We start from the raw sequence: 144,179 nt of genomic DNA, 5'->3' as shown, positions 1-144,179 counted from the left end.
TGGTCGTTCGTCTACTATACTCATTTCAGTATAAAAATAAACTATGTCAAACTATGCAAAGCGCAAGTAAGTTCTATCTTATATCTATATATTTGAACTACGATTGTAGTATTAACGAACGAAATTGCTACCATATACTTTATAATATCCTCTAAAAGTGTTAAAGCAACAAAGTTTGTCTTCAGGAATTGCGATCGAATAAATTTTAGTGTCCAATATAAGAGATCCGCGAACTTCCCACGAGCTTATCAGTGCAATTTACTGCACAACTTTACAACATTTCACTCTGATGTTTATATCTACTATTATTATAACACAAATTCATAGTATTTAAAAACAGCATGAACTTACGATTTCTACCCCAATTAATGAAGTGTTTGTTTAGTACACACACGTAACACAGCATATTTCAAACATTTTCAAAATTATATAAGCACATTACATATTTATACATTTAATAGAAAATAAATAAACCTCAAATGAATTTCTAACGCAGTTTGCAGGGAGGTGAAACCAAATATTCGCCAATAAGTGTAAAAATCCTTCTCCGATACGATGAGCGTTATTCAAATGTATTTAAATTGGAAAGATAAGCCAGCCATTTGCAATCGTTGACACCCTATTGCTTGTCGCTTAAGCGTAGCCGGAAATTTAAGGCTGTGGCCTGATTGGAGATTACACTCAATGCTATTTAGAGATTGCGTGAAATATGTACGGAACTTTGATGAAACTAGCAATCACTATTTAATTATATATGTTCATGTAACGTTGAAAATATGTACTAAGTTATTTGTGAAGCACATGCTTTGTTAAATATTAAATGTTTGTTGTTATGATAATTTTTTATGAAAACTTTTATACGTATTATATTTTTTGGTTTTGCTAGCCATTTACGTACAATCGCCATAAAAAATATTACTAAAAGCGTGTGTGCACGCAGGCTAAGTGATATCTCCACATGGGTAATTCCCGAACATTTATTCGTTGGTACAATCAATTATTCAGTGATTGCACAATCAGACTGATTATGGTATTTTGAGCCACCGCGCCTTTTAAGGAATCGACTGTCAGTGGATTTTATTAGCCTATTCACGTAAGTAGGGAAATGCTTAACTCAAATATATTGTATCTAATTTTTCGCTGAATTGATATTATATAATGTGTATAGACATAGACATAAAATTTATTACTAACAACCAATTTTAAGACAAGCAAACAATTTGACGTTAAATAGAATCAGTATAATTGGAGGATAGATTGTAAACTAAATGGTAGTAAGAAACAGTTAAGCGCCCTTAAGCCTATCTAAAACTCTTCTATTCTAAATCTATCGACTTCAGGTCTTGTTTTAGGCATTCTTCGTAAAGTTATCATGTTTAGCTTTGACTTCTTTGGCCACCTCTTCTTCTTATCCGGTATTGGTTGGTTATTTCTACCATAACATAACATTGCCTATACTTTAGTCAGTCTCAAATTTGCAATAGAAACCACTGGTCCGAACTGTGACGGAGCAGAGAGATGTTGTGGTCTGAATGGAATCCAGTTTGGCGCGTCCGCTGGCTCTCAGCTGCCAGCGGTATTTGGCCAGACATTGCTCTCTTAGTTGCTTTTTAATCTCATTTGCAACTAGTTTGGTTAATTGTTTCATTGTAGAACTTAAAATAATTGTTTACTAAAATTATATGAACCGGAATTCCGTGAACGGAAAGGAATGAGTACATTTAAGTGTACAGTTGAATACTTTTGTAATAAAAATAATTATTGGGTTATCTATTAAAGGAGCCACAGAATTATTCAAACAATTACCCCATCGTTAACCATCGGCTCAATATCTTCCACATCTTTGAGCTCGAGGGGATATAAACAGCCAATAAATTGGCGCAATAAAAATAGTCAAGCATATAATTTAGCCTAATCGAGTCATAAAAGTACCCTTTCCGGTTATTCTACAAAAAATCTCCACATTTATACTTCAGCAACGCATTTCACCGTCCCACGGGAGTGACGAGGCAAATGTTGCATACTAGACAAATTTTATTACATTACGCGCGTACAATTAATTAAAAATTAACCTTACCAGTACGACGTAAAGTTCAGTTTGGCCGAGCAATCTATTCCAGGGCAATACAACTAAATGTGGCATGGAAAAAGTTTTGCATAGAACCGAAGATTTTGTTAAGAGATAGGCTGTTTGCAATGTAACTTGCACTTTAGGAAATAGTTAAGGTAAATGGGGGGTTGGCTGGAAGCCAGAGTTGGCGAAAAATCACTTGAAAAATTCTGGCATAAAATGATTCTTAGGTGTCGTTAGTGATGCCAAGTGATACAATCTCTGCGGGATTCAAGTTAGTATTTATAAAATGGTGATTAAGTATTCTGCTTTAAGAATCAGTCGTTCAATAAAGTAAGCAAGATTAAATACATATGGGGACAAAAGCAATATAGAGTAGAAAATAAGTTAGCAGGGTAACTATGTCCACAAATAACGGTGAAAAAACATTACAGTTTAATGTAATGAAATGGAGATAAATGCTAAGAAAAAAGATAAGAAGTGTTCGGCAAATTAAATTGAAAAGTCCACTACTTCCCTGAAAAGAGTCCTATGTTTCGTTATTCTGACAATCGATTTTGAACTTTATTAAACCGAAATAAAAATCGAAGTAACATAAGGCAATTGCGATATGTTGGTTAAGCAAGTGAGGTATGGGGGAGAATTTGTGTCGTATCGGGTTTTAATTTCTTCTGAAAAGAATTAATGACTTTGCTTTGCGTTGGCTCTTTGTCGCTTCATACGTTCAAAAGTCTATTGGTTTTGTGGAAATATCCTTATCATAAATTTTGCGAGGTTAATAAATCTGAAAGTTAGTCCGTTCGAGATAATAAGTTTCAGTCTGGATCGATTTCGATTCTTTATTAAAATTAGTTACCACTTAAAGGTATTCATTCACGTTGAGAATAGTCTGTGTCGTTAGTTCAGTAAACAAATTAAAACACTTTGTTTTTTATACGTTTTCCTTAGATTACTCGTTGATTTCATTTAAAGCAAAGGAGACACCCGACTTGAGCAAAACCATAATTATATGATATGTGTCTTTTCGACGCAAGGTTTATTGGCCTGTCATACTATATACTTAATATTACCCGTAGGCACAGTGCGTGGGAGGTGGTACGTCACATGACAAGGTTATAAGGGGTTGTAACAAATTGTATCAGGATATCCATCACGAGGAGAATATTGACGCAATAGCATTTTTACTGACGAGTTTATAAATTCGCCAAACTGTCTCTTTCAATTTAGCGATTTTTTTATTTAATTATTTATAAGTAAAACTATGCTTTGTTGTTCATATTATATAACCATCTGTCGGCGGTAAAAGGACGAGGGAATGTAGTTAAATATTTAGCCGACCACATTCACGATTGCATCCTCAGAGGCCACTAACCCTTTCCCGGTGAAAAATTCATAAAATTTTCAATTTTCCGGGAATGTTTTAACCAGATTCTCCAAGGTACACGTTTCATTGGTTTCATTTTTAGTTTTATGGGTTGTACGATAGTATTTGTGTTTATTTTTTAGAAATAAACCAGCTGGTTATAGCTGCATCTGGAATGCAAAGCGCACATAAACTTTTGTATGAAATGAATTATGATTAAAGCGCCATTCTGATGATGCGAGAGAAAACATAAAAGTAATCTGAATTCATAATGTAATCAAGAATAATTTGCTCTTCGCAAGCGTTTATCCGTTTAAAACAGATTTTTTTAATGAAAAACTGGGCATGAACTCATGAAGCGTTTTTATCTACATGTTATTATATTTGGCAAATTTATTAAAAGTAGCCTTCGCTTTGGCTAAAAGCTTTAACATGATTTTGTAGATAAAACTCATTTCGTAAAAAATACGTTCACGCCTGCAACTATTGTACTGAGTTTTAGGGTACACTTTGGCAAATCAAATTTTGTACTTTACGATCATTTAAAGCTAAGCTTAACGACAGAAACATTGAAAATATATTTTTTGTTGTTATTTAAACAACATACGCAATGGTAAGTGTACATTTTGAAAAAATACTAAACAAGTATAGTTCGTTAAGCACAGCTTAATCAGTGCCCATTCCAATCTAATCTTTAATTTTGAGTGGACAAAATTGAGTTCTCGTTAGAACTGTAGGGACAGCGGAGTCTATTTCCTGGCTGTAATCGAGTGCATCCACCCATCAGGGGCATTAGTCAAATATTAACTGACTTCCGGGTGGCTCTGGACACCTGAGCTTTTGCTCTATTTAGAGATGTCAGCTTGTCGGTTTACAGGTAGACGCAGTTATTTTTTACAACCTGTTGTTAAATAACTTCATATTGAGGAACATTACGAGGACTTTTATACAACCTAAATTAGTATACGCTTCTTACACCTAGAAGTATACAGTTATACACCACTGTTTTTGCTTACATGTACGATACAAAGACAAGAACGATTTCTTTTTATATCATCTGGACAGTACAGTTGGCTAAAACAGCAATAAAACGTGGCTATAACGTTACAACATTAGTAAAAAGACCGTAAAGTCTCTCTTTAACGCGAAGTGAAGCCGATATATAAGAATAAATACGTCGTAAGTAACACCCACCCCTCATTTGTTTGAATTTACCCACATCCACTCGGATTTAGGGGCGAGCCACTTTTTAAATCCTTATTGAACTGGCTATGTATTATGCTTACATTGGCCTTGATTTTTGGTCGCCCCTCTTATATGATGCCTTGGTATTACGATAAGGATAAAACGGAAAATTCTTCGGTAATCTTGGAATATTTTTCATAATATTTATATTATTAAAATGTTTGCGTTTACTAAATAATAAGTAAAAATTAGTCTTATATTCACGATAAAAGTAATTACAATCGAGATTACGAAGAAAAACTCATATTACTAACAAGCGAGTGGCCCCGAGCAAAGTTTCAATAATTCAACAAATCAAATAGGCCGGAAGAAGATTGTTATTTTACGCAGTTAAAAAGTTTTCGCGTAAATAAACAACAAACGGGAAATTTGAGCAACTCCGAGCTTCAGTTATACTAAGTGTCTGAAAAAACAAGCTATCAGGTTTTATTTGACTTTCAACACTCGGTTTAAAGTGAATACTTTTTATGTTTTTCAGTTGATTTTATTTTACAAGACAAAACGCCTGTAAAGCCAAAACGCTATTATTGATGTCCCCTGTACGTGTTCTTACTTCGCCTCTTGCGGAATGTCCATGTACTAATGATCTCCATAATTTAAATGGTGAAAACTTTATTATGCAATAAGCGGAGCCTATGGTACATAAGACGGAAATGGTTTATCTAAAGTGATACGATGTATGTTCAACCACTTCACAAATCACTTCCAGTTGTGAGAACGAATGGAGAAAAGAGAATTTAAAGATGAAGTATACGTGAACAGAATAAACTTATTTAGTTGTTAACATAAAGTCGCTAAATCTAGTCAGACCAGCAAAAATACTTCATAATATAACACAACAAACTCGATAAAAATAAAAAATTGTGTGTTATTTTGTTTATACAATTTGTGAGGAGGCGTCACGTCAAAGATTCAAGGCTCCATTATGATGGTCCTGCCAAAGCCTCTCTGTCTCCCTCAGGACCTGTCCGTTATCTTTTTTATTGCCAGACTTGTTACGATTTAATATATTTGTCTAACTTGATTTTACTTTATAAATTTTTGTACGATGTTTCTCTTAACTATGAGTTTTCATACGATCTATTTATAAATCATCTTATCATTTTTATATACCTAGGTAACACTGCAAATGTTAAAAAAATGAAAAACGGAATCATCTTTTTTCTTTGACTTCTTCCTTTCTTTACCTTAGTTGGCCGATCCTCGAAACGAGACACCAATTGAGCTGATTTTGTCATTTGGTTTCGGGTTCGTAGAAATATATCCAGCTTTCATCACCTATGGCGATGTCAAATACAGCATTTGAGCACCGCCCTTAAACTTATCTAACATTTGGCGACACCAGTCCATGCGAAGGTGTTTCTAGTCTTCGGTTAAAGTATGGGGAATATTCTGGTACAAGCTTCTTGACGCCTAAATATTCGTGTAATATTTTTTGAACGTGACTCATACCAATTCCTAGGCTTGCCCATATCTGCTGATAGGTCACTCTCTTATCTTCCTCTATGCGTCGCACAGCACTGATTTTATAATCAGTAGTCGCTGTTGGAAGACGTCCCTCACGTGGATCATCATTGAGATTGCTACGTCCACATTTATACTCGTTAGACCAATGGTAAATAGTGGAACGAGATGGGACTTTATTAAGAAATGCTAATCGCAGCCTATCATAGCTCTGTTGTTGAGTAAGCCCACAACGAAAGTCATAATAAATCATTGACCGAAAATTTTCTCGCGTTAGGTTAATTTTCACGTAACAAGAGTTTTAGATTTGCCGCCAATTCACAAAAACAAATGATGATGCAATATACTACATTAGGTTACCAAACAGTTCTAAAATTGAGTTTTTATAAAAAAAAAACATTGGCTATACAATTAAATTTTAAAAAACTTGCTACAATTACCTTAACTGAATTCTCTATTATTAAAAACTTCAATAACAATTTGTTTCAATTTTACTTTATTACCGACATCAACTCTGTGCTTTTACGAAGTTCGCAAAGAGAGTCATTGACTAAACTACCAATATAGCGTCGCGCTCGTTAAAGTAAATTAATTCAAAGTGTTTACGATGATATCTCATTTATTTGATGAGTTATGAAAGCAAAGTGAAACTACACTAGGTTCTATTAACTTTTTATTAGTAATGACCATGAAAATACCATATTGGCTTCAATAAAAAAGTTAATATAGTTTAAACTCGTTTTTTTACGGAGTGAGAGTGGCAGATGGAAAGGTGTGAGGAGTGACAGGAAAGTCAAGGATATGCGTGGAGAAAGGAAGGTAGAAACTGGAGGGCAGGAAGTGACAATGAACGATAGCAATATTGTCGTCTGACGACAGGAACCGATTGTTGACAAAGCAACAAACGAGATCCTGAGCAATTACCAGAACGCACGCACAATCTGCATTTTAACGTTACGTTATACGTATAATTTCGACATAAGGGTTGACTTTTCAAAGACTTCTGCTTGGTTCGACCGCTCTATCGAATTAAAGGCAATTTTTTTCCTTTTTTAATGGAATCTCGGTCTTTGCCTTACGGGCCTTTACAGTTCAGCTCGGTCTATTTTGGCGATAAATCGGCCGAAATGGAGAAAGGCCGTAGCAACCAGTGCCTTGAGTTTGAGATAAACTAATTTTGTGACAATATATTATTACTATATTTAATAATAATTTACTTTGAATAATAATAATGACTATTACTATCGACCATTAAATAGTCGCAAATTTATCATGTTTTAACATGTTCCTAGATCTACCACCAACTCTGACCCCATAAGGTCAATGGCATCTGACATAGATATCGCTTTGACATAATAAATTACTTTGAATAATAATGACTATGAAAATAGTATTAGGTACTAAAGACTATCAAATTGTCGACAAATTTTAGATCTATTAATTAATAGACGATATTTATGTGTTTGCTTTTTTTAAGACAAGAATCAAACAGTTACATAAGTGGTATCGTATCTACTTTGGGATTGTATTATTACGACAAACATTGATAAGAGAAAAGTATAATATTTTAATAATTTTGGACATTGGGACAAAAAAAATTATAGCAGAGAAAAGGAAACTTACATCTTAACCATAACATTTAGAACAACAACAGAAAAGCTCGAAATTAACCAAGGAGAAAAAAAAATAATTTTGAACAATTTATTGCCCCTTTGGGGAAACTACATTCAAATATTATGTACCTACCACTTAACTGGGTTTAATTAATTATTTTTTGTTGTATTAAACAACCAGTCTGTTCTCTTTGTAGTTTGGACATTGTGGCTTAAAAATTTAATGTTAACATAAACATAAATTTTATTTTACACTTCCAACTTTTAATCGTGTTTGTGTACACAGGACAAATAATAAAATCGGCGGCAAACACGCTAAAGTAGTTTTGCTGCCATTCTAGAAGCTGGTTTTGATATAATGGTATATCATAGTGGTTGCCTGGAAGAGATCGATCGAAAGCGATAAGGCCGCCAGTTATCCTCCTTTTGATTTAATTATGTTCAATTATTTTTTTATATTGTAATGTAACGAAGTGTTACTAAATAAATAAATCCCTCGAATTGACCGAACCTAGCTCCAAATGATTTTGCTTTTTACTTACTACTTTACTACTTTTTTGATTTCTATAAATTTGAAAACGATGACGCAGTATTCGCCGCGGTACACGATTTTCAAAGATCAGATCGAACGATCGATCAGAAGCAAGATTGTTTTTAAAAGGAAATTTTAATCAATGGTGTTGCGTCATATTCATTATCATTTTTTCTATAACATTCTAAAAACATCCCATTTAAATGATTGAATTAACGTTTTTTATGTAAACAACTTTAATTACTTAATCATAGTTATAATGAAGTCGTTGAAAACAATGCAATCGGTCTGAATATTCATATTCGATGTATAGTACAAAGTTTGAACCTATAAGCGATATGTGTAGTAAAATTTTAAATGATACCACTGGTAATCGTAAAGTTGTTAAGGAATCAATACGTAGTTTCAGCAATCGGCGTCGCTGGGAATATCGCCGGCTAGTTTAGACAATGCTATAAAGCGAGCTCCTCCGGGAACTCTGATCTGGGAATAAGGCTTGATACACACTAAAGTTTTCGGACGTTACAACTGCACTTTAATTGTTCTTAATACGTTGTGACGATAGGAGTTTACTTAACACTCAGACACAGGTTACTATTGTTAATTAAACAATATTTTTAGAGTAAATTAGATATAACAGTGTTGCCGTAAACATAAAATAAATAAAACTGCTTTAGTTACTCGGCAACGCATGATGCGTAAGGATTTATTTAAGATATTGCCGGTGAAATAAAACCTGTCACTGAGTCATATATTTTTAAACCAAGTGTAAATTTTTGTCAGTGTACGTCGTATTTCTCAGGTCAATAGCACGGCAAGGCTATAAATTCCACCAAAGGACCTCGCCGAAACGGTTGCTTATCACAGACCCTCCCTTGGTGGATATATACCACTGTTTTTGTCTCCACTGATACATCGCGTTAAATTCGGATGTTTGTGCTCCAAACATAAACTAGGTAACCAGTTTATTTTACATAATAGCTCGTAACAAGCCTCTTATTCTAAGCCGTCATATTGTTATTATTCTAAGAAAGCTTAGTTTGGCTGCGTTTGTGCACTAACACCGTCGAGTAGGCACAGGTGGGTCTCCATGCACGGCGCAATTCATTCTAGATATTAAACAGGTTATTGCGCGTATACATAATCAAAGTTTGATTTTAAGCCCCCAAATTACAAATAGAGAACTACTCTAGTGTGTTTATTGTTGCGTTATAGAAACCAAATTATAATTAAATAAACTCAGTTACCTATTTTCATTTATTAAAACATGGAAAAGTTTATATGCAATTTTAAAATAATGACCATCTAAACATATATTGTACAATTATTGTTATGAGCTTTGGAGTATAATGTGTCCCTTATAGTTACATTAACATTTGCAGGATGGGTTAATATAATGCAGAAAACAAATTAACTGTCAATAAAATTGATAATCGGATATCAGATAGGCTACGGCCGTAGGTGGTCGTCAGGAGCGTAGGCGTGATGCTAATCAGAAAACTACCGCAGACTTTAAGTTATAAGATATTGGCGTGTGGTCAATTTTATTTGCTGTTTATAACTGTCGCCTTACAAAACAATATGATTCCAGAATAATAAATAATAAAATAGCTTTATATACATTTAGCATGCATTTCAATATCATGGGTAGTTTTAAGAATTTTTATAATTATAAATATTTGAATTATCAACGTAATTTATTTACTAATTTTGTTAAACTAGATACGTTTTATTATTTCTATATTTCTCTCAATTTGTACAGAAATTATATTATCATAATTACGTAACACAAAAGTAAATTCACGCGCATATGTGTAGTGCTACTAACAATCGCTCCTAATTTAAGGCAAGCATGGATTAGATTGGGGTCCAGCGGTCATCCGGGATAACAGCGCTTTCACGCGGCACCCGGGTCGACCCCGGGGCATTATTGTTCCCCAAATTTCATGCTACGACTTTATGCTGTCATAACCCTATGATTGCTGCTTGTTATGTTTCTAAAATTTTAGTTCTACACGTACTCCTTGACGTGAAATAGTTCATTTGAATATTTGCGCTTAATAAAGGACGGATATCCTCTGTTGGTAAATTCAATACGAATTACGACAAGGTCGCTTCCTGCCGTTCGCTTGGATCTCTTCAGCTACGGAATGGATTTTGATCATGCAGCTAGTCATCAATAAACGGAGCGTTTCATAGCTCTTTGAAAGCTCTTTATAACTTCTACAGAGTATTGTGGAGGAAGCATGGTCACTAGTTCCTCCAATCTAAAGAGAGCACTCCCAACTGGCCGGTCCAAAGGCCCCAGTGGCTAAGGTCGAAAAGTTGTATTAACCTTTAGCGGCTGGTAAGCGCGTTTTAGGGTATGACGTCTCGCAGTCATTGTAGCTTGTATATGTCGCTACAGTATAAAACATAGTTTAGTTTCCGTGGCCAATTATGGCAACCCTCAATTATGGTACCCAATGTTCTACCTCAAAATTCAAAACTTATGAACGTCAAAAAAAGAAATATTTATTAAATGCTTCTAATTTTACATTTACTGTCACTTCTCAAATCAAGTGCGTAAAGAACGAAAGAGAAGAACTGGCAATAAACTGTCCGCCGCTCTTTTTTATCGCCAAGTTTCTTTGTTTTACACAACTGCAAGCTGGAGCTGCAACCATTACACCATGTTCCACATGACATCTCAAGTAATTAATAATAATAAAATAAACCAAAAACAAAGAGTTGTCCTCTATCAGCAGGAGGAATGGTGAAATAGGAGCACGCACTTACATTTTCCATTTCAACATTTAGTTTATATAAACATACAAACTTTTCAGTTATGCATAGTTCGTTTTTGCAAGTGCCCAGGTTTGGCAGCCATACGTAGGTACAGGAGTATACAGGCGTGAAAAAAGTTACGTTAAATTATTTAGTAACTATTTTTCATAAGTTCCTCAAGGCTTAAATACTTTTTCTTTGTCTATCAATTTACTTCGTGGTTACATCCGAAGGTAAGACTATTTGGCCAATATAGACGTATTTATTATCCTAATCCCGTAAACCATTTATTTATTGTAGATTTTTTATATCATATATTGAATACAATTAAAGTAATAGCTTTATACAATTTATTTGAAGTTACACAATCGTTATATTTCGTTGCCTTTACGAAAGTGGTGTCCACAAAGAACAAGCAACAGTATAAGATTGATGATGAGTTATCGTCGGAATTAATTAGTTTGCTGACTTTCATGAAACTGTGCATTACACTACGAAATATTATCACTATAATATTATGTGTACCAAAATAACTTTGCATTATTTAGCAATAAAGTCTATATTTTATTAAATTCTACCAATGTTTTTATCATCAAGAATATTAATTAAGATTTAATAAAATAATGATAAAATAAAAATACACAAAGAAGAGTTATGAAGGAAATCCTAGTTTTAAATGTTTTGAATAAGTGAAAATGAATTCACAACATTTTTCCTGGACGTGATTAGAATGTATAATTCGTTTATCCAATATTTAGGGCTCTCTTTGTGATATTTAGAAGAAAGGGTTCTTATAATTTGATTAGTAAATAAAATAGAAAGAAAAAAAATATTTTTATTTTTATTATTTGTCTAAGTCAAAGTCAAAATAACTTTCTCCATGTAGGTAAACAAGTACACTTATCAACGACAAAAAAGAAGTTAAATTAATTGTAAATTTACATTTACTACCTGTTCGCAAGTCAAAGGCGTAGAGCGGGCAAGAAGATCTGGCAAGACACCGCCACTCCGCCACTCTTTATCCCAATGTAATAATTTAAAAGTATTTTTAATTAATACATAACGATTACCATTATAAACATCAAAATATAAATGACTGTGATTTATACGAGTATATATTACCATTTTGTTATAGTAATTTCACGAGTTGTTTATGGATTTAAATAATCTCTTGTATGAGAAGCCTTATCATAAACATGATAAATTATTCAAAAGTACTTTCAATCAGTATGGCCAATATTTGAAACCATCAGAATTTGAATATTCGAGGAACTCGCTGAAGCTTCACTAGTGCGTTGTTCGAAATACATAATTTCGATTTAATAATTTTTGATGAGGGTAATCCCAAATATTTTTTCTCGGCCGATCGTCACAGTTGTTACTTGAGTCATTGTTGAAATTTACTCGGGTTACGTTAGACACATTTTTATTTTAAAATATACTTTTTGTTAATTATAATTGATACCTACGATAGGGCTACCCCCCTATGCCATGCCCAACCGGCGGAGCCCCATGGTTATGGAGATATTCACGGTTAAAGTTTTGAGGTTAGAATGGTAACGATTTAGAAACCGATGATTGGACCACCTCCAAGTGATTTTTGCTGCCAGAGTTGCGTCTAAGTATTAGAAAAAATGATTTAAAATTTTGTGTAATGTATTCAAATTCGTAAACAAACCGTACATCTTCTACTTTCTTATTGGTTATTAGACATGTGACATTCTGCATAAAAATCGATTATTTTTAGCATGAAATATCGTTTTTTTAATATTTACCAATTATTTCCTAATTTTTGAACTTTAAAGATTTAGAATAATAACCCCCAACCACTTTCACGGGCTAGAAACAGTTATTAAAAAAAATATTAATATACTAACCTAACCTAACCGAACAATAGATAATAATTGGTTTTTGGACTGCTCCGGCGCTACGGGAAATGCAGCCCCTCCACCCTTGCGTACCAAAGCACATTCATTTTATTCAAGCCGTAGCGTTTAAGGCTGGTCGCCGAAGGCTGGTCGCCGAAGGCGAAGCTGCGGAGAATTGCCTGTGCATTGTTACAGCGGGTGAGGGCTGCTCTTCTTGCGCGCCTCCGAGCTTTTATATACACTCTAGGGGTAGGGCAGACAAGACCACGTGGATAGTGGGGTGCTCTGATTCGGTTTGGGGTACTTTTTGGATATTAAATAAGTAAGTAAACACTTAATTGTAGTAAGAAGATTTCTTATATTTTATATACATATTTAATCTCAGTTAGTAGTTCTTCGTATGCATCCAAATGATTTATCAAAATTCTTCAAAAAAAAAAATGGGCATTTAAATCGATGATTCATATTAGAAAGTTTATCGTCGATACCTGAGTATTTACAGCATCGATACTTTCAAAATTTTCGGAACCCTACACTAAGTGATTGACGTTTGACATCAATTATTTGTAAATATATTTTGTAATTGCGTGATATTTACCAATTTGTATGAAAAGTTTAAAAAAATGTATCTTATGAACCGTAAGTTTGCGCAACCTAAAACTTTGCAAAACTCTTTTTTTTAGTTACACAAAATTAAAAAAAATATGGGCATTTAAATCGGAAATGGAAAATTAAATTGGAAAGTTTATCCGAAGATATTGTAACGAGGTATGTACTCAGGACTTATTATTCTAGTATAAGATTGTGTATCGACGGCCACCGAACCATTCTTTGTGGTACATACGTAATGTATTGAAAAATGAAAGTTATTGAAATGTTGTTATTATTGAGGAATAACGAATTTTTCAAATCAAATATTTACAGAGACACATGTAGTGTTCATTCGGTTATAAATATAAAATATCTCCTTTGTCAATACTATGGTAATGTTTTACATTTTCTATTAATGCTATGTTCGCAACTTCTACAGTAAAAATAATACAACGTATACTAACACTTTAAAGTGGTTATTTCATGTTTTAACAGCCTCATTTAGTGTGTAATATTCATAATGCCGAAAATGTTGCTTATATAAATTGGTTGTGAAAACTAACAATCGCAACTTCACACGAAGGCACTTCTGCGAAGCCTCACTCTCTAATTTCCGCTCGATGGCCCTGTTTACGGCTCCCCGGAGGAAATCTTTGAAGGTGTTGCGATCAATTAGTTTCGCTATTCGTACAAAAATATATTTCGCTATCAATGAAATGGAACGCAATTTATTTCTTACCTTTGCTCGTTGCTTCACTTACGTGGAAGAATCGGTGATGTTTTTCACAAATAGAATTACTATCTTATTATTTCAAGCGTGAATTTTAGGAAGAGTTTAGTTGTTGCCTCTTTTTGATTCAAAAGTAATTTAAACATTTACGACGAAATAACACCTACATTATTGATTTGTTTTATTTATCATAACCAACACAAATGCCACAATTTAGTTACATACTTAAATAATTGTTTTTGTGAAAGTTCCTACTCAACATAATATCCTCTCTGTTTATACGGATTTACTTAAAAAGGAGCCGTATTATTATCGCATTAATGAGGTAAATCGTGCGAAAGGAACGAGATAAAACAGGTCAATTCAGTAGTTTCGTTAATTTATTTCGATGTTTCTCGCCGCAAATGGAATTTTAATTATTACCTCCCTCCAACATTACGAGGTAATTGTTGGTGAATAAAGCCTTTCGGGAATTATTATTATGGTAAATCTTTATGGTATAGTGATAATAACGGTTTATTTCAAATAACGTATTGTAAATTTTCATTAAATAAAACATTTCCAGAATATGTGTATATGTATAGCTATTGCCTGTTATAAAGTCTAGGCAGGCTCATTCTTTTGATTTAGATTAATTATGCAACATCTATTTGAATATTATTATTATGAAAAATTCATGGAGTAATTGTTATTATCGACCATTGAATATTCGTTAAATACTGTTACAATTGAAAATTAACAAAATATTATATTTGAATTTAGAATCTCTGTCATTTTTATATGATTGTTCATTGAGTTTTCTCATTTTAGCGCCAATTGTACAATATTTTCGATATTAAAATGGAGATAAAGAGATAAAGAGAACCGAATCGCTGTGATTGCTTTACACAGAGTAGCACCAAAACTGATGATGCAAATAAAAGAATAGGGTCAAATGCTCCCATGTCCGTTGTGCACGGACCGTTCCTGGACGATCCAGGCTCCAGCGTGCGACTCTAAACCCTGAGTTCGATCTCCGGCTCTGCACCAAAGGAGGCTTTTTTTCTATGCGTGCATTTAACATTCGTTCGAACGGCGAAGAAAAACATCGTGAGGAAACCACCTTGCCTTGGACTCAAAAAGTGGACCGCGTGTGTCAGGCAGAGTAGGCTGCTCACCTTCCTGCCCATTAGATTGACAAATGATCATAAAACACATACAGAAATCTAAGGCCCAGACCTAAAAAGGTTGTAACAATTGCTTTTTTCTGTGGGGAATATGTCCTCATAAGAACCTCGTCATCAGCTTTTGCCTTGCCTCAGATGCATGTAAGATAAAGGCAAATGATTGGAAGAGAGGTGAAAAATCGCAATTATTTGAGCAACAAAGAGCCGAGTACGCTTTTGTTAAGCGGAAATTAGTGCCTCAAGGCGCTCGTGAAAGCCTCCGGGACCGGATGTGACGAATTTCCTCAGCACAAGTGGCCAGCGTTGCTAAATTAGATGCTGTTTTGGGCAGTTTTAATCCATTGCATTTTTAAAACTATTGTAAGTTGGTAACTTGGATTTATTTTGTAATGAAAACATCTGTTTCTTACATTGATCATATTAAGACAACAATATTTTCCCGACAAAACTCATGCAAACGAGAATATCGATAACAGAACTAAATAAAAGGAAAATTTCTCGAGAGAAGCCTTTGATACACTGGATTTACACAGAATACAGGCAACAGTAGCGTTATTAAAAATAACGTTGTTTCGATTATAATCAAGTATTAGTATATAAGAAGTAGCTTCAGCACATCATGCCAAGCTATTATTTGTGACATAGAATTTTTTTTTATGTAATAGCAGGCAAACGGGCAAGAGGCTCACCTGATGTGTAGCGATACCGCCGCCCAGGGACACTCACATTGCAAGAAGGCTCGCAAGTGCGTTGCCGGCCTTTCAAGAATTGGTACGCTCTTTTCTTGACCCTAAGTCGAATTGGTTCGGAAATACTTCAGTGGGCAGCTGATGCGCGGCAAAAACTGCCTTAGAAAACGCTCAATTGTGGAACGACGGACGTCGAGGTGATACGGATGAAGAATGGCGGTTTTTTCCGCCAACTGTCCGCCAACTGTCGGCAACATAATATAAATACAATCTTAGAGTAGTCGGAGCCCCTCCTTTTGGCACTAATCACGCGCTGCAGCTGCGCTGCTCACTGTTCCGATAAACTTGCATCCTATTATCTTCCTTTTAGCTTGACAATGTGTACATGTTTTTATCCATACTTCAATAGAAATAGTATTACTTACGCTTACAATAAAACCGAAAAATATTGTACATTCACCGTTTCGTCTATCTTTTTTCGTAAAAGTAGAACAATGGGCCCTGAATGTATAATGTTGCTGAAATTCGCTAATCTTTCATGATGAGAGAAGTTGAATGAACTTTTTAATATTAATCACACGCGGCAGGCTTTGTCCGAAAACAAATGAATACTCAATGTGTGTACTTAGCTCAACCACTGATTCCACACTTAACTCATTGTCGTCTGCGTCACTATACAAATATAGCTTAAACACATTAAACATTGTGTAATGTTATAAGATACGATATAAATAATAGGCGTTACGGTTAGGTATAATGATACAATTTATATTTTTTTATTTCCACCCACAAAAGGTCCCTCTTCAAGAGTACCGAGATCTTTGCGACATTTAGTTTCATTAATCATTGAAGTAAAAAGTTTACTCTGAGCATGCGACGGTTACACTGAGTTTCTTTCCTTTTTTAGCAGTTCCTCAGTCCAGTGATGAAAGTAATATTCATTAAGTAAACACGGCGCTAATAATATAAGCGACATAACGCCAGAGTCAATCAGCCCCCGTCGCTACAGAATGCGAGAAAAATTGTGAATCAATCTATTTCTATTTGGTAGCTTCGCTCGAGCGACCATTATCATAATGCGATGGCTGCCCGATCCTATAATCAGATATTATGTGAGACCTTCCACGTTATGTATGTATATTTTTATTGTAAGATATAAGGGACGCGTTTCGCCTCACAAATGATATGTTTTTCGATTCCTGCGCTTGATATCTGTAATAGCTATTGAACGTTTTTTGTTTTTCGTTTCTTTATAAGTTATCTGCCCGAAGTTTATCTTTTTAATAGTTTGGTGATCAGGTGAGGTGGTAATACAAGAAATTAAGCCTCAAATTTATTTCTGTCTAACATATAATTCATAGGGTGTATTGAGATATCTACTTTAGCGAGCGCGAGATAATAAATATTATATATTTTCCATTAAGTAAAATATGGATATTAGATATAATTATGTATAAAATAATAATTTTAGAAAGCGTACTTATTTTTAATAATTTATAAATATATATAATAATAATTATATTTATATTAGTTTGTCTATTTTATATTATATCAAATGACACACACCGTACAATCTGAAAAGGAAATCGTAATCTGAAAACATTTAAGGATAAATAGTTGTGGATCATGCATTATGTATCGAGACATCTCTGAACTGTTAGACCTTCGCCGTCTCACTCATAAACGTCCATTTATTTCACAAACACTTACATTATGCTAACGCCCCTTTTACACTATTATTATGAAAATGAACGGTAAATAAATTACGAGTATTTTAATATACGCTCATGTTCATTTGATTATGTTAATAATGACTAGTACCAGTGCTGGCCTAGTGAAATTAACAAAAGTTTTTCATTTAAAATTTTCACCAACTTTTTGTAGCTTTTGTTATAATTTTAATAAACCCTTTTAAATTATTTTTAATAGCAATTAATTGGTAGATAAATTTATTGATCAATTATTTTTTCGTACAATGTGTATGGTTTCTTAAGATATTTTCGCTTTTTATTCGTCTATCAACTATCGAATGTACTCATCGTTCTTCGTTTATCTTTGAAGACTTCTTTAGAATTTAACCTTGTCTTAAAACAATTGATAGTGTGTCTTTATTTTCACAGCATAAATATTCTATTGGGCCTTACTAAAACCACTAAATAAATGGTTTACATTTAAAATATAATATAATAAACAAATATTGAGATATAATGTAAGAAAGTGGAATTCAACTCACACGAATCTAGAGTCAGTTTTGATTTTCAATTTCGCAATTGGTGGTATACATATAGCGCCTTGATTAAGTCCTCTAAGAAATCCTTAAAGTTTAACTGATTTTGATTCAGGGTCAGGAAAGTTTGCTCATCGCGCGTCGATCACAAGTCAGCAATTAGTTGGGCCCAGCGTGTCGTAATTTTCCAGACCGCTTGCCCTAATTAGGTCAACCGGGACCGTCCCAGATCCTTCGGACAGTTTGAGATACCTCGTTTAAGCCCAGTAGGGTTCTTAAACGGATGTCTTTAATACGAGTTAGGAATTGGAATTTTTAACAGTTATAAATGAAGATGCCTACGTCTGCTCGAAATGACCTCAAAAGATTTCATTTTAAATCGTAGATATTTTTTTTGGAGATAATAATTGTTATATTTTCTGCTACTTATAATTTATGAAAATGCCATCTCATAGTTCTGAATGTTTTGTTATTAATAAAGCAGTCCTTCTCGGTGCGGTTGAGATTTCTAATTCATGCGATAAATAGTACATTTCGTTCGTATTTGCATTTGCCGCTAAGGCGGAAATTGCTTGCAAAATCTCAACATTAATGTGCTTTTAACGAGCCATTGTAGTAATGGAGGAGGCATTTTATTTTGTGCATGTGCATTTTAAATTATGTTTTAATATGGAACTCTGCTATTGCACTGCTACGGTGTGCTACTACGAAGATATTTTTACGAAGACGTAACAACAGTTACGTGCCATATGTGAGGAGGAGTTCTGCAACAGCAAAGTTTGGTGTAGCGTAGTTAGAAAGCATTTTCATTATTTTCTTTTGAACTATGTTAAAATATTATGCAAATTATTAATATTAATCCAGTTTCGTATTTTATTTAAACATTAATTTTAATTGAAAGAACTGCATATATATTTGCGACCCTTTTCTTTACGCGTAAGAACATATGAACGTGATATATACTCGATTAATTATTTCGAAGTTGAATTTAATTTTATACGCTGCTTTAAGTAGGAGTTCGCATAGATAATATTCGTAACTCCTTCCGCTTGTCCAATGAGATGCAAATGTAGGAGCGAGTGCGGTTAGGCTACAGCCAGAATTGTGTCGTTGTGCCGAAACTCAGGTGACGTCGCTCAAGATAGCCGACCCGTTACTGGGGCGTTACCTGCGATAAACATTTAGTTGGATTGTCCTAATGTTGCACTGTGGCCGTCGGCGGCGATTACGCAAGATGTAGACCTAAATGCTCTCACAGCAGCTATAAATCGTACTTTATTCCATTATCATTAGATGTACTATACTTTTATATTAAAGCAAGTCTAAATAATATTTCTGACAGATTTAAGTCCTAGTGGATTATTGAGATACTTTTACAAGTTTAGAGCAGTATTTTGTGTTGGTTTTTATTCACCACCTCTTTAATATTAAACTCTAACGACAATCCTACCTCCACGTTGGTATCCGTATATTTTTGATCAAGGATGCTATGTAGTAAAAAAATTCAATTAGATATTGCAGATATTACATAGTTATTTCTTTGCGTTTTATATTCTCAAAAAGAGTGATCGATTGTCATTAGTTCTGTTACAAATGAAAATGCATTTTCTTTCAATGAAGTATAATTTTATTAAAATTTATACCTACATATTTACTATCTCATATCTCGACATGGCCACCTTGGGCTCTTTTACAGGCCTTTATTCTGTTTGGCCACGAATCTATGGATTTGCTTGCTTTTTTAGTGTCAGGTATATGATCGACGGCTCCATACCCACTTCGTGCAAAGCGATTACTGCAATCCTATTTCCTTAACACCCCATTCCATATTGTAATTTGATAATGAATACGAAAAAATATGTGAAATATCGTGTATAGTTCTTAACTCCACAATACTCTCCATAAAACAGTTCAGTTAAAATATAACTTATAATAATTTAACAGGGCACAATTTGTAGTAATCAAAAGTAAAGTTAATCTAAAAACTAGTTGGTATTAACCAAATAGTTTCGTAACTCTCTTCGGGAGGATAATGAATATTAACATTATAATTTAAGTAATAATTTTCCTGTAACGAATTGATGTGAGATCTACAAAATAAAATGTTTATCATGTTATTGATTTATGAATCGCAAAAATATTATTATTTAAAATTAATTATTTTTTGTAGTGTGTGCTAAGGAACAGAAATTTGTAATTTACAAAGCTCGTAATATAATCGCTCTACTCAAATATCGCTTTTTGTACACATTGTCTACAGAGAACCTCTTAGTTTTTGTGAATATTAATCGACAAAGTTTACGGACGATAGTCTGATATTACGTGTTTGTTAATTTGAGATAAGTTGCATGGTTTGAGAAACTCTAATAGTGTCTGTTTTCTAAATTTAAAATACATTCGTACTTATTTTACGCTTGGCCATGACATATGAAAACCCTGTATACATAATTATTACTTGTTATATACTGACGTATTATATGTCAGTATGTAACAAGTTTCGTAATACAGTAAAATTGAGTAAAATAACGTATGTCAAAGGCAATCACGAGAGGACGAGGCTACACCGACACTTAACAAACTCCGCCGGCCACGCGGCGGCGACAGCGGACATTTGCAATGCTAATATTATATTTGCTCTTGCCACAACGAACTGGGATAAGTCACTGTTGTGCAAACTCTAATACATAACAATATTACTTTTAGGTTAGTGTACCTAGTCCAGCCATAAGTTCTGTTATAAATAAAAATGCTATTCTTTATTGAAGTAATGTAATATTATTAAAATATACCTAAATATTTGTTAATGCCTCAGAAAAAAAAAGTATTATTCGAAAGTAAAGTTATTTTATTCGAAATTTAACAGCATTAACAGCCTTGGTAGTTCTCACAACTCGCGGCCGCCCCGATATTTATGTCGTGTCTGTTGATAGTCCGATATACAAACATAAAGCTTTGGAAGTGTCTGGAATATGACTGACGGCACCATACCCACTTTGTGCAAGGCGATCTTATCTCACTGCAATCTTATTTTCTTTAGCGCCCCATTCCATATTGTAATTTGATAATTAACACGAAAAAATATGTGAAATGGCGCAAAATAACACAAGTGTTCCAAATTCAAAATAATTAAAAAAAAATGCATTTTCATTTGTAATAGAACTTATGGCAAGGCAATAAATAAACATTCATCCAACTAGATGATTGTTAAATTTATTGCAAGAAAAAAATGGAGATGAACAGTGATAGAAAGTTGTCACTTTTATTTTAGATCAGTAAACAAAAATGTTTTAACTAAATGGTTTTAAAACATCGATTATTATAAATATACATATTTATCTACTTCATTTCGATATCCACCGAGAAGTGTGTGTGATTTTTTAAGTTATTTTTTTATAATATTTTAAGGATTTAAACCAGTACTGTTAGCTAACGAGATGGTTAGCATTGTGTTAACAGTTTCGCCCGAGTGCTCACATTAACTCTGCGTCAATTAATTCATAGCTGATTATTGTCATTGCTATTTAGTTATAATATGTTTGACGTTGCTACAGTAATTATTGTATAATATGCCATTCATGTTTTATTAATTACAAGACATATGATAAATGTAATTTTCATTGCAATGTTAAACTAATTATATTCAATTGCATTTGATTCAACGGTTCACGATTTTCAGCGAAGTGTAATATTCTTAAATATCTGTGTTTTTCGCATTTTGGCATTCAAAAAGCACACGGACTTATTATAAAACGTGAACAAGAGATATTTTTCCATGGAATCAATCAATCATTTATTTATTTCGGAAAATTTACAGCATAATTCAGAAATTGATGAATATATATATAACATACCATTAACATTGTGGGCCAATGAAAAATATTCACACTTTAGTTTACTTAAATAAGAAAGAACTTAAATAGGAATCATGCCCATTATTTTGTGTGTAAAACCAAAAATAAAAAACAGAATTTCATTTAGTTGTCAATGAAAGGATACGAAGTTCATAGTACATGTAATAAGTTCATGCTTAGTTGCAAGTTTTATTATAAGTACGTACGTTTATTTTGCTTAACAGCTCGGTAAAATCGATCGTCCCAGTAGCTATTTTCATTAGGTAGACAGTGTTCACAATATCACGTCGTAATGACAATGGTACCATATGAAAAATTTTACGCCGCGCTCTGTAGTCAGGAAGGGAAATTTTGACCTTATATTGTTTCAAATTTCTTTTGGATATTTTGGTTTTTTAAAACTTGATGATGTTCATAAAATAAACTCAGCATTTTGGTTGCTTTTTGTGCAATATTTGATATATGTAACAATAACTCCGAGGTCCCTAATGACATCGACAGCATCTAAAGCTGAATTTCAAAGTTGCATTGATTTTATTACTTTTTTGTTGAATGTCATACAAAAGCGTTTCGAGACATTCAAGTCCAACTTGGTACTATGACTTGTTTAATCCTCAAATCGATTTAAATCTTCCTGAAGGTCTAATGTATCCAGCCTGGTAGATATTAATTTCATATCGTCCAGATATAGTAACATTTTAGAATATTTAAAACATGATATCAGCAGTATAACCTATTGTTAACTTTAAGTAAGAATCTGCCTGGACAGTCATAAACTTGGCTCGATGAATTTTTGGTTTTTAATAACCTGCGAATTGGTAATTTCACCTATCTTCACATCTTACACACCTTCGATGTTGTGGTATAATTGTGGTATTCATTTCAGTACATTAGTCTACACTGATATTATAGATAGTAATGATTTGTATCTCTGTGTATTCGTGACGAATAAATAAAATAAATACTGGACTGTACAAGTATTTCACCATTAGAATTATTATCCTTGTATACTTTTGTTTACATGTCTATAATAATATATGTACGATAATGTAGCATTGCTTCCAAAATATTTAAAACAATGAATGTAAAAGCCGGACCAGTTTCTTTATGGCATAGTGTATTCAAAACGGAATACGTACGAACGAGGCATCAAGGATAACGTTATTTTATATAATATTTGGCCTGCTAAATATATTTAGTTATTAGGAAAAATAGGCCACAACAAAATTGAATAAAGTCGAAATGTTTGATGAATCACTCCGTAGAGAATGTTGGCTTTGTCTCAAAAACAAAGACGTTCAATCCACTTTCAAACGAAGTTAAATCTTCAGAGTTCATTATCCGACTTACTTCAGCTTACTTCGCCTATCTCCGCAGACTCTCAACGTACCTGGACCGTGCTCCAATATTCCTTATTCTCCTTCGTACGATGCATTGAAGCATTATCAGGGAAGCTTGCGTCCTGAAAATATTGCGTTTTTAAATCTCTTCCCTTTACCAAACAAATACCTACTTTTAATAAACAATTATATTTTAGCACGTTTTACCTTATGTTTTTATAAAATTTATTAGACGTAAAACAAACAAATAAAAACAAGCGTCATACTCTCCGTTGTATTATATTCACCACTTGAAAGCGGCAAAGATGAAAGAAGTAATTTCGAAAATAAAATTTGAAATCACTATTACCTGTCAACTTTTCGTATTAGGCAAAGATAGCTAAAGATATCATACATCGTTGAATGATTTAAACTAATTATATAAAAAACACTTTAATGACTATTGTCACTCGATGTTCTTGTTAATAAATAAATGTATTTGTGGCTGAAAGATTGAATAAAATGATTGTGGACACAGTACTGGATGCAATAATACGTTATTCAGGTCAATAATAATACACATGCAGTTCGGTAGTCAAAGCGTGGGTGGTTAATAAAAATTCCTCACTTGAAGTTATTTTGCAAAAGGCCGCGGGGGATTCGCGTATCAGAATCTAGTATAAAACGTTAGCTCGTGTGAACGTGAGAACTTGTGGTACGTAATACAAGACAAGACGATTTAAAAATATTAAATCTATCACGGTACATATTTTTTTGCAATTCATAACTTTAGGATTTTGAAGAAGTAGTTTAATTAAAAGGAATTATTTTCATATTATTATTGGCATCAATATACTATATAAAATACTGCGAAACATTAAGTTTTATTGCGTTACCCCGATGGTATTGAACAAGAGAAATAACACATTTAGAGCTTACTTCTCGGTCATAACATTTGTACTTATAATGTTAACTTAATATTAATTTCTTCACGGTCTCTAAGTTGGGCCATCCCCGAAGGTGGCTGTATGAAATAGTGTCGGGTCCTCGCAGGTGAGAATATGTTGTAGACTGTAAAATTTCCCAAGGTGACAGGACGGGCGTGTAACTATGTCCGCGCTCGAGCGAGACTTTAAATCTCATGAACCTTGTCGACACATTTCCTATTTTTATTGAACGCTCGCTTCGAAGGTATCTCAATTTTAGCAATAAACTACGTTAAAGCGAAAGATTGGGTTAAAATGCGACTACGAACTTTCAACCTTGTTTTTAGATCTACGTAGGTTTTTGTTTAGAAAAATATTCTTTTCGTAGATTTGATTACTTTTACGTTCTCAAATATACTAAAACCCGAATCATTTGCTGGTTTGAATTACAGTACTGATATTATTTTATTCTATTTTTATCAATATTTGTAAGCGAAACGTCGAATATCCTCCAAGTCAGGTTGAAACTTGTACGGCAAAGGTAACTAACTAAAATGAGATAAGAGTTTTCGAGACAGTTTTAAGCATTTTTCATGATTCTGGTCCGTTAGTTAAAAGCAACTTTCTGCGCATCGCTCGATTTACTGCGAAAGTTTGCTTCAGTTTGGAAAAATGTGCGGACGACGCGAGGAAAACGTGTCACCAACGTCACTTTAAATACCCCACTTTATGTTTAGGAACTTCAGTTTACAAGCGCTCTTTGCTCTTTGCATATATCAGCATCTTGAAAAAAAAATATTTTTAATTGTATGGTATTAAAAATAACTGAAGAAATACAAGGACAACTTTTTTGATTCAGATTGGTATTTGTATTCAATTCGCGAAATATTTTTTTATAGAACAGAGGGTAAAGTGATACCGCCGCCCATGGACAATCCTAATACTAGAGGGCTCACGAGTGAAAACACTTCTAGAAAACCATCAACCACCAAGAGGGTGAGGTAAGTTTTAATGTAGAATATCGAGTAATAAAACAATAAACGAACATATTATTTGATTGAGCACTTGATCGGTTTAGGTTGCACAGGATTTTTTCGTGTCATAATAAAATTCACCGCAGTCACTCTATATATTGAGTGCACGCGGCACATTCAACCAATTTTTATTGAAAAATATTTGACTGCGGCTCAGGCAATAATACGCATTTCACGTTCAAATAATGGATAAAAAGTGGGGGCGGTGTTTCAGAGCTACAACCTTATTTTATAAATGTTGATATCCGTGAATTGGAAATGCACGAACGAGCGACGAGATGACTTACCCGAGACACTTAAATATTAAGCACCAAATTTATATCAATTGACAAATAAATGAAGACTTTAAAAGCCATCATTCGTTTTGGTCATAATTGATAGTAGTTGATGTGTGTGTTATTGTTAACAGTGAAATCAGAATTTTTTTGACAAAGGAAACCAATTAGAGAGATTCTTTTGTCCTTCCCTAATTGCATAAATATAGTTAGAAGTTTAATTTTTTTTAAAAAAAGTCTAACACTATAGTAACAAAAGCCTCTATTTATTTGATGTAAGAATAGGGTAAGAGGCTACTAGGCAGTGCAAGGGCAGGCATTGTCTCTCTCACAACAGTATGCACACAAGGCCCGGCATTCATGAGAGTGTCTTCAATAATATTTCATGAAGAGATATTTTGATAGCATGAAGGTCAAGTGAAAAAAAATTAGGTTTTTTTATAAATAATCTTCTTACTTCTTCTTCATACATTAGAATGTGCCTATATAGTAAAATAATTGAAGTGAAATCAAACAAAATCATTATTTGTAAGTTAAAGCAATAAAATGAACTGAAATTTTAATAAATTCGGAACATAACTGCTTTAAAGATTAAAACAATGATCCTTTAAAACCTTTTAACGCTTTCAGCGTCAAAGCTTTTTGAAGTTCTGAATGGTACTTTTGTAGCTTTTATCTAAAATATATATTTTCGCGAACCCTGATTCGAGTAAAGAAATAAAAACGTAACTACAGCGGGGTGCAAATAAAAGAATCAGTTTAGATCGCGGGCGGAGAGCCAAAATATGATTACGTTGGCAAAGCAAGTGGCCAGCACATGTCGACTCACACTTCCTAACATATTTTAAGGCACTATATGCAAACAATTCATGCTTTAATTGGTGTGGTATTACAAATTCGCATATTGGACAAGGTTTTCAAATTTATGAAAAGCTTCAAGGCAAGACGAGTCGTTAAGAGTAATAATCGGCCGCGAATAAGATAAGAAGTAGTGTAGATAGTGGTAAGGTGAGACGTTTATAGCGCGACGTGTGAGTAATAAATCGTTGCCAATCTGAACTCGTCTGAGGGCAGCTCGGAGCCTCGCTCCCCAAATATGGCTTCGATGAGTTATGTACCGCACCTTATCTCAACCTGCCGCACTCACTTCCGTTTGGGGCCAATATTTTTGTATTTTTTTATAAATTGCATTACTAAATTAGCAGTCGAATTCATACACTCAGTGTATGTAGTAGTTCGTGTTAGATTTCCCATTAATGTTACTAATAACATAGAGTTACATTGAATTCAATTTTCTAGCTAATAAACTTATTTAATATGGAAGAATTACATTTATATTGTTTATAAAAGAACAGTGTGGAAGGGAACACAACAATTGCGAAAAATTAAGCACGTATCTAGCACATTCATACCGCACGGCGATTCGCTACGAATATATTATATCTTTGTATTGATTAATTATCTAAATCCTATTAGCTACTTTATTTCAATTCAATACACAGTTTGCCGCAAAGTGTTAGTGTTATGGTAGTCTTATTAAAATCGAATGAATGTGTGAACTAGAACGATTGCTAGGTGTGATTCCTTCCTTGCAACATAACTCATTCAGGTTCAGTATTCTACAAGTCAAAAAGCTAACGGCAGAAAGTAAGTAGAACGTTAAGTGAATGGGGTACACGCCCCAGTTGGCGGGTTAAAGAGATATAACCGTAGCTTTTGTACATAAAAGAGAATAGTAAATTCCACGTCCCATTAATTAGCGGCGAGAAGTGCAGCGGCGGCGACTTAATAAGCGTTGATTCAAATTGCAAAACTGCCAACTCAACAGGCTTTCGCCTTCTCTGCTCTCCTCACTATAGACGAACTGTTTTTGCGCTTTTATATTTTTTACCTGCAATCGTATGTACACGTAACTAGTCTCTCATCGTACACAAAACACATCACACTCTTTGACCAATATAAGTGTGATAAGAACAAATAAAATAGGTAGTTATTTAAACCAGTAGATAAAAGTATGTATTAAATATGAAGTATTTAAAAAAAAAAACAAAATTTATAAACTCAGGAAACAAACCAATAAATACTACGCGGTGGTTCCGTAAACAAATGTCTTGTGTGTGTTCACTGAATAATGATGACGTCATCGGTAACTCTTTTACCCTTGTTTAACCCTTCATTGACCTAATTAATTAACAAACTGAGTTTGTGCTCGTTAAGATCTTGATTATTACGTTTAACACAACTTCAAACAACCGATTGATGTGGCCCTTTACTCATATGGTTTACTCAATTACGAAGAGTGAAATGTCACGTGGATTAACTGAAAGATCAATTTATTTGTATCTTATTCTTACCAAAATCTAGATCCTATGGCTATTTTTTATTTACAACTTTAACAAAGAAATAGTCCCGTCTAGCGATCACACACACTGCACGTACAGCATCTATTTAAATACAGAGCAATGCACTCGCTTCCATGCCATGTCGTAGTTTTTAACAACAAAGACATTACAGTACTCCACCGAATTTACTTCCAAATATATTCATGGACTCGAAAATTGGACGAATTTTAAAATAAGACCTTTTTGGTTCAGGGTAATGTTATTTTTTCATTAATGTCCGGACTCAGTGTTAAAATTTCGGTGAATTCAAAGTAGGATTGTAAAATAATTGTGTAAATTGCCCATACGGTTGTCTAAACTATTAGCAAATTTCGCTTAAGGCGTGACATATATCAATAATGAGTGAATCGTGATTTCACATGTAACTTTTATTTTATATAAAACGTCCTTAATATTTATGTTGCTTTTCCTAAATAAATTGCACCTTCAATTGTAGCGGAAATTATTTATGAGCACACTTATTTCAGACGCGATAATAATTGGCGCACATTAAACGGTGACGTCATAACAAAGAAAACGTCAGAACGAACTCGAAAAGAGGAGTAAGTATAATTCAACAGTTTATTTCATTATTAAATTGTTCGTGAAAACGCGATAACCTCTGAAGAAAGTTGTGTAACTCAGTTTAACGAAGCGGTGCCTTGTCTTGTGACGCGATAGTTGCCGCGATTTTAAACGATTTATTGGGAACTTGGACCACGAGTGGCCACAACTTTGAAGGGCTTAAGTGGTCCTTTTAGACTAAACCACTGTCTTGCAACTTTTACGCAGAGACTTCGGAGAGAACTTTATATGGAAACGACTGTGAAATTCCCGTAGACGCTCCAGGTGTGCACTTTTAAACTTTAAACTTCTATAATTAATTTTACCTTCGATTGTAAAAAAGCTACCAAATGCAAATAAACAAAGTGTGAGGGTTAGGAGTGCTTATATAAGCCACAATCCCGAAAATCGATTACAGTAAAATATCGGAGCGCTGCAATTGTTTCGGCGCGTAAAGGAAGCGGCGCTGGTTTGCAATTTAGCGTCGATTTGCATCACAATGGAATCTGATTGCGTGCTGCCGGTTATTGGGACGAACCGTGCTTATTGATCGAAAAATATGCGATTAGATGCATCGCTTCAACTCACAATAGTTAGATCACCTCAATATTTATTCATGAAATCGCGTGCTATACCGTGCCTATAAGCGTCTCGACTTTTATGACATTTTGAGCTGCGATACTTGGCTTTAGATACAATCCATTCTTAAGTTTATACTACAATTTACGGTTGTTAAGTTCAAGAGATGATGAGATTTCAAGTATATAGTTTTCGGAAGAGCGTAGACTTTAGCAATAGGCTCCCAAAAAATTTAAATTATTTTTGAAAAAGGAAGAAGTTTTAGGATTGAACAGGATGGAATATAAGATAAAATAATTCTTCAATATAGAATCTCAACAGCTAACAACAAAACTAAACCGAGTGAGCTAACTAAATTATGTGAACTATGTTAGAGCTTAGCTTAACTAAGTTAAAGTTATTTCCAACTTCAAGGCAACGTAATTTTTGAAACGTAATACTTATACGTAATACGAACTGTAGCATAAAGGAGGACATTTAAAAATGATTTGCAAAATAATTAATTCCATTTTCGAAAAAATATTTTCATTTTAGTTTGCATACTCATAACAGATACTAAGTATGGCTTCTTGTTATTATTTGGTGAGATAAGTTCCTCGTTGGCTCGTTAAAACATTATACAAATTTGGTCATAGCTCAGGTAATTGATATTATGTTAAATCTCCCGGTGCTTGACAAACTGCCTTACCTAATTACCTCGAAAGACAAGGTGAGTGAGGCATATATAGGGTAAATTATGAAATTCTCGAACGTTGAGGTAAACATTAATTTCAATTTGGGGAAATTGTGTGAAAGTAAACACAGCTTGTTTACATTTTGACATCAAACAACTCTGATTTGCTATCTTACACGGCTTAAAAATATTTCCTTATATTAAAGTAATATAATTAGAATGTATAAAATGCAAATATTCTAAATATTATTAATTTATTACCAATTTCACAATAAGAATATATATTAACGAATATTTTCTTTAAACGCACGATCCTGATGCGTCAAAAGTAGGGAATGTAAACTCGATCTCGCGGGATCGGGATCTCATGTAATTTTTGAGATCAATCCCAAAGCGTACCATGACGAAATCTCCTAGAAGTAACGAGATTGAGTGGCAGTATCAGAAAAGTTAATCTTTTCCATGAATGAGCGTATCTCTAGCTTTTTATGTTCCAAAATCACTAGTAAATATCCAGACAGAAGTAATTCTGGAAATAACTCTTTATTCACCACTGCGAAGGCTTGTATTAAAATAACTAATAACTGTTTCGTGATTTATTATATGTAATCTGTAAGTAAATAACAGTAACAGTTATTTATATATTAGGTCCTTACATTACATTTTTCATCACAGGTAATGATTCGGTTTAAAATACCTTCATTATTGTGCCGGTTCAGTAATGTAACGCAGCAGTCGACGCGCGTTTGCCGGTTTGCTTCAGTCAATTCGTGAGGTACCCACCTTTCAAGCTTTTTAATCTTCCCAATTTGCTTCAAGTGAATTAAAACAGTTTTATCACTAACACCGCAGCCTGCAGTTAACTCGGACGTGGTTTGCGATGGATCCGCTTCCACAATAGCCTTCAATACTTCATTATCAACTTGGGTGTAGGCTGTCCACGGGGCTCGTTCTGCAGGTCGAAATTTCCAGAACGAAAACGTTGGAACCAAAAACGAACTGTGTTTTCTTTTGCAACATGACCGCCATACACACCATTCACCCTTCGAGTCGTTTCCGCAGCACTAGTGCCACGGCGGAACTCGTACTCGTAAATAATTCGATACTTTAAGTTTTCCATTTCGTAAAATGAGTGACGCAAACAGAAAAAAAACAGAAGAAAAAACAAATGAATGACGGTCATCGAATCACAAATACATGAGTAAATGGCTGTACAAATTTGAATTTGGAATTGCTTACCAAAGAGGAGAACATCGTGATTAAAGTGGTCAGTACGAAATACGCCAATTTCATATGTAAGGACCTAATATTATATTATATATTTTTCTTGATAACAATGTCGTATCTTAATTAACTTTATAACCACATCTTAGCAGTTTTTATCGTGTTTCAGTTTTCCGATTTAAACAATTGGTTTTGGGAAACTACCCGAGATCTCGCGAGATTGTAATATGATATCTCGAATTAACGATCTTTCATTCCACGAACGAGATTTCATTCCCTAGGTCAAAACGCGAAAGAATTTGCTAAAAAGGAATCCACCCAATTTCTTATATTGACCAAATATATATCTAAAGAAAACACTTTTTTAACGGATTGAAGGTATGTATTATTATAAACTTATAATTATTTTACACCGTCACCGTGTCCACGCACGCTGTAAAGCACGGGAAGCGTCGGGAAAAATTTAAAAGTAGTTTATAATACATAGCTTCAATCCGTTAAAAAAGTGTTTTCTTTAAATGTGTAAAAGCTATGTTAATGAAAGACAATATGATGAATGTATATCTATATTGATATATGACTTACTTAATTTAATGACCCCTAGAGGGTGCTGAAGGCGTGCACAGTCAGTCTCCATCGCGTTTGTTGTAGAGCCTTCTAGTTGACCTTGCTCCAAGTCATTCCGGCTCTCTTTAATATTGATAATAAGTAATGAATTTACTAATATGAATCACGCTGCCTATATTCTATAAGTCTATATGTTAGTTATATGTGATGCAAGTAATCCTTTTGATTAACAATGTTCAGTACAAATAAATAATATAATATAAAGATCAAAATATTCTCATTTATAAGTTAAAGTAGTTTGAAGCTAAAAAAGCGAGCCTCTATCTAATTCACCACTAGCGAAAAGTTCTGACTTACTACCTTTATTCAATCTGGAAATAAATAAATTATATCTGTACATTGCCTAGTTCATTGAAGTCTGTATGATACGACGATCCCGATCTCTTGTTTGCGAAGCAATGGATGTTACGATGTGAAGTTACGTAGCAAGGTATTAAGGTTGCATAACATCGCGTGTTTGAATAGCATCTAGCGTTAGAATCAGATAGTGCCGGCAAGTGTTTAGTGCTCTTTTACGTCAGTAATTATCGTTTTAAGGTTTAAGCTACAGTATTATCGGTTTATCTATGCAAGTGCAACTAATTTATATGAGCTCGTGCCTTTTGCGCATTTCACCTACTTTTATAAGGAATTGTAGGCAAATTACGTAAGTCTTTGTGTACAGCGTATGGGTTACTTTGATACTTATCTATCAAGCTTTATTAAATATTTTATTTAAAATCCTTCTTGTTAGTAGTTTTGTCAGTAGTGCCAATGTGTAGCAGCTTTCGTTAATCATAATATTTAGGCCAAAAGCCCAAAGACATGAGTATGGTTCTGGTATCTGATATATGCGTGATGCTTTCTTTATGCATGTGTTGAATGGGTGTTTGTCTAAATTTGTTACAGTATAGTGGAGAATATTGAAATGTTGCCAGAAAAGTTGGTGGACGCTTAGAGCAGTCGGTGTTACCATGAATATTGTGTGCAACATACTTTCAAGACACATTGTCCTTTAATATTACGTTTAGTAAAGTTTAGAAATTTGGCAAAGAACTATTTTACCTAATACCAAATAAATGTTGCATAGACAATAAATAACCTTGCGTTAATTAGAAGCAGTGAAGCTGGGCGTGTCCTGACTGCGTGATTGTCCTGAGACTATTATTAACGACTGTGGATGATTGGATGTTTGTCTATGTGCGGAAGTGACGCTCGCTCGTACGGTGAAGCCTGCGACGTATGTCTGGCACATAATACCACCCAATTGCCGCAAAAAATTACAACGAAAGAGACTCAGAGTTACGAACATGTTTTGTTTGAAATTTAAAAGTTACGTCAAAAAGTGTTGAATATTTCGAAGTAAAAAGTATTATGCTTTCATAAGTCTACAAAGTTGTTTCAAACCATATATATTCATAACATGCAAAAAATTAGCTTTCATCAAAGATATAAGTGGAAATTATATTTTGGAAAATACGGTTTAGATGACATGTCAATTAGTAATTGTTAATTCTAACTTAACTAGACGTTGGAGATATATTTGTGTGCCGAATTATATTTTTTGTATTGTCCGCTAGACAATCACGCGTAAGCACGGTGCTTGAATCTACGAATTCTGTAGAAATATTCTGCAAACTGCAAATTCCCTTTGGCAATATATTGAGCAAACTAGAATCGATGTTGAAACGTATCTTAAACTAAGCAAAATCGGAATAGACGATATCATTTGGAGACAAAGAAGGAGGATCGAGGGGGGCTGTAAACGTTCCAAAACACATAAAAACGCCGCATCAAAATTCACTTTCTCCGCAGTAGCATAGTACAAATTGTAAAAATGAGAAATCCGGAAATAAATAAATTACTTACTAACAGGAAATACTAAATACTCATATGTTTGATATTCCTTTAATTGTCACCCTGAATAAGTTACTTAATGAGTAATCGTTAAAAAATAAACAAATCTATGTAACTTTTAATAATATAATAACTTTTTACTAAGAATTATTTTACATTTGAACTGATAATAATTAACTGCAAGAGCACTTATTTCTCAAAATATACGAAGTCCAGGTCAAAAGCATATCCAACATATATGTTTTCATACTCGTTTTGCTTTACTATAGCCGTAGGAGGCATAAAGCCGCGGATGTTTGCGGCGGGGATAAATAAAATGAATTCGCGTCAATTTCGACTGAAATGGGCCTGCAACTTATGTAATGGTTCGATGTCAAAGTTAGCTGAGTCGTTGAGACGAAATCCTGGAAAACTTTTAAACTTTTACTTATGATTTCGGTCGCCAATAAATACCAAAATCTCTATTCTTACAAATTACCTGCATTCACCTGATCTGAAAGCGTCAAAGGTGATTTTGAAAACCCTCCAAATCGGACACAGAGCACATAGTTTCTGTTTGGGAATAAATACTTCAAATATAATGGATAACGCTTAAGGCTCAGTGTTTGTCATCTTTAATTTGTGATCAGCAACAAAAATTTGAATTTCATGGACGAATTTCGATGAAGCTAAATTGAAACTAACCGCAATCTTTCGGTTAAATTTACGATGTTGCTAAAATATAACTCAATCTGGCCACCCCGACACCGGCCGATATTCAATTTATTTCCTAACTGCCGTGACTTCACAACACGACCACACGTGCCAATGTCCAATTCATAAAACTATCTAACTATAACTTAAAATAAACTTACGCTTAATTGGAAACAATTTTGAATTCGTTAGCAGCATTAAATTAGCAGAAATGTGTTTTGATGGAATTGAGTTGCTAACATGAAACACAGAATCTATAAAACAAAGAGTTTGCAAAATTCAGGTACAAAATTACATAAAAATACAAGTTACTCCATTTTCTGTGTATCATCAAGAATAATTCAATTCAACCCTCAATATTATGTTTATATTTAATTCCATGTGAGTTAAGCCGTGAATACAAGATACTAGACTATAGGCTGGAATGTCCGTTACACCCTCAAGGGACTGCTACTGATTGAAAAAGAAAACAGATTGCCCGATCGATTTTTTTTGCCCTTGCCCTGTATCCTATCTATTTGCCTTTATATTATTTATCAAGGTAGAACATATTACATATGGTTATAGTGCTAAAATATTACTTTTACGTTCTCCATATTACGACGCTCCAATGCTGTATTATTGCATTTAATTGACGCAATAAAACAGCATTGGCCTAAAATAATTTAATAAAAACATCGTACTAATTATATCTTAAGTTCTTAAATCAAACCATCAAATAGGTGTGGACTTTCCCTGTGAAACTCTTCGCCTTTAATATAAATGCAAACAAAGCTTTTTGCTCATGTTATGAATTTTGTACTATTCACGGGTGAGAGAAATAATATCTTCAACATTTCAAACGCAGCAGTCCCCTTGTGACAGACATCTGACAGGCCGCAACTCTGAACTGACATTGATACCCGGGACAAATCGATTTTATAGGGATTACTCTATTTCCATCTCTATTTATAGGACAATTCTCAATTAAGAAATTTGGTCAGATAATATGCTACAGCAAATAGTCTATGAGATTTTTTTTAAGAAAGAGTGATTTAGATCTGACTACTTTTGTAATATTTATTAAATTATATGTTAAAGTGTCGATTCTCTTTTTTTGCATTCTTATTCTTTTTGCACTAACACTATTTTAGCTATTAGCACTAATTCAAACAAGGCACTATTACGCTAACTGTAACGTTTTGTTCCCTTAAGTCCCATGGTATCGAGAAGCTATCTAGGAAGGACGTTCACTTTCAATGTGAAGTACATTGCAGAAATACGATAAGCTCGCACTTAGCCCAGCTCTATCAAATAAATAGATAATATTAAAACGTAAATGTTGCGAAAGCCCAAACCTATATCGCTAGATATAAATAGAGAACATTACAAGTCCGTGCGCGGAATATATTGCTACAGATATTCACCAATTTTTCTCTTTTTATCTTACATTCCTGTTGGTTATAGATTCCCTATTATCATTCACTTGGGAACATATTATTAAGTATTTATGTGTGTTATATATTTGTGATATGTTCCTTACTTTCTATAATAATGTAACTGATTGATACTAATTATTGAGATAAGTTGTTGAACAGTTAAAGACATACAAACCGTAAATACATTCAATTAAAACTAAGTTTATCATGTCACCGAAGTTGTTTTAATAATAAATCTCTTGCATCAATTAAATTTTTCGACGTTTTATCCAAAGTGCTAAAGGTGGAATTTTAAAGCTTTTATTATTTACCGGACTGTTGTTCAATGTTTAGGTCATTAACCGTACGGTAAAACATTTCTTTAAACACAAAACTAAGTCAGAACCACTTCCTGAATAATCTATATTTTTTTAAATATATTACAGTCTGTCCTTAGGTTAAGGTTCAATGGCTAAAAACCAATAAGAAATCAATAAAATATACAGTTTTAACTTTAATTAAAAATAAAATTATGGTAATATTCATGAAATTGCTAACGAAACATAATATTATATTTTTAATATATAGACATCTTTGTATACTCTGATCAATCGCTTCTAGGTAAGATTTTGCTTTAATAAAACCGATGCCAAAGCCTATAAAGCTTAGCCGTCCGCTGTGAATAGCCTATTAAAAATAGCGCACCTCGATATTACCGGCCTGTATCGTATAACATTTTAGAGCTTTCAAGAGATGGGATACTCTGAAATGATCGTTTAGCGCTGAGTTATGGACGAAACATTGCTGACCTAACGGTTGCACTTTGCATTTTGAAAATTCCATTTTAAAATGCGCTCCCATAAGTTCCAAAATATTCGTGGCGAAGGTGATGCTATTTATTTTCCTACAAAATTATCATCACAAAAAATATATCACAAAATTCTTATGTGATGTACAATAGCTTACTATGTTGTAAAGAATTTCAGTGCTTCGAACTATTATCTATAAAAATGTCGACTCTATGACGTGTACTGCCTCTGGAATCCCACATCTGAGACCCAAGAGTGGCTACTGAAAATCAAACCTTTTTGTTTATTACTTAGGGTCGTTTTATAACTTGCAGGTTATTTTATTTGATTTTGATCAAATTTGAACCGTATCGTATCGCCCCAAGTGTGAAATTTTAATGCTACGAGCGGGAAGTCTCCAAGGAACGATTTGAAAGATGTCGCAAAGGCTTTCTTGGCGGAGTTTCGTGCTTTTGTTTTAAAATTGTGAATTATTCTTGTAATGTAAGAATCGTGTACTTGAATTACTCTTGTTTGCATGCTATTTATATTTTAATATTATTCACTTTATCGTCGGGAAATGTTTGTATAACAATAACATTTCTCTACTAGTGTTTTATGATTTCTTTTCTCAAACTTTATTTTTTTTTAAATAAAATTGGTTTTTGGAGTAGTGAAGACGAGTAGCGTAGTGTTTTTTCTTTATATTCTAATATAAATTATTTAAATTAAACAAGGATGTCTGTGTATGCATAATATTTTTTTCATTACTCACACAGTATAAAAAATATACTTCGCGTCGCATTAAACTGAACTGCATTCACACAAAAAGCTCTATTTTATTCGAAATTTTTATATAAATTTAAGATCACTTTATTTACTCACGTTATGCAATGGTAAAAAAGCAGGAATTTTAAAAAAATTCACGAGCCTTATTCATATGCGACGTTTTAAATTAATGCATAGGAGCACTTAAAGCAGTTAATAAAGTTTTCTCAGTTTGCGCGGGAAACAGGAATGTTATTAAATTCTAGTAGTGAGACGTTGACTGAGCGCCTGTCTGCTACCGGCGTAGTCAGAGAGCTAAATTGAACCAAAACAATTTTATGATTCGATAAAGGAACTCGTATATTGTAATAAGATTTAATTTTATTTTATTATCAGTAGATATTAATTGTACACATCATAACATATGTTACCATCGTCAGTTTCAACACAAGTATTAAAATTCATTTTCATTTTGTCTATGACGATTTATTTGTATATTGAAGACACAAAGATTACTCCTAAGCCAAAACGTTTGCTATTTTAAAATGGAATACTCTTGCGCCTGTTGGTCTATTCCAGTACCCATCTGGCCCGTATCCAGACCTCAGACGTTGCTAAGTCGCATAACGTCATCGTTCACGACATTCCTGTGTTAAAATTTACCCCTGACCTCTTTGGGTTACTCCTCGTTTTACGCTTACACTTTTCAACTGACTGTTCTGGCGTAACTTTTTTCTATCAATTTGGAGCTTTTAGTTAAATGCAGTCTTCACGTATTATTCCTTAGGCTGGAGTGGCACGATATGGGTGAAATATTATATTGATTAAAGTTCACCATGAACCTACTATTGTGTGAATGTTTACAAAACGACCATGAAGATAGTTTAATTTCCTATATTCTTAGGACTGTAAGAACATTTTAACAGAGTAAGAGCTAATTTTAATTGGACCAATTTCAACGATCGTAATAAATCGAATCTTTTAATGTTAAATGCAACAGTATCTGTGCAACAAATGACGGTTCAAATGGCGGCGTCTACCGTTTCGAGCAGTATCTTGCGATCGAAGTATATTTTACGTTAGAAGCTGAAGCGGAGTAGTCAAATTTGTTTAATTTCGACTTTCATCCTAATCCGACACCTAAGATTTTCCAGAGTGAGTCTTTTAAGCTTGCGCGAGTTTAATAGATAATTTTTTTGGCAATGAATAATATATTATTTAACTCCATACTTTGAGTGCATTCATCAGTCATGGCTGTCGAAACACTTCCACCTTTTTTAGTGAGTTGAAATTTGAAATATTCATTGTATTTTTACAAAATTAGCATAATATATAATATTATTTGCTAGTTCTTAATTTGTTGCGTTTCTATTGTCTTCTTCTTTAGCTAAAAGATGATATTTTTTTATGAATAAGGGGCACCTTTTGAAAGCTTAGGCTTACAACTTGGAGTATGTGGAAATTTGCTTTCACTGTTTGATTCAGTAAAATAACTAGACAAATAGGTTTCTTGGAATTCATCACTGAGCCGTATCGGAGTTACTGTAATCATTGAGAAGTGTTGTTTTACTTAATAACAAATTATGACAATAATGACAAATGTATGGTGGTAACCCTTTGATGTCATTTAACGTGATATTTGTAGATATTCAGTAAAACAGTATACTGAAGTTTTAAGATAGAAAATTTTATATTAAATTTATTTGACCTCACTTTTCTATGCGGAAACTAATGTTAATTATACTTTCGTAGAAAAATAATTGAAATGGTAAAACGTGGCTTGGATTCCATGTAGATTTTGTACCAAAGTTTACACAACTTTTCCCTCAAGTCAATCTTTTTGGCCAGAATAATTTTAATGTGGTTTATATAAGGATAACTTAAATTAGAAAGCTTTTAAGGAGTACTAGGTAGATAAAATAAAGTAAGACCAAATGCAATTGAACTGCACCTGCATGCGATAATAAAAATAAAAAAGGGTCATTGGACGTCTTTAAGTTACACCGCTGTGTCAGGAAACCTAGGTGCAATAACCTCGCGGACCAGACCACTTTTTGCGAAAACTTAGTGGTTTTGCTAAGACAAGAAAAGATTGTTTCCAGATGGAACAGTTCTAATTATCTCTTTCCTTCGCTTTATGTTCGTATATTTTGGGGTTCTATCTATATCTAATCTTTAAATAAATATATTTTAGGGTGTCCCTTATATGGGTATTTTTTTTAGAAATCAAATGCATAACCCATATACTTTTTAAACTACCCAGACTAACTTGTTTGTAAAAATTTATCTTAAGACGTCAACATTCGAAAAACTCTGAAAGGTTTGTGATAAATTGGCGTTGTGAACGTTTTCGTTATGTAGCTAAATCAATTGAAATATTTAAACTATAAAAAAAAAATATTTATTTAAAAAAATATCAAGGCAAAAATCAGGCAAGATATCTTCTTTCGATATATTCTCTTCTTTTGCAGTGACCGAACCATGAAAATCTTGCATAGGTTTTACAGCTCTTTCAGCTGTGTCATTAATAATATTAATATAAGCCTTTATTCAGACAGAATTTTACATAAAATTAATCTTAAACTAGAGACTCTATTGAGTCGGTAACACCGCTAACGCATTTGTTTGCTAAAATTTGGTAAAGGCCTCCTCCATTTCTTTCCACTCTGCTCTGTTCTGAGCTTTTCTTGTCCATATTATCCCTGCTACGATTTTTATTTTGTCGTGTAGCATTTCCATGCTTTCCCAATTTTTATATATCTATTTCTGTTGACAGAATGTCAGTGGTTGAGATTTGTTGGCTGAGGTATGTGTATTCTTTCTATCTTATTATCTGATGCATTCGTCATGGCTTTAGTTTTGGGGGTGTCCATCGTTAGCATTACCTTGCGACTTCTTCTCTCCAGGTCTGAGATCACATTTCATCGGCGAACTATAGGTGTGTTAGTTGTTACCCGTTGATGTTTAGGCCCTACTCATATCATTTTAAATCTAATACAGCTGTATTGTATTGAATAGCTTAGAGTATCTGGGGTCTCCTTGACGTACACATCTGTTTATTTTTATTTCGTTTCCTAATTTTTCTAGTTTTATTCCATCGATACTATTCGATACGAATTATTAATCTATTTTCTATTATAATACATAAGACAGTATTGCTATCACTGTATTGTTAACAGTATAAAATACTAGGTATTGTATTCCTACTTACCATACAAATAATCAAGACATATCTTCTTTTTTAATTTTTTTATAGAAGAGGGGGCAAACGGGCAGGAGGCTCACCTGATGTTAAGTGATAGCGCCGTCCATGGACACTCTCAATACCAGAGGACTTGCGAGTGCGTTGCCGGCATTTTAAGAATTGGTACGCTCTTTTCTTGAAGCCCTAAGTTGAATTGGTTCGCAAATACTTCAGTGGGCAGCTGGTTCCACATAGCGGTGGTGCGTGGCAAAAATTGCCTTGAAAAGCGCTCAGTCGTAGAACGGCGAACGTCGAGGTGATACGGGTGGAATTTTGTATTCTACCTCGACGTCCGAACTGCACTTTGTTGAATACGGTCAAGTGGAAAGAGCTGGTACTGGGGAGCCCCCGCCTAGGGGTGAGAACAGTATTCCATGTGGGGCCGTATTTATTAGATGGAAAAATACAAACTCTCTATTTCTATGTTCACTACAATGTTCGTCTTGGTTTGTTCATTACGAACGATTTATAAAAGGGCATTATTAACAATGGATCAAAGATGTTTAGTAAACTTGTAAAAGCTTTGGATAATAATATTTATATTCCTCAAGCCTTTTTTAAAAGCGTAAATCTTGATTTAGTGCTTTCACTGCCACAACCAAGCCGTGCTTTCCCATATATAACCAATGAATAAACAGATGTCTTAAAGTGCTCACTGCGCTTTATACATGGCGCTAATTTTGAATTGGGATTGCCATAAACATAATATCTTGAAGTAAATAGCTCTTGCCATCCTCATCACCTTGTTTGATGCATGGCTTTCAGAGACCGTATTTTTTTATAGCCTTCTTTTAAGAAAATACTAGATACTTGAACCAGTTTCCGATAAACGGTACGTACAATGGTTTTTTGCAGATTTTGGTTAAAAAATGTCGACAAATCTTCCATTGTTATATTACAAAAATGACGTGAGATATGTTGAAGGTGTATCTTCAATGGCGTCAGGATTATGAGGATTATTCAAGTTGTTTCTTAACTTATAGCATAGTGGGACATAAAGTCTACTTATGACTTGATTTTTTTTATCGAGCACACATTTTAAAACCATTTCATAAACGTGATAGGAAAAACAAACAAGATTATTTCCCTGTCTAGTCCTGTTTCGTGTTTCAAAAATACACAAGCCTACATCTTCCAATCGTCGTGTATTAGAGTCAGACGTGTAACGACAAATTATTTATACTTTGTCACCAAGGTACGGGTCACCAAAGTGCGTTCATCATAACTTTAGCTTAATCCTGGCCAGATCTAATATCTAAATGAAATTTGAATTGTCAGAATTGGAAAAGTTCTTCTTTAGAACTTCTCACGACAAGTCCAGGTAATAATTTCAATTCCCAGTGAACCGCAACCATTTGATTTTTTAGATTGCGCGCTATCTTTTCGACTCTGTGTATAAATGCGTTGAATGGACGATTTTTTATCCAAAAATCAGTACAGCTAAGATCTAGTGCTTAGCACTACGACTTTTCCTAGTCTATAGGTATAGACATAATTGCTTTTGCTAAATAGACATCTATATAAAGCTGCAGCTAAATTAGGCGTGATGAAATCTTTCCTTCTTTTTTTGCAGTAGTCAGAGAGTTTAACGTTTTAGAGGTGGATAGCAAGGCTTTCATCAGACCTACTAAGTTGATCGTGATGTTCGCGTTTGTATAGATGCGTTCTTGCGTAGGACGAGATGACTATATCCATCCGAATCAAATTTACTCGTATCTTTTTGTCTCTTCATTTAATTTCCTTTGTCTTGCCCTTTTAAGCTTCCCTGTCACAGGTCTCTGACTTACTAGGGAGGCCTCTATCTGAATTGTATTGTACATATATCTGAACAAATAAAGAATTTTGAATTTTTGAATTGAATTTTGAATTTTTTTTGAATTTTTTATTTTACCGCTAACTAGTTGTCTCTTGACATATTTAGGTATAGCTAGACTACTTGACGAGATGAGAGCAAGAACTTGACGATATCACGATTATTTAATAATTTACTAAAAAAGATATATATTTATATAAATTAAATATTCCAACTAGACGACTTACCTACTTAGCAGAGAGACAGACATATAAGGTTAATTCTAATGTGCAGGTCCTGTTTTTGTTAAAATTCAGGTCGCGCATTCGAGACATTGTTCAGGTTATCGTTTGTTGCTTTGTCAACAATCGGTTCCTTTCACTAGACGACAATATTCCTATCGTTTATTGTCAGTTACCCACCCTTTACTTTCTACCTTCCTTTCTCGACGTGTAATTCAACGCGTATCTACCTGCATCATTATTTAGGTGCTGCTCTCGTTCTTCGTTCGTGTCCCTACTCACTCCATCACATATTTATTATTTTGGAAATTAAATGGATTGGTATGCGCCCCATTCAGTTGTACTACATTACACATATTATTACAATTGTTCTTGTTATCGATCTCACATTCAAACAAAATTAAGATACAATAATTTGAGGAGATAGATAAATTAAGGAAAAGTCCAGTCCCAGTGAAAGTCAAAAGTGAATTAGTTCTTAAGAATCGGTGTAGTAGCGCGAAATAGCGTTATCCTCTCAACTTAATACTCGTACAAACTAACGGTACGTGTAACGTTTTATTCAAATCCACTTAATTTACTGACTTCGCCCCTAGAAACACTTAGCTTACTCAAAATTCTCTTTACTAAGTAAATTTGTCTTTCATGAATCCACTTTCTAAGTATTTTATTAAAACTTTGACTAATTATAAGAATAAAACTTTTTTGCTCGCAGTGGGCTTTACAAGAACAAATTAATTGTTTAAGGATTCATAAAATATGATATTGATAGTACGTTTAGAAAACTTACTAGCTTTAAAAGGTACTTACTGTACTATGCCTGAAGAGTACGATCGAATATACTTTTTAAATTTGGAACTGGAAATTAATAATCTAATATAAACTTGACCGCTTTGAACCTTATACGGTTTCCGCCATAGGAAATAAAAGACACCAAACCAAAAAAACTGTGAAATGTATGAGTAACTTTTGTGGTTTAAACGTGAAGCGCCCATACAGAGCTGCCACCTCAATGGAAGCATAGAACGCAAAATAAAGAGACACGTCTTAACAAAGATTACAGAACCATTAAGCAGTGATGTATGGACCAGTTGATTTATGTACTAGAAACTAGTCTTTTATTGTTACGTGAGTGCTCTCCACGCGATTAATGGCTGCGTTTGTTTAAACGCCATGAATTACGGTTGTCAGTGATCCAATACTTATTACGAAATTGTTAACGTACGCTAACGAACCTCTGGTCATCTCGCTGTCTTAAATGTTTATGCCATGATGATACCGATTACTACAAGAAAGATTTTAAAGTATTACGTCATCGCATATAATGTATAAAGTATAAGAACTATAGTTTGAAAGAGTACGGTAATAAGCGTTACCTAGCCGAGTCTGATTCACTTTGTCGCGTCTACTGAAATCTCCATTAGTAGTAGCAATAAAAAGTTTATTACAACTAGCCGTACTCTTTGTACGAGTTGAATAAAATATTTACGACATACGAGCCTGTTACGACTCGGTGACACGCTTTAATAAATCATCATTCGTTTATAGCCATTATTATTTTACTGCAGGCCATGACGTGATGTCAATTATGACAACTTTGTGTTCAAGTTGGAGCAAGCTTTTCCAGATTACTGACGAGATCAGTTATAATAGATATTTCCCTATATAACTGGAGATTCTAAAAGCAGCATTTACAGGTTTTATTATCAATGGATTGACGCGCAATTCCAAATTCAAATTAATTTTATTCGAAAGTATTAATTTATTTTTGTGAAATTGTGGTAGTTTTTGGAGCCATGGATAAAGTGGAACTCCGTACAATTTTCATATATGATGTATGAAATACCGAAACAGTAACGACGTGTACGAAACTAACACTGCCTGCATAAACACGGTCCATAATGGTTGAGGCTATTAGGTTGAGTTGAAAAACGAGCCCCGCGGTCGGCTTGTAACCACTGTTTATAACGATGAATTGAAAGCGATTGTGGAAGCGGATCCAGAAGCAGATCTACGGCTGAGCTTGCTGCCCACCTTGGAGCTAGATTCAAAACACTGCACTTCAACTAAGCTCCTTACAAACGTAGTATAAAAAAAACTTGGCGATTAAAAAGAGTGGCGGAGAGTTTATTACCAGTTCTATTCTTCCGTTCTACGCCCTTGATTTGAGAACTGGCAGTAAATGTAAAATTAAAAGCATTTAATGTATATTTCTTTTTTATTGTTAATAAATGATTTTTGACTTTGACTTTGAAGCAACCGACATTAAGACTTACTCGTCGAAGCATACATAGCATTACTCGATCGACATTGGAACGAGGGAAATTTAAGTCATATACTTGCGGTGGAAAGTGGATCCTGGACGACAATGCGTACGACTCAATGGGTAGAGCCGCGCACAGCACCTGATCAATGCGCTAAAAAATATTACAGTACAATACAGCTACCAAATGGCACAACAGTGATGGCAGATGCCAAGAATTGTACAAAATGATGAAGAATCTCGCAATTTAACACAAATGACTGACATTACCCCATTTGTAAAGCCACGACAATGCGTGGGCTCAAGTGTTACAGCTGAAAGTTCTGTCACCCACCGCACGTACTCACCGGGATATACCGTTTTTATAATTTTAAATTGCCATCAAATCTACATAGAGATTAGATAATCATATAGCGGCATAATATTAATGTATTTTAATATTTCCCCACGAGAGTCATATCACAGTCAGTCATAAATACGTGCAAGTGAATAATTTGATTATGGCAACACGATATGATGTGACGTATAATGTAGTATTGTTTTTTAATTATGGCAGTATGTACTAATATATATTAACGTAAGGCTTCATAAAACAAGAAATTACTTTTGAGAATTAAGAAGTAAAATTTTAAAACAAAATAAGACTTTATATAGAAAATATTAAGTTAATGGATAATTCAGAGAATCTCTGCTGAATCTATTGACTTGGCTTTCTCTGGACATAACACAAAATTGACAGAAATCTGTAACAAAGCGCGCCATCTTATTTTTAAAACAATCTTTTAAGTATACAGTAAATAAACAAGTAGGTGTGTGCATCTAATAACCCTCAAAAATAATTGCTAACTCTTGCATAATAAATATAAAGGAAAACGTAAAATCCGCTTTTAAAGTGTGGTTTTACTACTCCAACCTCTTACGTCGCGATATTTAAGATTTTCATCAGCAAAGCCAGCTCGCGGCGGCCTAGTTTCCGTTTGTGGCGATAATCAGAGCGTGATGCGCGGAAGAGTTAAAACTAACACCTCAAACGCGACAAATGCCACAAATGTATGGAAATGAAACAAAATTCGTGAGGGATTAATGTATAATTGTTGAATAAATCTGAATCATGATTGAACATTGGAAAAATTGAAATTAAAAGAGACGTTGTCTTCCTTCAAATTCACCATTAAAGAAACAAACAAAGAAACAATGTTGTGTGGAGGTAATTATTTAAAGTGATACTTTGTACCTTATCTCGGTCTCGTGGGATGAAGTTCAAAAAGATCCATCATAAAGTTAGCGATATGAAATTCAAGAGCGGTCCATCAAAGGGTGGCAAGGCGCGGACGCTATCGGCCAAAAGTTAAATTGATAAATTTTTAATAATGTTTGCGACTTTTTCATTCAAGAGTATCAAGGAGAATAGAAGAGTAGGCCGTTGCTTTCGGTGACTTTGCTAATAATTCCGAGGATATTGATGCCTTAATTGAGACCTGTAGCCTGTATTGTATTACAACAATGAAAAATGAATAAAGATTAATGAAACAATCGTACGTAATTAGTTAAAATACTGGTTAAGTAAACTGGTCATGTTTGAATATTTGCTTATCATGTATATATGCTGTAATTTATGTCGTATTCTTCATTAAATAACATACTCTACCTCTGAATATTCAACGGGTGCCAGCTAGATGGCTTGCGGGTCACAAATCTGCATTTACCTTGTACACGATACAAAAGTTAACAATAGAAGTTGTATAATGTGCCTAATAACCGGTGATTACCGTGATTATTGTACCATTTCGGCACGTCTAATAGTGCTGAAGCACACGAAAATCCCATAACCGTAATAACTTCGTAAACAAAATTGTTAAGGCAAAATAACGAAGTATTAGAGGTGTCATTTGACTATTTCTTCCAAATTGTACTGCAATGAAATTAAAACTTAAATAGAATAAATATATAAAAAGAATAAATATATAAAAATCTATAAAAATAATCTGGTAAATGTAGTTACCATATCAATAAACTAATAAACCGCCTCAATCTAAATAGGTAAATAAATACTAAATTAGTTTGTTTAGTTCGGATTAAATGGTGTGGGCAATAGAAATAGATTTTTGCACTTTATTACTGATATCAATCCTATATCCTATAGGTAGCACCGGTGTAATGTGATTCATCGGTTGAAAATCACTTAACGCGCCAGTATAATATAAGAGGTCAAATTGCAATATAATAATTGTACGTAAAATTTGCATCAAATTGAATCGCTTGTGGTACGAAATGGTTGGCGAGTGAATAGACGTATAGACGATACATTAAGTGGTCTCCCCATCCAATTTTAGTTTCGTGAAGTATTGCGATAGGACACCAATATAAAGTTACTCCTCGATTTCACTTACGGGTCGCGGAACTATCTATTAACTGCGACATGATCACAGGGCTGTGAAAAGATACGCGAGGCACTAGATTCGTCTGTAATAACCCATGTGTATATAAATATGAATGTTAGTGCTTTAAGGGAATTATGAAAAAATAGAAATATATATTGCCTCGGTCATAGGGGCCAAGACTTATAACTGAAAATGCACATAGAATACAAGGTCATAACTCTCATTGGCTGATGTCCCCTTAGATCGACTCGGATGTAAGCGACATGAGGGCAACTTAAACAGGCTGGGGCTGAGGCTGTGTATATTTTATCACACACATCTTGTTTTTTAATTGATTTAGCTCAGAGTTTAATAATTAATGTAACAAATTAAACCTAATCTTACTTTTTATTGGCATTAAGTACTACGATCAGCAACATCAACAGAAGCCGTATTGTTACATACATATTTAATGTTCCTCTTATAGTTCCGATAAAGGCATCGTGATTGGACCATTATCCGTCGCACGCGATACTAATCTTTATGTTCTATGCGATAGAAATGATTTCATTTTTATAGCGGCCTGTCAGGCGCAGAGTGGATGACAGATTTTATAGAGTTTTAAATGTTTAATTCGTGACTTGGAAGTTGGAAGACACCTACGAATAATTGATAGGGACTAAATATTAATTCAGATTCTTGGAAAATAACTATTAATACTCTCTGGTCAATTGTTATTGAATGTACCTTATATCATAAGTAATATATATATATATATATATATATTTATCTATACGATTAGGATAAGCTATTAAGGAATGATAAAAAAAAATGATAAACTAATTTGACTTACATGTAATCATCGGACGTCGAGGCAGAATACAAAATTCCACCTGTATCACCTCGACCTCCGACGTTCCACGACTGAGCGTTTTTCAAGGCAATTTTTGCCACGCACCACCGCTATGTGGAACCAGCTGCCCACTGAAGTATTTCCGAACCAATTCGACTTAGGGTCCTTCAAGAAAAGAGCGTACAAATTCTTAAAAGGCCGGCAACGCACTCGCGAGCCCTCTGGCATTGAGAGTGTCCATGTGCGACGGTATCACTTAACATCAGGTGAGCCTCCTGTCTGTTTGCCCCCTATTTTATAAAAAAAAATAGTGTCAAAGCTCGGTGGCATAATGACAGTCGACAGGTACATGTCATTGTCAATAATAATGACTATGGAGTCACTATTACTATTGACTATCGAATACTGAACTTGTAGATCTATTAATATTGGCAATCGAATAACCACGCTTTTACGGTTATAAACTGATTTGACTTTGACGAAGTAAATTTATGAGCTCTGTGACATATAATGGCAATGGGAGCTGACAGTAATGCTATTGCTTAGGCTTATATATATCATACCAAAACGTAGTTTTATATTGTGCTACGTATGTATCTTGATATATCCTTGTCAAAATTCAGAAAGTCAGTCGTAGGATTAAGAAAATCTTTTCTATTTATCTAGATTATCTAGAACAGTTCGACTGATAATATTACATAGGTACCGTACATACTACTTTAAATACGACAAGAAAAAGTTTACTGTACTAATAGTAGATCAAAAGACGTACGAATTGGCAAATATCGAATCAATTACAAGAGCGTCTATCCTAGCGTTAAATCGAAACCAAAAGGGAAAAAGTTAAAGTATCTATTACGAATAATTAATAAACACAGAAGTAAGCTTGAATGTAAAGTACAATGGCTTGAATAATGAATGTATTTCTTCCAAAAATTTACTAAAGTGCAACAAGTCTGAATAATTAAATTAAATAAGTATAACCACAACATGTTTAGTAAATTTAAAAGTAGAGCTTAGATGCATCTTATACCCAAGTTGTCTAATAAAAACACGATCTTTCAAGATTTAAGTAAGAAAATACTTCAAGTTAGTAAAATCGCGGGTTGAGCCTAGTTGCCATAAACAGTATTCCAAGTTAATGACCTCGAAAATCTGCAGCCCGCGAACGCTTATCTTGAGGCTATCAACGGATTTACGAAACAATTTTCGTTCTTAGCGTTAAAAATGTAACGTCATCACCGAAAATGTTTTTCTTATTTTATTTGTAGCGCGGTGGTGTGGTGTATAGCTCGTACATATTGAACGCAGATAGAACGTTCCCCTTCATATATATATATCTATGCATATTTATAAAATGTATATGTTATTAAAGTACGTAACAGGGCTTATAAATTGCTAGTTCTATAAATTACCGTATATTCGAAGATCAATAATAATGACCAAGGAATCTCTATTACCTAAATTCTTGATGAGTACATACACTCCAGGTTACTGCGTTGGTAGTCAGTAGTGGTAATTGAAACACAGACTTGAAGGTAAATAAAAAAGATAAAATAATTATTTAAAATGTTTATTAATAATACTCCAGTCCTCATTACGATATTTACAAAATACAAAGGAAAATTAATATCCGATGAGTAACATTCTCTTAAAAACGTATATACGTACAAATGAGCCCGTATATAACTGCTACTAAGGAACATAGCTAGTTACGACCATCTACAGCCTTATTAGTTATTTTACTTTACAAGAATTTATGGAAAGAGGAGTTTAGACATGTTTAAAATTACGCTTCACTCACTTTGTGTCAAAACCTTACTAGAAATACAAATATTAAAACTAGTCGAGTATTTACGAAATGATCCATTAGTGAGATTTTCAGCATTGAATAATGTTGCCTTCAGCTAAAAGTAATACTTTTTTTATCTAACTCTCTATTGCCATTTTCGAATTACGATGATTGAAGCGTAATTTAAAACTACATTATTAACAGAATGGTTAAAAGATTAATTTATGAAAACAGTCGATAGAATTTTAATAATCATTTAATTTATTTGTCTTCTAATTAAATTACGGAGATCTCTTGTTAGAAACTCAATGAGAAGCTAACAGCAATTTTTTTAAATTCCGACTTTCCGATAGGTAACCTCCTTCTAGGAAAAGTAACCCTCCCTCGACTAGTACGTTTTGTCGAAAAAAACCTCTAACAAGAGCTGCATCTGTACCTCAGTATTAATGAGAAATCTTTGCAAAACTGGCACATTGTTGATCTTTTGTCTCTTGTTTTTATTTACGAGAAACAATGGCCGACGTCACGATGCAAGTGCAGCTTGACTCGCGGAATTTTTTTTCTTTCTTTCGTACTTTGTGTTTTAAATTCCGCGTTTTAAACTTCCGAATATGAAAATAAACTTATCCAGTTTTTAATCACTGTATTTATTAAGCTGTAAGTGTATTTATTAAGTAGTTAATAAATTACCTAAAATTACATCGAAGAAAGTCGAGAAGAGATCTCCCTCACATTCACCTAGTATATTATGTTCTAAGAACAACGTAAACATCTCAACTGCAACTACTAACTGATAATAATTTTATTTACAACAATAATTATTTACAACGCATTAGTCTAGTTTACGTATTTATTTTATTTACATCCTGGCCATTTACAAATTCGTAATGGAATGTAAATTGTTGAAAGAAGAAGGAAGCTATCTTTACGAAATATCATTTTTACACTGAAACCGTTAAATGGCGCTTTTAACACGTACATAACATCAAACGATAATACTACTTGTATTATAGTCTAATTTTAATATATTTCGTAAAGATTTGTCCTAAGTCGTGCAGTTTGCCTTTATTTATGGTTAAACTTCACTGTTTCCATTTAGTAAGTACGTTATAACGACTTACATAATCTGCAAACATTGGTTTCGATAATATCGTAAAATAATATCACATATTTTCAGTACTTAGAGTAATTAATAAATTAGGACTTTATAAGCATTCATAATGTGTTGATTATCGGTTAAGCTTATAATATAGCTATATTGATTACGTGATTTCAAAAATCTTACTAAATACAAATAAATGTTCAAGAATAATTGAGGAAATCTTTAGTTAGTTTTTTGAAACGAAAGTGAAACACTAAGCTATATAACAATATCATCTTCCCATAATTAGCCAATGACTAATTCAAATTGAAAAGTTCAAACAAATAGAGGATTCAATAATTGTGCCTGCAATGCCTGGCTTAACGAAAAACTCGTTGTTTATTAAACCATATAAACAATCAGACTTTATGAGAAGATCAATGTTATACATATTTTGAAGGAGTTCTTACAATTATTATTCTAACGTATTTCAATTAATCAATCTAATTAAATCTCGTTAAGTTGTTTGAGACGAAATTTTTGTTTGTTTCAAAAGATCACACGACTCAATGGGAAGAAAACTAAATATTCAAAGATAAATTAGATTATTTTGTGGTAATAATAGAAGCCAATGAAATTATAAACGTATTATTGGTGTCTATTTTTGGATATTTAAATATTTCAACTGTTTTGACAGGTTACATTTGTAACGAAATTAACGGTTATCTGAATTCAGTCGAAGCAAAAGCGTCCTTTATTCTATTTTATTTGTCTGCCGTCATTTTACGCGTCTTTTTGTATGCTAGGTTAATTTTCTTGAAGAATTATTAAATAAAAAATATGTTTTCATTGCATGCAAGTTATGTTAACAGCGACAATGTATGAAGAATTTCACACTTTTAAAATATTCTTAACACGAGTTAAGTTCATATAACAAAATTTCCATCTCAAATCATGAGTGAGAAGGGTGATCATCTGCCGGCCATCGAGGAGAGCAGGTAGGTGAAGAGAGCACAGCTCAGCTGAGATGTTAGGTACGTCGCTCGGTTACTCGTCTGCATTGCGGCCGGATGCTCGCCTGTTAAAGATATTCACGTTGATTCACACATTTATATAAATGTTAGAATTATTACACAACAAATCGAAGTATTAAGCAAGTTTAAACAAGAAAATAAATATTAAAGTGGTATTTAAAATCTTATTGTGAACAGTCAAAAATAACACAATACAAGTACAATTTAATATAAATAAGGAAACAATATTTTCATATATAATTAACAAATTATATCAGCTTAATTATCCAGAAATAATGACAGTAATTAAACTAATCAGCTTTATTGCTTTAGCGCATACAAATGTAATAGAACAATTATAATAATACCGAAACAAATATGGACGTGTTAATGGAAAACAGATACAATACAATTTCGCATGATAATATGGGCTTAACGTATTGAACTGAATTATTACTATTTTCGTTATGATAGATTGTTTAATTACGTGGGTGATTAGTTTTTAGGTTAAGTACAACTCATTAACACTGATTGATTGAAGATTTCTTTTCAAAAATGATTCCTAATCTAGCATATATTTAAATATTCTCTATGATGGAACTGTATTTTAATTAAACTTGGGTTAATGTTTATAAGAATTTAACTGTCCCTTCCTTGGTGTGTAAGTTTGTTCTTTTAACTTTCATATAAAAGATAATTTGTGATCAACTATTTCCTCGCTCTGGCGATTGAGACTAGTTGTGTTTAGTATTTTGTTGCATACGAATCAGGTTACTTAAAGATTCGAAGAGCAACTCGCTCTCGAGCGGATTCTTTCAGGCAACTACAATTATGAGACATGATATGATGAAGAGTTTTTGGTTAGGAACGGTTGTGTAGAACTTTACTCTAGTACAAATGCTTAACAATTCTTGACATACCGTTGAGTACATGAACGGACACAGAAGCCGGGTGCGCATTGTTGGGAACACATGTATAGTTTCCAGAATCTGTTAGCGCAGCCTTGGTGACTAGCAGCTTGCTAGTAGTACCGCCTTCCGTCTTCTCTGTCTCCAAGCTAATTCCTCCTCGAGGTGAGTCAAAGTCCACCACAGCATTGCCGTGGTACCTACAAATTAACCAAAAATGTTAATGAATATGAACACTTATTCGCTGTTAAAGAAGTTAATTTAAATGTGTAGTACTTGCTTAAACCAAAGATTATTAAGATTAAAATATTGAAAACAATTCTGTTGTTAATCTGTAACAGTGAGTAAATATTCCGGCCAGTCCCTCGGGCCCAGCCCTTTGAAATGAGCTTGACAACGTCTTTGAAAAATCGCCAGCCCCCTTTCAGATGTTATCAGAAAATTCATAAATATTTTAACAGAACTTCACCGGGTTATTATCCTGTCGTGAAGGTTTTCAGAGAGCTTTATAAATACAAATTGGCTTAGATAAATTATCTTCGTAATCCTTAGGGAGTGGCTTATCGAATTTAATCAGAAGTAGGAAAGCTTTTCTTATTCTGAATTAACCTTATTTTATCATAGCAAAACGTCAGACAATAATTATGAATAACGGTGATTAATGGCTCTTTTGTTTGTTAAATTTAATAACTTGGTTAAAATTTATTTAGAAATAATTTGAATCTATAGTAAGCTTACCGATGTGAGAGTATACCTACCACAGGACTGAAGCGCTAGAGGGAGGCGAGGAGTGGACATTGACGGAGCAGGTCAACGATATCGTGCTGCCTTTCTTTACGTACACGTCTTGCGACCCCCAGATAGTGGCCGCAGCAGCTGATGATAGAGACACACAAATTAAAACATTGATACAAGTGAGTACTTATTTATCTAAATAGGATACTTTCATGAGTCATACATTAATATTTAATTGTTAAGAGCCTCTAAATATAGAAAACATAAAGAAAAATATTGTGATAGAACGTCATTACATTTATTTTGATATTCATTTCAAAGGCGACGTTAATAATCTATAAATTCTTTCAAATATATAAATATCAAACGACTCATCATCTTTTCAAAGATAGCTGTTCCGCAATTTGAATAATATTATGCCAAATGTCTTTACGAACGTTCTTTGACTTTGTTTAGCCAAAGTTTTGTATTACGTATTTTATAGAATAACTGAATTTAATTCAGACATGCATTCTGTAATATTAATTTTATCTCATAAAACAAACAATACTTTAAAGTTTAAACACAAAAGAAATTCGTGCATCGGACTGATTAACAACATCGAAATAGCAACGTAGCGAAACCCAAACAGTGTTTGTTGTAAGAATTGGAAGAATTGTTTTCACAGTCATTTTACATTATCGAGAAATCGTTTACAATGTTTTGAGAAAGACTTTCTCAATGTTTATGTAAGTTTATATATCTGTTTGGGATTCACTTTTGTATTGTAAATAGGAATGAGGAATACCTGAGGATCGGGGCGGAGGCTGGGGCGCGGGGGTGAAGGACTCATCTGCAATGCACAATATAACAGCTTAAGGCAGGGAAACAAGCGGTGCAATAATAGTTAAAAAGCTTGTGGTAAAACTTATACTTTTAAATGTACTTTTTAATGTACTTTTAAATCTGTATTTAATTGTAACTTTATATTATAGTTGATACCAAGGTTATCTTATTGAAATTATATATATATATTCGTTACTGAACTAATATCTAAGCGGCGTTTTTGATGATACGTGATAAAGAGCTGAATAATGGCATGTAATGTAACTCATAACTTTTATATCGTATGAAATATATGCACATTTAGGCGAGGTCGGTTATTTTTCAGCGTAACAAGCGCTGTAATTGGCCGGGAACAGAATTTGAGAAGCGCTTGATGTATTATGTTGAGCGCTGGCGTGCGGCTCGCTTTACAAATTGCGGTTGTGTAACAAATGACGAATATAAAAACTATGTTATTTCCTCGACGTTTCAGTGAAATTATTTTGTAACAAAACTCTTTTAGCGTCTCATCAATCGCCCGATGCGGGGGAAAAGGATCGCTTTTCAACTTTCTAATGCCATTAGTGAACCTGTGGGTTCGTTGATACAGTTACGCATGTTATGCTCCACTATACACACTACTACATGCTGCATTTGCAAATTAACGAAGTTTGTGTTAATACATCGCTAAATTTTCTTGCATCTTTCTAATCTGACAGTTCGACGCTCAGTATTTGATATGAAACGGTGAAATAAACCCTTTAGGTTAGTCACTTTAAAGACCAATTAATTTTTACCCTCAACTTCGAAGCGACCGTTTAATTATTCAAGCACAATCTCAAGCTTCGCGCCGACTTTCTTTAATTTTAAACTGCTGTGATCTTTGATCATTATTATTTGCGACTTCAAATGATTTTATCAGAAATACAAATATTACACTTCAGTAATTGCGAAAAGAGAATTCTTAGAGAAAACACGTCATCAGTTGGTATACATTTCGGGTAAAAAGTACAACTGTTGGAATGCACCGTAAATCTTGGAGCATGCTTAGTATTTACACTGGCAGTGACGTAATGTAAGCTGGACATTGAAATCTGGACCTGACCTGGACCTTGCATTCTTAATAAGCCTGTTCGGTCGGTGCTTATTCTGAAAGCACATTGCAATAGAATTCCGATATTTTATTTAAGAAATCGCTCTCTAGTTTAAGTTATGATTTAGCCAATTATCGTCATTGCTTTTCATTAGTACTTTAGAGTTCAGTTTCCTTATCGATTGCGTTACCGTTGAAATATACTATATTTATATATATATTTTTATATATTTATTATTATTTATATATATATATTTATAATATAATATATTTTCAGTGATAGTTCAGATCCGTCCATTTCCTATTCATTCCGGTTCAATTCTGTGTGCCATTTCCCTATCTGCGCTCTAGAAATTGCGTTGCGGAAGCTTTTAGCCGTTTCCAGCGGTCATTTATTGTTTCAATAATAAATGTACGTTTCGTTAGAACATCAAGATACAAAGGATTTAAAGAATGAGCAACATATTTGGTCATACATCACGAGTACGCGCGTTGGCGTGGGCCCAGCATGATACAGGACTTAGAGTAATGGCTCGTAGTTTGTATCATGGCATTAGCCTCCCCCTAATATGACGAGAGATGAATGCCAGATTACATCTAACCCTCTTTTCATATTATTCACTTGCAGGCCTCTCGCATTCAGAATTTGGATAGGTGGAGCCGTTTTGATTAGTTTTCTCTTCGCCGAAGTTCCTCTTAGTATATTTCTCACTGTAATAGTTTGCATCAAATGTTAAGGAGGGCATAACCACATTTATTTGAATGCCTTTAGTACTTTATAATATGTTAATGATGAAAGGTACGGTACATCTATAATGTGAGGAAGAACTTAGATTATAAGGTTTGAGGTACTAACATTGTATTCAATATATACACTAAATAATTACTTTTAATTATAATTTGATACTTGCATGCTAGTTTGATATTACTAATTGTGCGATTTTTTTAGTTCATCATACTCTTAATACGAAAATGTTTAGAACTGGCCAGTTAGAAACATTGCATATGAAAACTTTTTTGAATTTCAATTTTAGAACTCTTTGGTAACCTAGTGCATTAATTGCATTAATTTGTCATTTATTTTTGTGAATTGGCGATAAATCTAAAACGCTTAGTACACGTGAAAATTAACCTAACGCGAGAAAATTTTCGGTCAATGATTAATTATTATAACTTTCGTTGTGGGCCTACTCAAAAACAAAGCTACGATAGGCTGCGATTAGCATTTCTTAATGAAGCCCCATCAAGAGCCACTATTTACAATTGATTTAACGAGTTTAAGCGTGGACGTAGCGACTATTGAAGATAACATCAGTGCTGTGCAACGCATGATAGAGGAAGATAAGAGAGTGCCCTATCGGCAGATACGGTCAAGCCTAGGCATTGGTACGAGTCAAGTTCAAAAAATATTACACGAACAAAAGGCGTCAGGAAGCTTTGTACCAGATGGATTCCCCATACTTTAACCGACGACGCACTCCACAAAACGGACTGTTCAATATTTGTCTATGGCAGGTGTCGAGATAATGAGTCATCCGCCTTACAGTCCTGACTTGGCGCCCTGCGACTTTAATTTATAAACAGAACTAAAGATAAAATTCGAGGTATTCGCTTTACGAGCCCTGAAGATGGGGTAAAAGCGTACGAAAATGCTATAGAAGAGACCAAAAAGGAAGAATGAACCCACTACTTTTCTCAGTGGTTCCATCGAATGCGACGATGTGTAGAGAGGAACGGAGATTACTTCGAAAAACAATAAAAGTATTGGTAACTTTCTATATTAAGCCGTTTTTCATTTTCTGAACATTTTCTGTGTTACCTAGGTATAGCAAGGTAAATGCAAAGCTTACGCAAATATTATTATGGTTGATGTTAATAAGGACGGCGAAAGTAGTTATAATTAAACATTAGTTTCTATTCATATAAGAAACGTGTGAATATAACAGAGGGCATGGATATACCGTTACCGGTGGCCATTAACTCGAAGCGATATCACGTACGCTTCGTGCCCAATACGCTCATCCCAACTTCTGCTATCTTTGACTTTCATATATTACCTCGAGTATACAGATATCATCATTTACTCTAGATTTTATTACGAAATTATATTATATATGTTGAAATACATAATATTGTACAATTAATGATAGAATGTTCTTATAACTTAACTATATTTAGTTATTTATTTATAAACAGAAAAATAATACTATTGACATAATTAAATGAAAAGAAAGGCAACTGGCGGTCTTATCATATTCGAGCGATCTCTTCCAGGCAACCACTACAGCTATTCTATAATCAGTTTAATATCAATATGTTTGAATTATTCAATTGAAATAAATTGTTTTGTATAATGTATAAATATAAATTGCATAAATCTCAAGAAATAGTACCTTCAACGCTAAGCATAACGGCCATATTAATTTTAGGCTCAGTGTTGATTTGACACTCGTAGACGCCCGCATCTCGGGGCTGGACGTAGTCAATCTTCAGGTCCCAGTCGTCCGAGGGCTCTGGATGTAGGACACTGAACCTTGCATCTCCAGTGTAGGTGAAGATGTGAGAGGTTAGAATATGCAGGTCACGCTTCCTCATCCATGAGACCTAAGAAAAAGTATTACGTTGTTAGCGATCGTTATGCGCATAAGGCGGTCACGTTTGTATCGTAACGGCTTGGAATTGTTTATGAAACCAATGCAAAAAATATTAATTAAATAATATCAAATTACAATGAAGTATGGAAAACACGATATGCTATGCTTTTTTTAATTTTTCTTTGAAATAATAATATTAAAATGTTTTATTTTCTTATCGACACAAATATAATGATTTTTACAAGCTGAATTATATATAAGAATGTAGAAAATTAACAAATACTTAATTATAAATGTAATTTTTCTAAAACTTGCGCACATGAAGGCCTTAAAGTGTCTATAATTAAAAAAAAACTTCAATCAATTCAAACGCAACAAGAAAAGTTGAAGAGATATTTTTAATTAGAGCATTAGGAATTATATCAAACATTTCTCACAAATCCACTTAAAAGATTTAAGACGCGCCCTTTGATTAAAATTACAACAATAAACGCCAAATTATATTTTTAATCCGAAGCCTTGGAGAAATTACGAAAATAAATTCATTCCTTTGTTAGATTTTTGTTTTGTATGTAATTAGTGTGGACTGAGCCGTAATTAAGCAAACGGACGGAAACTTTACAGCTTCTAAAATAATAAAATTGAGGGCGAAGCTAGTTTTGAGGCGGCATTTGAAGAATGAATGCTTAGATCTCTTTCAAAGATTCAATAATAAACAAGAATAAATGTTACGTTTAAGTAGATTAAACAGTGTTAATTTTATAAAATAAAAAGTATACTTTAGCGAACGAGAAAGAAAAAAGAAAGATCTAATCAGAGAATAATTTTGTGCTTTATTTCGAAATGATTCAATATTTAGAGGCTGGTGAAACTCAATCTACTATAGTTGTCCTTTCCTAGCCATTTCGTGTAACTAGCTATTTTCCTTTCGCGTCACGGTTCAATCTATAACTCTGTATAGTAATATTCGAGCCGTCAGGGTGATATTATAGGGGTGTTGATCCCTTCGCCATTAATATGGCGGTCAGCGGAGCGGGGAAGGATCGACAGTGAAAAATGATATTGTAGTCTGCAGGTGGAGATAAGAAAAGGGCTTGACGAGTTCTTGAAAGGGATTCTGACGCGGTGCTGCTGACTGACAGGCGTTCTTGTGACATTTTTTTGCGGAAACCCTCGGAGACGAAAGAGTTGTCTGTGATATTAATGAAATATTGTGATTATTAATCAACAAAAAGTCTCACCCTTCAAACTGTTTTTAATTAGAAACTTAGGTAAAAAGTAATTGTTATTTATCCACAGAAGCAAGTTTGAGTATATTTTTAAAAATAATTATTATTTGGCAAGATTTCTTGATACAATAATTGTCAAACTTTTCACGCGACGCTACAAAGTAAATAAAATAGGGATAATAAATAAATTACATCAAGATTAATTTCGCTTTGTGAGGATTTGAATCCTATTTTTCAATTTAAGTTGCTAGAAAAAAGTTTCCGTGGCCAAGAAAGTATTATCTTAAGGTGTCAAGGTTTTGAAGTTTTGTTATTTTCATTGTAAGTTGTTAAAGCTTTTATTAGGTTGGATACTACTTTAATATTTTTATTTTAAAAATCCTCTTCTACATAAATGCGTTGATTTGTTTTAATCTTGTGTTAAAATTAAAAACTAAACTTGGTGAAGTAAATTGGACAAAGGATAGTATTTGATATAATAATATTAGCGTTAACTATTTTTCCTAAACTATTATATAAAAAAACAGTATTTCTTTAAAACACAAAACCACATCTTAATATACGTATAAAGGTCTACCAAGTAGACCACCCTACCCTACCAGGTAGGGTGGTCTGAAATTGATTACAGGCTACATAAAATCGGCAAGACGACCACAGCAGTGGCCACTTGATTAACTGGCGCAATACATCACCTCCTCCGTCTGACAATTGCATTTACAGACGAAGCGGCCTTAGGAGATGTAACAATGGTCAAACTGACCCCGAGGCGATCATATCCCTTCCTTTAATGTATCAAATATTGATATTAGAAATGGACGTGTAAATGTTTTGTCCAAAAATACCTAATGATTTCTTTTAGATTTACTTACTTCATACATACACTTCTTTCATAAGACGAGAGATTGTTCCGCTACTGGTGTAGTTTATTTGTATTTTTTTCTCACATATCTATCTTAAGGCCCTAAGGGAAAGTGAAACCAGTGAAAGCTGGTGATCGCACATCTTCAATCTCCTTTTAGATTTTACTAGGTTATTTGAGAAAAAAATCACCTCCTAGTTACCATATATATACATAGCTTTCAGCTAGTTTGGAATAATAGAGCTTTCCGAGAATTGTTGGACTGTATCAGATTTGATGTAAACTTGAAGTACATTGTTAACTAAGTAGTTTTGGATGCAAAGACGGTAACGGAGCTTTCCATTTAGAATTATACTGAAGGTGACTTGAGAACATTGAACATTTGAATTCGCAACATTATCATTATCTGATAGAAGTTTCGAAGACACGTTTTACAAGTTCAAATATTTGTAACGTGAATATAATCCTAATCGATAAACGAGATGAACGACCGATCTTAAAACGTAACGAACTTATTTAGACTCGCTTATAGTTAGGTAAATAAAATATTGTCGTTAGCTGGCTACCGAGGCATCTCGTTGTCTCTCTCCGCACCCTTTTTTACATATTTTATTCCTTTTGACAGACCAATAAATAATTAGTTTTTATTACTAAATGCATACTAAAGCAACATATGCATGGAAATATTAAAAAAAAGTACATGTATAAAAATAGAACCACAGGAAACTAGTGTGTAATATAATATCACTTATATTGAGTGAGTTATGAATTAAAATCTATATTGTATGTATTATGTACTAACAGTTCTATTTCCTATGTGTTTTGCGCGACATCGTAGCACCGCCGATTCGCCAACCACTGCCGATACATTCCTCGGTGACACATCGTCAAAGTAGGGCCTCTCTGTTCTCTCTACGCTGCTCAATGCTGACAGAACCCCTAGACCTGAAAAATAACAACAGGTCGCAAACAAATATAATCTGTTATCATCGAAGGTTAAAAATAAATGTGTGTCTCTAAGCTACGAACTATGACTACGGCGGATGAAATCGTCTTAAATTTCTTTGCAGTTCTAGATGACGGTCTCTTCCAAGCTATGGGCTGTTTTTATAATTCCCGGTTATAATGGTGAAACCATGTCCACATTTATGAATCGAGCCAATAATCGGTCAAGATCTTGTTGTAGCAAAAGGAAACAGGTTTGTGAATTTTTAGTCTTGTTTGTTTCTGCGCGTCAGAAAGCCTTCTGGGCACCTGTATAATATTTTGTGGCTTACTAATTATACATTTTTAAGCAGAGATATTTTATTACCGTGCAACCTTCATTTTTGTAATTTTTTAATGGTTGACGCATTTATTTTAAGATAAATTTATTAAAATTACAGCTAACTTTAATCTTTATTCATATTTCAATTACCAAGTTATATTAGAAATGCATAATAAATATAAATTATAAGCCCCTTTTAATATTAGAAATCATGTCTTATAAAAACGTTATTGAACTTGTAAAGGGTTTATTCAAGAGGTCAGATAAGGTCGTATACACTACCCAATACATATTAACGAGATCTATGATAAACATCATTAATATTCGGTTCATTGCGCCAATCTTAATCTGTGAATATGAGTGATTTTTTATTTATTTTCATTACATGCTATTATTATCGAGGTATATATTTAATACTATGTTATTTAAATTTATTTCATACCAGTGTAACGTTAATGAAAATGGTAATTTCTTCTCCATCATGATGATTTTGCCTTCATTTGGCTATAATTCCGTTAACAAATGTTCTAAAGTTTCACAAATGAAGTAACCACACGGCATTGTGTAGAAAAAGGTGACATTTTCATACTGCATACATTTCATCAGTCACCGGAAACATGACGTCACACCGAACCGGAAAAGGAAATCCATCCATCTTTGATAGTTGTTGTTAATAATCATACTATTATTGCCATGGCTATTTTATAATTTTTACATATTTTAGAGATGCGATCGCAGTGAGCCAACACATCTTTTTGTTCATCAAATGATGTTCGGTTGGTTTTATTTAAGGGAAAAAACAACATTAATTTCTTTCCTGTTCGAACATTATTTTACAATTATTAAACGTTGCAATTAGCGTTTTAATTAATTATAAGTCAACGTCCTGAATATAAAGATATTCTTTTGAAACCACATACTCTTGTACGTTCATGAATATCGCGACAAAGACTGACTTCCAATATTCGACAGTATATTATGTTACAAAAGTTATTACACTCTTATATTTGTAGCCAATTTAATTTATTACTCCAATTTTTACACAATGGCACTGTTTTCCTCATGTTCCATTGAAGCATGCTTAGAAGAATTTAGTACTCGTTCCTATATAAGGCAAAAAACCTCAATTCAAAAGCATATTTCTTTGAGGCCCGGTGCAGTATTTGTGGGGAAATATTTGTGTCGTGTTCCAGAATGTTACTATACAGTTGTACAGCTGTCCAGAATGTCAGCAGTTCCGGCTACCGAAGCCTCGCGTGTTGCCACGTTCCAAAAAATTATCCGACCTAAACGAATGTATTTTGAAATTTCTTGCTTAAGGTCGACGCAGTGGCGTATATTGAATATATTCATAAAAAAACTATATACAGTATCAAAATGTTAAAGAGGTATAATTGAAAATAATTTAGTATCATAATAATAAACATACGAAAACGTTACAAGGCAAAGAAGTATTTCAATTTATCAAGAGAGATTCTCAAAGAATAAACTGAAACTTGTGTTCATGTAAAAAAGCTGAAATGCTCAAAGCTTAGTGTTTTGTAACGATTTGCAAATGGAACTTTTTAGAGCATTAATCTGAATTCAGGCCGCGACGCGACACATTGTAGGAGAAATAAATATATAAATAAATATGCGGTGTTGTCCGCGTCGCTACGTGACCCGCATCCTGCGCCCGCACCGCCGAGCGTGAATCGCGTGCCGTGGATTTTTACCATTTTCTTGAACGTTTTGTTGTGACAGAATAAGTAAATGAATATTTGGCTCAGATCTGATTTTCATACTCAATATTCAAACACATAGGATTTTATGTTGAAAATTATCATAACTGAAAAAACATCGAATCGAAAATAAATATTGTTTCTACTTCTAATTAGCGGGTATTACTTATCAAAGAGGTCTCAAAGTGAAATACTTTCTTCAGATATTATTTGATGGCAAGAATTCATTCCAACCACTATAATGCACTTGGAGTGAGGGTAGAGGCAATAAAGCTTCCACGGGCTATCTTTAGATTATTCTGAGGAAAAAACCAATTTCAGTGGCGATAGTGGAATGTTTACTTTGACACCAGACTTATTGAGCGTCTGCAAGATGGAGCTACGAATCTGCATATAAACGTATTTTACGTGATTTATTATATTAATAAGCTGGCTTTGGAAATTTTTAACTAACTGATGTGTAATTCCTGTAATAAATGAAATTTGTTCTTATGAAATAATTTTAACATTTGTGATGTCAGGTTACATCAATTTGAAACGTTATTTCGGAGTACGATGGTATTTGGTTAAAGGGAAATTAAAACGTAATTGCGTCAAAGTGGAATTTAAATGTAGCATAAAAATCCCACACGAGTCAGGTATCTTTTATGAAATAAAATATATGGCATTCAATTAGAGTTCGCCTTTTTGGAGCTGGATTTACATCACACACGACTTAAACCCTCGCAAATAATATTTCACATTAAAGAGACTCGCAAATACACGTTATATTAATGTCTTACTGTATATCTGGCAATTCGAATATCAAAAGCGACATACATTTATATAGGAACTTTGATGGTTGAGGTTTTTAAGCTCCCGTATCGACCAAAAAGTAGAACAGGTCCTGAGGCAAACTTATATTATTTCAGAGTGATAAACTATTTCCATTTTCATAGCCCGGTAACAGGATTAAGTACGCCTCTAAAACGCGCTCAGATTCATTCGAATCAGACAACAAATTAATCCATAGAGGTTATGTAATAAAGCCGAGTATGATCCGAGAAGAGTCGTAAACTATGTAGTAATAACTTGAGTTACGGCCGTAATACACCACACGGTGGCCCCGCTGCGATGTTCGGTGGCAAGGACTGCTAAGATTGAAACCACTGCAAAACATGTTTTTAACGACATGGGCTCTGATCGGTTCACTACGTTTAAAGATTAAAGTTGTTAAAATCGTGCATGATAACTAATTGTTAAAAGTTTTTGTTGTGATTCTTGTTTTTTGTCGAACACATAAAATCAGACTGGCCCACGGATTCCGAACCCTTTTTCGGCTAGGGAAAATAATTAGGAGCGTGTAATGAGTACAGTTGTGATGTCAATTGCCCACGGAACAGATATATATATATATATAATTACAAATCCTTGTTACAAATACTTTTACAATATAACGCTTACTGTAATAAAACTTGTTTCCCTAAATCGGGCGCAATTATTCTTAAAGCAATAATCATTTCGCCAATTTTCAACGTACATAACGCACGGAAGTGCTTACAAAAGTGTCTTCAAGTCGGACAATGGCCCTGGCGTGCTCTCAACTACTATAAATCTTGCCTAATGGCGGTGGCTATTGAGGATCGAGTGATTTCATATCTGTTAATCTGTTTGAGTGCAACCCCTGATATTTATGCTTCGGTGATTTATTGTAAAGCCTTTGAAATTTAATTGCAATTTGCGCTTGAGAGCCTAAACGTGTTATGTCACTGGTCTAAAAGCAATAAACGACGCAGACTCTTCCTACTGACTGTTGAAAAAAAGCTTGTAATAAGTAGTTAGTGATGTCGTATAGTATAAATATCGACCGGGTCTTTATTTAATATAAAAACATATAACGCACGGGAGCAATGGTGCCACATAAGGTTTTACGACAAATGAGAGAGGAGAATATTAAAACATCAAAAATTTTCAAGTCTCTTAAATAGTGTTATTTGCAAATAAAAGTAATGATGTCTTAGCGAATTTTGTTTTTTATGTTGCTACATTTAAAACAAAACTTATTTAATTTCCTAAATAATGATATCTGGTTATCATCTCCAATTCATTTCAATGGAAGTAATTTTCACATATAATATCCATACCTCTAATCGCTAACAAGCCGTATCGTCATTTATCCGACGATCCGAGTGACAAACGGCACGAAACAAACAAAATAACTAGATAAAAAACCATTTAGGGCCTTTATTGGCCATAAAGATGCCCCTTGTTTATAGTTCGGACAGGGGCCGAGGTGTGATTAACTTCGCGACAAGTTCATTTAAACTCGACTCTGGAGTTTCCGGTGCGGTCGGGACCAAACATGGTCTAAGTTTCCCCAACTATTATTATTACGCTGTAGTTTTAGGTGAGCGATAGTTTAACTTAGTCTAAATAGAGATTTCATATTAACAAACTAATTGCTTTAATAGAAAGCCTAAGTTCGGAAAACATATTTGCAATAATCTTAAAATACATTGCTATCTGTGTCGCTGTCTACGATAAACCATTTCTCTAATACCTGTCGACCACCTGTCGAGGTATTTCCGACTAATACTTTCGAATCCTTGAACGACAATAGAATCAAATCTCGGGCAATGCGATGCGATGTGTCCATGAATGAAGTCACTTAACATTTTAATTAAATAAACATGGATTAAAAAATAATAGATTCGATCGTATTAAAATGTTTTCATTTTTATTTCAGGCAATTAGAGGCATCACACTTCCTAAATAAGTTGAAAGTGAATCACCCCTCCGAAGTTGTGTAACTTAATTTGAGCACCATTAACAACTAATGGGCCGCCACTTATCGCTTCTGACGCGATTACCTCGTCATTTTACGAAATAGCTAGCGAGTGTGGTGTCTAACACAAACATTCTCAAATATAGCTTATTTTAATGAAAGTTATTGCACGTTAAAAGCATTTTTGTTAAGGGTGTTGTACTCTTTTTCGTTACGTTTATGGATACAAAATTGCAATTGATTTCAAAACCAAAAGTGTAACAAATAAATAGTGTATGACAAATAACTCTTTATTATTTTCGTTAAATTTATTTGGATGAAAATTGGTTTATTGTTGATATTTTCATTTGTAATTCGTAGCACGCGATCGCAAAGCAAATTATTTTACATTAAAACAATGAAAAGCCGTACATGCGTCATGAGGTTTAGCATAATAGACTTAATTAATAACGGCTAGGCTTAGCGCAAACATAATTCCGATCTCATGAGCCGAAATTAAGCCAGATAAACTTGTCGTAATCGATTAAGCCTGGCTTTGCTCTCAATCTATTACTTGTTACTTAATTTATATTATTCCTTAGAAATTACTCAGCGACTCCAAACCTATTTGGCCACAAATGTATTATTCGTAACAAGATTTATCACAAAATAATATAGTGTTTGCTTCGCAAAAAAATTAGAGATTTAGAGCTTAGAGATTTACAGCTGCAATGTGAAATGAACAACCATTCAGCATACTAAATCTGAATCATAACTCCATATTGTTTTAGATTAAGTGTAGGATGTTATATGATAGAATGTTTATTTTCACAGTTTTTCCCTCAAGAATGCATACTACGGTGCTAAAACGGAAATTTAATCTTTTTAACAATAAACTTGTTAATGCAACAATCATTAGTCAAGTTTACCCGACTACAACTTTCGACAAGTTTTTTCGCCAACTCCAGGCGCTTCGATGAATTTCATGTTTTGCACTTTAACGGTAGCTCGTTAGCACTTGTTATAGACTGATTTGTTTTTATCTTTGAGAGCAATTATTTTGTAAGTATCATTAGGAAAAACGGCAGCATTTCAATTTTATGTTTTCTTTTCGCCCTTGGAAAATAAACTTATCACAATTCATAAAATAAATTAATTGAAATTAACATATTGATTTAATAAAGTATCTATATATCAATCTTTAAGTTCCTTTCGAGAACAAAAATAAACACGAGTACATTTACGTTTATTGCGGAGTCCTGAGTATTCCATAGATCTACGCGAATGGCCAGTGTCGCTGTTCGGCGGCGTGTGACTGCGCAGTAATCGCCAAACTTTCCAAATAAACATTTTATTTCAATTTTTACGACGCATTTAGAGGATATTATTGTCACTGTAGCGCTACGATTATCAATTTGATGCTCTGTTTTGTGCAGATTGCGAAGCGGCGTCTTCATGTCTAACAACTATTTTTGATCGCAGTATTATATATACCTACTATTTTTGATAATTCATTCTACTAAAGCTGAAATGAATACAAAAATAATACGAATAATGTTTTATGTTGGATACAAATTAGATAAACTAACTGAATCTTTGGGAGTGTGATAACCTAATACATTAAGTACTTAATTAAAACGTAATCGAGAATATCGTGATCCCGGTCTAGACACGAGCCGAGTCTAAACAAGTGAAACACGAACAAACAGAGACTCACAATTAACCCTTAAAAAGGGTCGACTTGTGTAAACAGATCCGAAGAAATACTCATTTCAGATATTAAAATGAAGCAAGAACCAGAAAACAAATCATAAAAAAATTCTGTGGTTTTTTGGGCAAGCTTGCAATTTTTTTATGTTTTTGCTAGAGGAATTAGAATCGGACGATACGCTATATCACAAATTGATATTTACTCGAAGTTACACTAATATTATTGAATAGTTCGTACTTTTACAATTATAAAATCATGTAATCTCTCTGTCTCTAAAATAAGTTAGTTGAATTGTTTTATCATATGTTACTAGAACAGAGTTATATCCAGGTGCAACCCGAGGGAATCCACAACTTCAAATATTAATATTACCAGCCAACGGTCATTATGAGGAAAACCGACACTCGTTTAGCTGCGGTTTTGTGTACTAATCCAAATGCAATTAGTTTTATAGCAGCTATAGTGGTCAGTCATAATATTAGGTACTAGCACGAGCTGTATCAAATAATCTTCAAGTTTCAAAAACTGTGGTGGTTGATTAGTGACAAAGTAAAACCTAATTATGTACTTTTAATATATGCTTAGCTATGGTCCTTTCACTTACATTTATTTGGTCATTAGCATAATATTATGTGTATATTAATATAAAATATACCTCATACCTAACGAACTGTCTATCGAACTCTCACGAACACAACTTCACGACTATTAAAAAGTGACTCCGTTGGCGCAGCGACCCAAACTTCATATGTTATATAGTTAACATTTACTTTAGAAGGCTTTCAGACAGAAAAATGTCAAAGTTAACAGAGTCAAGAAATTTGTGAAATATATTGCAAAGAAACTCATTGAACCCTCCTTACGTCCGATGAATAGGCGAAAAAAATATTCGGAGATATTATGGAAAAGTTAAATTTTACCCCTGAAGCTAATACCCATAATCTTGGCAACTTTTAATAGGACAGACCCAAATTTGACGGCACTTATTCAAGAATATCTGCCGAGGCCGACATCTGCGCTCTTTATTACGAAGAAATCGAGCCTTTAGACGCAATTCAAGATGAATTGGCCGGCGACACATCTGTACATTATATACAAATTAATCCCATAATTGAAGAAAGGAATAAGTAAAGGAGTAAGAATAAGTCTTTTTTTTGTTTTGTAGGTAATTTAACTGTATGTAATAGTAAATTTACTATATGTACAGGTTTAAGTATTCCATTGTACGAATTAAAATGTAACCAACGTAGCTTAACGTAGCGAATTTCGTGTTCAGAAATTCAAAGGCAACATTAATTAGTTGTCTACATACTTTTGAGGTTTTCAGACCCCTCACTCTGTAATTGACAACTTTGGGGAATATATTTTATTTTGTAGTATAATTAAAAAATACCATTAACATCGTATTAATATACCTATTGGTAATATCACACAAATTTATTAATATCCAAATCTGTACTTGACGTGGGCTTTTCGAGCAGTACTTCGTACAGCGTCCTATTACACTCCGATTTAACAATACGGCATTGTTTGTGATCGTTGAACTATCCTAATTGAGGATCAAACACGTTTGTTTGAGTTAAAGTCCTCGTTGAACGTATTTTATTTATTGCTTATATTTAATATTAGCAATTGAGTTATTGCATTTTACCTAATACATCGAGATTGACAAAATCTGGGAATTGTCTTGATCTTGAGTGAGGTTGTACGCTTAACATTTAGTGAGAACCCTTCGCAACTCGATCTGAGGCTCCCAGTTACTGTAAGTGACCGGGCCGGCTGTCACTCCATATTACGTTTTAGCGAGAATTTATTATACTAAGCATTACTGTCCATTAAAAGGCCAAGACTCTATGCATATACAAAACAAGACATTGCTATAAACATTAAGTTAATAAAGGCGGTAACTTTACGAGGGTTATGATAGTACGAGTACGTTTCATATGCAGCAAAAATGCCATGTAGCTCCGAGTGCAGAAATCTGTCTGGTGTTATTTTCTCCGTATCTTGTAAGAAAAAAGTATTTCTTTTGTTTTCAATTATTGGGATATTCAAACATCATGGTATTTTCTTTTAAGTTATAATAATAATTTACTGTCGTATTATTATACATTTCTTTGAGATGACATTTATGATGCTACACATATCCGTTTCTTCTTTCATTTTGTCTATAAAGCAAATATATATTAATTATATATGAAACTATAATATTTAAATTACAAAGTCCGTCAAAACAATTCGGATTTGAAATGACAAATTTTGTACATAGTTACTTTACATTGATCATTTATTTAACTGGTTTTAATCCAATTTATGATATTATTAAAAAAGTAAAATACTTGCAATGTTGTATTTACACACACACACACTTGATTACATAATAAAACCCTGATTATGCTAAACTCTTGAAATATGGCTTATATTAACCATCGCAACTAATATTATATTAAGCTACGACAATTAAGGCATCTTGCATGAGTGCCTTTAAAAATATAAAGTAAACGAGGCCATCATAATAAAGTGTATTACAGCGTAGAAGGGGAGGTTCGCTAATTTCTAGCACATTATAGAGCTCGTAAATATCATTTGTAATAGCGCTGTAAAACTGACATTACTTTCTTGCTAACGCTTTGTATATCGAATTGCGAAAATTTAGAATGCGCAACGATCTTTTAGATATACATAAAATAATAAGTTTTGGTCCATACAGTTATGTTTTTTATCCAGTTAGAAAATCCATTTGTTCCATCCAAGTATAAAAATAGTAATATTGAAAAAAGTATTTCGGTTCTTTTAACAATTTGGTTTTAAAAGTGGAGCAAAAAACAGCGGTGCTGAGGGAGAGTCGCGTCACGATGCGTCGTTGACGCAGACCGACTTTTTTACTTTACCACTTTATTTATATTTCGTTTTGTTACGTGTTGCGGTTTCACTTTTTTCGAAATACAGGTACATTGAAATTTTTGTTCAAATTATTTTTACTGTTAAAAATTTACGTTTCAACAGCGTTTTATTCAATTTTCCTCGTCACTTGTTTGTAAGTAACGTAACGATTGGCTTTACGTAAGGAATCTAAATAAATATATATATAAATATATCGTTTACTATTTAGACCTATAAAACTATTAATATTGAGTAATGGGTCCTAATTACTTCATTAGATTAGGCAACAGCTTATATTACACTGAAGATTAGGGCCTACCGTTTTTATACTAATCCAATTAGGAATTAGAGGCTAGGTTGATAGCATTTCTATATTAAGTGGTATTTTACATGAAAATTGGTTCGCTCTAGGTCGAAAGGGAGTTACAGAGAATATGAGCTTAATTCGAAACATAACAAAATTACGCGCTGCTGAAATATCAGCTCACCATCAAGTATTATACGAATTTATACCTTTTTAAAGAGTAAAAGACATCCATAAATGGAAGGAATACATGAATAGGACTTAGAAATATGAATATGTCTATATCTCTGGCCCAAATAGTTTTAATATCGCGTCTATGAATTTCCGTAAATTCTATTCCGTTAATAATGTTAATTTTACGACTAAAGGACCAAACTAGCCACTTTACACCTCCATAAAGAGTTTGCCCTTATAAACTATCGAATGGCTGAACAAATGCAGATAAAACTTAACGCGATGCGTGCGGAATGAGCAAACAAAACTTGTTGACGGAAATAATTCCGCTGAGCATAATATGATGGACCAATTTAAAGTTTATCTGAAGCACGGGTATAAGGCGTTTTATGAGACCTCCACTCTCTGATAGTTTTATGAACAGTTGACTTTACTGGTTTGTGCTTCAACCGAATTTATGTCCTTTTTATTTGCACTGTCAGCGATCATTAATACTTGGCGTGTTTTTTATGCCATACTGATGTAATTTTCATCAGAAACGAATTTTTTTTTACTGTTTTAAAAAAGAATCGTGTGAATTTGCCAATTACTTGAGCAAGCTACTTACTTATTACTATGGTGATATGAAGTCAGGCCGCGTGCCTTGAACCTGCGAGCCGCCTGAAATATTCATTTGATAGTCTCACAGTTTTGTATCGGTTTATCGAGCTCGTCTCGAATGTAAAATACTGATTTAAACATTTTTGTATATTAAAATTTTGAATTGATTTAAACGTTATGCGTTATGCGATAATAATACACGACAATAAAATAGACAAAACTTAAACGATATACCTTGAAAATGTCACTTAAAATAATTTTATTTAATAAATTTACTATTGTGACTGCCTGTAACGCTTAGTGGGTTAAGCATATACGAAGTCATGGTTATTTCCCACAATATAGTGATTGTGATTATTTGACACAGCAAAATAAAGAAATGTCTACCGTGTCGTGTTCTACCGAGGGTTGCAGGAATGCAGACACAAGCGCTGAATAATTTTATTTAAGCAATAAAATACATTCAATAAAGGTTCAGTAAACAGAATCATATTGTAAAAGTGTTAAGAAGAACAAACCGTGCAAATAAGATAAGAGTTTAAAATGTTACGAGTATTTATTAAACTATAGCAATATTTCCCGAAGTAGTTGCGAATCAAAACACGTTTCCAACGAAGTAGGTGAAAGATATGAAAGTATTACAAAGTACAGCAACTCGCGGTAACTATAACGCTTCTCGATGCTTCTCGGACTTTAGATAAGTTTGTATGAATTTACTAGGACTCCTACACCTACACCGCACTTGATCAAAGGTCAGAAAACCTTTACCGTTACAAATACTGACATTTATTTAATATAAATATATGCTTTCTAGAAAGCGTACAAAATTTATTTGTTCATACTTTGCAGAACATTTGGAAGAGAAGAAAGTCATCATTGACAGCAGGTAGACTTTTACGCAGCACTGATATTTTATTAGAACTAAAGTATTTGGGTTTCTTTAGAGAAATTGTAAACATATTAAAAATACCTTTAGATTTGTCTATTTTACACATATTGGAATTCTACTCACCAATCATGTAATCTCTTCTTACAACACCGTATTAACAGAGTCGAGTCCGTACAAAATCAATCAAAATTGTTTTTATTAGCTATAGAACATAAAGTCAGTGGGTATTGGGTAAATAAAAATAAATGGAATTTAGTTCACAGCTGGGGTCCAAACGCACGACTTTATTATCATACATACATATATATATACATACATATGCATATATCATGCATACTTAATGCGAATGGAAATAATAAAAATAAAAAACTTTGGCTCGTTACCTACTGTCAATATAGATATTGAACTAGAATTCTCAAAATTTAACATTTTTAAAACATCATATTTATAATACTAGGCAAATGTACAATAAAAAAGCAAACTCAAGAAGATATATTTGATGTTTTTATTGGGTAAAAGGTAAAACGTAACCAAATACAATTAAATCAATTTACCAAGAAAAAAGAAACCTCAAGGACTCAACGAAGGCGTTTTCTTGTATTAAATCATATTTGTCTATTTGGAACTTTATTTTTTTATGTGGAATAAATACTACTTCTTTGTAAGTCTTCTGTGACTATGAAAAATCTTTCAATATCAAACCTATGCAAGTCTACATTAAAAATGTTTATTAAGTTCCAAAAAAACTTTGGGAGTAAAAAGAAAACAACAGAACTTAAGAAGAAATCAAAGAAAATCACCTCAGTCAAGCGAATTTGAAAAATCTTAAATTGGAATCTAGAGGAAAAATCGCAATCACGTCGCTGAAGATAAAAATAAGGATTTAGTGTTGTGCCGGCAGCAGGCTCGTCAGTATCTCATTAGGGGACCGGAATGACTCAAACTTCAAATAATATACAATTATATTGCTTTTGTGCGTGACGATTCATAAGGAAACACCAATTCTAAACTCTATTGAATCTTTACCCACATCCAGTGAACATAATTCTAAGACGTAATATTTTAGGTATTGCGTGGTTAGACATACATAGGCCTGATCTTCAAGACTCCTAAAAGGGTTTTTACACGGTTTATCTTTACCCCGCGGGCAAGACGGAGGCTTTTTTGGTGAAGCCAGACAAAACCTTCACAATTCAAGATAATTTAATATCTATCCTTATATAGCATAAATTTGCCTTACGTTATTCTTAGATTGCGTTCTTAAATCCATGAGTTGTGGGTGCCTGTTAAATTCAGTGGTGGTGGATTGTGAATTTATTAACAATGTTAGATACAGTGCGGTCTGCAGATGCGATCCAAGAGTTATTGTTATACTAGAGAAAATTGCTTCTATTTGAATATCGTTGTGCGGTCCGCCGCGTTACGACGGATTTTCTACATTTTAATATTAAACATTTACAGTTGATTTACATGTTATTTGTAACTGACTCGCTTAGATTTATAGAATTTTTAATTTAGTGAACAAGCCGATCACGTTATTTATTCACGTCTTATTTAAATAATCGTTATCGTACTTAGTAAATATTTATAGCTAAGCAAGCGAAAATCTACGTTAATTTTCTAATAAAGTAACGTCTGATTCTATAGTCAACTTATCAGATTAGTTAAATAAGTAAAATAAACTTTTGTATACTGCTTGTACGCACGTATAATACTAGTTCAAGATATAAGCATTCAGAAAGGCGTTACTCATATAAAAGTATTTTGCTTTAAACAAGACCATCCACATTAATATTCAAGCCGCTACGTTCAAAATTAGTACGACATTCATTAGCTGAAGTAGGCAAGGCAAAGAAGGGAGGAGGCGTTGAATGAAAAATTCATAGAAACATCAGTTGTGAAGGACGGGCAGGTTGGAGTGCCCTCGCTAGATTAACAGTTGCTTGGCAACGAGCCTTATTATTTTGTCTTTAATGCTAGTTAGGACTGTATTCGACGTCTTTGTGAAGTGCTCTGAAGTGAAATATTCTGTATTTCGGTACACAGCGGGAACATTAGTTTATTTTTATGTCCAAAGACTTAGAAGTATGTGTACTAGTATGCATAAAATTTTATGGAAATTGTCTGATGTCATCACAATACCTAAAAAAAATCGCTTCTTTCACCATTATTCACTTATTATGTTTTTGTTTTTAATATAATATAATGCACTAAAAATTGCACGAAAAATAGATAAAATCTCGAGAAAAGAAAAAAAACATGTGTTTGATTATTTTACACTAGCGCCAAAAAGTAAAGATTAAAAAAACATCAAACAATTTTGAAGCAAGATTCAATTTCATTAGAACGGTGATCTGAGGCCAGTTTTATAATCCGGTCCTGGCCTTTGTTTTAAATTTGGGTAAATAGAAGGATGATTTCAACTACTATACTAAATGAAAAGCCTTGTCTTGCATAGGAATCCTCTTTTTAGCCGTTACGCTCTAAATCCGCACCTTCCAGATGCTTTTTCCATTTTCGTATTTTAAAAAGAACGGAAGAAATTATCGCTTCCTCTCACAGATACAAACAGCTATTCGCAAAGTGATAATATAAACGTTAGTATATACTTTCTACACTATATAAAATAAAGAACTTAAATAATATTAAATATATTATATAAATAATATTAAATATATTGGCGAGTGAGTTCAAATGGTCTTATATATAGTTATATAACTATAACAATATATCTGTATGCATATAAATATATATTATTAATGTCTTCGGTGCTTTGTTTCTAACAGAACACAAAATTGGATGTTGAATATTAAAACTGGAGAGAGTTTTTGAAAATCATGTCTCACGTCTATTGTTAATGTTGTATATTTTTATTTCTCTATTCTACGTGTATAGAGTATGGAGTTTTATCATGATTTTAAACTGTTTTGAGTACCTCATATCATATTTTTAGTTTTAACTTAATGTTTGCTGAAACGGTCTAGTACATATAAAACTTTTATTACTTACCTTTTGAAATAGATTCAAGGCAACAAAATTGAAATAATTTTAAGTTATCCCTCATTTGCCGTTGAATTTTAAACGAATACAATTTTGTATTATCTGACGTAATTTCTTGCAACTCTCAAAGGGTTACAGCGGAAAATCGTCTAGTAATATAAATCGAAGCCGGTTTAATTGGTAAAGTTGGTTTGAGCAAGTTTCTTACAGAATTACAGCAAAATTTGCCCGAGTGATAAATTAACGAACCTCAAGTCAAACAGGCCGGCTTAAAGAACGACGCAAAGGAATAACAATATTTACTCCAAATCAAAAAATTTAATTGATTTGGAGAGAGGATTATGATGTCCCGAATGTATAATTTTATTATTATTAAGACTAAAAGTTATTATGCAAGAGATAGCATTCACGTCAGCTTGCCTGTTCTAAAAACTGAGAGTCAAGTTAATCTCGAGTGCTTTTAATAATAGAGCATTGTGAAGACCAGATTTCCTTTTACAATGGAAAAAAATCTAAAAGCTGGGATAATTCTTGTGATTTACCTTTGTCCCTCTCACAATAGCTCCTACGAGTAGCGCGGTCATTGAAACACAATTATTGTGGAGGAATTAGGGCGGGGCCATCGTACAAGCGGCGCGGGTGCGACAGCCACCGCTTTTATTGGCTCTTGTTAGTGTTCATCCATATATCTTGAGTAAGTATATATGTGTAATATGTTAAACAGGAATACACAAACAATATTAATTAATGATTGACCACCATGTTTCGCCCATTTATTGCAAGAGATTTATTAATTGTCGTCGGCTTTGCAGAGAGTAAACGCCGTAAATCATTAGTATTTTTGTCTCTCTCATCGAGTGTGCCTATAACGACATAATATGGTTTGTCGAACCCAATGAGGTGGTTTAATATTTCGTAGTGATTATTTGTGAGGAGGTGACTGGTTGTCCTGAGCTTGACTGACTCTTTGTATTCTTAACAATACAGAAGTTTGCGCGACAATTTCAGCTATTCAATTTATAAAGTTTAAATTAAATTAATTTCATTTCTGAAAATATTTTATGCGTTTGTCTTTCATACCTAAATGTCATATGTAAATTTTAGTAGCTATACAGGATTCATGTACATAATATATATTATATATGTTTTATTTAGGAATAACAAAATGAAACAAAAATGTGAAAAAAAACAGTCACATTAAAATATATACAATTAAAGTTAGTTTAAACGACGATATCGATTGATGCGTATCAACATATGAAGAGCAACCTCCGTAATTGGAACGCATACAGTTGCGGTGGCCGATTCAATGTGGCGTCCTATTTCTGATGAAATGCCTGACATAAATTGACATTTATTCCATACAAGCCTTACAACAGTTTTGTTATAGATTCTATTTCAATAACATTTTAACAGCGAACATCTTACAGTTAATTTCATTATAGGAGTGAGAGTAAAAAGATATAATATCGTTAGTTTTATGATATGATAATATTTGTATGTGAATAACGTACATGAAATATCCAAATGAAAAAGTTATAAAGAATAAACAGCAGTTTTACATAAAACCTTTCTTTCCTTTTACGACACGTTGTTCACAATTTCACTTCCCATAACACGATACAATAAAACGCGTAAAATTCGCGTTACGAGTACATTCGTTCTCCGGTGGGACGTACTCATTGTTTAGGGGACACGCTCGCCTGACTTCGCTAATGGATAACAAACACCGCATTACAATAAACATCGACACGATGGTAACATTTTTATACGATAAAATAACTCGTCTAACATTTTGTTTTATTCGTTAACAAGGGATCATTGCGGAGTTGCCGGCTGAATTAATATTAATTACGTACAACTATTCCAATCGTTTAGTTAGAAGATACATGATTTTCTAGGCTAGAAATAAATTTATAAACCTCGAAACACGATAGAGGCACATCTAGAAACAACTATACCGTTGAATATTTAAGGACGAAATCACGTGACATTTTGAGAGAAGGCTTGAGAGAGAAGAGCTCTCCTAAAGCAATTTAATAAGAAGCTGAAGCCACGTCAGCACATCTATATTTACTCCGACTTCATGAGATATCGTTGCTTGCTGTTTGTGTATTTTAAAGCTAAATGTCATATATTTTGTGAACTACGGTGGTGTTTATATTGTGAAACAAAACTACGAAAGTAATTTATACAAGAACCGGATCCTATACGTTTTTAAAGTTTGACAATTTAATATATTTAATTTGTCGCTACATATGAAATACAAATGTCAACAAGCGTTATACGTTATCATGCCATAAATTTGGACACGACTACAGCACTAAAAGCTAATGAGCTCGAAAACAAGCAGATAGTACTCACTAGGCGGCACTGATAAAACTTGCCGAATGTCCCACTCACAAATACTACTTTCACGAAATTTATTTTGTGAGGCACATAAATAAAGTTGAGGGCAGGAGGAAATTGTAAGTAACTGGAGGCTGTCGCCTGGAGCGAATAAGTTAACATGCTTCCGAGTGGACAGACGTGCGGAAAACTAATGTTGATATAAATCTTGACCACCCCATGCTTCGATGTAATGGAAATGGTTTCGGGCTTGAAGGGTTACGGATTTTATGCAGCTTAACTCATTTGTTATCCACGGGACAAAATATTAATATATTAATCAATTAACTCAATACAATACTCAGATAGTTGTTATGAACTTATTCTTACACAATTATATCATAAATAAGTTATATATTGTCTCAATTATTTCAAACGTGAACGCCTTGCGTGATGAATATTTCAATGGTTTTAATAGCATACTTGATTTTTTAACATCTTTGTCACAGCTTTCATATGTCGGAAGCAACCGTATAGCAACCGTACAGGTTAATTAAAACACATTCCGTGCGTGGTCACGACTCTGACTAGAGATTCAATAAGTCAACGCGGTTCGGACTATAATTTTATTTCCAACAGGTCATCGGTTTAACTCAAAATGCCTTTAATATTTCTTGCTTTGGCCAAAGTGATGCCAATATTAATTAAAAACATAGATTTGTAACTTGCATTGAGTGTTTCTATACGATTAAATTATTTTTAATTGTCTAGTTACATTTACATCCTTTATTAGGAATACGAATATATAATAATAACATCAACTGACCCATTCCCCGACCTATGTTTCATCGCATAATTTATTTAAATTAAAATCGATACACCCCTTCTGTATATTTGTAGCTCAGATAAATTACGTTGTCCGACATCTTTCATAAATATGTAGCAGGCGAATGCGAGGCCGGTATATTTGTATATTATAGTGTTCATATAAATTCCTAAGTTTGCTCAAATTGATATCAAGTGTAAGTTTCTAACAACGGATATAATTTTAAATTTACATTTACCTTTACTAGGTAATTAAAATATATTATAATTCAAAACTACGTTTTACGAAGCGCAAAAATATAATAAACGACGTAAATCCGAAGTCAACCGTTAAAGAAAACTTAAGTGCCATAAGTTCAGTGCGAGACTTTCTAAAGACCACTAAGCCTACATAAATGTGTGAAGGTATTTTTATTTTCAAAGCAAGTGCAATTGGACCTTGCAAGCCTGGGTCGAGGGGCAAATCCGGCTTTGAACCTTACCCTCTCTGTTCGGCCCCTACCTCCACACACACCCTCGCGCACTTAAGAAGATTTACTTTGCCTTATAGTATTTATTTCCGAGATTTTAAAGGTTGCAATCGGCGAGCGACATCGATGCTTTCAGCCAAATTTAACCGTAGCTTGATACTCTATTCTCGGATTCTTTAATTTATTTCAGTATGTTTAAAATCCTATATATGGAAAACAATATTTTTCAATTACAACAATGAAATAAATTAGTTTGTTATTGTAACATAAATAAAAGTAAATTGCGTTATAAATGACATCGGTTGTTCGCATACAAATAACGGTTTTCCACAATGAAGTCATGTCACAAACATTTGTATGCAAATTATTCGTATTGTATAAATTATCACGAAACCAAATATATTTCAAGTATTTTCGTGTGATTGCCGGGAAACGGCCTAAATAGTTTCCAATGAGAGGTGGTCATACGTACGGATGTCGACTTGATTTATACCACCGAATTTGCTGAAGTTTCAATAGCTTATACTATACTATATTACGGCTTTACTGTCTATTCAAGACGATATGGGCTTGGTTGGTCTTAGTAGATTGTGCAATGTAGAAATACAAAGGTCTTAAGAGTACTTATTTACGGTGATATGAAAAACAAGACTCCTTATATGCATCAAGGGTTTATCTAGGGTAATGAGCAATTCATTTCTTAGCATAAAAGCGTAGAATGGGAAATAAAACAAAGAAAAAATAGTTAAAGCAAAAGTCCTTCATGTCCTCTTATAAAAACTACCTTTTTAAATCGCTAGGTCTAAGTGCCATAATTTTATTCCACCCCGAAAATTCATATTATATATAGTCAAAGGATAAAATTGGACACATTTCCGCCATTTTAACTATTATAAATCACAATTCACGAAATAGGGAGGAAAGTTACATTAATAATAATGTGAAAGCTTTTACCCTCGATTAGGGCGGGAACAGTTCTTTCGAAAGAAGGCTTTGATTACAGTTCGATCTATTCTAATACCTCATTGAATACGGTTAAAAGACGTATTCCGAAACGACATTTATATCTTTTCATTTTTGTGATATATGTTAGTATGGGGAAACAACAAGAAGTAACGGTATTTTCTAAATGTGTGACTTAGACTGTACGAACGTAGAAATAATAGTAACATCTAAAATTACACTTTAAATAACCAAGCTTAGTGTAAGAGGTATTCCAAATAATGCAATATCAGTGGTTCATTAAACAGAGTAGTAGACTACATAAATTTAAAATAATTATAATTATTAGAAAACTACCAAAACAGCATTAAATTATTTAACAAACTGCTATTGTAGAACCACTTTCCAGTCAAATAAATAACCTAAATTTTGAGAGTTATAAATGGTAAATATTTCAGATACATATTAAAGAAATATAACGTTTCGTTAAGAGATAAATAAACTTAAAATGTATATCAAAACGTAGTATTTTTTACTAAAAAGGCAAAATTATATATAAATTTAAAATACATATTTGCAATCATTAACATCATTTCAGTATGCGCCGTGCACAATTTTAACTGCAACCGAAATATTTAATCCGTTAAGTCGTATAATGTCCGACGCAACTCGCTCGAATATTACCTCTCATTATTTCACATTGTTGCGCTGCATGAACCAATTATGAACTGAATTCATAACATTCTTTTTAATTTTTAATATGTTTTCCCGACGAGTTTTAAGTGCTCCACAAACCTAGTGCTAAGTCACTATAAAGCTCGATTGAATGTCTACCATTGAAAAGGTTCGGCACACATTTAAGCTTTTAACAGGGATTTGTTTCACAATACAACCTAAAACAGTCTGCGTAGCATGTTGCATGTGACGTAGGATCAGTACTTGAACAGTGATTTTCATAAAATCACCTAGTTACTCATTTCGTGGTATGTATGTACATATATGTATTGACAGTGTGCGTATATTGAGGAAAAACATACGGGAATTGATTCGGCGCGATGTTTTAATGCCCCGATTAATGGATAAGGATCGTTAATATTAATTTGGACGCATTCGGTGCGATGTAATGCCGTCAATAAATAATTTGGAATTGCCTGACACCTGCATTCATTAATTATATTGGAAAGCATAAAGAGATGCAAATTCTTCATGATATACAATATCTGCGAGCTTATTATCTTTTAATTAAATTTCGCCTCCCATTTTCATATTGAAATAATTCAGTTGCGCCAACTCGACACAGAGATTCCCTATTTTTAGGAATTTTTAAATTATTCGCGCTTCAATGTTAACTTTCACAATATTATTTTTGTAAAGTGCTTCAACATAAACGCATGCCTCGTGTTTATTTTTATATTCAAACCTCTTTCCCATTTAAATGTTTTTTTTAATTAATGCTTTTATTGGCAGAATAACTTTGTTATGAAATTATAGGAATTACACACACATTATAGGAATTCTAGGAATTACATTATTGTGACACGACGTAATTGAAGATTATCTCTAACTAACGTCGATCCTAAAAACATACAACTGCCAACAGGCATTGTTCCTTTCGTAGTTGTACTAAATTACGATTGAAATTTGTATATTACATAACAGTTATAGTCTTGTTTGAAATTATGTTAGCATAAGACCATTTCCATACTTCTCGAATTTGAAACCATGTCATAAGATAAAAGGTTCTCAAACACTTCGACGTAGACATCCCGAGCTCAGCACTGACAAGTTCCGACGCTGATGCAAATTACGCATCTACGTAATATCGTTCAGCCTGGGATCGCCTTTAAGGCAACGCCATAAGGGGTTTAGTCCCCTGAAATACCCAGACTATGTCACGCTTGTCATTTGAAGTTTGATGTTGGACTTGCACAGTTGATATTTGTTTGGGAACCTCTGTGATATTAAGTTCGACTTTGAAAGGATATCTCGTGTCTCAACGTAACAACTTAAATTATATTGCTTTCACAACTCCGGACTGAGATTATAATAGTTCGGCAGGTTGGACTTGGCGCCAACGGATTAATCAAAAATACATACGTGCTTCTTAATCTTTTTACTATATATATATATTAGGTCCTTACATATGAAATTGGCGTTTTGTATGGGAGGAACAAAAAGTCGAATATTTTTAAATATAATATATTTAATTAATCAAAGTATGAACCATTGTTTTCTATGCACTTTTGGCATCTCATAGGTAGTTCATTGATCCCTTTACTAAAAAAAACAGTCGGACGGGAATCAATAAAATCTGTGAAGGTGATTTGGACTGCCCCATCAGAGTTTAAATTTTTTCCCTTGCAAGAAGTTGTCCAAATTTCGAAAAAAATGGTAATCTGTTCGAGCAAGGTCCGGGGAGTACGGAGGATGTCTTAGACATTCCAATTGAAGCTCTTCTAATTTGGTAGCCGTCTGTTGTGCAGTGTGTGGTCTAGCGTTGTCGTGAAGTAGCAGTGGCGTGGAGCGATTGACCAGCCTAGGCTGTTTAGCCGCTAGCTTTTCCATCATGTTTTGCAATTGCTGACAATAGACATCAGCCGTAATAGTCTGGCCAGATTTGAGAAAACTGCAATGAACAATACCGGTACTAGTCCACCAAACGCTTACCAGTAACTTTTTTGGGGTCAATTTTCGCTTGGGGCAGGATTTGGCTGGCTGGCCTGGATCCAACCATTGCGCTGAGCGCTTCCGATTATCGTAAAGAATCCATTTTTCATCACAGGTAATGATTCGGTTTAAAATACCTTCATTATTGTGCCGGTTCAGTAATGTAACGCAGCAGTCGACGCGCGTTTGACGGTTTGCTTCAGTCAATTCGTGAGGTACCCACCTTTCAAGCTTTTTAATATTCCCAATTTGCTTCAAGTGAATTAAAACAGTTTTATCAATAACACCGCAGCCTGCAGCTAACTCGGACGTGGATTGCGATGGATCCGCTTCCACAATAGCCTTCAATACTTCATTATCAACTTGGGTCTCAGGCCGTCCACGGGGCTTGTTCTGCAGGTCGAAAAACGAAAAGTTCTGGAACCAAAAACGAACTGTGTTTTCTTTTGCAACATGACCGCCATACACATCATTCACCCTTCGAGTCGTTTCCGCAAAGTCGTAAATAATGCGATACTTTAAGTTTTCCATTTTGTAAAATGAGTGACGCAAACAGAAAAAACAGAAGAAAAAAACAAATGAATGACGGTCATCGAAGCACAAATACATGAGTAAATAACTGTACAAATTTGAATTTGGAATTCCTTACCAAAGAGGAGAACATCGTGATTAAAGTGGCCAGTACGAAATACGCCAATTTCATATGTAAGGACCTAATATATATATTATATTATTATAATTAACCAAATCTACTAAAACTAAGTGTTTTAATATAAACACATATTGATATTTTGAATATAAAATTTTATCACTCATTATCCGAAAAGTTGTCGAGAAGTTATAAGATTCTGAACAAGTTCGAGGAAATAGGGAGTTACTCTAGTTGGGTATTAGAGTCGCAAGTTGGCAGGCGGGCTCACAAGCTGCTCTCGATAAATTTCGTTTGAATTGTAGCTAAAGTTTGCCAGGTTGCTATTCAAAAACTATAACTACGATGCTCACCACTCGCCGTTGAACATACTTAAGGAAACTTTTAATTAATCGCGATTTACAAATCTGAATCAATTATATAATGAGTGCGCGAGTTATCCCGGTGGACGGTGGCCAAGTTTTAATGAACAGTAAATTTTACACATAATGGAATAACAAATGAGAGTTATATTTGAGATGCATTTAATATGGACGAGGCGTACTTTTATCTATTCATAAATTTTGTACGATACGGTAACGGTTACGGATACGGTTAAACAATACCGTCAAAAACCACCGCGCGACCACCGATTTAACATAGCAGAGGCTTTTCGGTTTCGATTGCATTTTTTATATTCCCAATGAAATATGTACTATTATTTATATTTATTATAAATAAATAAAAAATTGCGGTGAAAAGTTGAAATACCAGAAACGATAAAACAATATGGGAATATTTTTTGCAGCGGGTCTAGCAGACTGTTAAAATTTTATTAGTTCAATTTGAAGTTCTGTGTTGTAAGTTAGTGACCAACCCCGGACGCGAAATACTGTATTATATATTTTGCTATATTTTAGACAAAATTTTCCATAAAAAAATAAATGATTTGTTCTGTTAATCGAATAGCAGCAGGTTTTCAATGATTCTTCAGACCGTGTTTGTTTTCGCTCCAGTTTGTTTCTGTGCCTCATTCATTCTCATTCACTGCTCCCTACGCTTTGTGCCGCTCACTACCTAAAATGATTGCACTTGTAATTGCTGCCTGCGTTTTACCTTACAGTTCTACTTACATCTGAATATAATATTTTTGTGTAAACGGAAAGCAGGCTCCACCATTTCAACATAAACAACTAACTAGCGATAGTCTGACCTTTCTTCAAGTATATATTGTTAATAATGTTAGCAAAATAGGTGAGGTAAACAGCTAGTGTTTCGCATAATCTGATATCTCGGAATTCGAATAGAGCTTTCAATCAAACTCACCTTTGTCCGGCTACGCTTGTTCGCGCCCCAGTTGCGCTCTCTTCTCTCATTCATTCATATCTTGCTTTCCTCCGCTTTGTGACGTTTCTGTGAAGTGCACCTTGATTGCAACTTGTTTGCATGGATATAAAGAAAAATTTCAGAAACTAAGTGAAGGCTTTTTAAAACTTCGTCACGAATTCTCGGAAAAATGGTTTTGCATAACAAGTATAGCTCATCAAAGTTATTTCCGGTAATTAATTTTATCCCAAATTCCATAAGCATTAGTAAACCGTTTAAAAATATCTATTACATAAGATATTCCCACTTTCTTTAACGCCACAAGGAAAAGTCTTATAATATTTAATGTTTCGTTTTACATAATATTATATTTCTACAAAAGATTTTAACTTTTAGTATTTTTGAATTACGTTCCCAGTCTTTTGTAGAGGTCTACTAAAAATGCAGGTATTGTTATTTTTCATTACAAGTTAGGAAGCACACAATGCGGTTTTATTTCGAAGACAGCTTGCTTTTAGTGCAAGGGAAGATTAAATTCTCTAAAATATTATCTGCCATTTATCTTTCGGGATTGTTGTCTTTGGCTGGGAAACGTAAGGTAAAAACTAAGTTTAACCGAAAATCTCTGTTTTATTACAACTGCCACCTTTTAATTTTTTAAGAAATTTCATGCGAACCGATAAAGTTATAGTATATCAATGCTTATAGTCATTTACCAACAAATCCCTTACAGCAAAATTGGTATAAAACATTTTCATTCCGCTTCACGTCCGTAGTACGAAACAAACTAAATTTTATCCGGAGCGCCTCCCGAGGGCTATTTGGGTGAGGTTTGTAAAATTATAATATTATCAGGTCAAGTATAGTGATGTCCGGTCCTACAGAGGTTCGTAATTACGCCATCCGGCGGATCCCGGACGCGGTACTGAGTGAGTAAACGTCATCTGCGCGCAATTTCGTGATTGTGGGTTTCACGATGCATATTTATACTTTTTGAGAAATTTATTTATTGATATGCCTTTCTACGCTGCAAAATGGCAGCTCCGACTACGGCATATTGTACTTCCTAACGTAGTGTAACGTTTTTTTAAATCAACTATAACTAAATAAAATGGGTTCTCACATTCTTTCGATACCAATTTAAATGTCTATTGTTTTTTATTTATTATCGCTTGGACAACATTTATGTACGAGTGTTAATGTGTTATTTAAAAAACAGTTTTAAAAATTCGTTTCAAAACGAAATGTACACGTCAGCGTTGACTTACGATAGCGTCGAAAGCGCTATTTTCAGCTTTCATTAAAAACTACAACATTTATTTTGTCGGAAACAGAGAAAAAAACATAAATTCAATGTTCATTTGGAGTTGGATTTCATTCTGTGCTGATGTAACGGTATAGCTCGTGTAGCTCTGAGGTATTAATTTCACACTATTTGCTGACACTTTTCCAATAAAGATTTTCTAGATATTTATTAAATAATTTATTTCATTGTATCGATTTTACAATAGACGACAAAACAAACAAAGACAAAAATATAAGACATTGACAATATAGCTTTATGAGAGCTAAAGCCACCACGCCAACGCTGCTCTTATGTTATACCTAGGTAACACTGAAAATCTTTAGAAAATGAAAAACGGCTTAATGTAGAAAGTTGCTAATACTTTTATTGTTTTTCGAAGTAATCTCCGTTCCTCTCCGCACATCGTCGCATTCGATGGAACCACTGAGAAAAGCAGAGGGCCCATTCTTCCTTAGGGATCTCTTCTATGATATTTTCGTACGCTTTCACCTCATCTTCAGGGCTCGTAAAGCGAATACCTCGATTTTTATATTAAGTTCTTGGAAATAAATGAAAGTCGCAGGGCGCCAGGTCAGGACTGTATGGAGGATGACTCGTAATCTCGACACCTGCGATTGTCAAATATTCAACAGTCCGTTTTGCGTAGTGCGCTGAAGCATTTTCGTGGTGAAGGAGGATCCTCCTTGGAGGGCGCTGCTGTCAATTTTTTTCCAAGACAACAGGCAAACATCGATTGACATACGAGTCTGCAGTAACTGTCCTTCCATCTTCTAGCACAACTGTCGTGAAATGACCTTTCCGACCAAAAAATGAGGTAATCATCATTTTTCCTTGACTTCTTCCTTTCTTTACCTTAGTTTGCCGATCCTCAAAAGGAAGCACCCACTGAGCTGATTGTCTTTTGGTTTCGTAGCAATATATCCAGCTTTCATCACCTGTGACTATTTCAAATACAGCATTTGAGTCACCGCCGTTGAACTTATCTAACATTTGGCAACGCCTATCTGTTTCTGGGCGTCGGATAAAGTATGGGGAATCCATCTGGTACAAAGCTTCCTGACGCTGTTCGTGAACTACCTAACTTTTTGAACTTGACTCATACATACCTAGGCCTGCCCGTATTTGCTGATAGGTCACTCTCTTATCTTCCTCTATCATGCGTCGCACAGCACTAATGTTATCTTCAGTAGCCGCTGTTAAAGGAAGTCCCTCACGCGGGTCATCATTGAGATTGCTACGTCCACGCTTGAACTCGTTAAACCAATTGTAAATAGTGGCACAAGATGGGACTTCATTAAGAAAATGCTAATGGCAGCCTTTCATAGCTTTGTTGTTGAGTGAGCCCACAACGAAAGTCATAGTAAATCATTGACCGAATTTTTTCTTGCGTTACGTTCCTTTTACACGTGTAACAAGAGTTTTGCCGCCAATTTACAAAAACAAATAACAAATGAATGCAATATATTCATCAACATTAGGCTACCAAAGAGCTTTTAAATTGAAATTCAAAAAAGTTTTCATTAGCAATGTTTCTAAATGTTACCCACGTACATATAACATATATATCTGTTTCAGTGAGAATATGAGTTAAGTCATCTTAAAATTTGAGGTCAAGTCCTGAGTATTCGTATGACCTATTAAGCCAATTTTTTTAACAATTCTTATTTGGCTCACTATTAAAAGCGTTAATATTCCCCATGGGTTGCAGTATTTTACAATCTTCGATCGATTGCCCGTTAAGTACGCTCGCATCGGCGCTCAACAATGTATTGTTCTGTGAATACTTCCGATAAAAACGATTGCTTTTGTTCCAAATATTTACTTCTTTCCGTCGTATTCTTATCAATAGTTACAAAATCTACTGCTATAGCTGTTCAAAAGCTGAGAAACGAAATAGAAATGTTTTGAAGAGATAAAGACAACTACGTATTGCGTATCCTTGGTATTTTTGTTATTCATTAGTAGGTAATTTATAACTATGATTTAATATTGCCTACCTAAAGTACTTATATTTGTATTAATTATATATATCTAAAAAATCCTTTATTGTCTAAAAATTATTCGAGTTTCAGCTCCTCTCGTAAAGCGGTTATCTGGAATTTCTTAGTTATAAAAAAACACAAAACTTTTTAGAAGAATATAAACACATATTTTTTGTGTCAATTAAGATCTAAAAAATAATATTCTGTTGAATATAATTTTATACGTATTTTCAATTCAATTCAATTTAAAAAAAAACTCGAAAAAAGCTGCATATGTAGGTCACCGTGACTTGGTTATGTATTTTATGTATTTACCATTCAACAAATACAATTAACGTCATCAACTTTAGAGTGACAATAGTTAATTACAGTTGTAATTTAATATTTAAAAAAATATGTTTATATTTCAAATGTATAATATATCTAAAGTCTTATAAAACTGTTTTGGAACGAACACAATTTATCTTCGATAAACGTCACTGTGCTGACGCTCGCTCAAGTCGACAAAGCGGTGACGTTACAGTAACCCTCCACTCGCTATGTTTAGAATGCAATTAGTATTGTCGCTGGGACATCAACGACCCTTGCAAATTAACTTTGACATGTGTTTTCTTTGTATTGAAAACCTATTTTTTACGGCGCGTGATTTCGTTTAGGATACAGGATATATGAAGAAATGGCAACATTGTTTTTAAGAAAACACTTTTTAAACGGATTGAAGCTATGTATTATTATTAAAAACTTATAATAATAATACATGGCTTCAATCCGTTTAAAAAGTGTAAAAGCTATGTTAACAAAAGACAATAACATTGTTTTTATTTAAAGCCAATAAAAATGTCCGAAAATCAAATATAATCTAAAAACCAACCGAGACAGATAAAAATTTAATAAGGAAAGTGGAACGACATTGGAACAAACTTTAACGGGTAAATGACAATTATTATTGATAAAATAATCAATCCATGAATGAGTTTCAAAGAAGGTAAATTAACAAGTCGAAACAATCGATGCACCAGAAGCTTAACTTCGAAAGGAGTTACTTTAAAGCCACAAAACTGCGTTAAGCACTATTAAAACGGTACGTGATGACGGCAGAATATGCCAATAAAAGCACGAAGAGACGTCTGTCAGGTCCTCGGCGCCAATCATTTCGTTTATTCCTTAATTGTCAGTGGCTCGCATCACGGGACAGACGCGTTGTCGCTCGCAGCGCTATCACTGACAGGTTTGTGTTGTACTTAACTGACAGCTGGCTTTGCGAGAACCAACAGAGTCGCTTATCCAATTTCTGTTCTGAATTTCGCAAATGATACATTCAATCGGTGTCACATCTATGTTACGCCATTCGTTTTCAGTAGCTTATTATTCTCAAAAGAAGGCAAGTGTTTACGACCTTGTTTCAAAGACTCAGTGAACTTTTGCTTTTGAATATTACCCGCAGGCTTCAGTATTTATTCTAGGTTGGCTGTATTATGTGTTCCACGTCAAGATAAGAACTGTTTCTCTCGCAACTCATTTGTTTGACAAGGTATACGATAGTATTTCGTTGTCCACCAATTGCCCTTTCCATTGTCATGAACGTTTTTGAAGTTCTCCTGCAGGCGATCTTCTCTGCTGCTATAATTATAACAAATATATATAATTTAAAGCCTTATCGTTACTTTTACTAACTTGTAACATTACTTGTAGTTGGTGGCTCGGGTATTTATATTTAGGCCAAAGCTTTTTCAATTCAGTTTGCTTATTGTTGTTTCCAGAATTCCGCCCTGCCTCACGCGTCTTTAACGAGCCTAATAAACACTTCTAAAAACTGTTCTATAATATCAAAAGTCTTTTTGTAGTCTATAAAAGCATCATAAAGATCTCGTTGTTTCTCCTGTTATTCTTCAATTATTCGTTCTAATGTATGAATATTATTATTTGTCACTGAGAAGCTTTTTTTACATCCTAATTGGATTGTATATTATGGGTTGTTTAGCTTTATATGTAGTGCTTATTCTTGAGTTAATAAAACTAGCAAGACAGGAATATGAGATTCTTGGTCAGTAATTTGTGACGTCATTCGGGTCTCCTTTTTAACAACAATAATTTCTAATAACATTAGCTTGCTTATTTGCTTTAGTTTTTAACATTGTCAGTCCCGCTTTATCTAGCTTCGTCGCTTTAAATCTTCACTATTTTCAGCACGTAATTGACGTAGGTCTTTGTTACGTCTTTTGGCTCTTCTTTGGTTTAGTCTGTTGCTACTTTTTTAATTTCACCGCAATTTCTAATTATTACGATTTCTAAGCATTAACAACTTTTAATTGCAAGTAAAACTATTTGATTGTTTCATTAACTTGTAACAGAATAGACAGAGAGTTCAGCATATATTTACTAAACAATACATTTAAGTCTACTCTTACGGTTATTATGCTTTCCTATGGTTATGTAATTTTTGTAATTACACTTAAACGCTACAAATAAATACCATTTTGAGATTCAACCTAATGTTGTTTTCTTAAGCTTTTGGCAAATTCCCAAAATAGTTAACGAAGAACACTAAATAACCTTCTCAGACTATACTTTCGTGAAAGTGCCTTTAAAAAAGCGGCTTAGGCTCTTACAATAGGCTCCTTTCAACACTAAGTTGATTATAAAGAAACACCGATATTAAAGATATCGCCATAAAGATTCGCGAAACTTTCTTCTCTTTCTTTCTCATTGTTTCCTTAATTTTTATATAAATGCTTCTGATCTGATCGTAAAATCTAAATCAACAAAAGTTTAATTCGTGTGCATAAAATTTGTGACGACTCTTTCTGAATATAATCATAACTATGCTTATTTTATTGTAATAAAATCTACGCTTCGGGGGGGCTTCGGACTAAATTAGCTAATTTCAACGCAAGTTTGTTAGCAACAGAGGCAGACTTGGTAGCTGTCATAGAGACAGGCTTTACTGAGTCAATAGCGATGAGATCGCACGGACGGCCGCAAGCAGGGTGGAGCCTTTAATAGCCACTCCACGTATAGAGATCTTCATCTCTCGAGTGACATTGCCTAGCGACTTATATATCGAGTGTCGGGCATTCGAACTTGTTTGTGGTAGGTTTTTTTGTGTATGTCTCATATATTCCTCTTAATAATATGAATATATGTTATTATTTAAAATAACAGGAGATTATTGATACAAATGTAGTAGTGTATTGGTGTTAGGGTATTTCAATTTCTACTGTTGTTCTAATTTTGTTAGAAGTTATTTTGATGATTATTTTTAAATATTTGTGAATGCATCCAGTACAATTCAGTAGAAAATACTAATGAAATAATTTTAGATCTGGATTTATGGAAGGTTGGAGGGGTTAGCAGCGTAAATGTGTGTTTGGACGATCAGCCACTGGTGCCAGTGTATAAACGACATCCACCGCTTCAACTATGTCTCCGATGAAATATACGAAGGCGGTAGAAAATTAAGGTGGAATGTTGGAGAGACGGGCTATCACACATTCTATCACACAATTTACTCAGAGAAGCGCCACGCATATCTTACGCACCCTGATTATTATTGCATGTGAGACGGATATATTTAGCACACTGGCTGAATTCACAAGAATTGCACTATTATTATTTATTAGTATTAAGTTACTGTAAAAATAAGGAAATAAATAATTATAACATTACGGAATTAGACACTTGGACATAAGCAAAATTCCATCTTTTAAAAGCTGATTCTCGACAATCCATCGCCCACTAAGCTCTGACAGATTTCAGCGATCATGGTTCCACCTAAAATGACAGTACAATTGGTTCGGTGTCAAAACTGCCCGGGCCTCGGGTCGCGGAGACCGACGCCGACAGTGACAGTTGTTGCGAGCGACATTCGCATTGATATTCGGCGGATATTGCTCCACGAAACAATTGTTGTTATGAAGATATTACCTAGATACCAGGTAAGGGGGTAACCGCCGATATTTTATCGTTCGTTGATGTGTTGTACTAAAAGACACGAAGACGTTTAAATACGTTAAACACATAAATTAAGCGAGTGAATGTAAATTAATTGTGTCGTCCCTGAGCCAAGCCGTCAAAACTACGCTTCTTGTCAGCGTTCACCAATTACGTTAGAAACTGCATTAATTCCGTCAAAGAAATTGAAGAAAACTAGCGTAACATTCACAAAGGACGTAATGAGGAGGTGCTTGTGAACACATGCGGGCGCTGCATCGGAAATACAAAACTGTTTACCCGGCGCGCATTCAAAGGCTTTTTATCGTTACTACCGAAACACTATCCTGCTATATCTGCTGAAGTTGTCATACTGCCTAGTCGTGCCTTGTTAAGGGTAGACGAAAATGGAACAAAATCACTATACATTTACACTTATCAATAGGAATTGTTAACATTCACAAAAGTGACCTAGGACTGGTCAAACTTTCTACAAAAGTATACAAAGTATTAAATACCGTCCAATAAAACTCTTTAGTTTGAAATTCCAAATTTAGCTTCACTGTAAAATCGACCTTAATCCTTCTGTCTTAACGTGACATTTGCTTAAAGTCAATGTGTATTTTACCTTTATTTTGTAAATACAGCGCAGTAGGTCCACAATTGGGGATCAACGAACTCAGGCCTTTTTCTTTTTGAGGTAAAGAAGCCGTCAGCCAGTAGCGCTGACAGCTGCGCTTTTGTGCAAAATTTCTTTACTCATCACTTACAGAGACCGGCATTTAGGACTTATAATTATCTACCTTGCGCAGATCGAATTACACTCTTCTCTAATTACGGTATCGATCCCAAAAGTATTCAAATATACGAAAATTTTAACTCGTAGAAACTGAAAAAAGCTTTACCAATATTTCAGATTTTAAATGTTTTAGATGTTACATGCAATTTACCTTCCCTATCATAATTGCTATCAAACATAAAAAATATAATAAAATAGCCATCTTCTCATGAGAAGCAATTTTCCATTAGCAGATAGAGACGTTGCCAACTTATCTGGTTGCATAGAAATGTGCACAGCGTTTAAGGTCGTCGCTCAGTGGGCTGTCGTCACACATAAATGGTATCTGCTTCGGTGATTCCCGAAATCTATGAATTGGGGTGAAAGATGTTTAGTCTTTTGCCTAAGTGATCTAAGTTTCTTATCAAGGTAAAAATAGGTGGAAACTACTACTGAGAAAATATACAAATAGTGCCTTCTTTGTTGTTTTATCAATTAAAATAAATAATTAATTCATCGTTTTGTGGAAACATGGGTGTAGTATGGGAAAACAAAAATGAAGTTAAAGAATGAATATTTCACTAATAGTCGAGCTTTACGTGATTCCATTTGCATTGCTGGAGGTTTTAACATTGTTGCTGTAATAATGTGAACTCGGCGTTACGACATTTCCTCAGTTATGTTCAACAATGCCATCTCTACGTTCTTGTAATATTTAAATACATTTTAATTTTCCGTTGTAATTTCGTATACGGAGTTAAAGGAAATAATTTTGTGTGACGAAGTTGAAGCACAATAGTTCTCACTATTGCATACAATAAATAACGTAACTTTAAATCAATCAATTTTAGTCTAAAGCTTATCATGTCTGCAAACTTTGTTTATCTCTGCTAAATCAAGACGTAACAATTATAACAATGAATCCGTCGCGAGACTCGAGAATGTTGGAGCTTTCATCGATCGGAGTCCTTCAAAGTTTGTCCTTTAGAACTTATTCTGACCAAAAAAGATTTGGTCAAACAAAAATATTACATCATTTGTAATAATATATTTGTTACATTTTTTCGAATACATTGTCTGGCTACGGATTATCCAGATTCTAACATATTTTCTCGTCATGAGTTTATTTGTTACTATTTTTATCTCTTTTAGATACATTTTCAACTGGTCTATCTTTTTTGAATAATATAAATTTTATAATATTAACTGTTTCGTCTTGTCAACTGCATATTCGGAAGGTATGTTTACATACATGGTTAGTTCGCATGGTGACTTAGTAATTATTATTTTGGACTTCAAACAGTGTATCTTGATAGTCTATCTATTTTTATTCATATTATTTATCGTTACGGGAATATTTTTAGTATAAGCTAAATATTTTCAAGCTTTATAGAGTATAATATATTCAGAGTCGTTTCGCCCCATCCAGGAGTCCAAAGGCAATTTCTCAATTAACTCGGTCGTAGACTTCGGTTATGGTCGCAACGACGACCTTAATAACCGTTAGGGTAAGAACGTATCTCTATGTTAAGGTATATTTCTATTGATGATACGTTACCCAAAACTTGATTGCTTTGAAATTCTACAATTGATTTAAGATCATGTTTTTCTACTTCCATATATATATTAGCTACTTCGTATCTTTAGTAAATAATTGATCTTGATTATAAACGTCAAAGATTGTTTTGTTTAAATGTAAAAATATGTTATTTCTGCATCCGTGATGGATGTTAGGTACTTGTTGTTTCACAGATGAGAATCATTCCAGTTCAGTTCACTGAGCTTATAAAGCACTACAAACAGGTTACATTTAAATAAAGCACTCAAAGTGAAGCTGGATGTATCCAAAGCGGCCTAGAGGGATTTATTTGCGATCATGTCGACCGACAAGTGAGCCTTTGCCAAATATCTGGCATCGCGCGTGTGTGCGCATAACTTTACCTGCCCATAGAGGACGAAAATCTCTACGTCTTTATACAAAGATTGACGCCTAGCAACATCTATATATCAAACAAGTAAGCCGCTTATTATTAAATTGAAAAAAATATATATTTGTATGAGTTTTCACTGAATTACTTCATAGTACCAATAGGTTGTTTTTCGTAGTAATCTCCGTTCCTCTCTACACATTGTCGCATTCGATAGAACCACTGAGAAAAGCAGTGGGTCCATTCTTCCTTAGGGGTTCTCTTCCATGGCATTTTCATACGGTTTCACCGCATCTTCATGGCTCGTAAGCGAGTACCTCAAAAGTTTTTTGGAAATAAATGATAGTCAAATAATCAACAGTCCGTATTGCGGAGTGCATCGTCGGTTAAAGTATGGGGAATGCATCTGGTACAAAGCTTCCTTACGCCTAAATGTTCGTGTAATATTTTTTGAACTTGACTCATACCAATGCTTAGGCTTGCCCGTATTTGCTGATAGGTCACTCTCTTATCTTCCTCTATCATGCGTCACAGCACTGATGTTATCTTCAGTAGTCGCTGTTAAAGGACGACGCTTAAACTCGTAAGACCAATTGTAAATAGTGGCACGAGATGTACTTTATAAAGAAATGCTAATCGCAGCCTATAATAAATCATTGACCGAAAAATTTAGGTTAATTTTCACGTGTAACAAGAGTTTTAGATTTGCCACCAATTCACAAAAACAAATGACAACTGAATACAATATACTACATTAGGTTACCAAAGAGTTCTAAAATTGAAATTCAAATAGAGTTTTCATTAGCAATGTTTCTAACTGACCAGTTCTAAACATTTTCAGTTCCACGTATTAGGTCATAACTGACTCATTTTACAATTTCATTAGAATATCGGCGGAGTGAGCAAGATTTATTATTTTTGCACGTTATTATTAATGGGTGGATTCAGTGTAATTAATTTCTTTAAAAATTAATCCTCGTATGCGACAAGATATTCACAATTGTTTCATATGCCTCGTACAAATACGAATCATCTGCGTAAATCGCCAATGTTTCGGGTTTTGGCTAACTACAATTATACAATTTGTGAAGATGGCGACTTTATTAAGGAATAACAACAATATAGTTTTTCTTTAAAATACGGTTTTCTTTTCTCAAATCTATTTATGTACTTAATTGAGTTATTTTTTCTGTTTCGTATATTTTGTATATCATATAATGTCTTTTGGCTGTGAATATTGGCTAAGTGTTTTCTTTTATAACATGTTTATGTAAGATTACTTATAAATAAAATAAAATAAAATTCCGATGTACAAATACTTTTATGCTAATTATACCAGTTTGAATATATATATTATAGTGTAATTAAACATATAAAATTCCCAGCAATTAACGTGACTTATTACGTTAAGTGGAACCAAAGTTAAGTAGAGATATGTGTGGAGTGGTATTCGGCGATAGAAGCTCTCGGCTCGTATAATACAAACAACCCAAATACAAATAACTTTTCGCCACCCGATCTATTAAATCGAAAATCTACAACGCAAACATAGATTGATCGAAAAACTATTTTAAGCTTTCACCTCTATGTCAAAAGACTTAAGGATGAAAGTGGAATAACCATATTGTATGATATTTGCGGATAGTTACGAATAGACAAAAGAAATTGAGCCTTATGATAGGTTCAGCTTGACCCAAATTAAGCTGAATGTACTGCCGTGTAGGGCTGATCTCTTGAGGAGATTTTTACTGAGGCAGAGTAAATGATTACATATATGTAATTATGTATATATATTATACATTAATAAACATCGTTTATATCCTAACCTACACTACTACTATTACTACGCGGATAGTTTGGAGCTGCCTTGTTCAATGTTTATCCAAAATTGAAACGTTTTTGAAAATTGAGTTTGTGATATCATTAATTTATAAATATACTCTTTGTATCAACCCTAACGAAATCCATTAAAAATCAATAAAAGTTTGAGGGTGTTGCCTCAGGTTTATTGAGTAAGCAAGATTGAAAACTCAAGGTAGATGCCAATCGATCAGGATTAGCCCCAGAAGCCGCCCTGGGTCACCGGAACTACGATATAAATAATAGCTGACCTTACCGCCACCGTTAATTTAAGATTATTCAGCTAAGTGCGAATAAAACTTCAGGCAGGTCAACCTTAGTATAAGCATAATGTTGAAATATCATCAATACTGAAGAAATTTCTTAAAGTAAATCTTATTTTGTTAGCAGTCGCAAGGCCGTTCCGACCACCGGTGTTCCACCCCATAAAGTTCCAAAAGCATTTAGACCTTCCATTAATACACTCGACAAAAACTCAACAAAAACGGCTTCGCTCGGTAATCATTCCCTTTGATGGCCCGCACTGATTCCTACCCTTTTGTTTTTACCTGAAGCTGAAACACTTTCATCTAATGGATTTTGACGACAATTTTTTACTTGACCACATTATTCGATTACTTGTTTCGCTTTTCTACCAATTAAGGCGATCGAGTGATTACTGGGCCGTTTTGTATATGAATGTGACGAAAGCTTGTTTGATGCAACACATATATTGTGTTTATATACCTACACATACACTACATAAATTCAAAGCCCTCGTTAAACGTAAATTAATCAATAAAGCTTTTATAAATTTGACGAATATTTAAATGATCCTAGGTTTCTTGCCAGTTCTTCTTGCTCGCTCTACACCCTTGACTTGCGAACTGGTAGTAAATATAAATTTACAAATAATTTAATTTCTTTTCTGACGTTCATAATTGTACCTGTTTACCTATATGAATAAAGTTTGAGTTCGAATATAATATATACCGCTATTTGCACCAATCTATAAGAATTTGTTAACGTAATTTAGGTTTTTTAAGGGAAAAAAACTTCGTAGTTAACTATGTCTCTAGATTGTCGAAAGAACTAGAGACAGTCGCAGTCTAATTCGTTCGACAATAGCTTAAAATAATTTATTTAATAAAAATGCAATTTTCCAATTGTTGCAATAAATAGGTTTGATCATAAATCTATAAACGCAATGTGAGGGTAATATGGTCTGCAACACTTGTATTCCTAGGCAGTGATTCATCCTAAATATATAAGTTTTTCTATAATATTCATCCAAATATATAATATATAATAAGAACGTAGCTTCCGAACTTGTTAAGCACAGCTAAAATGTTATTCGTATCGTTAGAGCTTACACAAATTAAACTCGTTACATCACTAGGTATTGTTAAATTAAGGCAATGTCTGAGTCAAGACCTTTGATGCAAATGAAATTTATCTTATACTCGTAGTAAAGAATAATATGATAACAGGTTAAAAGGATAATAACGTAACCAATTTTGATACGCAGAGTCCGCTCATTGCGGATTAAAGATTATTTAAGCCGATTAGAAAATATTTTAATATAGGCATCGTAGATTCACTACCTTTACATAGATAAGAACAGGACATAGATAAAGATATGCCGGAGCTGATTCCTTGCCGTATAGTATTTGTTCACAGAGCTTCCGATACTTTTGCGCCCAAAACCGGCTCACTGCTCACTCAAACGAATTTTTACCTGGATGCAGTACGCGGATTTACTGATGCGGTTACTTAATATTTATTTACAAAGCCTACGTTAACATCCATTTTGATGACAACTTATCCACCGAGTTGTGTCTCAAGTAAATAATGAATTAATGACAAATTATACTATTTATATATATATATATATAATTGTACTAAATTACTTGGATAGGAGCTAGATGCTAGAATCATGTTATAGCACCGCAGCTGTAACGGAACCGCGGAAACTTTGACACTAACTTATTTGCTGAAATATATTCAAGACTAAGGAACTTCTAAGCGCCCCCGTACCACGAGACCTACGCCGAGAGACGACGACACATTCCCATATTTACATACGTACTATTAAATCACTGTTCTCGTCTGTAAATGTGTCTTGGCGTAGTGGAAGAGCAATGGTCTCCGTTATAAGATATTCTCTCTTTTATCTCAACGGATACGTTTTAGAGGGAATATTTAAGTGTGATTCAGAATGAAGAATTGTGTTAGGTAGTGAAATACGATGTATTATGTATGTTTTTGTAAATGAATGGCGGTTGTCTGCTAAAGGGTAGAGGGAATCGTATTTATTAGGTTTTCTTATGTAAAGTTCACGAGCGTTTTTATTCTTTGAAATTTAAATAAAGTGTATTCGTGCGATGTTCATGCTTTATCAGGGAATGAATAAATCTTACGACAACATTGATATTCATCTCTCTGTTTTTAGCTCAAGGGGTATGACGATAAAATTTCCTTTGTAATATAACTTTTTATTGACAGACTGACGAAGCTTAACTACAGTATGTTCACTTTATTAAGACACGCAGGACATACCTGTGCCGGGACTCGAAGCCGTAGTCACGTAGAAGCAGTGCAATAGTAGCGAAAACAGCATCTTTGTCCCCATCGTGGCCTCTCACTTGCACTCTCTCATCCCATATCGCCCTTTCTCTATTCCGCTACTTGACAACTCGTCCATGCTTATTCCATTGCTTATGACACAGTTCTACGCCTCATCTGAAACAAGCGAGAAATGTTATGTCCTCGATTATCAGCTGCTACATAGGGAAGAGTGGGAAAATATAATTAATTTTATATAATTAGCAAATAGGAAAGCCTAGTTGAATCCTTAAAAAAAGCGATATTTGACTAAAGTCGGCCCTTGTCCAGATCTTCGCCCATTAACTCGTATTACTCAATATCCTTTAGTGAAATAAGGAATTTGTTTTTGTTTCACTGGAGAGCGAAATCGAATCGTTTGATGTCAAATTATTTACAGTTCAATAATTTCTCTAATTAATTCTAATAACAAAATTATTTTCTTTCGAGCTATATGAAGGGAAATTAAAAATTATTTACTGTTTATTAAAATGTTTTAATCAAACAATCTATTGTTCCATTATTTGAAAATATTGTGTATTTCGGGTGATTTTTAATTTTCTATTCAAACATCAATTTAGTGCAATCGATTTTACTTTTTTATACATTATAAAGCTGGATGTGGTGAATGTGGCAAATGTGGTGAACATTGCATTAATTCATTGCCTTTTATTTCAAGGGGTTTTTACGGTTTTGTAAGTCTCGTAGCCTTACATAATCGAGTGAAGGAAAGAGTGGCAAGTCAACGGCCCGCCTAAACCTACGGTATTGGGTGTGCAAACTCGGTTCAAGAACTAAATAATAATGATACCTGGAACGTGCTTTCCACACACCAATGGCCTGACTAAACCGTAATAGATCGAACAATTGTTGAAAACCTTGATAATTTGCCTTTAAGTTCCTCTGGTTTCCATCTTCCAACAACTTAATATTCAACCGTCCGCGAAAACAATGATAAGGAGTGGAAACGGTTTAGAAACTCCAAGTGCTTTTAGAGGTGGTTGAATTTTAATAATTTAATAATATAAATAAAATGAAATGTATGCCGTGCTCTTCACAGAACATCCGATTTGTCCCACGAGTAAGAATCGAAGTGGTATGAAATGGTGCGCAGTTGAGAAATGTGACCGATGTGGATCGAGTTGTTTCCACTCATTTGCGTTATTAAATTTGGCTAAGGTGTTTGTCCGGGATAGATGAACATTTCAATCAAAATCCTCCATACATTTTCTATGAGACTACTAGATATGCTCTTCGAGTTCAGTTCATATTTTTTTAAAGTTTAGATCATCTCCTGTCCCCCAACACATGGACTAGCCCGTGCAGCCCAGCTTCGATATAAGAAATATGCAGAGGGCGGAAAGCTCGGTATTTAAGGGAATTTTAACATTTTACCGGATTCCACAGATGCTGTGATCTTTGAATTTGTGGATATTCCTTGTGTAATATAATATGTCATATGCCTTCGAAACATCTTCCTATAATTCATACGTAACGTAGCCCCTAACTCACGTTACAGTTAAGTCCCTGGGCCTTACCACTCTAACAGAACCAAAAAAATGAAATACAGTTCTAAACTACTCCAACTTGTATAAAGACAATATAACTGAAATAAAATCGATGAGCTCTTTGATCGCGAGTCCCCGACGCTGAGATGCTTAAACAAATTTAGCGCACGGCTTTGATAACGTTAAGCTCAATATAAAACAAGCAAGTTGCCAGTAAATTGTATTAAGTTGCTTAAGGAATTTCTCAGATCCTCAAAGCTTCAGCTATCGCACTTCATGTGAATTTATAAAACTAATAATATTACGTTTAGAATTCAAAATTGTTACTTTTAAGACTTAAACATTTGTAAATTTTGTCTTTTGATTAACAAGAGTACAATTGTGTTTACGTAAGATCATAATGTTTAAAGCAAGTAATTTCACATAAAATTGAATTATTATTTTTATGATAACATTGTATAATTAAAAACAGAAATTCTACATAAGCAAGAACTACCCTATATCAAAAGATTTATTTAATAGAAATGTCTCCACACGAGATAAAGAGAAAGGCACTCACCACTAATGGCCTTCCTTCAAAAACGAAACGAATATAAATTATTGACATCAGCCTTTTGCGCTTTGCCGCTCTTTATTTAATGTTACCATAACATTTTTAACGTCACTGGCGTTACCAGCCGATAATTGATGAAGTGCTTCATAAATCGCTCAGTGCGAAGTGTGGAGCCGAGGGGAAAATATCGTGCAAACTTGCGAGTTCACTATTTTAATAGCTGCTATAAAGGCACCGATAGCTGTATAGTGTATATTATGGTAAAAATAGTATTGACAAATTAATGTATAACTGAATTTCCAAGATTTTACTTAGTTGTAAATTAGAAATAAAATATAGAACTAAAAAAAGATAATCGAATGTAGTTGTGCTAGTTACGAGGCAGAGCATTTTTCAAAGGATGCGACGTGGTCTTATCGCGTCGTGGCTCCGAAGACGTGATTTCGAAGCGAACTGGTCAATGAAACGGAAACAGGCGAATGTGCGGAATGGTAATGGCCTTAGGACGTGATTTATTAGAAACTCTGTGCAGATACGGCATCAGTGTGAATCTTAAAAATTATAATACGATGAAATAATTAACACTGTATTATTAAACTAATAAAAATAATATTTATATTATATTAATAGTATAGCTTATTGCTGTATACAAGCCAATCGTTCAAATAATTTATGTCAGTCACTGATTGACTAAGAAAAGTTACATTCAACTATTTATAAGAAGCCTACCTAATAACACATTGTAAAACTATTTGAACAGTACTACAAGTAAACAGTAAAGTTGGAGAGTGGTAAAGTTATAAAATTAAACATAAGCAGGAACATACGACAACATGATTAAGGCTGGTTCGGTTCACTCGGAAACAAGTAACAAGAAACATTAACAGATACAATCTGCAACTCGGCACTAACACTACTTAAAACTGTTGTATTACACTAATAGCGCAAACAATGCGGTCGTCACTAGGTATAACGAACGCAGGTGCCTCTCGAGAACCTTCCTTGCCAGCTCGCCTTTTCTACTCTTTGAAGCACAAACGGCACTTGATATGCATATTTACTTCTTATTACATAGTTCTCGTACTTTCCGAGAGAGATGCGGTCGCACTACCGTGTCCCGAGGTTGTTCATTATTATATGTACATAATCACACAGTACCTAGATTTTACGTAAAACTAAATATTTAAAAAAATTATTCTCTTCATTTAATGGTTCTTTTTATTTCACGAGTATAAAGAAAGTCAATTAAATGTTTGACAATGTACATTATTATTCACGTAAAGACAATCTTAAAAAATAATAAAAATGTAACATTATGTGAGAGGTTTTAATACCCATCGGAGGTAGATCTTTATCGATGTAATATTCACTTATGGAGGATAAAAGACAAAGACGTGATCTTGACCACGCTGAAACTTCATTTAATATACATTCAAACGATATTTTGTAATTTTCTATTAAAGAGCAGGAGGAAATGTAGCGAGCGATGTGAAGTACAAAGCCTGTGATGTAACAAGTTACGAGAAGTGACGGCCTTGTTCTTCCCTACGTTACAGTAACGACCGACGACTGCCGTTTAGAACTCTCTATTGTTGTACTTTACCTCGTTGTACTTCACCACAATTGTTTCTATTATGATTATACGATTTTGGACGATAATGTTTATTTACCTTGTACGACAGACCAAAACGCGTCGCTGTTATTATTGTTTAATACTTTAATACTGCAATATTCAGGCTTCAGATTGAATAATTCTCATAAGTTATAGTGATAAACGTTGGCCAAATTGTAAAAAGCCGCTGAAGGTATTTTGTCCATGAAAGGTAAATTTCATAACTACAAAAACTGATGAACTTATGCACAATATCGAGATTTATTGCGATAAAATTAATCTTGCTAGATTCAAGAATGGTGATAATAATCTATAAAATTCACATTAGCCATAACTGTTTAGTTAGCACAGTGAAATTAGTATTTCTCTTAAGTTTCTAACTCACAAGTTTCCAAAATTGTATTTATCAGGTGTAAGCATTCGCCGCCATATCTTATTGAGGACAGTAAACTGAGGTGACCGAAATTGCACATTACAGAGTGAATTCTACTTTGTGGACTTAATAAATTTGGGAGAAGGCAAAAAATTGTTGCGCCGTGCCAAGTGGTAGCAGAGACCGAGTGGCGACGAACTATAATCGCACTTTGGCACGGTTCCGAACCCGGGACTAGCTTGTAACTGGGATGCTGTGCTGATACATTCCCACACTATATTATTGTTTCGCTTCTCCATGCTGGCTTATGACCGCGACGGCAATTTCCAACGCCTCTTGATTATAAATTGCTATTGTTGTGTACAATGGAAATTTAACAGACTTCAAAATCCCGAAAGATAAGTATACAGGTTATGTAAGGTTTTGTGGACACAATAGATAGCATGAACACAACACACAAAATTCTGAAGTTTCCAAACCTCAACGCCGAAAATCGTATCTTCTGTAATTACCTAGGAAACATGTTGACTTGAATTACAATCGCTAATGGTTCTCTGTAGCACGACTGATCCATCACGGCATGTCGAGGTTGGAGGACCACTCTACCCTAATCTCTGTGGACGTCTACAGTGAACACGTACATCGTCGTTACTTTTAAGAGCTTAAACGATTTATGTAATAAAATAATTACCAAAGGAAGTTTTAACGTCTTCTAATGCACAAAGCCGAAGTTTTTAGTTTTTCCCCGGCTGTGCACCAATGAACTTTATTTATATGTGCGCATTTAACATTCGCTCGAACGATGAAGGAAAACATCGTCACAAAACCGAGATGCCTTAGACACAAAAGACGACGGCGTGTGTCAGGCACAAAAGGCTGATCACAAGGCAAGTGCCTATTAGATTGAAAAATAATCTTGAAACAGATTCAGAAATCTGAGACCAAGACCTCTTTAGGTTGTCGCCACAGATTTTTTTTAAATGTTGAATAAGCGTTACCAAGGAATACGAGTGACTAGTGTCTTAGGAATCCCTGTCAGGAGATGTAGGGTGAAAGAGTAGATTTTTATTCATTAACTGTTATTTTTTATGTAAGGGGGGTTTATCTAAGGGTTTGTGTTAAACTATATTAAACAAAATCCAAAAAATAAGTCTAAATGCAGCATCTGTAATAGTCCGAATATGCTCGCGAACGAGATATCCGGGAGAAACAAAACAGCCTTGCTATTCTGTAACAGACTAACATAATGAATGCCGTTCTCAAATCAGCCTTGAAGGAGTCATTTTAAGATTTCCAATTCCGGTAAAAAATAAAAGCCACGCTCGCCCAAGATTGTTTACTTTGGAACTAAAAATGGACACTCAAAGCACTTATGTTCAATAACTGTAAGCATTTGGCATTCTGAAAATGCCATCTAACATGTCACATGAATTAAAATCGGCAGTCAAGTCGATTTTTACGTTAAATTAAAAGTTGCTCTTTCATCGGTGATTGCCTGATTTACAAGTGAGTTTGATATTTTCGCGAAAAGTTATAAGTTATTTTATATGAAAATATTCTAATTTACGACAATATATATGTATTTCGGGATAAATTTATAAAATAATATTAATAAATATAGAACGTGAAAAGTTAGCTTCCAGGCAGGCTTGCAGGTTTGCAGGCTCTAGCCAAGGTACCAAGGAATGTCTTATCTTGAAACTATGGTAGGAGAGGAAGGAGGTGTCGCCCGAAGTAGAAATTTGGCTCTTGCTCAGAAAGAGCAACGCCGGTTTAGCTGTTTAGAGATGAACAATATTGAGATTAGAGTTAAGCCACCTGATTTTGAAGAAGGAAAGTAACTTAGTAGCCAAATAGAGAATAGGTGTTAAATTATACTTGTAATAATTTCAGAGTACCAAAAGTTTAAGTATTCAGGGGAATAAAGAAAGACACAATAGGGCAGAAATTTCAACTATCGTTCAATTTACAATAAATTATGTGTTATAAACTTAATGTAACACATAAAAGTGGTAAAATCATCTTTCTAATAAATATCATAGTTGTGTGGTCTTCTATTAAATTTTCTTTACAATGATTCTCTTACGCTGCTATAATTGACTGGGTTAAAACTTTGAGTAAAAGCCTTGAGACTGACTCTCTTACTAGTTTTTCACGACTACCGCTAATAGTTGTGATATAAAGTTTATCTGTTAAAGTTGTAAATAGGGATATTTATTAGGTCGCATCAGTATTGGCACAATAATATTGAGTAGCAATTTAACAACTTACTATAAGCTAGGAAAAATAATAAGAACCTGCAAAAATTGTGTTAATTTAGTGTAAATTTTAATAAAACTAGTTGGGCTTTCGATGTAAAATATCTTAAAAACATGTTCAATCATTTAATAAATAACTAATTTTGCATACTTATATTTATTACATATATTACACGCAATCGAGGTACTTTAAAACAATTATTTATTAACTACAAATTGTAGTCTTAGCTATAATTACCTCTTAAACGTTGATTGCTTCTGAATTTATAAAATAAGATAAGGCAATGTCATTTTCAACATAAAAAATGTAATATTTCATAGATCTTGAAATGGCGTAGATTAATTTGAGCAGTTGCAAGCTTAATCTCTGATCCAACATACCTAGCATGATTATTTTAGTTGTATTCCAAACAGTTAAATTAAATTTTACTTAATTTTTTTTATAATTTGTGTTGATATTGATATTTGATAGGTTAAAATACTTAAAGAAAAAATTACCTTTGATTTTTAAACCTACAATTTCATTATTCTTAACATCATTTTTTTTATATAATCAATCACGTATGACATTCGATATGCCATAAAATAAGTCAACATTGTTAACTTCTTTTTAGGACACCGCTTTGTCCTATAATTTAAAATGTATATATATATATCACATTCATTACAGGTTTTTATAGTTTCTTCTAAAATTCTAGATAATAGATTTCTAAAATTATTTTACACTTCCATTCAGGTTTCATGAATGTTAGACAAAATCACTTAAATAGGTTGCAACAATAGTTTCATTTCATCTCCACAGTACCAACACTAGTTCTCTGTCGGTCGTCTTCTTTCTGGCTATGCATGTATAGTATAATTCCTTAGAATATTCGCGTAGAGAATACATTTTTGGTGGCACTGAGAATCTTTTCGTTAACCTATGATATTCTTAAAATTGTAACAATATATTTACTTAATAGTTGATAATTCTAGGTATTCCCTGTTTCATGCCTAAACATAATTAGTATTTCAAAGTTGTCTGTCCCCCACAAACATATCACAAACACTACCGCTTATCATTTGTCGGGTTATGGTAAATATTTATAAACTCTTAATTGGAACTTATTATTATCCTAATCAAACTAGTGAAATATATCATAATTTACGTCGTTTAAATGTTCTTATTATTTTTCTAAACTCTACTTTATTGCTGCTCAATATTATTGTGCCAAAACAGATGCGACCTCATGCATCTTCCTATTTACAAATTCCAAAAATAAACAATCTTACTGGAGCGGCGCTTTGGTCGTGGTTATAGTTTATAACAATGCCAGATCGTAAAATAAGTACACGATCGTAAAAGGAATCACATCTCATTGCTCATAGTTAAAATGGACTGCATAAATTAATTGTTTGTCTTAATTATCTTAAAAATCTTATATTACCTAGACGAAAAAGAAAATTTGAAAAATAATAAAACAACGCCTAGAATTTAAATCAAAGAGGCATAACCAAAAAAGAGAGGCAGGTATTTACTGCTCAGAAAAATTAATGTATGCTGATATAGGAGAAGAAAACCCCTGCCTATGTGATCGATGTGCTACTAATTAATATTTACATTTTGTTAATTTAGCAATATAGTATATATTAATAAATTTTGAATGTTTTAGTGCTTAGCTGAATAGATACATATTACCATTTTGTCAATAAAATAAAACTACATCAAAAGGTGTGAAGTGCCTGTATAAAGAAGTACAGAAAACGGTTCTGGTCACTCAGCAAGATTACAAAAGTCAATCAAAGGGCCTATGAAGGAATATAGAAAAGATTACTGTGTTTTGACAGAACAAAAGGATATGAATTTATCGCAACTATAGTGAAAGACATAAAGACAACTAAAGTAGAAATAGATGGGACGTAATGAGAAATAAGCAAAAATGTAATAGAATCGTAAAGGAATGGTACCCATTAAATGGGAAACGAAAGAGAAGCAGGACCAATATGGACCTTTAGGAAGGATAACGACTTTTGATATAAAATTGAAGGATACTTAATTTTCTCTTAAGTCTAAACTGAATTCTTTTTATAGTTAAACATATATTATAGACACAACGTGAGCTGCCATAAGCAGTTGACGACATTGACGCCAGTCACAGAGCAGAGCAAAATCAATTCCCGACGCGCATAAAATTTACGACGACATCAAACTTAATAACTACAATTGCTCCGCTGTAAAATGTTTTGTTTTTCTGATTCCCTAAGATAAAAGATTGAAATTGAATTAAGGATGTAAATAAAAATATTTATCTTCAATATAAGAGTAAACTCATAGAAAGACGGTTAGGAAGGTCAGATTTTGTATAAGCAAAATACGGGGATTATAAACATCTTGTTTTGGCTAAAATTCAGAATCAAATAAATTACCAAGTAAAGAACTTGTATTTAATTAGCCCAAGGCCTGGAGAATTCCATTTATATAAAGGCTTATTAGGCAAAGATCTATTGAGTGATTAAGTAGAGAGCGTCGGTTCGAATCCGATTATGGCCCAACTTCAGTTCCCAACTAATCTCGCTCCATTCAACTAAGAACCAGCCCATTACGTAAGCACTTCAGACTTTTTAACAATTTCACTTGAACGGCTTGCATTCCACAAGTTTCTTTTATTCTAAAGGAGTACTGCCTTTTCTGAGCGATGGTAAATTACGTACCTACGCCAGCTGGGTCTCTTTTTTCAAACCAATTGAAATCAATCACAATTAGAACTCATCTTACTAATTTTTCATTCAGGCTGACAATTCTTCACTGATTCTTTTAAATCAAGAATTATAATTCAATCTATTCCAGATAATTGGACAACTAAACCAATGCGACGTTTCGTCAGCGAAATAAATTGGCCGCGCTGCGGGGAATGTAATTAATTCCCTTAATTTATCCTTCGAGGCCTCAAATTTCTTTTCAAAGACTCTAATCTGGAGAGCATCTTTGTAATCTCGCGAAATTAACGTAGGTACCCAACAGATGTTGTGTTTCGAATTCCACATTCGATTCTTTTTCCAATGTTATATATTTCATGGTTTAGCTTGCTTATCAATAAAATTTAACATAACCACGCTCATTGTCTTCGAGTCCATTTTTCTTTCAAATGTTTAGTACCCTGGGTTTCGGTGCCACGAAAGGCCCGCGCTAGCTGATGCTGATATGTCGAAAGCAATAAAATAAATTGGGAACATTTGCTATAGGTTCGTCGGTCCGGCGATGTTTATGGCACCGATAATGTTATGGCCAGGTAATGTTCTGTTGCTTTCGGTACATGTGTCTTTTATTGCTTTATGTTCGTTTGTTGCCATTTGATTGAAATACGTTTGTTATACGGTGGGGAAAATACGCAGTTCTGACGTTACGAGTTACAAGATGCATTTTTCATCAGAGAGACAAATGCCATATTTGTTTATATATATATGCCATATTATGTTTACTATTGTAGCAATAGTAAGACTATAGTGAAATATTAAGCGCGAATATTAAATGGAAATGTATGTTAACTTTACACACAAAGAGCATCCAGAAGACGGTGTTAGAAGATTTTTATTAATGAAGAAGCCAAGGAATGCACATCTAGTATTCTAGTACAGGGGAAGAGAAGTAGAGGTGTTTCTTACGTTAGTTTCAGAATGTTAGCTGAGCTTGGTTCGCTAAAAGCAATTAATATTGTAATTGGCCAACGTATAGTGGTCTGTTATCAAGGAGACATACGGCAGTAATTATAATTAATAATATATTATCACGGTTAATAGTCGCCTCTCATCACTCTGCTCACATACCGAACAGTAAATTGCTGTGAACTATAATAATGATTATTCAGTAGGTATGGTATATTGGTGTGAATTAAATTTTAAAATAAAATATCAGAAATGGTGTAAATCGTGCAACCACTGAATTGCAATGAACGCAAAAAAAACACTAAGGCAAAAAAGGGTAATACATCATATCTGTAATTGTAAGTGCGATTTCGCTGGAAAAAGTCTCATACAAATGGCGTCAAAAAGAGTAATTAAATAATTTAGTTTATTTTGAAAAGTATGAAGTACCGCAATTCATTTTGGCCGTATAATTTAATTCTGGCGGTACCGAAAATTTTATGTTTAACAATGCAAGTGAAAATACGGCATCCTCGTGTGAATTTAAGCATTTTCCTCGGATCTCATAAAAATATTTCTAAGGAAATTACCGCAAGCTCGGGTGTTGGCAGTACATTTCAGTTTAGAGGTGTGAAGATATAGTACAGTGTACACCGCGTATAGTGTAATAAACACAACAGTGTAGCGGTAGTGTACGCCCCTGTTACGGTAATTGTGAAGGGTTGCACAAATCAAGAGCATTATAAGTGTTATACAAACCCTGTTGGTCTGTACAATACTTTTTAATGGTATAGTATATTAATTCGGTTGCATTTCAGGTACGAATATTTTTTTAATAATATGTCCTAATTACGTTTTTTATTATAATATACACTGTAGGTTGTCAATAAAAAAAACATGTAAAACAGGCCCTTCGGCCTGATATTAAGTTTGAATGAAACTCTAAACTTAGCTAAGTGTTACGTAATGACAGGACGGCCGCGGCGGACAGTCTTTATCTTTCATAATTATCCACCCTGTCTGAGTATTATTTTTCCTTTTTAAATAATATCTTCTTAACATTTTCAGTTTTCTTAATATAATTTAAAGCAAGTTTTAATAAATCAAGTAGACGACGGTTTCTTGCCTTTGTGTAAAGTGTATCTTACGACTAATTAATAAAGATACAAATGAATCCCTCTAATTCCCTTAAATTGGGTGATATATTTATCTTCCGCAAAAACAGGAGCTTAATTACCGAAAACACGATAGAGCGTTGATATTGAAACAAACGACGCAATAAAACGACTCACCAACAGACAAATGTTCCAAATGAAACGCAATTTTTGGGAGACATGAACAAACATTTGAAAAATAAATAAATAATCATAATTATCATAGAATGACGTCTTAGTTCTAGTAGTATAACAGAGCGTGCATATTAATTAAGGGAAGCAGTCATTGGGCGGCTTCTCGGTCCAAATAGACGCAGCTTTGTGATAAATAGTGCTCGGGCTCACTAAATCACACCTTATGAAAGAGCTGAATTAAGACGCTCCAGACGCCGAAATGTTTAAAACTTTAATCTTAGCCGAGAATTATGGAGGAAATAAAGCTAGTTTACGAAGTCCGGGCATCGTTCCGACTGTGATTTTAGTATTAAGATATTTTATTTAATTTAAGAAGTTTCATTCGTATATTTGTATTAACGAAAAATAAATCTTTTGCTTGGGTGATTTGGCACCAAAACACACTGATTGACCCTATTGATTGCAAAACTAGCGGTGCTAGTGATTTAGACGGATTACTGATCGTGTAGTATAATATAAGTGTTATACTTATTACTTAAATTAATAATGTAGTTAGGCATAGTACATTATTATTTTAGCTAAAGGATGTATTTAGTTCTAATCTCGTGTTCCCTTTGATGTGTCGCGATAAGCCGCCAGCCGCCATCATCCGGCAGCGATTCCTCGCATCGCTACATTTAAATTACGACTCGACATTATTGCATTCTGATGATTAGAAGGGAGTAATTTGGAAATGGATAATTAATATAATTGTGTGTTTGTATATTTATTTAATTCATGTAAACAGGAAAATCTGTGAGCGGCAGAGTTCGTTAAGGCAGGCGCCGCACTAAATTATCGCCCGGTTTTATTTTTTAAATTCGTATCCGTATAATTTTCGCGAAATCTAGAAAATCCTGGAAGCCGCGTACATCTGCTAATCCTTCTTTATAACCGGCTTAAGTATATCCGGTTGCATTTTTGTATCGCTCCATTTCCCCGTTTTGCTGGGAATTAAGCGTTGACTCGGAAATTATTTACAAACGTGAGAGGCTTACTATTATCATTTATTTTGCTTTTTTTGTTAATTCAAGATATACTAACAAATATTTAAAAGACCATAAAAATATATAACAACTTTGGAGGGTCACATTCATCACATTATGTGAAAAAATAGAAAAAACTGTAACCCTTTTTATTTAAATAAAAAGTATGAAGTAGAATGTGAATAGCTGATAAAAAGCTTATTTTTAAACGGATTATAAAGAGGTCTTCGCGAGTGGTTACTTTGATAACTTTCTCTTTATTCTAATAATGTATGTTTTGTATAATTTAATATTTCAGATGTCAATAGACATATTATATAATATAGTGATTATAAACCCTTCACTAAAAGTATATACTATTATTATTTATTCCACGTTTCCATCTTTTATTATCAATGCATTGATGTTTCCTGGTATTCCAAGAAAGTGTGACGTCATTGTGCGTTAGGAGGCTGTTGCGGGAAAATGATGAGTGAATCCGTGTGACAGAGGGTTTCAACAAAACTCGTCCAAGCGTGAAAATGTGTTTTACTTCCAATAAATAGCGACCCGTGTGGTATATTTTTAATATAAAATTTTAATTAAAGGATTACCTTCAGGTTGTAGTAATATATATATATATATATATAATTAATTATTATTGATATATATATATATATATATATATAATAATTCCAAATTTATTCCTTGACTTTGTGTAGTTTAGTAAATAAGCAAAATATCTTATGCCTGATTTTAAAAACTGTTGTTTTCTCTTCATTACAAACAATATATTTCTGTTAAAATGAATACGTAGTTGGTCCAAAAGTTCTGTCCCTGGCACATTATTTTTAAATTTCGAACATGATTTTACAAAAAAAAATTGCGTTCTATTTTTGAATTTTTGACTATTGTTTTAAAACAAAAAAACAATCGCTTTCCGTAATTTTTCACGATGGAGTGGACATGGAAGGAAAACCGAATATCTGTTATTGCATTGCACCGCTTTGGGCACTCGCCCAGTACCATTTTCAAATTGCCCAAAAATGTGAATGTAACGCCTAGAACTCCAGCAGTATGATGGCACCGATAGCAAGAAATCCTGTCCGAAAACAGAAATTGATGGCTTTGCAGATGGGTGTCAGTAGGAAAACAGTAAAAAAGGTTTAAATTAAGATCTTGGTCTATGAGCATACAAACAAAGAGTTGGCACTTACTTAATGCTCGTCTAAAAGAAATAAGGCTTAAGAGATCACGGGTGTTGTTAAAGCGGTACGCGAAAAACCGACTCCTTTTTTACGGACGAAAAAAAATTTAATATTGAAGAGAAGTACAATAAACAGAATGCTAGAGTGTACACTAGGAGTTCTGAAGAAGCTGGAAATAAAGTTCCGAGAGTGCAACATGGACTTCATCCATCATCAGTAATGGTCTGGTTGGGAGTGTCCTTTTACGCGCCAACTCATTATTGCGAAAATGGGGCAAAACCAATGCAAAAGTATACCAAGAGACGGTTTTGATCGACTTGACAAAGATCTGGCCTGCACACTATTTGCGGGACATCACTTCGAGTTCCAGCAGGATTCTCTGCGCCTGCTCACAAAGCCAAGACCACTCAAGAGCGTCAAAACATCGACTTAGTTAGACTAGGATTGGCGTTCCTCCAGTCCGGACCTTAATCCTTTGGACTATAAAATTTTGCAGGTCATGGGGAGGAAGGTCTGTGATAAAACCTATTAAAATTTGGAGTCTGAAGTCATCTTTAAATAAGCAGTCACTGAAATCGACATGAATATGGTGCGTGCTGCGATAGACGACTGGCCAAGGCGCTTAAGCTGTATTAAAAATAAGGGAGGTCATTTTGAATCATTTTCTATGCTATTTCTAGTCCTTAATTAATGTACTATAAATTGATATATCACTCATTTAAAACTAATCAGTACTTTTGTTTTTTTCATTATTTCCATTTATGATAGAACTTTGGGACCGACTACGTACAATTTAATATTTATTGATATACATATACTACGTACATAGTATGGGGTAAAGGGGCGTGTAATGGTATCCCTTCCTTAACACTACTGACCCCAAGGCTTCCATACTATCTCTGTAAGCGGTGCCAGATATTGACGACGTAATAATATCACAATGGAATATATGAGGTATAAGTACTATGGACAATTAATTTTATTTTGTGTATTTTTGACAGAATTAATTCTCTCTCTCTCTTGAAATGGAAAAAATATAGAAAAACGAAGCTGAAATAAGCTCGTTAAACAAAATATTAAGAAAATTTCAATGGATGTCTAACCGTCTCAAATAATGAAGAGAGAAAATACGCAATAAGAGGCAACAATGCGAAGTCTCGTTAAATTCGCACGCTCTATGACTAAAACAAATTGATTGACGTACAAACGACTTTGTTAGCCTTATCTTAATAATATTTAAAAGATTTATATCTTCTAATATAATCAATTCTACACATTAAAGTCCGCTCTTACTGACTGAGGCTTAGAAACTGAAAAGAGCGAGGTCAATTGTCTTAGAGATTAGGAGGTTTGCCTTAAAGCAAAGCTATAATGAGCTAATGCTGGTTTTGGAAACAAAAAAAACTTCATTTTTTTACACAACATCATCCAAATAACATCAACAAGTATGTATAGTCTGAAATAACTGATTCGTAAACAATAGCTAATAATAATATGTTCATTAATTTCGTTCTGACATGCAACCTAAATATTTATACTGTTAATATAATTATTATGTAGGAATATTAGTTTATGGAGTAAACTAAATTTGTATTTTAATCGATTTATTGCAATTTAATTAGGTTAAAGTGCTCTTCTGATCTGTGCAAGTTTTGCGAGTTAGTCTAAACGCGACACAACAGGGTTGTCACTACAATGACGCAATCTTTTTGTTTCCATCAACATAATGCCTCCGCCCTCGTCACTCCTTTTTGTTACGTCAAATTACGGATGATTGATAGATCTAGTGTTACATAGTAGCTTACATATATAATAATCATATTTCAGTTTGATACTATTACCGCGTACTATCGTGGCTCGTAATGGATGGCAGCTATAAGCAGATATTTGTAGGCAAACGGTAAAAGGGTGAGAAGGACGTCGGGTAATGTGTAAGTTAAAAAAAATATCATATCAGGATGATATCAGGCCTTAAAAGACCATATTTCGTACAAAAACGAAGTAGTTCCACAACTTACGCATGAAAATAGACCCATTCAATTTTGACTATAGTTATAGGCGTGAAAAAGACGTGATAAAGTATTAACATTTCCTCATTTACAGCTTCAATAACTGGCTTTTAATCTTAAGACAGTGATAAGCTTTACTAAAGGACATGTCTATATTTTTTTTGTTTCGACTCGGAAATTTAAGACAAAATTGCATCGTGTGTTTAACCTACAGGAGTTTTGTGAATGACTGAAAAAAAGGTTTATTTTAGCAACATTAATAAATAAGTAGTTTATCATGCTAATGGAAATATATAAGATGTTTATTCTATATAAAAATAAATATGTTGTGTTTTTGATAGAATTATAATATTATCGACTTAAACTCTACAAGTAGTAATCTGCAAATCCATTAGACGATGCTTGTAGAATAAGTAAAGTGTGATGTATCGCAGTTTAGGCCTGAGGGTGCGAGATGGATACGCCCGATTGTGACACGTATGTGTTTAAACAGAGGGTAGAAAATAGCATTTTCCAAACAATATTTGCTACATTTTATGTCCCATGAGGCGTACTGTATATAATATTATGCCAGATCTACACAAGCATATTGTTGGTTCAGTTACATTCGATTAAACATGAGTAAATATATTGAATTTGTTTGGAAACTCTACGTATTGCACGGACTTTTTAAATGTAGGACTCTAAACTTCCTCCAAATACGCTAAATAAATGTTCCAAGTTAAATTTTGTTCCACACAAATAAACCCGATTGACAAAATAATTTTAGAGACATTTACACTTTATTATTCTGGTATTAATTATAATACCAGATTATATTTGAGTATAATAATTTCAGAAGTATGTAAGTAGCTTCTCATAATCTGGCCATGTGTCGAGACTTAGACTTAATTTTGAGTCACATAATATGCTTATTTGACCAACAATATTAATGTCCCACACTATTTAATAATCAAGAAGTACCTATAAAATAAATAAAATGTATATGAAACGAGATTTTAAATACAAAGAAATCCGTTATATCATCAGAATAGAGGAACATGACTTAAGAAATGAAAAACAGAGAGTGAAGGATCAATCCCGTAACGCAGTCTCATTCAGCTCTCCCTAATGAACACGAGCTTCTAATTAAAACCCTCATTGAAACAGTCTAGATATTTTATTGACTACCAATGAAATGTTTGTCTAAAATGAAATCTCACATACTAGACAGTTGAGTGTTGAAAGTGGATTTTATCATCATAAATAGCATTGTATACTGAATCTAATTTAAGAATTAATACCAAGGTAAGTTGTTAATATTGGAAGATAATATTGTTGGTAATGTCAAAGTCACGTTAAGGACGTTACATTAAATTAAAATTCTCACATTCAACCATACAAAATGTTAAAATATTGAAATAATTAAAAAACTAAAAAAAGTTGTGGCCTTAGAACTCAATATTTCGAAGAAAACCTTAATTTCCAAGTACATACTTACGATATGAGCGTAACACTCACGGGAAAGTGACGTAAAATTCAAAGCAATACACTACGAAATTGAATAATAACATATTCATTTCCTGAATTAATGAGAGCTGATTTATTACAAGCATGGATATTTTTGTGGTATTTTATTAACATTCAGTTAAGGGTTTCAGTCGAAGTTTCATAATTTACCGAAGAAAATATTTATAGTTTCACATTTTGGGTGGTCAAGCTTGCTGATATAACGACTTTGTTAAAAAACGTGAGTTGTATATGTATATATTTCCAAGAAAACTAAGACAATATTTGTGCACAGTCTGTTCCGTATAAAAAGCTCAATTTATAGTCCCCGTGAGCACCTGCAGTCGAACTTTTTCCGGAGCTTTATGAGGTGACGGAGGGCTAATTAAATCGAGTTTTCGCTCAATTTTATACTTTTTACAGATAAAAATAATAGCTTAAAACTTCATAAAGATTAAGAATATTTTAAAAACAAAAGTCACATTTATGTTTTTATGTAAGTTATGCTTATATTACCAGCACCTGTAACCTTTAACACCTCATCACCTCATTATGAATGTACCCTGTAAAAAGGTGCAACTGACAATGTTAAAGTACAAATACAAAGTTACAGAGTAAACATAGTAATAATATGTAAAATAAGGAACTATTCATTTCCACCTGCAAAAGACTGGGGAGTCACTATGTGAGACACATGATATACATGGTAAACTAACTTATTGTAAAGAAAAATAGTAAAACTTACTTTTAGGCAATTTCACAGGAAAATAATGAAATCTAAAAATATAAAAGATAATTTTTCTTTAAATATTATTCAAAGTTCGTAACTAAGGCAAGTTAAGAGGGGTCGGAGGAACAAAATTTTATTAAAAATCTCAAAAAGGAAGAACATTACGTTATCCTAATTTGGGCCCTTAAATTAAATGAGAACCCAAACAACGTAGCCTTCATAATACTCGGCCAGACAATATTTTTATTAATTGGGTTTCATTTCAATTTAGTATTAAAATATAAAGTAATTAATTAGTGACAGTGACATAACCACTTGAACCTATGAGAAAAATTATATATTAAATATAATATGTTTTATGGTTTGCAGTAACCACAACACGACAAATGCTTTACGAAGCTTGCGTTGGTGGAAATCTTAATTAACCTTATTCCATCAGAAATATATCCGTGAAACGATCTCAAAACTTGCCCAATAAGTTTATTAAATAAATCCTGATAGCCTGAAGCCTGAAGATATACTCGAGAAAGCGTAATTTTCAATTTTAAAATATTATACATTTTAGTAGAATTTGAAATAATAATATCTTTACGACTTCTATCTAGTACCATAACATGTATAGACCTACGTTCTCAGCTCAGTCAAAGAAATATTTTCGTAAAACTAGTTTATTAAAAATATATGCTTCTTTAGTTATTCTTATTCTTCTATCATTAAAAAAAATATTTATTATTAAACTTATTGCTTTTACTTCTGTAAATACTTAAGAGAACGTTAAATTTTGTTAAAAGAGGACAAAGTCCCGACAACAAATGTAAATCCCGTCATTACGGTCCTCACTAGTCACTCCTCAGTAATACATGTCTCGTGCGAGTGGTATTAGCCCCCTCTACAACATGCCCCGGCCCCACCCTGGCCGGGACAATTAACGCGAACCATCTGCCTGTGACGCAAGCCTTTGTCATGATTAACTTTCAACGTTGAATTTTGTTTCTAATATTGTTGGTTGGAAATAACGAAATGTCATGAATTAATTGGATTTACTAAAAAAAATGTAGTATCGAAAAACTCTACAGAGAAATAATTAATTGTGATAAAATGAAAAGATAATTCCATAAATCATAATCTCGAAATAAAAGTGAATAGACTGTTTATGGGATCACTTTGTGAAAATTTAAGCTCGGCGTGCGCAATCTGCCCTGACGGAGGCGTCCAATAAATGGAACAAATCAATGATAATGCCATATGAAACCGAATTGGGAGATGTCGTGAATGGAATCCGGTTGTAATTCCCCGGAGGTTATTAATTTCAAATACCTAATCCTCAATTGTTTGTCGCGTTAATATCGCCGACACACCTCTACAGCGCGGGTCCCATAATCGGGCTGTCGGCTCACAGCTATTATAAAATAACCTGAATATTTAAGGAGATCTATTGAGGAGTAATATTGGCATGACCCGATTCATGTTTAAAGTGCTAGACATTAACGAGGTTCAGCTAAATTCGGCAGAATGATAATAACATAAACAATAAGTTTACTATATGTATTGTTGATACCAGTTTTAAGGAAGCATGGCACATTTATTTCAGCTCCCGATTAAGAAAATATGTTAACCTGATCCTGAACCTTAAGCATTTAGTAAATGACTTTAGTAGCTAAAAATAAGATCGCATAATTTACACACAATTGTTCCATATTCTTAAAAGTATTTTTAACATAAACACTTGAAAATTATTCAATTAGAAGATATTTCGGTTATATTTCGATTATAATAATTCAACATTAATTCAGAATAGCAAGCTTTTTTTGTAAATACGATTTTAGGATGATTTTTTTATTCTCCTAATAAAATTTAGTAAACAATTAGTTGCCTTTGAATAAGGCTTTTCACCTCAAAACGGTTCCTCGTTGCATTGTTGTTCTTACAATTTTCAACAATATTTAAAGGGAACTACGGGCACCTTTTATGTTAATTTTGAATTTCCGTAAATAAACTTGGGAACGAAATTAAAAATTTGTCCAGGAGAATGTTTTTGAGCAACAAAAATAATGCGATTTTCCCGACGGATCGAGTTGAAAGAAATTTTGAGGAAAGTTTATTTGAAGCTAAGTAATTAGAGTTGTAAAACTTGGCACTTCGTTACCGTAATGGCTAAAGCATGTACATAAACTAAATAAATTTACCACATATAAAATCGAAATATACTTATATTTAATGCGTTCAATCTCACACCTTTTTCATTTATGACATTTGTATATATACGTAAAGACGAAATATTTCCCACGAATAAAAAGATGTTTTTCGGCTATATCCGAATTGAGCTCATTACTCAGAGGAATAACAAACAATCTGGTCCGCCACAAGAGTTAACATTACACAACGGAAGCGAAACTATTAACAATTAGCAGCGGCGTTGTTCTGCACACACTACACATAATTTATTTTTCATTACACCGAAACGGTAAAGCAGATAAAGTTAACATTTGTGCGGCAACCCCGATAAATATGCCAACATTACATTGTCGTTACGCAGTCGGTCGCCACTCGTAACTCGCAGATCATTTGGCAATAGACCGCTCGCAAACTAACCTAATTGCCACCCACCGTTTGATATCGCTAAAATCCATGTTTTCACTTCGAGGCGCGAGTCGAGCTGTTGAGCGAGTTGAGCTGTTGACTTATACTGGTTTGAAACTCTTAGGTTAGCTTCGTTTCGAGTAATACGTTTATAGATAACTTACTTCCAGGAATTAACAATTTTAGAGTTAGAAGCAAAGTCTTACCTGTTTGTAGATGAAGTATTGAGAAAGTAATAAAATATACAATATGTAAGAATTTTAAGATCTATCTAAATGCTACTTACGTAAAGGCCGCCTCCGCCTATCCTCTAACCCATACGGCTCTTATCTATGAGTGGTTTCAGTGCCCTCACCTATATCACTAATGGTCGCAGCAGATATGATAACTACGTGAATATGTAACGACTTATTTACCCAATAATTACTGCGATTCTCCTGAATACCTTGTGTTGTGACCCTTTCCTCTATTGTTTTGTTATTTTCATACATTTTCGATATTAAATTATGAAAATGCTCCCATAGTTTTCAGTTATTCACTGTTGCGTTATTTATTTTGAGTTGTTCAGAATGCAAATGTTATATTGTGTTAGAGCAATTTGTCTTTTGTTATTATACGAGTACGTGCAATGCATGATTTATTTATAGATAACGAATATATATATGTTTTGTTATTTATAATGGTTGAATATTTTTTTACTTATGTTTAATTAGTAACCACACAATATATATTTTTTTTTATAACAGCACAGTGTCAAAACTTAATCACCTTATAAACTATGTTTACGAAACTTCACTTCCTTATTCATTAAATAAATCAGTATAGCTGCCCTCTTTTAACTGAACTGAACTCTTGTCATTTTGTGTGAACTGTTGTGATATAAAGAAACGGACTATCAGTTCTATAACGGAATTGAGAAAGATATTAATGAATCCGCTGGGCCGCCGATTTCTGGGGAAGGACAGTTCATGATCCCTACAACATCACTTAGAGAAAATATAATACTTCCGCGACCTACAGTAACTGACTGGAGGATATAGTTTGTATGTTAGTAACGCTTGCATTTATACCCGCATGGGCAAAAGCTAAAAAAGTGGCGTGTTTTTTTCATTAAAAATAAAATATTGCGGTAAAAATATTATTTTGGTGTCCATCTCGTTCATAGAATCCGCTGATTAAAAACATCGTATACTCGTATATGCCTCAACGCAACTTTAGCATACATTAAAATTGAAAATGCAATCTCATTCAACATATTCAAAGGCGTTTCCAAAAATATATGGATGTTTGAGGCAAAAAGGTATGAATAAATAAGGTGGCGAGTCGAGTGTAATTTCCTTGCTACATATATTAATGGCCACATTATCCACACTCGAGATTGTAATCGCGAAACGATGATGCAATTAGTGAGGGTTAAAAACCCGATGTTACCGCGCAAAACCGAAATGTTTAATTTAAAACAAAAGTTTCAATGAAAAATTGGGAATAAAATTTATACTTACATATATATATCAATATAGTTCAGCAACACTGAAAATGTTTAGAACTGGCCAGTTAGAAACATTACAAATAAAAACTTTTTTGAATTTCAATTTAAGAACTCTTTGTGAATTGGCGGCAAATCTAAAACTCTTTGTACACGTGAAAATTAATCTAATGCGAGTCATAGATTTATTATGACTTTCATTGTGGGCTTACTCAACAATAAAGCTATGATAGGCTGCGATTAGCATTTCGATTCTATTACGATTCCCCATCCTTTAACCGACGACCAGAAACACCTTCGCATGGACTGGTATCGCCAAATGTTAGATAAGTCCAACGGCGGTGACTCAAATGCTGTATATATAGTCACAGGTGATGTAAGCTGGATATATTCCTACGAACCCGAAACCAAAAGACAATCAGCTCAGTGGGTGTTTCGTTTTGAGGATCGTCCAACTAAGGTAAAGAAAGGAAGAAGTCAAGGAAAAAAGATGATTGCCTCATTATTTGGTCGGAAAGGTCATTTCGCGGCAGTTGTGCTTGAAGATGTAAGGACAGCTACTGCAGACTGGTATGTCAACCGCTGTTTGCCTGTAGTCTTGGAAAAAAATCGAAAGCAACGCCCTTGCAGCAGGATCCTCCTTCACAGCGACAGTGTTTCAGCGCACTCCGCAAAACGGACTGTTGAATATTTGACTATGGCAGGTGTCGAGAAAATGAACGCCCTGTGACTTTCATTTATTCCCAAGAAATAAAGTTAAAATTATAGGTATTCACTTTACGAGCCCTGAAGATGCGGTGAAAGCGTGCAAAAATGCCATAGAAGAGAAAAATAGGCCCACTGCTTTTCTCAGTGATTCGAAAAATTACTTCGAACAACAATAAAAGTATTGGCAACTTTCTACATTAAGCCGTTTTTCATTTTTTAAACATTTTCAGTGTTACCTAGGTACAATTTAGTTTGATGCGCTGTGTACTGGCTTCACTGGATGTCCTTTAAGCTAGACAGGTCACGTAACATATTTATCACAGTCAACGGTACAACAGATACAGGTAGTTTTGTGTGAATAAAGGATGTGATTGTACTTATTTTTAGTCAATATGCATCAATATTAGTAGGCACTTGTCAATCTTATATTATATCAATATCAGTAAGAAGAAAAAACTATTTTACATATTACGAGCACAAAAAATTGAATATAAGGTTATAAGGAAAATACAATTACCGTACAAAGCAACCGATTCTATTGCTAGTCAAACTAAAGACTAATTTAGCCAAATACCGTGCCGTGTCATCTGCGCCACATGATGTATGCGCTCTACGTGACTCGCCTTTTGATCGACCACTTTTTAAACTTTACACAAATGCGCCAACTGACAGATGCCGCTATCTATTTATTCCAATTTAAAAGTAAGATTTTGGTCGACTTTCCTTGTAAAGCATTTAAATCAAACTCTATCGATATTTATAGTTTTTAATGCCACTTATGTAATTCTCAAAAAGACGTTTCGATGGTTCAAATGAGCGATGTCAATTAGCTGTCAAAAAGTACCACAAAAGTAATTTCCTGCGATCGTGTATGAAGCGTCGACTCCACCGCGCTCGATTATTTACAGCCGACGTAATTATTCCCTCGCGAACACATGTCTCTGACGCAGATTAAATTAGTTGAAATTCTATGAGTAGCCCATGTTGAATTGCTACCAGTGATAAAAAATTATATTATTTTTTTCATGATTTACCATGCCTTGATACAAGTTGTGACCGGTTGGTTATAGTTCTCACAAAAACTACGTAAAAACTATACAGGCATGTAATGGTTTGCAATGTATATAAATTTTACACACAGACACATACAATGTGGTTACCTTATTTATAATTATTTGGTAATGTTACAATCTCTTATGCATGTATAATAATAATTGTTTACTAAGCATAAATTAACACTACTTTTGAAGTCCTTCTGGCGTTCCAAAGTGGTGGTGCCAGATGATTTGTGAAACGGGAATTTCCTTCTACTATGTAATGTTATTTTATATTTGTAGATGATAATTATTCAACAGAATACAAATTTAATAATGATGATGTCTACGCCATATAAGTGTAATTATGAAAACAAAGCCTTTGTAACCGTGAAGCTATCAAAAACGATGAGCTACCGGCCGCTGTGCTACGTCGTTACTCTGATACGTCGCACGCACGATACTACACGTAATCAATCTTCTTCATTAATTACTTTATGATACGTTAATAGTGAGCCTTGCACCATACAATACGTTGAGAGACAGTTGTGTAAAATCATATCATATGAAGTATAAAATTGTATAGAAAATCGGATATGAAAGCAATAGTTTACCTTTGCAATTTTGGGCAAAGTACCGTTCAATTTAAATTGAAGCTTCTTCTAGAATACAAAATCAGATATTCCATGATCGTATATTCTGAATACAGCTAATATAGAGGATTTAATGCTTAAATTTTGATTTTAGTAAACTACCAAATTATCTAAATTGCGCTAGAGTTCTAACTACGTGTTTTATTAGTCGATTTCCTTCCATATTATGAAGTTGTTCATTTCATTTGAGTTGTTAAGTCTGTTTTTACTATACTAAAGTACAGCTCTCAATTTAAAGATAATGGTTGAAAGGACAATAATTTAATTAAACGGCATCCAGGCAAGTCGCGTACATTTATAAATTAACTTACGTAGGATTGTTTGTTTCAAAGCCAATTTATCGTTTTACAATCAGTGGAACTGGAAATGTTGCGATCGGAATGGGAAGAAGGAAAAAGCAAGTGAGAGATGGAATGACTAATGAAGCTAATGGGAATTTACGTATTTTTATGAAACACACACATTTAATTTAAATAATTCTTAAATTTTTAATATATGAAATGTTTTCCTTGATCCCAATTCAGTATTAAATGACTTTATTCGAAAGTGAAAAAAGATCACGAAGTCGAATCCAACAAAACCTATTAAAGTTGGCGTGTACTTGTTTACATAATTCAAGAGCATAGACAAAAGTCGCGGAAGGATGCGAGTGGGCTGACAGCGATAAATAACCCGCTACACAACCGCTTCTAATGTTGTTTTTGTTCTGTTGTTTATGACTTTTGTGAAGATATTTTGACGCTAAATTTGTAATGCTCTTATTAGCCGTCAACTGTCACAAAACACAAATTATCAGTCCTATACTAAATCGTTATGATTTTAGTACGTTCACGTACCAAACTATGGATTATAATATTTTATTGTGTTTATTACGCCTTTAATTTTTAGCTTAGCTCTAAATGTTCACGTATTTATTTTTCAGTATAGCTTATTAATGAACAGTTGTAGTTATAATACCTAGCCTTTTAAATTTCCCATGAATTATTTGGGTTTTACGAATGAAACGAAAAGGGTTTTCCTTCTATTACGAATGTTTGTTAATGAGCTTATATATCAAAACACAAGCCCAATAGAAATATGTTTATAATTACTACATCTACACTACACACGTTACAGTTATTTTAATTAAAATACAGTTTGTTTGTTTGAAAGCGAATTTTCTCGCATAACATCTAATAATTGGGCAGGACTGATATAGAGTAATTGATTTGGTATGTCCAAACTTAATCAAATGCCGATTAGCTGTGAGTATCTCGATAACAGTATCTGTACATATTGTCCCAGTAATGCATTCGCGTGCTTAGCGAGATAATGCCCACTCCACTATACGCATATACATATATAATTTAAGCTAACTAATATTTGCTATATTGCTTGTCCATTGAAAAAAACCTACGAAATGCACAATGTGTATACATATTCAATAAAAATCTTCATTTTATATATTTAATGAAAAATTATATGCTAAAAAGGTTTTGTTTTAAATATTATTTCAATTTCTAAGTTATCTATTAAAGTCCTGACTTTAAATATAAATTAATGATAGTTTGTAGAATGTAACCGTTTGTGTTTTACTGTGAAAATAAAACTAATATTAACTTGTATGTAATATGCGTATTTCAAAATTTTTTATTATACTCAAATATTGACAAATCCCGGAACAAAATAGTAATAAAGCCAGCTGTAACGGCTACGACCGCGTTGCGCGAGTTCGTAGCCCATAGCGAATCTCGCTCTCTTTACGCGGGGTACGCCTTAATAAACGTAAATCCAATGAAATTCGCAACAAAGTGAACTGTTTCGAGTGTGGCTTACCGAAGATTTGTAACTGGCGCTTGATATAAATTCTCTACAACTCAGCTCGGTCCGCCCTCGGTCTAGTATTAAGGAATTTAGGACAAATTTCTACTTTAGCGTGCATTACTGAGTGAGTTCCACACAAAAATACTATGTTCGTAAATCACTGAAGTAATTCCGAATCACGTCGACTTAGGGTGGATCAATACAAGCGTATCAATTGTTAAAAGGCCGTTAATGAGCCCTCTGGTATTGAGAGTGTTCACGGGCGGCGGTATCACATAACATCAGGAGAGCCTCCTGCCCGTTTGCCCCGTTCTACAAAAAAAACGTTCAAAACTTAGATCTACCAGATACCTTATAATGTATAATAATAGTAATTTTTCTTCTTTTAATTTATGGCACAGCGTCATAAATAGAAATCCGCATACCGCTAGGGCTGTACGGCAAAGCGTCCCCGAAGCGTGGGGCTATAAAACTTAGTTCCAGTGAAGCGAAGTTCATATGGAAAAAGTTAGCGGCACACTTTAGCAAATGTGCCGATTTCAACACCGCTGAAGGAAATAACAAAAAAGTTTTGACTTATTACCCGCCCCGTTCGTAAACATGTTACAGAATGTTTTTTTCAATTCTGACATAACTAATTTGTAAGCTATTCAAGCGAAAGAGGTTCATACGAAATTAACATTGTCACATCCACTTTTACGTACGAGTACCATCAAATTTTTATACTAAAAATTATATTAATTGTATCACTGACTATATAGTCATAAGAAGTGGTGCGCGGGAGAGGGGGGAAAGACGGGCATTTGTAGTGTTTGAGCCAACAAGCACCTAATTACTAGCTCCTCTTTTCAAACTCAATCCCGCCCCAGGACGAAATAATACATTGTTGCTAATTGCATATATCTCAAATAAATTCTGTTTAATTTTTTATATAATTATTTCTATGGAGCTACTGGCGCTTGAATAGTTCTACAAAAATGCAGTCACTCTTGATCCAAATATTTGTGTTCAAGTCGCAAAGGGTCGCTTTATTTCTTTCAAATTTTATTGTTTATGTTTATGTTATAATTCAGACTTTCCTGATCTGGCCATGACTTCAGATTCTGCTTCAAATTTTAGTCGAGAGTGGTATCTCTATTCCCGACTTACTTTGTACCTCATTGTTTGATACTCATAGAATATTTTACTGATTACTCTCTACAGACTCTTCTATAACTGTATGGCGTATTGAAAGTGTACCATATTGCAGTAATTGTCAAATAGAGTAAAAATGCAATAAATAAGTGCAATTTTTTCTTCGTTGAGAAAAGTAAGGGATTCCAAGATTAGGAAAGTAAATAAAACTATGTAAACGGTAACCCCGTTTGTGGAAATTAAATGAAAATAAAATCAAAGTTTCCGTCACCTCAAAATCTCATTACAACGCTTCGGCAGTTAAAGCTTAAAAAATCAGACTCGTAAAATAAAGTGTCTCAAAAAGGATTTGCACTTGAAACGCTGTCATTAGCTCCCGAAGGGTTTGTTGATAGAAATGGCACCATTTGTATTGGCCTAATCGGGACTTACTTAGAGAATTTCTCAAGTTATCATTTGTTACTTCGATTGAGATATCCCAAAATCAGCCAGATGGTGCTAATGGGATATGAAAAGCCACAATTATCTGAGATTATAACAACCACGAAAACTGTAATGTATTTCATTCCACATCACTTCAGATGAAATCAGAATTTGATTTGGTTTTAGTTTGGAAATACGGAAGTAATCACGTCCTCTTGAACAACGATGAAAAACGTTGTTTTTTTTAATTACTTTAATAATTAAAAAAGTGTGACGATACGTGTACCATAGAAACCTTTATGAAATTACTTATTATTTGACTTTTAGCTCTCGCTTGAAGCTATACTGAATATCCATGTTAGTATTAGCTGTGCTATTAGTTCCAAAATGCGAATAGTGCTAAAGTTGGTCTGTGCGAACAATTTTATGTTATTCAATCGCTTTTGACCACAAAACTTAAACATAATAACTGAGCCTTTTTTACTGAAACCGATGATGATGTCTCAAAACAGTTTTTGGTATTGTACTCATTACCACCTGTACTATGGTGGTTAGAATTTTTGCTGGAAGGATACCAAATGACAGTTGGCACGCAAGAGAGCCGTTAATAATGTTTATGATACAAAAAATTAAAGCCTGAATCCTAAAAGTTAGAGTTTACTAAACAATCGTATATTAGTTAATTTTATTGAAATTCTTGGTTGTATATATAGTATGTATTAGGGCGTGTCTTTTAAAGCGCAATCACAACACAAATTTACACTCGAATTAAGCTCAGTTTTACGTGAGTAATAAGAATTATTTCTGCCTTTTAAAACTATAATACAAACATTTGAAACAAGTCACCCGTGTTCCTCTCATAGATGGAAAAATTATTTTATATTTTCATGAAAAGTATATTTTCTATTCACAAATTTCCAATTGCAAAAAGCGGTGGTTTATGTTTTAAATTTTTCATGGCGGCTGACCGATTTCATTTCGTGCCATAAGTGATTACTAGTTTACATATTTTTAATCACACCGGTACCACCTTCGATATTAAAAATGTTTCTCCCAAAACTCAAATACAAATAGGAATTAATCTATATAATCTAATGGCTAAATTTGGCGAATTTATATTACATGAAATTAACATTTAATATACCTAAAGAGAATGAGTAACAGAATGATAGAATAACATTTTACGTTATCAGGACTTGACGTTCACTTCGAGGCTGGTATCTAACAGATACGATGAATATGTACTTAGATGATTGGTGGGGATGTTGTGTGCGTGGCGTACGCGTTTAATCATCGTAATGATTAAGCAATGATAGTTAATCAAAATCAGTGTTAGTCATAAAAATTTAATTTAACCGTACACAAACTAGAAGATTATGTAGAATAAGAAAATTGAACAATAAATCTACGAATAAACTGACGAAACTCTCAGAAAGATTGACGAAGAAAGAAGACCATCGATAAGACAAACCAGTTCTGAAAGGCATTGAAACAAAAAAGTAAGCAATAACAAAATCAAAAGGACAGCGAAATTGCATAGAGCCTTTGAGCAAATACGGAAATTTGGTTTCCGGCATCTCATCTCCGGAATCACGCCGGCATACTTTACGTGCCCGTCAGCTCAGCCCATACCTATTTGGTAAAGCTGTATTCTGTGTAGCTTTGTTCACATATATGTTTCAAATAGAATGGGATTGTAAGTATAAACTCAAGTTTCGACTGTCAAGGTACCTACAGAACAAGAATAATACCAAATAATCATTACGTACGTAAACCATTTGACACTGTTCGCGGTATATTTTATGCTAATTCATTACTTTTAAAATCTCCTCCACTAGACTAACTTCAGTTTGGTTTAGCTTAACCAAAATTGGTTTAAGGCCCTTTTTCATTCACTTTTTGTATTAGGAATCTAGAATTTACAGTCATACTTAACGTTGTGAATGTGACTTTATTTCCTTTAAATTACTTAAAAAACAAGTTGCTACTACCATTAAGCATATTGTTTTTGTTTATCCAAGAGGAGAATGTACATGCGTCCCTGGGGCAGCCCTAGGCTTCGAACTAAGAGGTTTAACGTGGGTCGAAGTTTCACCTGCCATCAAGTATCAGCTTTACTCTTAAATGGATTGTGAGATAGATATCTACGTGGCAAAATATTGAGCAGGTCTATTGAAGCCTTAACGCATGAGCTAACAAGTCCTATATGAACACAATGACATCGACTTTAATATTGACACAGAGGCACAAAGCGAGGGACTCCACAGGCTGGGAGTCATTACACGCGGCCGCAGAGCGGAGACAAAGCGCCTCTAATTGGACGGAAGCTGTCCTCACTACTGTGCGTCTGGTTACCGGGCGCCGCACACGATACCTGCATTAGAACCGGATATTACAATAATATGCAAACACGTCTACTCTAGCTAATTGTACATTTCGATAAAAATATTTTTTGATGAAGGGTCAACAGGGATCATTGCTTCTCCGAGAAATACACCTTAGGTTAAGAAGAGATGGACAATCAGTGAGTACGTATACAAAGTCTATCTATAGTTGCAAGAGCCGCGGCCCTCAAAAGTTGCGGCTCTCAGGCATTGTAGTCACGTCCGGTGTCGATATTCTATCGAAGTAACCCTCGGTAATTTATGGAGCCAGAGAGGCGTGCCAGTATGAATTATGGTCAGGACAGACGGACTATTAGGTTTACAAAGTAATATATCTGCTGGACACACACCATTGATATAATATAGCCAAAGTTGTAAACGATCATAATAATGTAATAGTCATCTGAATATCAAATATAAATTTATTTTCGATGATGACGATGGTTTAAGTGTCGCATAAATTACATGAAAGACAACCCAAAAATACATTATTTGATCTTTTATAATTTTACAACTATTTATAATTTTATCTCAAAATCAATCCACAATCATATTTGTAGAATTTATACGAATAAACACAAAGATTATGATTCGTATCTACAAATAATATAAGTACCAAGCACACGACAAAAAGAAACCATCAATTCTCGATTCGATTTGAATAAAAGGTATTCTTTTGTAAGCAAGGCCTAGGTACGTACAATAGACGGGTCATTTTTCACTCGGGTTGGCCGTAAATCACAAACAGACTGCCATATTTCATAGCCGATAGAGTGGCCGTCGCGGGACAGGAATTGCGATCGAAATATCATTTCATACAACTCAATCAAATTCAAGTTCAAAGCTGTCTCTAGTCTTTATGCAAATTGCAATAATTTGAAACAAAATATTCAACCGTTATTTCACACTTATACAGCAGTTTTGAATTTCCCTTATATGCATTGTTATTATAATATTTCAGATGAAGACGCACTTTGTTTCCGGGCTATTTATAAAAAATTATTTGCTCGAGTCAGCTCGAACATAAATATCGATAAACTATCGTACAAGCTAATGAACCACCTTCTAAGTAGAATCACTTAAATTTCAATAGAGGCAGATGCCTAAGTAGCAAGTACTGCTGTCATCTTCATCGGAGCATATCCTTGTTGCCGGCCCACTGGCTCGGAAACCAGCCGCCTCTCACATTATACGAGTAATTTAACGGAATACGGTTAAAGCCTATCTTTGCACGGAGTCGGATTTTACAGGAGATAACTGAGAGATAAGGCAGTGTGTCATTCACAGTACGATTAACTCTAACCTAAATATCATAAATTTTTAAAATATTATACTTAAGCTTCGTTGAAATGACGAAAAATATGTAACTTTTCCCACAAGTATTCTTAAGTGGTTCCATTTACTTTTAATAAAAACCGTTATAGTGCAATGTAAGACTTACTCTTTTCGAAATAAAATTGTATAAACATATTAAGATCCTTCTCTTACAACATAATTAGGTTTAGGTTATATTGTATTATAATGTAAATCGTGTTATTTTATTATAAGGAAAACCGATTATCTCTTCGTATATTGATAAAAGATTCCACGTCGTAGCCTCGACTTCAAACAGAGCAGACACTTTATCATTCTCTCCTCACTTCCCGAGGGACAAGACATGAACCCGAGACTTTCTTGCATTAATACTTATGGATAATGCCAAAGACTACATATAGGGCTACCACTCTCTTCTTCATTTCTAATACTAAACATAAAGTATGTAGAATTCATAAAACTAGAGTTACCTGCGGTCAATCTCTATTGTGAGTGTGTGTGTGTGTGTGCTTAGAAAATGGCTTTGCTTCTTCACTGTGGCCTTGGCTCGATTGCATTCAGTCCAGTTCATTTTATGTTTTTTTTTTAATGTCCAATGGAATATTTAATATCTGTGTTGTTTGGTTTTGTGATCGATATTTGTGCGGGTGAATTTAAAAAGAATTGATACATTAACATGCCAGTGCTATGATTCAGACAAATACAACCTTAGTGCGCTTCTCAATAGTGTATCATAAACAGTATCACCATCAGTGAGCATCAATACGACCCAACACGCAAACATGTTTAATCATTTTATATGAGATTTTAGACTATGAATCGCAAGTGACGGACTGTAATTGACAAAAACGGAAAAATTTAATTAAACCGCAAATAAAATTAATAAAAAATTATTTTACGCTTAGAATAATCAGTGGTAGATAACCCTATGCAGTCGATTAATCACTTTAATCTTGTTTTGATTGACTTTAGTTTACATAAGTTTAAAAGATTTAAAGAAAATACAACTTCCTTAGCGCATATAAACGTAAATTTATTACAATATTTACATACCTCCAACTTTCTTTAAATACCAACGTAAACCAACATAAACAAAAACTTTTTTAATTTTAATCTAATATTTTATAAGTTATTAAAATATAAAGGTATTTAATTTCAATAAAGCGGGTAAAGTAACATTTTAAGTAACAATAATTATATTTTGTTTCACTTTTAAAATAAAAGAAGACCGAAAAAAATATGAACCTTATATTCTATTATGTTCCCTAATATACTGAGTATAATATGTATAAAATAAACAACATTTAATCATAGATAGCAGTAAAATAAGGTCAAAAAACTGAAATGTCTATATAACATAATTATATTAGTATCATATCATAAATCTTTACTCATTGTGAAACGGCTTCCGCAATTAATGCCGTCGGAAAATTAAGTTGTTGCCAAGTGAGTGAGAATGGGAAACATAATATAACAAAGCTTTCGAAATATTTTACGCACTTCCTTTAGCCCACTGCAATTAAACACAATTATAACGTGCACACAGATTTAAGCTTTTCTTTTGAATAAAAGTGGTTTAAGATATAGTATTATTATATGAAAACTACATGAAATTGAATGGGCTAGACTTACGTAAACATCATTATTTTAGCTATTAGAGTTTCCTAATGAGAGCACTCACACGTCAAACTCAAGAGCACTCACCGAGCGAATCGAGTGTTGTCAACCGTTAAAGAAGCGCCGCCGAGTCCTAATTGCTGTCACCCACAACACTCGGTTAACACTTGTATCACGAGTTAAGTCAGTATCACTTGCACAATCCACTGATAGCGCGGACTCGTATTGATAACGCTGGGGCGGCTCGAGCAGGCTACGACGGGCGGCCAGCGCGGCGCGAGCGAGTGAACTGCTGCCTGCGCACGCCTCGACCCGGCCAGCCCCGCGCCCCTTGCCATTTATTCTACACATGAAAATATCAAATCAGACCCTTATCTGAGATTATTTTAATATAATTTATATTTTATATATTCTAATCGAACGTAAATGACACAACATTAACTTTGGTTCATCTGACTCGCAGGTTCTATCTATTTTACATATATGCTATATGAAGAATAAACATTATAAAAAAGAGTATTTTGGAAAGATATCGCTTTCCTGGTCAATGTAGTCATGGTCTCTCAACAAAATTGCACTTATTTAATATAAATATTAAGGAAAACAACGAATTATTTAAAACCTTTTTCGTGTTGTGAAGCCACTGAGCATAACTATGACATCCCTTGGGCTACATACAATTAGGTAAATTAGTGCCATTATTTGACATCGCCATCCGCATCACTCGTGCTCGGCGAGATGTCTCTGCGAATGGTCCTCAATGATCACCTCAAGTCCTCCTAAGTCTCGGTGATTAGTTACCGACGTGTGTCGGATGCTCCGGGGTAGGGGGGAAGGCAGAGGAGGGTGCAAACGACGCAGTTAGCCTGAGTAATACCCGCCTCGTGACGCGGTTACCATCGACACCTAATTTATAACGTTTTGAATCGAATGCTTATGTAAATTCCCGCAAAGGTAGATCCCGAAGAATTTCTTTCTCATCTCAACACTCTTGAACATCAAACGATTTCGTCGTTCAAAGCGCTTTCTTATTTTCATACATTATTCCGGCCCCTCCACCCCGTAAGTAACGTTTTTATTTACTTCACAAGTTTCACCGTTTAAACACGGCTCTATTTACACTTACATGAAAGTAGCAACGCCTTTGTTCCAGTGCGTATTAAATATTATTAATACAAATAAGACATAAAAAATCTGCCGACTTATTCGGACTATCTTCAATTTGAAACTATACCTAAACTTTTCATTACTCTTTTAAGATTTCTCAATTAATTAAAGAATGTTATTAGTATAAGAATAAGTCTACAATTGCCAGATATGCTAACGCTGTAGCTCATTACGGTGTAGCGCTACGCCGTAGAAGTCCACTGCAGTCCAAAGAAAGCCATCACGACAACTACTTGCAGCTTATCTTAGATTCTTCATTCAGACTGAAAATAACATTCTATTGTAAACTATAATAACCATGAGGTTTATTTTACCGATGCATTTAAGTCTTTCGCTTGGAGTCTTGGATACTCCTCGTATTTAACTAAATCAAATTTGGACGTTATTGTTTAGTTGTAAAGGTTAAAATAGATCATGGCGCTTTCTCCAATTCACACCTTTTCCGGCTATCGGCCTTCTCTCGTGCTTTTGTTCCTAATGCTCATTACGTATTCTCTCTCTTGGATCCAAACATAATTTTTTTAGGTTTTATTGGAGGTCATGTCTATTGTGAACGTTCGTTTGTTTCAGTATCAGTATCGGAGACCGTTTAATGTGACGTTTTCAATTTAAACGAGAAAAAGTTAATAATTTTTCAATAATACGCATCTGTAGTTCTAATTATATTACTTTAATCCCAAATTATCTTTAAAAAAAGTTTAAAATAATGTAAAAATGTAACCTATGCCTTGTGGTTTTACCAGCTTTAGTTTGAGACCTGACTTAGATATTATAAATGTATGCATTTTGCTTGGTCGTTATTTTATTACGAATATATTTTAAAGTCAAAGTAAAAATAATTTATTCATATAGGTAACACAATGTACACTTATGTACGTCCAAAAAGAAATACATGACACACGTGAAATAGGAGCACGCACTTATATTCTCGTGGGAACAACACGAAATAACTAATATCACCGCATACACGAATTCAAGTACGACCAATCACCACAAGTAGCACCTGTTCACAAGTATGACGCATGGCCAGCCATCGGCCCTCTCGCCATATTTTAGGTAGAAAGACAAAACGATTTGATCCCACTTTACATTAAAACAGTCGTGGATGTTGACTCGGGGGCCCCCGAGTCTGAAAATAGAGCCAAAAGATTCAGTCGCGTTACCTCTTTATACTGGGGCGTCACGAATCACGTCGAAGCACTAGGTTCGTTTAAATATTCAATTATATAAAATAGATCTTAGAAAGTACATTTGCCTTAACGTACGATTTGAATTTATTTATTGACAACACTTGTATCTCACTAGGGATTTTGTTAAAAAAACCTAAACAATTGCCTTGCAAACAATTACTCGTTTTATGCAGCCTTGTGGTTGGTCCACTAATTTTGTCTTTATTAAGAGTACTATAATTATAGAAGCTACTATTATTTTTAAAGGTATCTATATTTTTCCGCACATACAAAATATTCTCATAAATGTCAAAATATGTAATTCCTTAAACTTCCTACGAACCGACTCCCGTGGGGACAACCCACAGATCGCTTTGGCCCGCTTTGCACTACAAATATCGTTTTAATGTCAGCTGCATTACCCAACAAAATGACACCATATGACATCATACCATGAAAGTAGCTGAAATAAACGAGCTTTGATGTATTCTCGTCCGTAAGATCGCGTATCTTTTTCACTGCGCACCCTGCAGAACTTAGACTATACTTAGGCACTGTACTGACTGACTGTGTTCAGTTAGTCAGTAAATTAGCTATCACATTTAGTAATAGCCTTTCGTTGCATTTTCCCTTTATTACTGCTATATATTCGACGACTAAGTAATAAAAGTGGTAAAAAAACAGCAACCCAGAGGGTAGTATCTACAGAAGAAACATCTTAACAAAAACATTACTTAATGTTGCCGAATTCATAATTGCTATAATAGGCAAATTATATTTATTATTACTTTTAATTCGTACCATCATCTCGTAAAATTATTGAGTTCAACAAAACAAACAAACTGTTCAGCTAAAAAAATTCCATTTGCAAGAACCAGATCTTCTTTTTCGTTTATTAGATTTTTCAGCAGAATGTAGTTCTGTGGCATTATTAATTACTATAAAATTACTAAAACGTAAAATAATTAAATCAAGACAGATTTCAGTAATAATACCAGTATTTGTATAAGGTATTTGAAAAATTGTTCATGTGTCACGTAATAGTGCGTATAACCCGACGTGTTTAGAGGCAACCCGCACGTGTTCGGCGCCATTCTCTTTTACTACGCCATACAGCCTTCTATTGAAAGTAAATTGATCCATTTATTTTTAAATCCATTGTTATTGAAACCCAATGTGAGTTAGCCAATATGCAACAAATAAACCAGGCTTTATAAACCCTTAAAAATCAAACGAAATTAAGAATGTTTATAATCGATGACAAGCGACCGGATGTCGTCGATCCCTTGGAAGATGAGACGAGACGAGAGGCTTAATATCCCTAGGACAAGCAAAAAAGCTGGGGTGGCCGCAGAGCAGGCGGAAAATAATAATGGCTGAAATATTAAAGTCTTTCCACCAAGTTCGATTTTGTTCCCTTTGGAGTAGAGACTCTTGAGACGTGGGGTTCAAGTGCACAGGAGCTAATTAAAGATTTAAGTTGGCACATCGTCGATGGTACCGGTGACTCTAGAGCTGGTGCTTTCCTCACTCAACAAATAAGTATCGCAATATAGCGAGAAAATGCTGCCAGCGTTAAAGGTACCAAACTTGGTTGTCCCTTTTAAATTTGTTTTAATTTTCTTTTTATTATTACTAAGAAAATTAAGGCTAATAAATCAGTAAGTACTGTATATTAGATTGTTATGATAACTATTTAAAAAATATAATATTTAAAAAAACAGAATGTTTATTCGAGGCAATGATATGAAATGAAGATGAGAGAAATAGACTTCACATGTAATTGACTGTATATATAATGTATTTTACAATTTGGCTTAAATTAAAATTATATTTTGTACAACAACTAAAAATTTTAGATAATAAAATCTTTTTATTTCATAGAATTCAAGCCCTCAAAGGCAAACGAACGCATTGTTTGCGACGAATTAGTTCTCTTTTATCTTGACAATTGCTACATAAAAGGCTTTGCTGATTTTATTCAATACTTTACTTACCTTTACGACGTTTTTGATACGTTAAATGCAGAGAGTTGATATAAAAAGCCAATAAGGTTTTTTTTTTAATACCACATGTAGGAATACATTTCTAAATAATCGAAATACTTAAATCAATGTAACAGATTTGAGTCATATTCTTATTGCTTAGAATGCGAGGGGCTCGTTAAACCCACCTGCCATAAAGTGCATTATTAACTTCAGCACATGAATATGTAGATGTCTCTGAGCGCAGTTTGGGGGCAGGTGTGCAACGTTTAGTTTTTGTCTCACCACTGCCGACAGTTCTCGCGTCTAGACTATACCTATTCCAAACTTTTACAACCAACCAGCAAAATTAGTATGCCAGTCGTGTCCCTATGCTACTTGTAATTGTGGACATCAGTGCTGTCAAACGTAGTAAATTCAGAAACTAAAGGGCCGGCATAAAGTTCTCCCTTGTAGTGGTTCATTTTAAAAAGCCAAATCCAGAAATTCACCTAAACAATGTCGTAGCCGCAGTCTCTGGTAAAATGTTAGTAAAGTAGTTAACAAAACTTTACACTTCACAAGAGTAAATCAAATTAATACCCCGAAAAGCTCTCACATAGCTTGACTGCATTATTCTGATATTAGGAGTTTCTCCTGAATTAAACAGCTATAAATAAAGTTGCGCCTGCGGTCCGGTTCAAAGTTATTTAATATCGGTGACAAGACGACCTCTCACACCGCTCTGCGCGCCTGTACTCATAGTTTGCATGTTAATCGGTTGCAGGTTCGATCACCCATCACAGACTCAGTTTAAAACATAAATTATTTACTTTTTGTTGTGAGATATCGCATATACGTGTCTTAATATACCACTGCGGAGGACTGTTTTTTTATAATATAAAAGTTAGATATATACTGTCGCTAACTTTTTTGTCGGTATTTTTAAACTTTACAACTTTTATCCATTACTTAATCATATATCTCTAATATAACACTCACAAATAACGTTCAAAATTGGTTCAGTAGATCCAGAGATTTACAACCTGACGAACTTTACCTCTTTACAATATTAGAAAAGATATTTATAGGATATTCGGACAAAGCGCAGAGTCAATAATATTTGTGTAGCTTTAAAGCAGCTGGCATGTAAAGCGCAGCTGTCCTCACTCTAGGAGCCGGCTCGACGACACACGCCGTACAGGCAATAACATTTATTCAATACCAACATGTCTGCAAAGTTACATATTGAACTAAAGCAGAAATGTTTAGTATCATATGCAATATCATAATAAAGATGGTGAATAATTAAATTGACTCAAAGAGGTAAAAAATGCGTATCACGTAGTCTGCGAATATTTATATGTTATGTTATTAAGACTAAATACAATCTTATGCATTAGCAATTAAGTAAAGCGATAGCAATCGATTTTATATATATATATATATAACAGATTATAGTAAACATTATTATAACGTTCTAACACAAGTAATTTTCTTTCTTCGTCATTCTTCTGTTGATGAAAACCTTTCACGTATGATATTGTATTTTTTTGTATATATGACACATATTTATATCAATTCATTTAGTACAATATAAAGAACCAAAGGCCATGGCTTCGTTTTAAAATAGTTTAAGCAGTATCGGGGCGTGTAGTTGTAATAGTCAAAGTTGTTCTGAGCGAAGTTATTTAATAACTACTGCATAATCCGACTCCGCCTGCCCAGTTTTAGTCTCTGGCTTTAACCTCGGCTACGAACGAAACGACATTATTTAAATAGCTTCAAATGTTATATATCTTAATTTGCTTTTAATGATGAATGTGGTAAATAATTTAAGATTTTTATTACTTGGGAATAGAAACCATTAAAATCTAAATGACGTCAGTGACTTCGTCTGTGTTAAATTCGGGTAGAAGTTTGCGAATGGCTCATAGGGGCCATTGACAACCAACATATTCTCTACATCTTCTCAATCATCTGTGCAAGCTTATCGGAGGATTGTTATACTCGTACTGTATCTTTTAAAATAATTTAAGTAATTAGTGCGTTTCGAAAAATAATTAATTTTTAATTTATATAAACCGATAGAAACTTTAGTTGGAAGTTCACGTTCAAGTTGGAGCGCCCAATACACTGGATGAACTAATGTCTAAATACAAGATAAGGAGATAATATAAAGTAATTTCAGTCCAGACACATTTCAGACGTAAATGCACATTGAAAATACGTATTATAGATACATTCATCCCGTCCGTCTGCCCGTCAAATTGAGACATATTGAAGTTAGGAGGGGGCGGGACGTCACGCGACTAATGAATATTTTATCACGTTACCGGGAATCGAAGCGGCATTCCAAACGTTTATCAATATTTATAAGAGGCGCGAGGGCGCGAGGGAGCCTCTGGCACCTCACCACATAGAGGCCTCGCTATCATAGCTTTGTTATTGAAATAGCTTAACTTATGATGCAACCCATAAGTGTAACATTTTAAATGATTCGTTATTTATAATTGTATTTTATATTATATTGCAAATATATATTTAACATATTTTACTAACATACTTTAGGTTAAATGTTCATCTTAAACAAAAACCAGTGTTTTACAGGAACTACTTCGTTGCATGTAAGTGCTTAGGTTTGCAGGTCTGACTTGAGATTTAAAAACCTAAACTTTTGATTGGAGGGAACAGTTTTCTTCCCCAAGGATAAATAAAATGATTATCACACGGCGGAGGGCTGTCGTTCATTTCACGGCTCTTGACTCAGTCGAAGGAATGCAGCGCTGACTTGCAATTTAAATAATTTACAATTATCCGTCACGCAGGGGATGAGCCTAGTACACATTTACATTAAATCATATTACGTATTGAGTTATTTCATAGAATTATGTTATCTTTATTAATGGGATATCGAATTACATACTCTGGGTGATCTTATTAGTACCTAATTCGCGTTGAATATTTCTCATAGAAACGTTTCCAAAAACGAATTCTTGAACCTAGTTCAGTTTCCATTTTGATATGTCGGTCTATTTGAAGATATCGTCTACTGTCCTTCGATATTGGATACCATTTTACAGGGAGAAGGTCAGTCTGAGAAGGCGTGGGATCACTAAAACAGTAAATGTGAGTGAAAATGTGTGTTGAAATGTTACTTACATAAACGCTCGGATAAAAACCGTGTGTGACTGGGGATTGACCCATTTAAATTAAATGAATTCCTAACAGCACAGTAAAGTATTTCCTACTGACCCGTATTTAGCGAAGTTGGTCCATAGTGTAGTAATTCGGTCAACCATAAGCTGGTCGTCAGAGGAGATGTCTCCGAGAACAGTGGACTGGTAGATGTACCCGACCTCGTCCGCGTGCATGGCGCCCCCAGTCCTCAGCTTATTAATAACTTGATGCAAATTTCTTCCTCCATAATATGTAAATACGTAGTAGTAGATCTAAAAATATAATCTTCATTGGTCATATTTATTCATTAATATATCGTTGTAGGTATCCACGTAATTATAAAATAAACTACCTTATCGGAACCGTTGTTCACAAATCTCTCCATTTGTCTAAGTAGTGGGTTACTAAAAACGATGTCCGAAGTGAAGTTCACGATATTTTCTCTGAGTAGCGAGCTTACTTTATTAACTTTATAGAATCTCTTTACTTCAGCTACACTAGTCTCCATTTCCGTTTCATTTAAATGAAACGCTTTAGACAAAAACTCCTCAAACATGTCGTATGTATCAAAGTAGGCGTTGGGGAATTTAGCATAAACGAAGTTATATTCATCTTTTGTGTGTCCAATTAAAAATCGTCTGTTCTTAACTTGAGGCACTGTATTCACTGAATAATCCGTAATTATGTTTTCCACGCCTTCAAACCTGGGCTCGATACATGGTGTATACTGATATTGAATGCTCACAGATGCCTTAACGACATCTAAGGGATTCTTCCTTGATAGAAATTTAAGAGCTTTGTCGACGTTATCGGTTACATAGCCTAACTTCCGAGCTATAATTGAGGGTAGAGTATCATTGGCCGGTAACACGCTAAATGGGTATAATGATGTTCCGCTCTGTAAAATGACTTGCTGGAACAGTTCGTAAGGCTGAGAGTGAACTTGGTGGTCCACCGATATAGCTCCACTACTGTGTCCAAAAAGTGTGATCTTATTCACGTCACCGCCAAAATGTTCTATGTTATCTTTTATCCAGCGAATCGCAAGGGTCTGATCCTTTAACCCCGTATTTCCGGGCACTTCTCTCGTCCCAGGGCACAAAAAGCCATATGGGCCAAGTCTATAATTAAATACTGCATAGATCACACCGTACCGCACTAGATGCTGCGGTCCATAGAGAGTGTTGTTGACGAATTTTCCGGCAAACCCGAACATGAACCTGCCTCCAAAGATATAAACCATAACGGGTAGTCTTTTTCCCCCTCGTGGTACATAAATATTCAAGTTGAGGCAATCTAATGTACCACCAAAACTATTTGATAAATCGTCAAATTGTGGACAATTTTTACTATTATCTGTGGCTTCAAAAACTCCATCGTATTTTGTATACGAATCTGCTACCTGTAAGAAGAAAAATTTTCAAATACTTCAGTCGAATTCAGTACAATTATTATATTCAAAAATAACCTTATTTGTTGTTCTTCAATAGATAATTCGTACACAATATCGTTAGACTAATCAATATAAAATTAACACCATTAGTTTCACGAAAACAATGCCTAGTGTTTAAAATATTACATGACTCATTTATTCCAATGTATTATTATTACTATACAAGTAACACTTACCCCGAAAGGATTCTCTGTTGTAACTTTCCCATACGGTATTCCAAAAAACATATCATAGTCACCATCTGAGGAGTACAGACCTCGCACCCAACCATTTTTCGTCAACACCAGAGGCCTGGTAAAACGATGATAGGTTTTTTCCAAGACACACACCAAAATAGGAACTAAGAGAAATTTTAGAGTAAAAACACAGCTGTTTTCAGTCAACATATCGAAATTCACTCGACATTAAGAATTAAATGAAATACTACTTTAAAAATAATGCATTATTTTGAATAACATTGATAATCACATAAAATAATAACCATAAAATATACTAGCCAAGGTAGTTGCTGTGATACCAAGATCAACTTAACAAACAAACTCTTTATAATATATGGAAATAACGTTTAATTTCATTATACTAATGTCACGATTTTCGGAGCACGGCGCCAATAAATGCATTACTAGACCGTAAAAATCTTATTTTATATGTGTATACAACCTACTTATTTATTTAATTACCTTATGCAGTTTCAAATCAATCCATTGCATTTCTGAAGAAAACATATTTTTTAGAAATGCAATGGTTTGATGGCGAAAAGGAATACCGTACCGTATATCGCTATTTACGTCATGAAAGTAGTCGTAGTCTAATCACATTGATGACACCAGTGCATCGTGATTTCGCGTTTAAAATAAAATAATTAGAAGAAGGTAATTATAGTGGTGATTCATTGAGGTATCGATCCGTGGACTTGCAATAAACAGCACAATCAGGTAATCACTCGCTCTTCACTGAGTTTTTAATTTCGAATGGAGTGATGGATGTACTCTACGATGTAGCATCTGGGAATTATTTTAAAATGATTTTATTAAACGAGAGGCTTCAACACGAAAAACTCGATATATTTTTAAGTTCTTTTTCATTATGAATCGTTCGTTTGGTTTAGTTTATGCATAAATATAATAACTGTTTAATTGTGGGTAAAAAAAATCTTTTTTTATGATTTGAAAGTTTTAATTAGATATATTTATTTTTGTTGTATATTTAATTAATATAATCCATTTCCTTTGTGTTATGTTATTTTAACAGACTATGAGAAGGCAAGCTTATCGAAGATTAGATAAGAATGAAACACATTGGAAATAGCGGGATGATATAAATCTGGAATAGAGATGAGGTGTCATCGGTAAGACGAATGTTCCGCCGACTTTGAACACATTTCGATACCGGTCTCCGATGATGTATTTGCTGAAAAGACGCAACGCTATCTCAATTGTTGTTAGCAAACTTTACAATAAATACATTTACTGGCTCTCACTACTAAAGGAACATTGTCTGCTTTTAAATTACGTTAAATTTTATTATTATTATTATTATTGAAATAGACTAAAGACAAGGAGTTACATAAACAAGGACATCATCTAAATAATAGCACTGGATGATTAAGGATTACACCTGGCGATAAGTGGGTAGGCCGTCGTCTAATACATTTATTTTCTTTGTGAGATAAGACCAATCAATAGAAATACAAAGTATTCATACTTTTTTAGTGCACTTTGAAGTCGATTATTTTTTTAAGGTATTTGATAATCATATCATATTAATATAACCTTTTGCCTTAGTGCTGGCACAAATTACTTCCAATGACCATCCAGCTGCTTTCCCTGGCGAATACTGAATCCCGCAGGTGAAAAACTTGGTGACTCTTTGACACTTCTCGCAATAACTTACTTCTAAGGAAGTTCAGAAACTCGGACATGACAAATTTGTAATTCAATGCTTTTGTTCGTGTAGCACAATAATGTTTTATGTGTGGACAGTTGTGGTTTCGGGACATGAGGTGCATATATAATGATTGAAATAATACAGAACCGACTCACAAATCCTATTCAAATGTATATAACAATTATTAATTTATTTGAAGAAGCTTTTAAAACACTACATCATTTTAGGTTGCTTGCACAGAAGAGCAGAAGTAAATTAAATATTAAATTCAGTCTTAGTTGTAAGTAGAGCATTGTGGCGAAATTCCGCTCACGGCATGTAATGTTGCGAACACCTAACTGCTTTATGTCTGTCTAGACTCAAGCGGCTCGCGCCGTTGGGCTCCATTCTTCTTTGGTTTCGCGGACGTGGCTTTATTAACTTATTATTCGGTTTATTAACAAACAACTTTTTTTTCACGTTAATACTTGAGGTATTGTTAATATACAAAATTATTAACTTTATGTATAATACAATCAAGGACTAATTACGGAAAACTGAATATTATTTATCAAGGCGCACAAATATTTAGTACTTTGCCATCCAGCTTAAAATAATTAAAACCTTTTTACAAATTAAAAAAAAAACTTTTAAAAGTACATATAAGTAACAACATACCTATACAAAACAACAATAATAATACACATATATATACATAAATAAATCTAGGTAAAATCTAGCTATCGTAAAAGTTGAATATAAATTAATGGAATGGTATTTACAAAACATCAAAAAGGCCCTTCTGGTATTTATTTATTTATATCTGTGAACGAGAGTCTAAGAAATTATTGTTATTCGATAGTCACATCATGCACGTTGTAACATCGATGCGACCTACCTGCACTCTTGTAAATAATATTGTGCATATTGTTAGAAACTAATATTTTTATTTTATATAGCTTATTTCCAAATAATTTCATAACACATGTACTTAACTAACCTACTCTGAATTTTCTCGCTAAGTGAATGTAATTCTTTGAAAAATAAAATATCTTTAACTCGATTATTATTCGCATCATTTTCATGAGTTAAATATTGGTTTACTCAAATTGTTGATTAATGTTTTCTTACTAGAATAAAGGTAAAGTATTCAAGTCAGTTATATAAACATTATTATTCCGATTTTTTATTAAAAACACTTGAACGGAGTAGATTTCTTGATTGATTAAGATTATTTTATTAATCAGTATTTTTAAACTTACACTTATACGTACAATACGTTATATTTAACAGAGTGGTACCTTAGGGACTGAAAGAGAAGCAAGGGCATCGGCCTTAGAGCAGGAACATAAAGGTCAATCCTAGGTGGCTCAGATGCATGGTGTTTGCAGTAGTGGGGATCACATTAGGCCTGCCCGTCGCTCGCAGAGTCTACCGCAGGTGCACGTAATGCTGCATCTGCTTAGTGTTACAACTGTTTAAAGTGTCGCTTAAATTGTTTACGAATTAAAGAACATTCAAGTTCGACAATTGGAGCCTACAATTTCATTTCAATCAAATGAACATTAATATTTACGTATTGAAAACACTTTCAAGGTTAAGACTTTCTGTAACATGGCTTGGT

General features: G+C 33.8%; 2 protein-coding genes across 3 annotated transcripts; both read right to left on the bottom strand.

Annotated features, from left to right (window-relative positions):
* Positions 1-50,096: 50,096 nt before the first annotated feature.
* LOC123707106 (T-lymphocyte activation antigen CD86-like) lies at positions 50,097-132,029 on the bottom strand. Of its 2 annotated transcripts, XM_045656902.1 has the most exons (8): positions 131,844-132,029; positions 98,923-99,105; positions 60,925-61,067; positions 57,834-58,044; positions 54,331-54,375; positions 53,567-53,684; positions 52,821-53,008; positions 50,097-51,965 (listed from the first exon to the last, which is right to left on the bottom strand). In XM_045656902.1, the coding sequence occupies exons 2-8, from the start codon at positions 98,993-98,995 to the stop codon at positions 51,859-51,861; spliced, it is 885 nt and encodes a 294-aa protein (XP_045512858.1). In that variant the 5' UTR covers positions 98,996-99,105; positions 131,844-132,029; the 3' UTR covers positions 50,097-51,858. The 2 variants fall into 2 exon arrangements, with proteins under 2 accessions (XP_045512858.1, XP_045512859.1); XM_045656903.1 differs by lacking the exon at positions 54,331-54,375.
* Positions 132,030-138,926: 6,897 nt separating this feature from the next.
* LOC123707140 (bile salt-activated lipase-like) lies at positions 138,927-141,194 on the bottom strand. Its single transcript, XM_045656951.1, has 4 exons — positions 140,866-141,194; positions 139,589-140,638; positions 139,312-139,508; positions 138,927-139,171 (listed from the first exon to the last, which is right to left on the bottom strand). Exons 1-4 carry the CDS (start codon positions 141,073-141,075, stop codon positions 138,997-138,999), a joined length of 1,632 nt encoding a protein of 543 aa, XP_045512907.1. The 5' UTR covers positions 141,076-141,194; the 3' UTR covers positions 138,927-138,996.
* Positions 141,195-144,179: the final 2,985 nt, after the last annotated feature.

Source organism: Pieris brassicae, chromosome 3 (genome assembly GCF_905147105.1).
Source record: "Pieris brassicae chromosome 3, ilPieBrab1.1, whole genome shotgun sequence".
In the NCBI taxonomy this organism is placed as follows: Eukaryota; Metazoa; Arthropoda; class Insecta; order Lepidoptera; family Pieridae; genus Pieris; species Pieris brassicae.
The sequence above is the reverse complement of the archived record's forward strand: the minus strand, read 5'-3'. Positions and strand labels throughout refer to the sequence as shown.

What these genes read in the sequence shown, in the direction of transcription:
- LOC123707106 (XM_045656902.1), bottom strand. Translation starts at nt 98,995, where the DNA reads ATGGGGACAAAGATGCTGTTTTCGCTACTATTGCACTGCTTCTACGTG. An exon ending in CGTTATGCTTAGCGTTGAAG is followed by an intron (nt 54,376 to 57,833) that starts GTACTATTTCTT and finishes TGTGCATTGCAG; the next exon opens with ATGAGTCCTTCACCCCCGCG. An exon ending in GTCCGTTCATGTACTCAACG is followed by an intron (nt 51,966 to 52,820) that starts GTATGTCAAGAA and finishes TATCTTTAACAG; the next exon opens with GCGAGCATCCGGCCGCAATG.
- LOC123707140 (XM_045656951.1), bottom strand. Translation starts at nt 141,075, where the DNA reads ATGTTGACTGAAAACAGCTGTGTTTTTACTCTAAAATTTCTCTTAGTT. An exon ending in TGAACAACGGTTCCGATAAG is followed by an intron (nt 139,509 to 139,588) that starts GTAGTTTATTTT and finishes TTATATTTTTAG; the next exon opens with ATCTACTACTACGTATTTAC. An exon ending in ACCAACTTCGCTAAATACGG is followed by an intron (nt 139,172 to 139,311) that starts GTCAGTAGGAAA and finishes TTACTGTTTTAG; the next exon opens with TGATCCCACGCCTTCTCAGA.